Raw genomic sequence first — 144179 nt, forward strand, 5'->3', positions numbered from 1 at the left:
TACAATTTCAGTGTGGAAATGAAACTTAAAAGAATTATTTAAAAAAAACAACTTTTGTAATTATTAAAAAACAAAGACCACAGTAGACAAATAACGATAATATCACATCGATAAACAATAAAAATTTATGACTAAAATCAAAAAAACTCCCGTGTATAAAACACATTTTTAACAAATTTCTAAGAATTTTTCAAGATGACTGCGGATTTTTTTGTAATATGTATAAATATGTTCCATAAATTACAGTGTAAGATGTTTCTTAATACCTACCTACCAAGTATATGTTAATATTAATTTAACTACAATACTGTGTATTACACATGTCTATTTAATAAAATATAAAGAAGTAGCAAAATCTTTAATAAATGTATTCTTTTGAACACAATTGATAAATGTATATAGAAAACGAAAAAAAAAATGATTTAACTTGATATTAGGTAATATTACCTATGTTTGTGAGTGTAAGTCATTTACTACAAGCAGCAAAAATGAGGTCAGGAAGGTGATGTTCCGTCTTCGATAAAATATTTTGTAATTGGGTTTATAATAATCAATTTAACATAGTATTGTAACAGTTTATAATGATTTATTTGTTAAGGTAATATCTAAATTAGTCAATTATCAAGATTCCCTTAAACGTTTATCTTACATATAAATTAAATCTGTCAAAACATATTAGAAATACTTAAATCATCTATCTTCATTTTTGTAGAACGTTATTTTTATTAGAAAATGTCATAATTTTTGCATAATATAATAAATTGTTCACATATAATATCCAAGGCACACAGAAATTATTTTTTGATTATAGATGTGTTGGCTCTAAAACTATTTAAAAACAGTGTGATCTGAATATCTGATGAAAAAATTAATTACTAATAAAGAATCATTATTGCCGTATTAAAAAAAATTAACATTTAGTTTATCTTCAAAATAAGATTCTATGAATAACTGCATAACAAATTTTTATTATAAGTAAAATTCAATTAAATGTTGAACATACGTTTTCATTTAGTCATAGAACCCAAGTAACAATGACGTGTTTTCTCAGTTATTAGAATGTGAAAATGTAGATACCGATATGTTGTTGAAAACTAAATAATGTTTAGTAGCACTTATTTTTGAAAAATTCAGAAATATTACTTACCCAAAAGAGTAATAAGATATTATGTAAACAATTTTTTTTAATTTTGAATGAGTAATAACATAAAAATAAAATAATTAATTATTTATAACATTGTTTGTTCACGTAACGCTTAACAAAATATTGTACTTATCTAAATTTGCTAATGTATGAAAATATACTTTCAAGATATAAAAGTTGGAAAGGAATATACATAACAATAAAATTAGGTATGGATCTACCTAATTATACATTAATAACACTATATAAACATATTTATAATTTGTTAACAGGTCAACAGAACCATACTGGCAATAAAAAAAAAGCTTAAAATATAATAACAATATTTCCTATAATTTAATTTAAATGCTCTGATTAGAATCATATAACAATTAATTTGATACTTAACAATAATAATAATAATAAAAAGTATAAAATAAGTGACAAAAACGGATATGTATAGTATACAACAAACAATAATAATATGTAAAACATAATAAATAATAATACTTAGAAATTTCTTTGATGATGCATAGATTAACATGATTTTATCACATTTGGGTTTGTTCCATTACGAGAATCGTAAGTGAAATTAATATACTGATCAGTAATTTTATTTTTGTTTTAAATGGTAATTTTGTTCATTTTTTCAAAGGATCAAGACTATCCAAAGAGAAATCTTCGGTACTCATAGCTAGGCCACGACTGAAACCGTCCTGCAAGTGTTCAAGTGTGCAATAATCATAGCGATATATAATACATTTTATTATTAATTTGTATTTTAAGCAACGCTAATTTTACCTTCATTTCTTTGATTCTTTTATCTAATAGACCAATATCGTTTTCAATTCCGTTCTGACCAGTTTGCCCAAAGTCGCCCATGCCGAAAGGATCGCTCGATAGTGTTTTTGATTGTCCAGCAGGCCTAGGAGTCGCTTTGAATGGACTCAAACCGAATATGTCATCAGGATTTTGAGTACGACGACTCGTATCTCTTGCTGGCTTAGGAGGAGGGGCCACTGTTAAAATTAAACACAAATTTAGCAATATGTAACATAAAAGTACTTTGCCCTGATATATTATATTATGTACATACATAAAGGAGGAGAAGTCGGAGAGCCGGCAATATTTGCTCTGGGATCAAAGTCGTTTTCCATTTCATTCAGTAATAATCCTTCGAGTCTTGTACCAACACTAGGTGTAGCTTTTGTTTCGCTTGGAGACTTACCACTAAATAAAAAAAATTGGATGTGTAAAATTGATTATAACATTAATACTATGCAACAAAAGAAGTACTAAAAAATTCCAACCTTAAATAGTCGCCATTATTATTTATGCTCCTCGGAGGTACTGGTGGTACTGCATAAGATTGTGGAGAAATATTACCATTTGTCAATGTAACATTTGTGGACGAGTTGCCATTGCTTATTTCGGTCACTTGTAACATGTCACTGATGCCATTTTGCCGCATATATTGTTCAACATCAATCTGTGAAAAGTGTATAAAAACATCACACACTTTAAATAAAATGTAGTCTGAATGTGTTATAATGTGCTGAAAACTCACAGTAAACTTAAAATATTTTCAAAATGTTGTCAAACATATTTTTTTATATTTTTAAATATATGTAACAATGTTTGGCACGAAATAGTATAAAAGATTGGAAACATTTTCAAAACATTTATACAAAGTTTTTTAAATTATATTTAAAAAATACACAACTTTGTACTAAAAAAATATATTATACATATTTAAAAGTTCTTCAACATTGATAAAATGAAAATAATGCAAATTTACTATTCGATCATTACATTTATAAATATTGATTTTAAACGAAACTAAGTGTTTCCTAACTTTGTATCTATGCGAAAATTAGAGATGAACATTATTCAAATTAATCTAGGTAAAACAATAAATAAAAACTATTTTAAGCTAAATCTCGTTGTTCGTTTTATAACAAAAATTTTTTTTTTAATTCTGTATTTTATCAAATAATTAATTTTTTTATTTACATCTTTATTATTCATTATTTATTTGTTTGAGTGTTAAAATATATTTTTTTAATTTCTATCATTCTGTTAAAATTTTATGCTTAGGATTTCTCGACCTTCAAACCATGGTTTTTTTTTTAAATTATATTTAAAAAAAAACTGTAAGTGAATTTTGTATTTAGAATAAATAAAGCTGTTAAAGATAAATTTTATTTTAAATTAACTTTTACAATGTATCTAAAAATAAGAAAAACGATGAATTTCAAATTTTTTTTTGTTATGTTTAACATTTCTTGGGGAGCTAAAGTCTGATTTCTTATTTTTGTTTTAAAAACTTTATTATAAGTATTTATGTTTTTACATTTTATTGTTTTTTTTTTTTTTAAATAAATCTAATTAATTTTCTTATAGCAAAATTAATAATCCATCTAATGGGTGCACAAGAAAAATACTAGGTAAATTTTTATCAAAATATTGCCTATGCTTTGCCTCTTAACAAATAATCTATTTATTACCGAGTTACAATAAATATTGGCAAATAACAAATTATTTATTATTAAAATAAAACAAATGTATTATAATTATCATTCAATTTAAATTTTACCCAACGCTGGCTAAAAATCTTGTAGAGTAATGTTTCACAAAATGCCATAATTTTTTTAAATTATTATCACTACCATAATAGATGTAAATATTGTAGTTTTTATAAAAGCTATTTCTAAATATAAAATGAAGGTTACCTTTCCACTAAGAGCATCGGAAAGTCGTTGACGTAGTACGCCATTTTCATTTTCTAGTTCTTTTACACGCTGTTGTAATACCATAACTTTACGCTGAACTTCCATGTCTAAGAACCGTCTAATACGGGAAAACAAAAAAAGGAAAACAAATAAATATCACATGGGAGCACTTTTTTTTTGTAATGTAGAATTTCAACAAGATGATAAAAAATATTTGACTTTGCCATTTATAAAAGGCCATCAATAATTGGTAGAAATCAAAATAAAAATGCAATAACAGTTGTATAACCAATTGTATAATAATTGAAATACATGTACAATAAAAGATGTCAACATGCATTTATAAAAAAAAAATATATATATATATATACTGTTATGAACAAAGAAAAAAAGATTTTGTACATATCGTAATAAAAAATTTGAATAATAAATTTAGTGAGAATCCGTATCACATTTCAGCAGCCTTTTTAAACACCCATTAGTCCTTATACGTCGTGGTTCACTTATATCAGTGGTTCTAAATTGTGAACAACCCATGAATTCAGAGTCTGGGCCCAAAGCTATTGTCGGTTCATTAGATTGTGGTTGATTTTGATTCACCCATCGTTCTAATATTGATTCCCCTTGTTCACTTTTGTCCTTGTTTATGTCTCCATAGTCGAGCTTACAATATTCGGCTACACTCTGCAACACTTCCGGTCCATAACTATCCCAATTAAATTCAATCAATGTTTTATCTGGCTGTAAATCGCTTTGAATTTCCATTAAGGGACAGTCAATACCAGTATCACTGAAATAGTCTGACGATTCGTTATCCGAATGCCGTTTATATTCAACTATTTCATACTGTTTTTGTTCAATTATATTATAGTCTAAGGACGCCCATCGATCATCATCGTTCGTGTAACGATCTAATACAATTCGACCACCTCTGCCATATCTGGGCCTACACAAACCTATAGATTTCTGACTTCCATTACTTTGTTGTATGTATACTGGTTGAAAACCAAACGTTGGGTCCAATGGTTCAGGATTATTGATCGGAGCCAGGTAGGAACAAAGTTTGTTTCGTCGAAATGACCACTTGCCTCCACCGTCATCGACATTTTGAACTTTATGAGGAGGTGAATATAATTCTTCATCGGAGCTCAAATGACCCATGTCGTAAGTCTTGTGTTTTCTTTTCCTGTAATGTCTTTTCTCTCTTTTCGAATCTTGATATTTTGTGCCAGCTGAGCTTTTTTTATCCCCTTGTTTCCACATTGACGACATGTAATGGTTGGTAGATAACGGAGTAAATGCATGTCTAACAGCTTTAACCATTTCGACATCTCTGTACAAATGACCATCAAAGTCATGTAAATCGTATCGCTTTTTAAATGTATCAAGTGTCAGTTGTACTAATTGTTTTTTAAATATTTCTCTTTGTTGTATCATAGCGATCAGCTCCACTGCTCTAGCCAAGTTTCTTCGCAGTTTCAACATTTTTTCATACGAGGCTTCATCATTTTTGCGATTCTTTCTAGTTTGAATTTTATCTCTTCTTTTTCTAAAAGCTACATACGAATCGTTGGGCGGTGCTCCCGGTATAGGTTCCGTCCGTACTGCTGGTGATAAAGTGTGTCCCAGACGTACTCTTTTTCTCAACCAATAATCATATATTAATAGTATGGTATCTTCATCGTCCTTAGACAATGCCTTAGCATCAGCCAAGTCGATTATGTTAAAAGTGCTATGCTTTTCCCATTTGTCGACAAGTTCTTCCAGTTTGTCCGGGGTAATGCTATTGGATTTACCAGTGGAATCTAACCATTCTAAATCCTCCGAATCATAATCATATTCAGGTACGTCTTGTTCCATTGTAAATGGTGTTATATGTATTAACTGCTTGGGAGGGTGACAATTAGGGGGATAAGTTTTATCGTGCCACATTAAGTCGTCGGCTACTAATTTGCTAACTTCAGGTGTGGGTATAACACTACCAGCAACCATTGCACGTTGCAAGTGATGTTCAGACTCTTCTTCTTTCTCCATACCACTGGGCATTTGGGGAACGGCACGTTTTAATTCGGCACACTCGTGGAGATCAGGCAAGTCATCGGACATATAGATTGGCAGAGGTTTGGAAACATCCAACTGTCGAGCTCTGAAAGTCGGCTTGTTCGTCGGTTTGCTTGGCCACCTACCACAATAACAATCCGACATTACTATTTTCTTAAAAAAAATAAACTACTAAAGCTTTACAGAGTGATCAATTCTATTCTTGAATTTTTATGACATTGGATAAGATTTTGTCACTATTGATTTCATTTGGTGATAAAATCATTTCAAATGCATTAAATATTCAATCGGCCCTTAGATAAGGTAAACAGGAAACATAACGTTTACTAAAGCATACTCATAAAATAATATTTGTATACGATAATAAAAATATTTGATCACTCTGCATTCTATCTACTTGTAGTATAAATTTCTTTAGAAATTCTACTTATTAAAACTATAAAAGGCACGACTTCAGTAGGCTAGACAGAGTTCGGCATTTGAATGTTTTCAACCGTGCACATAATTAATAATTACACTATTGTTAGTAAAAGAAAAGGCAAGCATAGCTAATTTTTTGTTACCACAGTATATAGCTAACATTAGCTGTTATTGCATTGTCAGTTAACTAATATTTAAACAGCAGTTTTGAATAAACATAAGAGCTACTTCACATTAATTAGACACACTTCATCAAAAAACAAATTCATGGTTACGATTGCGCATAATAATCAGATGGACCCGACATTAGTCATGGATAATTCCCATGGTTCAAACAATATGATCAACAAAAATAGAATACTATCAAACTTAATTAGCTCAACATTTGCTAACAGTGTCCCGGGTAAAAAATGTAGGCGATAAGTAATTAATAAGTACCTTTAAAGAAAGTAATGTAGCCATAGGGTATACACACCATATACCCCTACAACTAGATCACTGTTTATACATCAAAACTAGTCTATGGATAAAATCACACGACAAACTGGTACTCGTCAAAATGAATAGGAAAAAGTCAAGAAAGTAATATTAATTTTTTTTAAGTTGATCAGTAACCTACTTGTACGCTAAATCGAAAGCTTGTCCAATGCTAAGAGTGATTTCTTCAGCCAATTTGTCACTCATGAATACAAAACATGTATGCCTTTCAGATTCGTTCGAGTCCTTAACAATAAAGCTGAAAAACTGTTTGTCCACTTTATCATCAGCACAGTAAGAAATCCTATGCAATGGATATTGATGCATTATGACCTAAAGAGAAACAATAAATGTATTCACGAGCAGGCGTAAATCAACAATTATTGTATTTCTACTTTTGTTTTTGGATCTTGAAGAGCAACACCTTCGACACTTATTGTGAGCTCAACTTTTGGTACTTTTGAACCTTCCGATTTTCGCACTTGTTGATTAAACTTAAGTTTTCTAATAGAATCTTTGATTACATTAAACCCTTTGGGCTGGTCCACATCAACATTTCCCAAAAACTGTAAAGTTGAATGATTATTTAGTTGATAGATAAGAAACAAACAATTATCTGTACGTTACCTTTACAATATAAGCGATGTGGCCTTTTTGTAAAGCTTCGGGTGGATGAATCCAATTTCTATTTTCTAAAAATAATAATAAAGCAATTAAATATATGTTTAGCCATAAGATAAGAAACTGATAAAAATACCTCCGCCTTTTGCAGATTTGTTGCTGGAGTTTTGGGTCCATTTTAAAAGGTTTCCAGTATTCCTCATTTTCATTTGTAGTCAGTGGATTTCTAATAAAATAACATAAATAATTATTATATTTGTTCTATTATTATATTTATACATAAATACAGTATTCGATACAGATATTATAGCTAGGGCTCAACAATTGGTCTTATAATTTAGGTCATAGACTATATTCTAATATAAAAAAAAGTCGCTCGGTTTATTACCCCTAACAATATATTATTCCGAGTTGCACCAATCAGCTAAATGGGTCAGTAGCAGGAAGTCAAGAGTCCATTCTAATTTTATCAATAACATAATAAAAGTTTTAAATTGATATGACCAAAATCTGTTGGCGGAAGAAAATATTTGAACGCATATATTTTTATCGTATCGTTGTTATCAATGATAAGTAAGCTACTTGAATATAATATATTGTTAGCAATATAAGAAATTCATGAGAAATGACCGTCAGCTACACAAATTTACTTATTTTAATACTAACATGAAATTAAGATTAAAATATAAACAATATACATAATTTTATTATAAAAAAATGCATGTACCCAAAACACGTTTATAGTGAACAGAAACTTCAAGTTTAAAACCTTCAGCATAATATGTGAGCAATACCGCTGTTAACGTACATTACAGAAGACAATTTAATAAAATAAATTTAAAAAAAAATAATTAAAAACCTCGTGACCCGTTTTAATTAAATTTTAATATACACACGTATGTAGCTATACGATTAATACGGGTAATACAATAGTTTCTAAAGAGAGTTCCATACGAATTAGTATTTTGGAAAGCCAACGATACAACGGTTACAAAAAAAAAACAAATAATAATAATAATTAATATAATATAATGTTTTATATACGTACTATTTGGTATACAGGTAATTAAGTGTTTGCCAAGGAGGTTCAGCGTTTTTAATAATGTTATTTTACAATAATTTTTTCGCGAATAGTCAAGCGACGGTCACCGTATGCGATTACGGAGCGCAACGCATAATATTTTTATTGTATTGTATTGTATGGTTTTTATTGTTGTGCGACGACGATTACGACGAACGCACACGACAACGGGAACGGGTACGCCATTTTGCTGGTGGGACTGACGGACGGCGGCGGTGAGGTAACGGTCGGGTGGTGGTAAGTGGGGGGAACGTACAGCCCGGCGGCCGGCGGCGCGGCGGCAGGGATCATGGCAAACGAGATGAAAAAACGGGAATTTCAAAACGGCAGGCGTGGTCTTCCTCTCGCCGTGAACGACTACGTGTTGTCACGCTCATGGAAGAAAAACCGACAACCGCCTGACGTTGTACAACATCTTTGGACTATGCATCATCGTTACCGCGCTTATTCGAATTTACGTAACAGGAAATTCGATGACTGGCCAAACGTGTTCTTTTTTTTTTTTGGAAATGCTCTTATATCAACAGAAATGTACAAAATGGTATATAGACATACCTATACCAAACTTATGATTTTACTAAAATAAAATAGTTCACCCACACAATATATAGATTTTTACACTTCTTGTGTAAACAATAACGAAGCGGCCATCTTTTCATTTCGTATACAGTGTGATTCATTGAGGACAAGCACCCATTTTTTTTAAAAATAATTGAAATTTTGTAGTTTTTCTTTTTGGCAGTTACTCTTTAGCTTATATTATTTTTCAGTACTAGATAATATATAAATATTTTTTTTTCCTTTATTTTACATATACAATCTATACAATTTTAGCACAATAAGTATATATGATGACACAGGTAAATTATAGACAGGATAATATTAAAAATTAATTATATAGGTATACATACCTAACCTAACCAGAGCTCTATCATTTCTTAAAACTTTAATGGTAACGTATGTATTAAATTAACTTTTTAAATAAGAATAATTTGTTGAAAATGTTGACTGGTCGAAAACCCGTTTTGGACAGTTACTTTTAATGTTACTGAAGTTTAAAATTTAGAACGGGAGATGGAGTGCGGTAATACGTGTCGATAAAAACAATACAACGCTCCAACTTTTTTTACATAAATAATATAATATCTTCTTCATAAACACAAATCAGCGAATACAATTATTTTTACACCAAAACGACGTGTTATTTTACGAGATTTTGTGTTTTTTGAATGGGCGGCTTCGTTTGTCGCTGTTAGCTTTTTGTAACAACTCATTAATCATCATTTTTTCTAAATAAAATTACATTTTAGGTAAATTTGTCGATATTTTATTTATAAATATTAGTTATTGAATGAATGAATTAAGAAACCATACCGAGTCAATGCCAGTCTCGCATGTTATCATTTGAGGATATCCAATATTAGTTAACGTTTTCATAAGGATCGAGCAAACGAAAACATTGAGTTATTAAATGTTTCCGTTTGCTAACGTTTCAAACGTTTACTACTATAACATATTTTCACTAATTTCCACTGTATCATAAAGCATTTCATACTATCATACTGTAAAACAAACATTAACGTAGCGTCAACGCACAACAATCACCACATGGCACATAAATCATAATATACGAGTATTATATCATCCTACCAGCTACATCAATATTTGTACAACACTCTCTACAAACACGCGTAAAAATACATATTATACGTTTGTAAAAATTATGATATAACAATAATCAGCAGAAGTCGTATCTATAAACTATCCAATAATAAAATGACACCACTAAAAAAATGTTTAATTTTAGGCTTTATGTACTTATAAATGGTTGTTTATCGTTATTATTTCAACAACGGTACATTAGACATCAATAATTAGCAATCAAACGCTTTATAATCACGACAAATAAAAATAGATAAAATATATAGTAACGGCGAATCGTGTTTTGATTTGAAATTCTAATGGGTAATGGTTTTACATGATTCTCTCATTTAGGTACCTATATTTTGTAAATTCTGCTGATATGTATTTATAGGCACATCATTTTACAACTTTATCTTGATAAAAATACTTCTTTAATGAGTTCTTGTAATGATTTTAGTTATAATATCAGTCATCAAATGTGAAATAATTACATGAGATATATTTAGATATTTAATTATCTGAGATATAAGTATTATATTTAGTACTTTATGGGTAAAAAAATAATGAGTCGAGTCTAAATTGTAAACCTTTGTCTTTTGGTTACTGGTGTCTGCACTGTCTGGTGATATCAAAAGTAATAATGTGAAATTGTTACGGATACATCTTAATTTTCTTAAACCGCCTATACTAAGGACCCTGACAAAGTTAAATTAAGATAATATTCTTAAACACAACCAAAATAGAATCAGAAAAATATTTGTTTTTGTTACTTTTTTCACTCAAGGTAATACGTAATACACTATTACGTACATAAAAATGTGTATTAAAGTATCAGTAGATGTTTTAACCTGGTTAATTTTACAATAATTACTATTGTTACTCTAGTGAGGTTTATTTTGGTGAGTTATCAATTAAACTTATCAGTTTAGTTTACTCAACTTTAAGTTTTACTCGCTACTCAATACTTATTTTTCACTCACAGTATCGGAAACAAATGACATTTTAATATTAATAACATTTTAATTGCTAAGTAGCATTAGAAAATACCAAAGTAGTAATATCCAAATGCGTTAATAATTCAAGTTACTAAACTGACTTTAAACCGAAAATCATTAAGTTAGGGAATTTAAACCAAAATCGATTCTTTATTAGAGAAATATAATGCAAATGGTTCTTAGTGTAACGAAGAACCCAAAAGAAAGGTTTACGTCGCTATTAAAAATCACTTTAAGTAATTACCTAAACAGCAACCTCTTAATTTTTAGAAGTCATTTTTTAAAAATGTATGTAAAGACGGTATTTTAATTGCGTTCTGCGTCTAAATAAATACTATTTTGATTAATTTATAATATTTTTAAGTTATTTTTAACGGTAGAGTGTGGGAGTGCGGTATTATGATCCACCAGAATACAATTTTTTAATAGTCTGTGTAAGATTCATGAATTTCATAGTGAAAAATATTCTCATACCTTCGACAAACATCTTGTTCATACTATTTTGGACTGAAGTATAGCATGAATAGACTAGGTACATAGAATGTATTGGTTATTACTATAATAATATAATGGCATAGTCTGCGTGTAGACTTTGAATGTTAGCCAACAAAGTCGATATTGGCATTATTCGGGTAGCTCAGTTTTCTGACTTTCGATAATGCCATAATCTCACACGGGATTTGTCTGGCACACATGCGAATGGATCTGAAATAGAATTTACGGATAAAGGTAGAAGCTTTGAAAATATATATTGGGTATTTTTGTACTATATGAGCAACCGTATCCGTCTAATGCGATACTTGATACCATGACATACATTAAGATAAAATAAATAAATGAATGGAAATCGTGTAGTTGTACATATGATGTCATCCTTATATTATTATAATTGTTATTTATCAATGTTTTAAATACCCGAAGGCTAAACAGCAGTGTATACTCTTTTGAGTTGTGATATTAGTTATCTGTACACAATAATCACGTTTAAGTAAACATTAATGCGAGCTTCAACGTTTTTTGAAATAACATTATTCTTAATTACTATAAAGTGACCACTTCAATAATGACAGGTAATCGGTCAGTTCTATGACCTATCATAAAAATATTTAACACTCATTTGTTATCAAAATGTTGTCTACATCAATTACTGAGAGACCTTCTAATATGTGATATAATTTTATCATTACGCTTGATAAATTAATACGTGGAATACAAAATATATCATTAGGTATTTTATATTATGCTTTTAATGTGGCGTATCTATATATTTTGCCGCTGAGAAACAAATATAATTGCCATGGATGGTAGTAATAAACAGAAACTAAATATTGCAAAAGTACGGTTGCTCTTGAATTTTATCGGGTATACATTGTTAAAAATGTAGGTACAATATACTAATACTATAGTAAAAATCGTCAAATAACATAATATAAACTTTTGTCGGTACCTATTCTGCGTGTCCAATCCAACCATGAAGAACTAAACAATATAATGTAGGTAATATACATAATATATTATGACCTCTAAAACTTTTAACATGCCGGAACAAATCTAGTTGACCGGACATCTTTTTTTTTAATTTCTTTCTTTTTAGATTGAAAATGAATGCGCAACGAGATTTTGACGGTCGGTCGTAGTTTTTCACTTATAATAGAAAATACAAATTATTAAAATATCAAGAACACAATCGTACATATTTTTTTAAATAATGCGTTTTTACCCTAACGTCGAAAAACAAATTAAAAAAAACTAAACGGTTTAAAAAAAAAATTGTCCTTGTTTAAAAGATCAAAAGTGAAAATGTCTTATTGGGCACGAAGCTGAGGTTCAAGTTTTATAATAATGTGTTTTAGTTTTGTTTGTTCGTATACAAAATACTAATTTTGTAAGACAATAGCTGTATTTTTTTAATAGCTGAAATATTTCGTGATAATGAATACCTATTTGATTTTGTGCAACATTTTGAACTATAACCATAAACAAATGCATAGTGCTGTGTTTCTACAACACGTTTTAAACTAGTCTTTCTTTTGTCAAACATAAAAAAAAACACAATAGAGCGATGTACAGGTATTGTCACTAGTTATTTAAGTATACAATGTATAATGCATATAATGCATGTACATTTGCTCGAGTGTAGGATTCTTTTAAAAGATCACCTGTTAAATGTTTAGTTGAGATTTGGTTTTTTTTTATCTAATACTTAATTTTTTTTAGCAAACAAAAAACTACTCTTTTTCTAAAAACTATTAATCAATAAACAAAATGTTCAAAATTACATCTTCCACATTGACATATTAATAAGCAGTAGTACGAGATTTAAGCAATAAATATCAAGGAAAAATAATTTTTCGTTTTTTTTATCATGGTTATGTTATATATACATATATTCTTATTATTTAGTGAAACTCAAATGTTCGATATAGGAAAAAAATACTAACAATTATTCTAGCACCACACCTTACTTGTATATTATGACTTATAGAGTTTTTTTCTTTCTAAAGGGGCTAAAGGTATAAAATACTCAATCGTGTTGTAATAAAGTCAAAAGTAATACATTTTAACACAGATTCTGAATAAAATATACAAATATGGAAACACAAAACATGTTTTAAAATAAATTATACAAACATATTAATTTATAAGTTAAAAAAAAACCTTGAATTGGTTAGTCAATAAGACCACGAGGAACAAAACATAATGAGACATTTTCGATTTACCATAATATAATACAGCTCATGCTGTAGTCAAAATCAAGTTACGTACAAGTTTAGTCTAAGACGCTGAAAAAGCGTCGACAAATTAAATCAGATGTTGGCGCTTTTCATCGGTCTTGTATTTAATACATTTTTTATAGACGGTTCATCGGAAATTATCAATTCCGTAAAAGGCCGTAATTTCCGTTATTTTCTTTTTCAACATTTTGATATATTTTTTTTACAAGATGTGATTATTTTTTACTGTCAGCTGTATTTTAGAGTAGATAAAAGTCACTTAATCTATGGCAAGCCATTATAATGTTTCACTTGGACAATGGAGTAAACACTTCGTAATCGGCAACGGTGAAATTGTAATCGCCCATTAAAGAGTTGCAAGAAGCGTTCTCGCCATCGTAGGAATGCGGTAAATTGCTGTAGCTGTCCATGTTGACGTTGCAGTTGTTGGATATGAGTAGATCGGCACCGGCTCCGAATATAGGACCGATCCTGCCGGTAAAAAAAAATAGACGAACCTTTAGTAGTATTAAACACAGCACTACAGTGAAAATGCACAAAAACAGTGTTATCCGGTCGAGGTATTAAAAGCAGCATAATATAAGGGTACATATATTTAAAATGTTTGCCCGACTTACTCTTGGTGGTAGCATATGGCGTAAGGTTTTTTAACAATATCGTATTTTATCGGCGGGGTATCTTGAGTGGTGCTGAGAGAAAACAGGAAGCTCTTGTCGGACACCATGTAAGCACCCTTAGTGTGACTCTTTCCCCATGGAACGTCGCTGAATCCTCCGCTCAGCCAGCCGTTCACACCCTATACACACACACACATACATATACATGTATATTTATATATATATAAGCACAAAAAGCAAACAAAAATCCATTAATAAACGCGAAAAACGCTTCAAATGCATGAGCTTTTTCGATAGTTGACGCTGACATGTATAGTATATATAAGGCATAAGTATTAGCGCGTAAAATGTTTCCTGACTAGTCGTTAAAATATATGCTTTTCAGACGACACACTTAAAAATCGCAGTGCTGTTAATGGCCGTCGTACACGTGTTTTTTATGATGGTAAATGGGATTGAGAACATGTCAAGACGATGTCTTGTTGGTTTTATTTTTCATTTTTATTTCAAAGTATATTGACTGTATATCGACAGTACAAATTAGTTTTATGGTTAATATAAAACTTTAATGGAAAAATAAATATGGTCGGATATACCTAACTTTATAATAATTAACAATATAAAACAATACAAATGGGAGTGAAAGAAATTCAAATAGTACCAACGCGAAAACATTTTCCATAAAACAAAAAAAGGGGGTGTCAGATTGAAAGGTTATGATAATATTATATGCTTGTACAATTAATGTGTATACCGTTTAATGTAATTTAAATTAAACGCAGCTTTTCAAAAGTAGTGCGCTAAAATAATAAAATTTATGTCTAATCTTACTAATACTAAGACGTATGTGGGCGAAATGCCGTCACAGTGTTTGTGAAAAGCATCAGCAGAGAACCCATCGGTGGAAGCTCTATAAACCAATCGCCAACATTGTTTTACACTGCCGTACCATTGATTCAGCACGCGTTGTAAGTGAGTTTTATCCTGAAAAATGTGTACTTGTAAATAAGTAATTTATTAAAATCGGTCAAATTATCACTAAGACTTGGATGTGCGATAATTACTTGACTCAAAATATGTGAGCCGGAGAAAAACTTAAGCATAACCCGAGGTTGAAGGCGTTGGTCTTCCGACATCTCTTTGAACTTGTTGGGGAGTGCTGCAAAGCGATAACGCTCCAATGACATTTCTATTGGCACAGCTCCCGTGGGCTCTACTTCTTCGGCAAATACCTGAGAGTCTGAAAAACGTTATAGACACCAATATAAATTATAAATGACAATTTAAAAAAATAATTGACAAAGTTTTTATGTAAAATTTTTAGAGAAGGGTAAACTTAATAACTGCGTTGTCGAGTTTGATAATTAGTATGATAAAGTTATAAAAAAAAAAATTAGGAAGTTATAATTAAAATATATTTTAATAATTTGGAATTTTGTAATGAAAATACCGTTTAGGTATATAAAAAAACGCATAAGAGGTCTCACCTATCAACAATAGCCTGACGTGATTAATGACTCCAGACAAATGCTGGCACACCCTTGCTCGTTCTTCCTCGGTCCAATGTGCGGTTCGCTGCACCACGCCCGCATGGAACTTGGCCCAGTTCACCACGGCTCTCCATACGTCCTCTTCTTCCAGAGCCAACTAAATCCCAAATTAATATTGTTATTCGTATATTCAACCACAATTTGTTTTAATTTAACAAAAGTGTCACATGACATATGCATACAGGACCCATTTAAAATTATAGGCGATGATATTTTCTAAAAATAATTTATTTTAAGTAAAAACTTTGTTGTATAAGTATTATTTTAAAACTTTGGCTCGACTTAAAATATTAGGTATTGTTAAAATATAATAATTTCTTATTAAAATACTCATAAACCATAATAGTCCAAAACTCTTAATAGGCCAACAAACGTTTAACTATTCGATTAATCATTTTCAGTATTTATATAATATTATACGCACGCAGTCCGAGGATAACAGTTTTATTATGGAGTCCTTTGGTAGATTTAAAAATGCGTTGGTTTTAACGCATTTGGCAGCGTTTTCGCCGATGAACGACACGCAGCGATCGACAAATGATTTAGCACCTTTGCCACCTGAAAAATTTAGCATCGTATATATTATTAAGTTAATTAACGCCAGCCTAAAAAGAAATTTTAGATTTAAAATTAGAGGTTTTAGACGGAGCGGTAGAAAACTTGTTATGCTTATTGCTTGGAGAACAAGTGGTAAATAGAGTAGAGTAATTTAACATTTTGGAACAGTTATACAAGAAAATGAAGATTCAAAGAAAAGGGGGTAACGGGTGAATAGAATATTCGAAAGAATGAGGTGGGATGAGGCTAAAAGGATGCTGTGGAACAGAAAGCTGACATTTAAAGTTGTATAAAATATCTCTATGGAGGTTAACTATGTTGTATGAAAATATATATTGGAAATCCAATAAAAGAGAAGACAGGGAAATGGAAGTAGAATAACGACACAGAAAAAATATTCGAGACAAAATACAAATTTTAGAAAATCAAACTCAGAAGTATGATACTGGTATTATATCTAGATTTCAATACATACAAATATCACACAACAAATATAAGCCACGAAGAATTTTAATTAATATGAATACACCTAAATAACTTGTGTACCATATTATACAATTCCATTTTTTAAATTATTTTTAAGTTTTATAGTACCTATTTTACAACATTTTAAAATAGCTATGACCATTTTGAAAATAAACCAAAATAATATTGAAATAATATAATTGGACCTAAGTTCTAAGGAAATGGTGATAGACAGTCTTGGGGAGTTACAAGATTTGGCTGGATATCCTCATTGGTATAGAATAAACTTGAAGAATATTCAATAACATCTAATTGCTAATACATCATATATATTTGTGAAATAAACAGTGTTTACTAGAAGCTCTGTCTTGTATATCCATTGCCGCAGCCAAAAACGTGCAAGCATTTAAAACTGACATAGTCGAAGATACATGCTCCTCGCAGCTGTTTTGTAGATCTTCCACGCCTAATTCTTGCGCTAGAGTTAACATTTCAAAGACTCCGTTGTCTTGAAGAACTATCTATAAAACAAAATCATAGTATTAATATTTTCTTATCAAAAGATTAACATTGATCTCAAAATACTCATTTAATGAACTGTTTTTTAAAAGAAAACATAAAATAAACTTATACACATTACATGTATTCGTGTGTTTTCATTCGAACTTGAGTTTAAATTAATTATATTATTATTTATTATACTACATTATTATTTAAGATTCATTAGATTAATAAAAAAACATTAAGTACATAATATTTTAAATACTATTAATTAATTAACAATACTATTATTGGGTGTTAATTACACATGTGACATGTCTAAATATTCAGAATTTTAAGTTATAGCTCTTTCAGACTTTATTCATGGTGGTTGTTTACTTTGTTAAATAATAATAATAAATAATCTTTTATAATAAGTGTTAGTGTAGGTACATGGTTTTTATAGACACAGTACAATTTTAGCAAATGGTGTTACTTTTTAATTTGAAGAATAAAAGATTGTAGTCATCTGTTATATTCTAATCCACGCATTTTTAATATATACCTAACATAAAAAATATTATGCATTATTTATATATTATGCATGAAATAAGGCTGAACTCGCTACAGCGACGTATCGCGATAGCATATAAATCATTTTAGTAGGGAAATAATAATTACGAGGGCTAAAGCATGCTTTTTGGAATGTAACGGCTCTACTAACGTACACATATAATAAATTAAACAGAAATTATCATTTTAACGAAAGTATAATTTATTATACCACAGGAATGGATCAATGTACTGTTTTCACCTTGCATCGCTAACAAATGAAATATAACCAACAATTATTATTGCATATTTTTTAACAAGTAAATTAGGTTAGCCGTTACGATACTACACATATTATGTACATAATTGTATTTTCGTTAATGGATTCAGACCATCTGTACAGATTTTAGACGAATTCTGTCCAGTTGTAAGACAAATGTAACTTCACTAAATTTCATAGCATTGTTAATAGTTTATAAAACAACCTTTATTTTACTTTAACTTAGATTTCATGATTAGCAATTTGTTTTAAAATTGACCTGTTTCTTTATTAGCAATGACTGTATTACATTACATTTTTTCAACTATTATTATTAATACAAATTCAAATTCGAGTTTAGAGAGACAATATCGCGTGTTGAAAATGGTCTTTTACTATTGCAAAACATGGATTTTTAACGGATTTCAAGTAAATAGCTAAAATTTCTTAGGAACTATTCGAGTTAAAAAAACTAAACTAAAATACAAAATATGCTAGATATTTCAAAAAAAATTGAATGTGGATAATAAAATATATTATAGTAGTTTACATTTACGTTATTAAGACTTGCACTAACTTACTATAATAGCAAGTAATAAGATCAGTTTTAAGAATAGGGTTTTAGTTAACGTACCTTGCCTGTATATACATAATTGATAAATTGTTTGAACGTATCACCTTGGAACTGTGGTAGTCGGACGGGGGTGGGTGTACCCGGCGCCGATGGGGATACAGAACAACCGGGGATTCGGCATATTTCACCACGCTTAACTGATTGGAAGCTTTTGCATCTGAAAATGTATTAATATTGTTATCACAATGTTTAATGACATTTTTAACTGATACTATACCTGTATTATGGTGTAGTAATAGCATATATAGGATAATTTAAAAATAACATTTAGGCGGATACATTTAAAACAGGCCCGTTATTATTACCAACCATAAAATCATATAGGTATTTTATTATTTAATACGAATTTATTTATTAAATACATTTATATTATTTCATTTACAGTATAAAACTAGTTATAATAGTTATTGATTTATTTTTGTCATGGGCTTTGTTGTTTTTAACAATATCTTCGGACGTTGCGAATACAACTACTGTGGACACATTCTCATCGGGTCGCAGAAGCGTAAAAATGAATCTTGCCAGCAACTAAGGTGTAGGTGTACATGTTACACATAAGAGTTAAAATAATCGGAGCTTAAAAACCCGAGTGCATAGTATACGAGTAAATGGATAGCTTTTTACATTGTGTTTCGTTAAAAGCAATATTTCACTGGGTTATGCCTTGTACACGTACTCACGCGCCGGCACACTGTGTAGTGTGTACGGTCACAAATAAGTGGAAAGGCACGGTAGGGTTGGCCATTCATCATTTAAAACCATTCGTAGTACACGACCGTAATCCAAACAGCGGTGGAGGTGGAGTACGACACCCTGGCCTGGAGCCCACGACCCGACACTTGGGTCCAACGTCCCGATTTCTCCAACCCGTTCCTCCTTTTCCCTCGTCACCATTAAGAATTATTATCTCGGTTAAATTTATGGCGTCCCCTCACATTTCAGAGGAAGGGAGATTTCTTTATTAAAATTTACAATGACGTGGTAAAAAAAAAACGGTTTAATATTATGTATTTTTGTTATAAATATATGTATATATATATATGTTTGAACACCCATCTAAACGGCGTTATCGTGACCCGAGGTAAAAAAATATAGGTCCCTAATTATAGCATACATAATACTGCAGTAGTTGTATAACATATGCAAACAAAAACATTTTAATGGTTGTCTATATACGTATACTATTCTATATTTTTTTGTATTTCGATTTAAGTAGCAGGTCCAAAGGGTTTTATGCGCGCGCGACAGAGAGAACAAAAAGATCCTTATTACTTATTCCTTTGACTTTGAAGGCTCCAAGTCATTATCATTGAAAAGAGGTATTAAAAAACTTGGGATTTTTTCAAGAGACTCACGGGGTTACACATATAATGTGTGTATAAATAATATCTTTGGGGTGGCGGCAAGGGCGAGGGGTTGGCGTGAGTAGCTTCTGTTCGTACAGCCCTTTGTGGGACAAACTCTTTGATCTTATTCAAAGGTGACAGCTATATAGCTACTACTGCAGTTTTCCGGCCGTGTCAATACCCTAACAACGCAAATATTTCGAAAATAATCAGGCCGGGTTCAATTAGCCGGCGGTCTTGAAATTGCTACCAACAACGTTAATCATTAAAATACGACAAAAAATTACATGAAACGATATACACCCTTTTGTACTACCGTTAAGTGCGCTTTGTTGACACGAATATTGCTAGATGCTTTGAGTGTACATATTGTACTGCTACTTCTTTACTTTTTTTCATAATTCTAATTTATACATTTTTTCATACTCTTATGATAAAAGCATCCGCTCTATAAAAAGAGTCTTCGTGAAATTTGTATATACTCGTAAGTAGGACAGCGAGAATGTCATTGTTTCTATTTTTGTAATATTCATAAACTACTAATTTTAAATAAAAAATATATTTTTTTAAAAATAAGTTACAACGACTAATTATATAGTTTCATTAAATACTGGCAACTTATGAGTTAAAAAAATATTATGTATACTATACTGATTGTAACTCAAATAAAAACTGGTGTTAAACATTTTAAACATATTCCTACCTATCTAAATTTACTTCCTAAAATTAAGTTTATGAATAGTACAAGGAAATCCGGCTAGGGTAGGTTAACATTCCGTGTTAATATAAATCATAAATTCGACTTGCTATTTAAATAACCATATACGTAATAGAATCAAATAGATGCTATATTTTTAACATTGGCAACTGATAACTGCCAAACATTGTGTTATTTGAGAACTTTACCTAATTATAATTAAGTACTTCTCGAACGCATCTACTTAAAATTTATTTTAAACATTATTATAAAACTATCGTAGAATTTAAAAACTACAAAATTCGGAATTTATAACACATTTTCTTTACTTTCAACTCAACGAACGGAATCGAAGTCGCTTGCAATTTATTAGACGGTAGTTTCAATTAGAGTTGAGTTGATTTACATCTACGGGTTTGTTCAAATAGATGAATTTATTTAAAAGTAATCCAAGTCAATTCTTCGTCGCGTAGATTGTAGGAAACATCACTATAGTTTATCGTTATTTTTCAGTTGTAGGTACAGGATAATTTATTTGAATCAAATCGTTTTTTCATCGAGACTCGGGTTTCTGTTGAGGGTTATAGTACAATCGGCGTAGCTTTATACACAGCGACAGAGACTAAATGACAAGACTGTTCCCTCTTATTGCTGCAGATTTATCATTGTCGGAATAAACGCGCTGCAACTCCAAAAGCGAAGCAGAAACAAGTTTGTCTCGTCCACATTATTTTCTTTCCGAAAATATATACTATGCTTTTTACCACCTTGGCTCTCACTCTCTTTCTTTGTTGTGGAAGTTTAAGGGTTAAAAATGTTTTATTGTTTGTAACACATAAATATATATATATATATATATATATATATATATCCTCTCTGGCCTCGCAAAATTACCCGTTTCGCTGTTTAACAAATTAGGGTATACGATAAAGTTACACGAACACATAACATACGAATGTAGAAAATATATTTTACCGTATACCTACGCATTACACACAAAAGCATAAAGAGTAATATATTTTGTTAACAACAATAGAATACGAATGCAATCGGAAAAGCTTGGGTTAAAATTTAAAAAAAAAAACACTGTCTTTCTATTCTAACGATTTTGTATTATGTATTTGATTTATGTAACAAATAAGTAATAATTAGTATAAATAGTGTTAATGTAATATTTATAGTTTACAATTTTTAGATATGCAATTTAAAAAGTAGTTAAACAATATGAAGTTAATGGTAAAAATCTATAATTATTTTGACAAATAACAATGCACCAAGTTGACCCGAGCGTATTTATCAGCAGACTTTAATGTAACTTTCACATACACCGATCAATAACTGTGAGGAAAATCGAAAAACTTTTTTAATTGACTCAGAGACTCGCGTAACACTAATTTCTACAAACTTGTCAATCGCGTTTCTTATGAAAAATACCACAAGTGCAGTCGCCTCTATGATTACTTTTTCTTTCAACAAACCGCAAAAGTAATGCATTCATATGAAATCGAATACTTTATTAATTCCATTGAAATTATATGTTAGTCGATACTAATTGTTCAAACCCGTGAGATGTAAATGCGCACGTTAGTTTTTAACGGGTTGACAATTAATAACTACGTCAGAAGCGTCAAACTCGTTTTAAGCTATTAAACTATAACATATAAGCCCACCACCAACCGTTTGGGGAACCAAAGTCCCTATTTATAGGTACCCAAAAAAACATTAACAAACAATACAGTCTCAATTATATATGTTCTGGCCAAAACGTTTGCATGACGACGACGACTCGTTATATTATACGTTTAATGTAGACGCGTTACTTTCGTGACGCTATTTTATGTCGTTTTCGAGCTGGTGGGCCAAGGCTAAAGCATGTTCCATGCTTGATGCTATAATATACATCTGGTCCTTATTATGCATCAAAATTTGAAAGTAGTGCTATTGTAGCTTACCTTATGTAATCTAAGTATACTGCTAGTGTTTGTGCTAGAAACCCTACCTTATTTTACGTTTATATTTGATTTTAATTGTTCACATAGCATTGTATTTCGATTGATCTATAAAGTTCAAAGTAATAAATGATCAATATTGAATATGCCATTATTATATTATAGATGTATACTCGTTTCAATGATAATTCACGACCGTGTCAAAGGTGCTGTATTAATGCGCTTGAACTTATTTGTAGTTGTATACACAACGATGTTTGTTATTTGTTTTATCAGTAGTTATTAGAAAAAGCAAGGAAATTGAATGCGATAAACTAACAGTAAAAATAAAATAAATCCCAAGTGAATTCGCATTCGCGCTTTCAAGTCACTCAATCTGAAGGAAATTATAAATTTCGCACCAAGTGTAAATATTGAATCAGATCGTTCACGTGGAAAATGTTTTTCTCTCGAGTGCTGCTGTCGGTGATTTCCACACACAAGAAAAGCGTTTTTCATTGTATTTACTTTTCGGTGCTACCGCCGCACCGTCAATGTGTATTTGTCAACCCCCTTAAAGATTGACGAGGCCAAATGGGTTTCTGTCGTAGACAATTTTTCCATTTCGCCATCTAAACACGCGGAAATGAGAATCGCTCTCAAACGGAAATCGGGTTTCCGTAAAAAAAATGTATATATATACATACATATAATATACACATAGCAATATATACATATATTGCTACTATACCTAACTGTAGTATAGTACATACGTATCTACATACATAAAGATTTTATACATTGGTTTTTTACCGGTAATGCGGACGTGATGGAAAACTGAAGTAATGACAGTATTTTACAGTTTTCCTTTTTGACACTAGCAAAATGCACCTCAACGAGGTAAACACCTAAAGAAATTTAAGCTCGAATATTTTCAGCGTATATTATTATACCATAATATAATATATTATAATAATATTTATGAATGTCTAATATATTTGTGTTGCGTGCGCCTATTTGAGAAGTTATTTTTGATCACCAATTTCTATTGTAGCTTTTACTGATTTCACTGAAATGGAAGTAATTTTTGTTTAAACAAAAATAAAAGATGAGTTATAATTTAAACAAATTACCAAATAATTAAAAAACTATGTTTTAAAGCGTATAGCGGATGCAATAAAACGTATAAAAGTGGTGTTTTCGTTCTTGTAAGGTTTAATTATTGAATGTTTCAAGTTTTTAAGCATATGTGATAATTTTTAAAATATTTTATATTCGGCTTTGAAGTTTAAGAGTTTAACGGTGACGTACATACGTTGTAACAAGCCTTCGTTTCTGAGTGTTGAGTTTGTGTCTCTGTATTTTCAATTAAACTTTTCGAGAGCTTTTCACAAAGTATATTATAATGTATGTTACAAGCTGTTACATTAATTTAAAAAAAAAAAACGACACATAAAAACATATTTATTCTTCAAAATTTAACAAATTTGTATAACATTAGAAATAAATTCATATTGTTTAAAAATGTGTTTAAATACAAAATACACAAAAAAAAGCAGTTCTTGATTTTCGAAACTACGAAATAGTTATCCAGGATGATTTACATAAATAATTTAATTAATCAGTGAAGCCCAAGTTAAGCACTTATGTCTTATACGTTAGGTTTCTAAATTAAAAGAAAAAAATGTTCTCTTTTTATTATCAAACACTATACTAATGATGTCTAACAAGCCTTTGTTTAACGAAATGCAGTAAATTGTATCCGACGAACGGTTACCCCTTTAACCAATTGCCTTTATAGAGTTGATTGGAACACTTGTAGAAAAAAACAAATAAAACAACCGATGAAATATGAACACTGTATATTAATGCATTCTCGGATACATATATAAATATATATACAGGGTGACCACGAAAATACTTTACATTTTCAAAATGGCAAAATAATATTAATTTTTCAAAAACAATTTTTTTTTAACCTATGTAACATGTTTGTGGTTGTATGCCATTTGTTTTACGGCAATTTTCGAAAAAAAAAATTATTTAACTTGATATTATGTTTGTGGGTGTACATAAGTTAAAACATTTTTTTTGTTGAAAAATTAATATTATTTGGCCTTTTTGAAAATGTAAAGTGTTTTCGTGAACACCCTGTATAATATGTAGCAATAACAAACGTCTACATTTTTTTTTGACGAATCTATTCACGTACAAACGTTATAGGGTTTATAAGCAAATAAGTGGGGATGAAAATATGCGTTTTTGTGTATAAGACGATTTCAAATGAAATATTTGACAAAATAATTGTGCACGTGTATTTTATTAGTTTCATTTCGACGTGATTTGAGAAACAAAATAGCAAAATATATTTGGGAAGGAAACAAAAAGAAATAGCTGTGTAAACTGTAATAAAATACTTTGAATCATATTTTTATTTGAATATTATTTAAATGTATTTCGAAATGAACTCTAAAAATATTGTTGTTTTTTTTTGTAATCTTTAACAAATATATAATAATAATTTGAGTCTTATAAAAAAATAAAGTCTGACGTGTAATTAATTACTATTTAAATCACCTACAGAATAATGTATAATACAAATATGATTTTTTTTTAAACTTACATGTTTACGCTTGTTGGAATTTTTAAGACTAGAACAAATAAACGAATGGGTCTGTTGTTCACACAACTACTTCCACGCTTATTGGATTAAACTATGGGTATATGAATTATATTTTATCGATAAAACCTCACAATGGACAAGAATAATTTTTTAGAAAGTATGCCTGCTATATTGGTCTTAAAAGCAAGTCGATGGATTTTTCGGTACATATTATATTATGCTCAACTACTGGATACCGATATTCCATTTTACTATAACGTACTGATAAATGGAATAAACTATATTTTCGGTTATTGCCGTAATAATAATAATAATAATAAAATACCGCAGTTATAAGACATAAACATAGTATTGATGGTAATAATGTCATAATGGTATTATAAGTTTAAACACTAGTAGCAAAAATAAACGTATTCAGCTAACCTGTTTTCTTATTAAATCAATTTAGTGTAAATAAAATATATTGTATATAAATTATTTTAGCAATAAATAAAATATGGTATTATTTCTACGATTTCGAAGTCATTTCAAACAGTATATTATTTTGAAAATATAATACATTTTTTACAGTTCTAAAAATATTATGTTCATTAATAGGGTTTGGTTTCTGTAAAAAATATTTAACTTAATGGGATACTAATAAAGTGAATAAAATATTCAACAAACCTAGTCATTAAAATGATCCGATGCGCGTAGACAGGAACTTCTTCACGACCTATTAGGAACACTATGTCAGCCGATTCGTGATTGTCGGCCAATTTTTGTAGATCTTCAAGTAACTGTGGTACTCCGACAAAAGTTTTATCCGAAAAATGCGCAGCCGCCACTCTAGTGCCCATTTTAGTAAAAAATTATTCTAAAGGCGTTCGGTTTATTTTGAGATCACCGGTAATACATACTAAAAGAACAGAAATAATCATTTAAATTAATTTTAATCGATGTTTTACTAGAGTAATTCTACTTATGTCAATTTCTCTATTATATATATATATATATATATATATATATATATATATAATATATAGATATATAGATATATCCCAAATGATATAATAAACAAAATATTTGAAGGCGTGAAATAAATAAGCAATAGCTATTTAAAAATATTATTTCTACATTCGCTTTACGAAATTTGTTTCAATCTACACTACATTTTAACAAATAAAACCATTAATAGTTATATTTTGATTGAAATAGATCGCCCCAAACACAAATGGTGTCTGTTAAAGAATGTAACAATGTTATTATCTCCAAAAATGATAAGAGCTTAACCATTTTGACAATTCCCCTACAAAACTAAATTGAGTAACAAAGTTTGTAAGCTATTCGCCAAGACAATAAACAATAAACTGAATATTTAAGTATTGTGAACACTTTAAAAAGTTTTGCAATTTGTATAGTTATATCATTATCGTAGTAACTATTGTGTGAATAATTACAACAATTTTTTCAAAACCAATTTAAGATGTGAATATTATTAAAACAAAAGTTATAATTAAATATTAATTATTAATGATGACGACTTTACTTGAACATAATTTAATAAGCCCCAATTTTATCCGACTAAAAAAAAACGAGTTCAATTTTTTTCTAATAATTTGTTTTATGTTTTTTAGTTTGGGTCAAATTTGTATCAATAGGTAAGAATAATATTAAGGAGATTGAACTGGGAGGTTTTAAAGAGTTATATAAAGGAAATATATATATTTTTAAAAGTGGGTTTAATAAATGTTGACCATGTTAATTTATTTTCAGGTTATTTTGTTAAAGCTTCATGGTATTATTGTTAATGTGTGACAAAATTGTTAGACTTTGGCTCGTCTAATTTTAATTCTGTAAAAAGAAAAGGATTTATTGGCCTCTTTATTAAGTTATGTTTAAAACCGAAATTCATTTAAAAATTCAGTTTATTGTAATTCAATTAATTTATTTTAAAAACATTTCAATATCAAAACGCAATTTGTTTAAATAATAAAAAAAATATTAAAAATCCATTTCTAACACAACCTAGTCAAGAAGCCAAAGAATTTGTATATCTTTACAGAATTAAAATCAGATCATCCTATGTAGTCAAAACTTTGTCAGGCTTTTGTCTAAAACGTCAACAGACCGCTTTCAATCCGGTTAATATTGATTTGTATGTTAGATAGGTAAATAGGGTATGCAGCTCTAACTAATTTTTTCTGTTTGAAAAACACCATTTGCACAAAAATTTACACAAGTTTGAGTTATTAGATATCAAATTTAACGTTTTTATTCATTTTAAACGTTTGAAAACCAATCAAGTGAACTAAAAAAACACACAACATCGTAAAAAGCTATTTAAAACGTAGCGTTTGTGCGGATGTGGTAAAAGCGTTATAACACAGTTTCCAGTCCCTAGGGCACTCTTCCCATAATAAACTTATGAATAACGGGAGCTAGGTGGTGGTGGTAGTGGTGCTTAGTGGGAGAGAGAAAATTCAAAATATGAGCTTGCCGACAGTGTGTCACCCGCTTTTTTTCGTTTCATCAATTTTAAATTACCCACAAACTTTATTCGGCCTTTTTGCATATAAATCAACATAAATTGTTGTATTTATCTATATTTATATTATATAGTAATCGAAAAATCTTAAAGTGTAATAACTACTGCCATAAAGTATAACATTTTTGTTTTACTCAAGTAACTTTCTTACGTTATACATAAGCATATCAAAAAAGAAAATACAAAATAGCATTTTGTAAACATTATTAACAAACAAATATAATATAAATTATTGTACTCACCCACAACTCAAGACAACATAATACTGCGACGACCGGTATAAAAACGCGGCGAGTTTCGACCTGGTTGTTTTCTGAACACTACCTTAACACTGAGTGTATATACTACCTACCGTACGTTCAAATGGAAAAATAAGGCGTGAGTCGTCTACTATGGTGTACAATATTTTATCGTGTTCGGTTTGTTCTTAATACAGTGTGACCCGGTGTTGTTTTTTTTGTGCATACCTACGGAACCTATCTACCTACATACTTAACCGCCTTCTTAGCGCATCCTACATGGCGTGTAGAGTGTGGTAAATAAAGTCAAAACGCCTCGACACTCTTAAGCGTCGTGTTCAAGTCTATCAATTAACTAGGGAGCGAGCACATTCGGTGGTAGAAAATTGGAAATAATTATTGTACAGAGACTGAAATCGTTCGTCTCCACACGAGATCACACCGGACAACACTGTGGCAGAAATCCGGTTTAGGAACAATAAACGTTGCTCGGGGCCGACGACGGTGCGATGTTATAAGGTCGGAGAACCATTAACCCCGCCACCGGACCGCCAGTGGAATGTTAGGAACCCTAAGGCCTTTTTATTATTTTTGTGCTCATACACCCAAAAACAAACAACAACAACCGCCACTACGTACATCGTATATACTATACATTATTATGTATGGCGAAAACCGTCGTACGACGACTTGGTCAAACCGACAGGCAAACTTTCCGGAAACGTTTTTGGCCGCCGCCCCGGGATTAATGCGGTCGTCCCGTACTGCTGCTGCTGTTGCTGCTGTGCAGCCGAGGCGTTCTAATTAGAGGCGACCGTGGGGGTAAGGGAAGAGCGTAGCAAGGCCCAAAAGTTCCCGACATCTCTTCCGCACACCCCCCGTCTACTGAACTGTATATTGTATATGTATACCGTGCGCTCACATATATCAAAACGCCCTCGGTAGATTTATGCGCCGAACTCACACCGCCGCCCGCTAGCCGACCCCTCTCGATATCCAATTTCCACAACCAGGGTTTCGGATGTACTGGCGTGGCGGTTTTTTTCCGTTTTGTTTTTCCAGTCCAGTTCGCGTGGTTGCAGGTATAAAACAAAATTAACCGTCGAGACGGTGTTTTGGCGAAATTTATTTTGAAGTTTTTTTTTTTTAAATATAGTAGTACATTAAATACAAAGAACACACCAAAAGAAAATGTCATCTAGCTCTCTGCTCCGACAGGATTGATTTTTTTATCGAAATCCGTTCTCGCTTTGAGGTCATTGAGCATTTCCAACATGATGAACAACCTATATATATATATATACCTGAAAGTTGTGAAATACCCTAATCCATCATATTATACGGCGTGATTATATATTTGCCGCCGAGCCGCCGGCGTCTACTCAAAACCAATTTCCATCCTCAATTTAAACGCGGCAACGACCATCGAATTCGATTTCATGGGAAATATCATTACTATTATCACGATTATTGCTTTGCGCTCATCAAGCTTAAAATATTAACGTTAGCTGACAGATTGTTGAGTGTATACACACTCAACTAGGTCAAACGCCATGGTTTCCATTGCATTGGAGTAAAATACACAGACAGAACACAGCCTTCTGGGTTTTATTTACAATTTGTCAATTTAATTAATATAAATGGGTCTAAACCACAACTTTTGACAGCTTTCATTCTCCAGAGAGTCCAAAAGCACATAGTTTTTAAGTTTTGATCTATGTAGTATATGATATTTAGTAGTAATTAGTTTTATTCTGAAAATTAAAATTGATCTTTTAAATTATTATTATATTATGTAGCATATGGCCAGAGTGCCAGAAAATCTTAACCCACAAGTCCAATACTTCAAGATAAGGCTGATTATAATTTTTTAAATGTCAATTCCAAACCGATTATGTTCTGCGATTTAGTGAATACATTTTTTTTTAGGTGTGGGTCAGTTTGGTTTTAAATTATTATATTATTCTAAAATGTTTAATGTAATAAAACCAATTTTTTCTGGCGCTAAGGCATCATATTATATTTTAATAGTACAATAAACATATAATATAATTTATTTATTCATTTAGGGTTTTTTTTGATAAATTATTTAGTTATTGAACTAATTTAATGGAAAATAATCAAAAGGGCTTATATAGGGACAACTATTTTGATGTACACTGAAAGGTTTCTTTTTATTTATGTAAAATTACTTTTTAGCAATTTCATAACATTTATTATATGAAACAACAATGGAAGAAAATAAAATGTGTTTTTTTGTGGATCCAGCGTAATAATTATAATTGGTCGGCATGCATAATTAAAAAACTTTGAAGTATAACTACTTGAAAAACTATATTTATTATTTATTTATGTTCCCTGCAGTCGACGGCAAACAATATTACGTCATAAATAATAAATTTATTTTTTGAAAAAATGATAACAATATAAATTTATTTATTGTATGAATATTATTAACTTTAAGCTAGTAATGTTCAACATAACAATACATCATGTATTTATGTTCTCGTGGATTAGAAGTCTACACAATTGAGAAGCAACTTTATTTTATAGTGTCTTATTAAATGATATATACCAAGTAAACAAACAACAAATTTAATAAATATATTTGTATTAATAACTTACCGGCATGATCTGATTTTTCAAACGAGAAAACTAAGTTAGTTATTTCTAGTTACCAAATAATTTTATTAGCTCCGTTGATAAAAGTACTGAAGTAAGAACTTTCGCCGTTCATTTTGGTATAAGCAACACACACACGTGAGCTGATGTATATTTTGTATCTGAGGTTTATGTGAGGCATACGACCGTCGAGTAATTCATTTTTATTTTGTTATGAAATTTAATAAAAAATGAAAATTATGGCGAAATGTAAATTCCTAAATTGTAACCTAAACAATAATTTTTATTTGTCTATTATTAAAGTCTCGGCCTTTAAAAAGATAGCGTTCAATAATACATAATTTGAGAGAAAACAATTATTAATCTATATTATGAAATTATTTGGTAATTATTTAGAAACTAACATACGGCATACTTGTGTAAAATGAAATCTAAGTGTCGTATGCCTATTAACATACTATAATTATGGCTTTCGAATGAATTCTTTTGATTGAATTCGTCTGCCGAGATTAATTTTTTATAATTTTTCATACCTAATCTTACTTTTACTGAGGGAATGAAATCTAGATTGACTCGATTTAACGACCACATTTGCACCAAACATGAACGGCAGGAAGTAATCAAATTACTCCTGAAATTGTGACATGAATAATAATAGATATAAAAGAAACAAAAGCCTAATTTGAATAAATCAACTTCCAAGTTTGGGAAACAAAACGTTCGATATTTCTGACATTCATTAAGTATTCAAATGAATTGCGATGTTTTCCTCGAATAAACATGTTCACCAACTTTTTAGTCTAATGACTGGATCCTCATTTATTTCTAAAGTCTATCAAATTGTACTTTACAGTCACTATCGGTACACTTTTTGTTTACCTACCATTACTTCATAATGGAAGAAAAAGCTGGCAATGAGAAAACGAATATATTAACCTCAATTAGAAATCGGTAAATAACGACAAAAAGTAAATTAATCAAAAATAAAAATTGCAAAAAAAAAACATAGAAATATTAACAGAATCATCTTAAATATTAAAGTCGATACAAAATAATATCAATCAAAATATTAACAGAAAAACAGAATTGAAATAAGTTAATTCTATCGAGTCTATGCTATCTTGTCTAGTCTATGTTATTTTCCTTTTAATATTGTAATTATTTGTCACTTATACTTATATGCGCTAAAATAGTTGTTACTCAGTAACGTGGCTATGTTTTGGGCTCCAAAGAATAGTGACGTGACGTTATTTTAAGAAATGTATGTCTATGCGTCGAAACTGTGGCAGTTGCAATTCGGTTGACTATATAAGTAAAATACAAATTGCGCGTTGATAAATATTTAAAATTAATATTTGTTTACAATTTTATTAGTCAAAAGATTCCTTCATGTTTTTCACAGTTATACTGGATTACATTAAAGTTATTTGATAAAATGCAATACAGGTTTTATTTCTTGGCGGAATGGCTGCTACTCTGCAAAGGTTAATCGATTATTTACTTTACTACTATTGAAGTCGATTATCTACCAAATCACGGACCAAAACTTTTCACTTACACAACAGCTAGCAGCCGACTTAAACGTAAATAACTTATCTCGCTCCCGTGGGATTCTATCCATAGAAACTACTGTAGTTATCGGGTATATAACTATTTCATTTAGCAGTTTAAAAGAATCTCTAGATATTATAACTCCAATTATTTATAGAACAATACCAATCCAAATCTTAACTAAGCCAACTTAATTTTCAAAGTATTAAAGGAATACAAATACCAAATTTCAAGTTAGTAAATCTAAAAAAGCCATCAAAATCCATAATTATAGTTTTAGAGTACCTTTTTGGTTTTTTCATAATAAAATAATCTTTTGTTGAAAATATTTGATGTTATAGATAAAGGTTAAATCTACCATAAGTCTAATTTTCAGATTTTAAATAATACAATTTCGCCTAAAAAAAAAGTTTACATACCCTAGGGAAGGGGGAATGACGGGGAGTTGTCAACATTAGAATTTGAGGCGATTTGGCTATAGGGACATGTCTCATGTCCTATATACATCTAAATCATAGCTAAAATTAACGATAACAATAACATTACATCTCCTTCCCGGCCTCATCCCCATACTATACCTTTGAATGCTAATAACTCAAGTATTTATCCAAAACAGGTTATCGATTAATTAGTTTCATAGGTAAATCTAACTCATAGGTTGCTACTTGACTTTTAAATGTCACTTTTTTATACTACTTTTTAAACTAATATTTTTAACTTGAATATAATTACCTTTAAAGGTTTTATTTGAAACTTTTGTAGCTAAAACAATTATTTTAAAGTCAAAATTACTGTAAAATTAAATTTTAATAGCCTAGTCAACAACAAAACATATATGTAATATACTTAAATATACCTACTTACAGCATCAATAGGTAAAATTAATAGCCAAGACAAGTATTATCCGCTTTTTAGTATAATGAAAAACAAAATTATGTAAATATTTTTAAGGCATTTAATTTTTTGTTTTTCTCTATGTAACCATATACTACTTTTATGCTAAAAATAGTCTACGTACTCGTAAACTAAAAGTATCCTCAAGGCTCTAATATTATTTTACCTTTAATATTCACCCTTTTATTTTTTTCATTACTATTTATTAAAGTTTATTAATATACTGTGTCAAACAAAATAATAATAACATATAAAATAATAAAGTACTTAAATAAACCCTTAACCACAAAATAATCCCTCTATAGCGTATACGTATTTCGACAGCTATATGTTACCATTCACCATCATCAGCGCATACAACAGACTGAAACCAATTATGCCTTATGGACAAACATCTTAATAGTCTCAGACTACTGTCTGTAACATGCGCAGTGCGCTGATGATGGTAACATTGCTGCCGAAATACGTATACGCTATAGAGAATTATGTTGTAGTTAAGGGTTTGTTTAAATATTTTATAAAATATAACCACAAGTGTTGCTTAAGAGGGCGTCGCATCGGTGATTTTCAGTGGTAAAAACATGTTTAAGCAGACTGAAAATAACTCGCTTAATTTTGGTTTTAAAGTAAAAGCACCCATTATAAAATTAAAAGACAACAAATTCCTGAGAGCAAGACGGTGCATTTAAAAATATTTTTTTTTTTGAAAAATTACTGTCATTTAAAAATGTTAAAATAGTCGTTATTTCTAAACTATGTATTGTTGAGCGTTATACTTAGAATAATGGAAAAAGAGCACCGTCTTGCCCTCCGAAATATTGTTCTCTTTTAATTTTATAATGGGTGTTTTACTCTAAAACCAAAATTAAGCGAGTTATTTTCAGTCTGCTTAAACATGTAGAGATGAAAAAACATTTTTAAATCGCTTTCAAGTATGCTGTGGTAGTCCAAAAAATAAATCAACTACCAAAATAGAGTCCTAGTTATTGAACTAATAATTACACATCACAGTTTAACCTTTAAATTAATAAATTGTAAAAAATTGCCTATACTTTACGCCTTAAAAATGAGCGGTGCGACGCCCTCTTAAGTTTTTATCTAAAATAATAAATTATGTTAGTACTACACTTAAGACTATTTTGATTTTTGTAAACAAGATACACAGTCATCCGTTACCATTACTTCTTTGCTCCCTGGATGCTTATACTTTTTGTTATATCATGATGCTAGCTTTCAATTGTTATTAATATTATTAAAATTGATGAGAGTGTACGCCAATTAATTTAATTACGTCAAAGCGAGAAGGGCATGCACGTTAATTTCCGGAAAGCTTTTACCCCTATCACTGTAAGGAGAACTGTAAATCGAATATTATCGTTGGTTTAAATCGAATTCGATTACTTACCCGATGTAGTATATTATAATTTATAACAATATCAGCGTCTCTGCCGTCATCCATTATGTTTCACATACTCAAAACACATTGTTACACATGGCATAGACTTTAGTGTGCACTTTTGCGAGACAGAACCTTGAGGTGGTGTTATTGAATACGACAACAGGTACCTATAAAGGTACACGGTCAAAGCGTCACATAATTATTTTACACAGTGTCGTGTATATTTATACATGGATACAATAGGTATATGAGTATTGATCGATTTGCAATGCCTACCTATATTGTGTCGCCCGAGGGAAGATAACGCGTTGTGGGGGAAAAACAAGTATAGTTATTTATATTACACTTTGAGAAAACATGCTAGAAGCTAGTGTTTACTAATAATTTGTTTTGTTGTTGAACGATCGAGACAAAAACAAGACTTTTTTTACGAAATGGGTATGACATAGTACATACAATCAATACTTACACAATTAGTGCAATATTATTATTAAACAATTATTGATGTTCGGCGATTTACCGTACTCAAGTACATTAGTTTGAACAATTAACCACGTAAACATTTTATTATTAATATATTTTTAAAACGAAAATGTACAAGTACTATTTATATATAGATGTGCGGTAATTATTAACAAGTAAAAATGATAAAACAATAGCGTACATTTATTAGCGATCTCCAAGGTCGTATACCGTTCTGCACTCTCTGTCTGGAGTCATTGCCTGTCCTTCGGGACACGACTTTACTGGCACGTTGATGATCGACCTATGGTTTGTGGTCGTCTCCACTTTGAAATCTCCTGCCGTATGGTTCACCTCAAGAGGTTTCTGCGGTTGTGATTGACCCTTGGTGTCAGGTTCTTTGGCATAGCCGATGCGTCCGTTTAATTCAGGCGACTTGAGCGTTGGAGGTTGAGATGACTTTTGCACTGAAGCAACTGACGGAAGTGGAGTTGTAGCATTGTTAGTGGCCTTTTGGGTGGTCGTATGATGTATTATGTTGTGTATGTGGGTCAATATGCCAGCTTTCGTCAGTACGACTGCCATCGTCATTAGGACGATCAAGTAAACGATCGGAAGTTTCATTTTGAGTCAATAAAGTAGAAATGTTAATTTTCGGTTTTAAATAACTGCGTGGTTTTCTATATCGCGGTGCTTCCGAGACCGGCTCGATGATTGTTCGGACGAGACTGCTGTCTGCTGCACTGGCTGGGCTCTATGTCGCACGGACCTTCGTGTCTCCTTCTCTTCCGTCGTCACCTTCTCTTACCAAACTCAATTTGACCAGTAAGCACAATAACAATTCAATAATGTCATAATTATTGACAATATCGGCCGGCAGACCAACTACAATAGAATTCGAGCGCGGACATTAAGTGTATCGATTTTTAATACGATAACGATTCTTACGTTCGTTTATAGGGCTTAATTATTCCTTATAATTTAAATTAAAACTATTATACGCATACATAAATATGATGATGAGAAGCATCTTTATTAGTATCTATTTATTTTTAACTTGTATAAGATAAAAAAACAACCAAGTGATCTTTTTTTTGAATTGGGATTTGTTTCTAAAATCATAAAAAACCGTGTCAGCTAAAATTAAATAAAACAACTATTTTAATCTTTTAAAAATATGTAAATTCATCTGATTTCTGATGCACGTTACCACGAGCAGTAACTGAACTCTAAAGTTTAATTTTTTGGTATGATGAGTGATAAAAAAAATAACACATATGACGCACAAAAAACGACAATTAATATATAATATTGTATTGTACAAATTCGATAGAGATTCCGATCAATAAGTTACTAATAATTCTTAGAATGTATGGTCAATCGGATACGAAAAGAATCAATGAAATTTTTTTTTATATACTAGACAATTAATAATAATAATGATAATAATTATTGTTTTGCGTGAGTTTTTTTTAAACAAAAAAGCCTTAAAAAGTTATTAAAATGCAGTAAAATATTGTAAGTATTCATATAACCTAAACGTGAAAAAATAACTAATAATGCAAAATAAATGTTATGAATTCTCTTTATAAATCTCGTTAAATTTATTTGTATGTTATTCAGACAATTTTTTAATGATTAGAACAAAGCAAAATTCATAACTTTGAGCTCTAAAGACTTTTCTTATTTTACCAACTTTACATATTCGACATTTTTAATTAAATTCTAATTAATTAACAATACTAAACATAGGTGAAAGTGATCGTAGGTTCAGACACAATACTTGATTTCTTAATATAATATACTTAAGTGCAAAATGACTGTTTCTATTCTGAAAAAGGCGTACATTTGTATACATTATAATATAGGCGCATAAGATAGGCGTATTTCTGCTAGTCAATACTTTTTGAGAAAGCTTATGAATGGATCTATTGATTGTCCTGGTTTATTAAGTGAACTCAACTTCAAAGTCCCCAACTTCCATTCTAGATCACCATATCCTTTCTTTGTACCGATTTGCACCACTAATTATTCATATAATAGACCTATTTTCAGGATAATGTGCATTGCAAATGAGAACATCTCCACCTTCACTTTTGTATAGCTTGTTAGTTTAAATAATTATATATGTATTTCTGTGTCTACAAAAATTGTACTTTGGGCCTCGGCCTGTTTTGAAAAATAAATAAATATGTAGTTAATATATTGACGTTTAATATTTTTGCCATAAATTTTGTTAAAACTAATGTTGAAAATAGAATTATGTTATTACCTTGATGTCTTTGACTTGTTGCTGACTTTCGGCCTCTGCAGTGAGTCCGAAACGTCAGCAACAAATCAAAGAAAATGATACATCCGAGGATTATCAGTTAATAATGTTTTATCCATGAAAGCGTTAACAGTGAACACATTCATAAGAATATGCTGTCATACGAAACCAATAATTACGTTTGTAATTATTATAAATGCTTGAACAATCCAATATAACCTATGTATAATGCTTAAATAATTCTATAGTTTTGAATAATAAGCTAAATTAATTGTGTATTATTAAATACTACACTGTTAACTAATTACAGAACTCTCGATAGTAAAACATTGTAATAGCATAGTATTGATTAAAACATGTTCATGTAAAATGCACAGAAATAAATATAGTAAGAGTAACGTTCGGTATCTCACCTCTAAGTGGACTAATTGATAAAGTTTATTAAATAGAGTTAACCAGAGGTTATTCAATATTAATTAATTTTATCAACGTTTTTATTTTTAGATAAAAGTGTATAGTGAAAGGCTATATGGATAATTTAGGGCAGACATTATAACTCACTTCATCGAGTAAAATGTAATAATTAAAGTTGATTGTTATTAATTTCGCAATAATATTCGATTTAATATGGTTTTGATATACATATTATAAAATAAAATACTTTGAACTGCGAGCACCTTATTACTCGCTTTGTTCTTCGTTTTATGTTTTTTTTTCAAGTAGGTGTGTAGATGTATAAATGTATAAATCTACTATTTGTATTTTTAACCGTCGACCTCAGGATTTCTGAACGACGTCTGCTCTGCATTGCGTGGTCGTCTCTTGTTTGGAGTTCCCAATCGTTTCCTCGACCATAGGTTTCTTGTTTTCGGTACCGACTTCCTCAGGTTTTTCGAATTGTCTGTTTTCAACTTTAACTGTTACAGTAAAAGTTACTGGGTGCGACAGTTTTACTGGAGTAATCGGAGGAACAGTTGTAGTAGTAAGCGTTAAGTACAATGCAATGATGACCTGTAAGCCGCTCACCGCCGATGCCATCGCTACAAAGAAAACCAGATAAACGCTTCATTTTTTACACAAGAAATCTGAGTATTGTTATTATAAAACAATGTGTTTTTGACGGTTATAATCGCCGAAATCACGGTGCTACCGAAACTGGTTCAACGGTTGTTAAAACGAGACTGCGGCAATCGTTACCTTTCGTTTCATTCACCGACGCACCCTATTTCTTCAAAACGCAATGACTACTAATAAAACCCAAAACTAAATAACAATTTTTTTATTTCATATTATTGGTATAATATACAAATTATTTAGCTGGGTAATTAGCTCTTTTGGAGGAAAAACACATTATCTGCACCTAACCTATATAATTAGTCACAACAGAAAAAAAATGCACTCGTATATAAAACTACTAAATGAGTGTTATGAAGCAGGACGCCAGAACAGATGTCCAGATCTTTGAAGTTAATTTTAAACAATTTATATTCCTATTTTGTACTTTTAAAGCACAAATAGGTAAATGTAATAGTTAATTAACATTAAAAAAAAACATAAGCAATTATTTCCACGTGTAAAACAATTGTATTTACTAAATATAATATCATTAATTGTTATAGATTTTGATAGATAATTTATCTAAATATAATAAATCAAATAATTAATTAATACTATTATTGAGGAGGACGAGTGGCCGAGTGGGTAAGGCGGCAGTGTGTTAGCGCTTTCTGTCGCTGGTTCGATACTCGGTGACGGGAGCTCCGTTTGGTGTGCGAGCAATCTGAAAAGGAGCGCCACCCCCCTCTTCGGCGAAGGACTGACGACCCGTCCCGGGCAGCAAAATTGTCAAGAAACCATCATGTCGCAATGATGATGATGATGATTAACTAACTATGTAACTAATTAATTATAAATTAATAATGATCCTTTTTAGAGTATTGTGATTCATCCGAAAACAGTTTATAAAACTAACAAAGTTTTATGAATCCTAGCATAAGAGTGCCAGCTGATAAAGAATGTTTTTATTAATAAGGGTAACTTGATAAAGAAAGATTCTTTTAAAAGAGACGGTCAGCTGATAATCATTGCATAACAAAAACATGTTAATTATATAATTTGTATTATACACGGAAAAGACTATATAGTTGACTGTTGAGACAACCATGGAGCAAAAAAAAAAACCAGCACATTAAGATTTGAGAGAATATTTTAAAATTAATAAAAACGTAAACATCTATTATCTCGTTATAACAACATAACCCCATAGTTCTAACGTGCAGGTTACAGCAGTCATATTGGTATGCACATTTTTATAATTATAAATTATAAAATATAAGAAGTCAGCATTTTTGGAGCTAATAGATCCATAATATTATTGTAAGTATACTTTGTATTATTTGGAGACAACGGATATTATTTGATGAAAGAAAAATACGCCATTGTAAAACTATAATAACTACTCAGCGAATGTAAAAATGATGTCCCTTTATATTACTTCTACGTTGTCTATACTATGGTCGGCTTCATAATCTATTGCACATTATAATTAAAAAGTTATTCACAATGGTGACCATGGATTTAATAAATTGGCAATGCAACATAGTCCGTACTGAAAGAAACATACACCTAAGTAGTAAGTACGTATATATTATCAACATTTATTATTTTATATTGGTACCTACTTATAATAATTATATGTTGATTAATTTTTGACAGATTTTTTAATATCATTGCGTTGCAGATTGTTTTATATAAAACATGTTATTATTTTAGTGTCGGGTACCCAATTATTAGCCATACCTAAAATTAGTGGATCAATGAATGACGAGTGTGTCGTTGTCCTTGGGTTATTCCGGTATACTTAAATATATAAAAAAAAAACTCTTTGAATTTTATTATCCGTATTATATTATTTTCTACATATACTAATTAATAAATCAATAGTCTGAGAATAAAATGATTATTTGAAATAATTATTTTATTAAAATGTAGATACCTGTAAACGTTTCCTAAAACTTAATTTTTAACTTCCAGGTAGTATAATATAGGTAGTAAACTTTTCAGAATAAAAGTAATTCAAGAAGTACAATTATTCCATGATTATTTATATTTTGTTACTCGTTGTAATGTATCGAACTTTTGTATTTAATCTAGTAATTTGAAAAAATAAATAAAAAATAGAAAAGTTGCTTTAAGAAATGTACCTACACCTTATACAAAGTATAACTTTTATATAAAAATCAGATTGTCATTTACTAATCAGATAATCAGTATCAACACTCATGTAGTATAAAAAATATAAATTATGTATTTTATATTTTCGTTTCTCTGCATAACAAAGTAACGTAATAACTTACAGTATTATGTACATTATAATAAAATAGAATTGTATTTTCTTAGTTTTTTTTATAAATTAATTGTATAAAATGTTTATGTCTGTTTTGTTCGCCAATGCCTTCTCTCCCATTGCTATTGCACTTCAAGGATTTCGCAAGCCGCTTGAAATCCCGTTTGGGATGCATTATCTCACTTTACATTGTCATAGTCATCAATAATTTTAATCTAAAAAAAGAGTTGGAAAAATACATATTTAAAAATATTTCAAATATATTTAAGTTAAAAAAATATTAGTTTAATAATACAAAACAAATATAAGGTACTGAACTTTAGATTCAGAAATTTACTTTTAAAAGTGGTCGCAATATTTTAAATATCTACTCGAAAATACTATAATACATTTCTTAATTTTCACAAACTGATTACTTATTTAACTATCGGAGTATAAAAATAAAATATTACAGCTTATTTTAAAAAAAGGGACATCGATATCAATAGTTATTCTTTTTTGTAGAACAATGTAGGTATAAAAGTAAAAACCATTTACATAAAATTTAAAGTATAAACAATCGATAAAAAATTATCAATTATACATATTTATATTGATTTCTATAAGAGATTTTTTTTTTTACAGCATACAATCCGTTATTTACTAACCGGTTGTACGATGAATGCCGTTCGGATGACGGAAATATGGCGACTTGTACATTAATGCCCGAAGGCGATAAGAATTATCATAAAAAACTTACCGTATATTTTGTTTTTATTTTAACCCTCGTTATCGGGATCGTTGTACACCATGGTGCATCGTCTGTCGGCGTCCATTCGTTGTCCCTCGGGACACGTCCTGGACGGCGCGTTAATGATCGACCTATCTTGCGTTGTCGTATCCAATTTGGGCCCTGGCGTCACCATGGCTTGCGTGCGCTGGCGGGTGTTTGGGTTAGGCTGCGGCTGTGGTGGTTGCCCGCTTCCGGGTCGGGGACCTGCTTTCGGCTGGGAAACAGGGCGCCGCGTACGGTCCTGTCCAGGTTGTGTGTTAGGTACCACCGGGTACATCATCTGGTTCGGTTGGCCGGGATAACCGCGGGGGACTGTCGTGGACACGCTTGTTGGATACCTGTAATTATTGCTCACGTGTCTCGTTACGGCCGCTTCTATCACGGCAACCGACGTTGCCAAAGTGGCTAAAAGAACAATTCGGATTTCCATCGCAACCGCAGTCGGCACAACGATTGATTTTTAAACGTTTTTCGCACAGCTTATAGTATACGTCGTTGATGGGGACCACCGGTTCGATGATAGTTCGATTGAGACTGCGGTGCGCGTATCTATACAATAGATTTTTGAAGGCACGCGAACCTTCGGAGCTCCTCCTCTTCCACCGTCACTACCTCTTACCGACTATAACACTACAGTCTGTGGCACACGTTGCATTGTTTGCACGCTTACGGTGTGTTGTACAATATTAATAGACCAGTCTCCAAGTAAATTTATTACACGTTCGCTTGTTAAAAATCGAACGTAAAGTTGTAAACATTTTAAAGATTTTTTTTATAACTAAATTTTTATTAACTACGATGTATTAAGCTGTTATACTCGAGTACTTATCGTTCGTAGTCTGCAGCTGTAATAAACAGCGATGGTGGATGGGAATTTCCGGGAATATGTTCCCGGAAATTCATTTTAAGAGCCTATAAAAAACAAATGGCCCTTTGCACAAAATCTAAACTGCGAAATTAATATTGTAGTAATAAGTAATTAACAATAATTTATCAATTAAATAAAATTATAACTGTTAACAATATTTTAGAATCTAACATTACTTAGGAATTAAAGTAGTATGCTAAAAATTAAGCTACCTGCTTATAATAGCAATCTTAAATCATATAATTAATTATTATTATTATGAAATTTTTAGATATCATAATATATTATATAATTGGAATTACGTGCGTCACTCGTGGTTTTAAATTATGGAGGGTAAATGCATACATAAAGTATAACTACATTAATGGTGAAATAGTAAAGTTAAAATAAGAAATGCATTTGTAGCCAGTGGGCGGTGAGAAGACGTAATATAACTGTTATAAGATTTAACAAATTTTGTTTTTAATTTTAGATTAATTGGTAGTTGTATTGTGCTTTAAAAAACCCCAAATTTAGAAGTCAACTTATTACATTTATAGGTTCAAATGTAAAAAAGAATAATACGTTTAACTATTGTAAGACATGTATAAAATAAATAATAAAATAAAAGTTCTTTCTATAAGACTACATTCAGTTTTTATGAGTTTACAGTTTCAATGTGTTAAAAGGTAAAAAAAAAAAAAATGTGTAAACTCGATAATCGGGTTTTAGAATTTGATGTCTGAAAACCAAATTGATCCATCTTTTAATCTTTTGTCTATAATGTTTACATTTTTTTTAAAAAGTGCATCGCTTCTATTTATCATATCCTATATTCCTTTATAAATGTGGTCGGCCAACCTAAACTTATCTCTTCTCAATTTTTTATCGGTAACCATTTCTTTCTTTAATTTACATAAGTCGTTGTTCTTATTCATAATGACCATTATCTACCCACTATTTTTCTCAACATCAACATAATACTAACTATAACTATAAAGCCTATTGTAATCTGCCCTATCTGTTTACTCTCCAAATTCTTAATTTTAATTTTTATATTATTGACAGAATCAATATTTTTAGTAATTATTATCAGTGATTTTAGATTTTTTTCAGCTATTGTTCTAAAATTTATATGGCGGAAATTCTTATCGATTGATTGGTTGTATGAAATAAAATTGCTGAAGCAAATCGAGATAAATATTATATCTATATTATGTACTCATAAAAGTCTACGCTTAAAAATTCAAGCAAGTCACCGTAAAACAATAATATTTTTAACCATTAAACCTAGTATAAAATACTTCAGTATGCATGGTATATAGTTATGCGTAATATTAATTGTCCGTAAAGATTTTGGGCGATGACACACGAATTTGAAAAACCCATCCGTACTTGTATGAAATAATAATGTCTTTGCTATTTCAAAAATGGTATTACTCAGATCATTATAAAAAATGTTTGTGAATGTCTCTTTAAAAACATAACGTGGCGACTACACATTTGGTATTTTTATTATTTTACAAATCAATTTTATTTATGTGGGAAGAACATTTTTACAATAGTATACAGTGGCATAACCAGGATTTTTTTTTTTTGAGTATTAGAGATTTATAGATAATGGTATAGTTCGGTAAAAAATAGAGAAGTAAAAATTTCATAAACTTGAGAGACGTAAAACAAAAGGGGGCTTTCGAAGATTAACCCAAAGTATTACATCATTGCTTGTATCTTTTTAATTATCTCACATGACACATTTCTTTTTTTATTGAGGAAAAACAATAGTTATAATTTGAAGGGTTTCTCCTCGAAGCTCGAAAATACAATATATATTATGCCGTGTTATAACTTGGGCAAGATACATCCATGTTTATAACTTATAAACATTAAAATCTATGAGTTCAGGCTTATAAATCCAATACAGACATACTCGTTATATACTTTGATGCCCTAGAATTTAATTTAAATTATTAATAGTTGTATTGTTGGAGTTAATATTTAATTATTGGGAGCCAGTGCTGTAAATTAAAATTAATCATGCATATATTTCGTTTTTCGGCATTTTTCATTGTCAAATTTTAATCTTACCAAAATAAATATTACATGTTTTTATTTCTTATGGCATTGACGAATCTAACGGTTGAATAATGCTTAAAAATGTAACCAAGTATTTTTTTTTGCGCTGATAATACTAGCAATGATTAACATTAAAAAAACAGTTTTTTGAATATATAGTGCACTGTTAATAAAAGCAACTGTACAAATTAATACTATTAAATAAATACATGTAGTAAATTATTCTGTTATATTATTATAAACAAATAACCATGATTATATTTTATTACAATTAAGAACATCAAGAGAAATGAATATAACAACGTATGTAAACCTTTTTATCTTAAACAATTTATATAAATGTTTCCCCTTATAAATAGTTATAGAGCCCAATTAAGTGTTGTTTATGAGACGCCTGAAATTTTTATGGCTTTTATGGCATCTGTCCCTGCATACTCTTGGTCGTAACACTAAATGTGTTTAATACAATTTTGTTGGCAAAATCTATGTATTTCAATACAACTTTTCTAACGATAAAGCAGCGTTCATGTTCTTACACATTAAATATTCATAAATTGGTGATTAAATTTATTTACACATATTAAGCTAATGTACAAATAAATACTAATACCCAATAATTTAAATATGAAAGGCTGTATTAAAATTGTATTACCTAAAAATGAGCGGAATTTGAAATTTAAACACTAGGTAAAAACAAATAGCTTTGCCAACTTTTTGTTTTCATTTACATTTTTGTATTAACACATAGTTTTAGTTAGATATTTAAACAAACTATACATATTTAAGATTTACTCACATAGCAAAATTGTAATTGTATTTTTTATGAAGCAAATTTATGTCTAGAATATAAGTCATTGATCGCTATCAGGATTGGAAGTAATTGACGTACAAATTCTATCAGGATTTCTACGCTGACCCTCCGGGCATAACTTAATCGGACTGTCGATGATGGACCGATCGGCAGTGGTCGTCTCCAGCATAAGGATATGATTTTTCGGAGTTGCAGAATTCGATAGTGGTTGATCAGTAAACGTTTTCTGATCGTTGATCATTTTATCTGAAAATACTTGGTGATGACTGTTCGAAGTCGCGTGATATTCATTAACGGATGTCAAACTCATCGGTTGCGTTTCAGTAGTCGTATATTTTGTAGACTTAGTGTCCTCCATAGTATTTGGAACTGCAATAGTTTCCTGTTTCTCACTTGCCATCGTTAGATGTTTTGATTTGTCTTTTGTGTGTAATATGTCTTCGATATTTCCGAAAAGACCGGCGTTTACCGCGGTTTTCATCAATAGGATAGCCAAAAGGATGGCCACAGTATCAAAAAGTTTCATTTTGATTATTGGTTCAACTCGAAAAATAGTAACAGTGTTATTTATTGCGGCTTAATGTTATGATATTATTGCTATCACCAGACCGGTTCGACTGTTGTTCGAACGAAACTGTGGCTCTTGACCTGTAGTTAATAAAATTGTGCCTATTTCCTTCTCTTCCATTCATATTTGAAAACAATTTTAACTTCATATTAATTATACAGAACGTTTCAACGAAACTGTTTATATAAATCAAGCAAATTTTACTATACATTTGTTTTATGTTAATTCAATGGTTATCATTTAGTTAGGTACGCATTAAAAAAAAACTCTTTTTATACAAGTCTTGCTTATTTTTGAAATTAAAACAAAATAGACAAATGTTTATATAATATGTACATATTAGTTTTAAAACGTTTAAAAATTAAATGTTTTATTATTTAATCGTTTTTCATTGTCTATAGTTATTATTTATCACAAGGGTTCAAAATAGTTTCACAACTTTTTAAAGGAAATTAACAGTTTAAAAGTTAAGAATATTTAAATAAAAGTTTTCCAAAAATAAACATGTGTGATGAAAGACTCAATCGAAATATTTTTAACATAAACAAATTGTTGTTACTTGTGTTGTTGATACAGGCTAGAAAAATAATATCATCTAATCTGAATCTGCATTATGCTATTATAATATCTACCGGTTGCATAATGTGCTTAATTTCGGCGATAGATCGATAAAATGTATGATACAAATATAGTGCGTGTGGGTAAAACGCAAGGAAATTGCTAGAGCTGACTATACTACAACAAAATATAATAATATTATATTGTTGATATTATGTGTTATTATTACTCGACGAGACCCGACACGTCCTTGTACTTTCGAGGCGCCAAGCCATCACGTCATCACACACGGATACACCGCTGACGTCGTTAGCTATAGCGTTTTCATTTTTGTATTCCCGAACGAGACAGTTTTTGACAGCATATTTTTGATCAATTTTTTATTTTCAGACGACGCAGTGAGTGCGGTATAGGACGGAACAGAGAATGTAAAATATAATATTAAATTTCCACTTCAACCTTTCGACGTGCCGTAGGAATAGACATCTAAAACGTCGCACCGGTAAGTGCGTTTAACTTTTTTTCGTATCATCGAATCGGTGCGATTCAGATTATCCGTGAAAAAGATTGTCTAGAATCTTTTTTTTTTAACATTTTATAATATATAATATTATTTGCGAATTTTCTTCAGCGGGTGTTATGATGTCGTCGATTTAAACGCGTGTCTGTTAAACGAGTGGCATTTTATTTATTCAAGATTTGTTTCGGGAAAACCCCATTGTAACGTAAAATGTACGTTTACACGACAAAACGTGTAAAATACGTTTTAGGAAAATAAGCATGTACAAAGCCCTAAAATGGGATTTATGAGAGTACGACAAACACTGAACATAATAATATAATAAAAACAGAAAAGACAAATTATAATCTTGTGTCATCAATTGTTATCAACATTCTTTATTCAAACTTCAAAACCTTGTAGATATTATATTTCAGTATATTAATTATACATGTATAAAGCATACTGTGTACACAGTGTATAAAGTACGGCAGCAATATGCAATAGGTATTCTTTTTATGAACTACCAATTGATGATTTGGAAAATCGTTGGTAATTTTTTTTTCCATACACCATTTGTTGTTGAATCATTAATTTAATGTAAACATGGTTAGCGTTTATCTTTATGAGAAATCATCATTCGAATTTTATCACCAAACTGGTTACCTGCAGACAGCAATATTTTCGACCTTGGAAATTACCTTTTTCTAGGTTATTGGGTTTTTCTAACTTAAGTCATAACCGGATGAAAGTAAAGATGCAATAAAATACTGTGGGTAATTTCATCAGCGTCTGTTTTGATCAAAACGAGGAACACCGTCAAATATTGTAAATGAGAAACTTGTACAATTTTTCGGGGACGTTATGCGATTAATTTCCCAGGTTTTGTCTACCAAAACTTATATATGTAAGTAACCTGGGAGTTTGACAAAATAAGGGACTAAAATACTAGAAATAAGAGATACCGAAACAACATTTATAAAGATGAGGGCATGTCGCCAACATAATTATATTGAGTTTCCCGTATTCTTTTTTATAGTATTTGACACCATTAGGTTTATTTTTTTATTACTTAATTATACTGTCCGTTTCCATAATATTTTCTTTTCTTCGCAGTAATCCAACTGGTCATATGCTTAGCACAACTCTACCTTATTGGACTCTTACCAATATATTTGTTCAAGTATTTACTTCTCGTACATCGTGTTAATTATGTGTTATTTACCTACCTTGCAATAATATTGTTTATCGATTTGATTGAATTCGACTATAAAATAATGGCATTCCAAACTAGACGATTAACATCACGGTTAATAAATTAAATACAATATTATCACTGTTATTAAGGTAGATAATATAATGTATGGAACTACATAGAATGTGAAGTATAAAAAATTCAAGAGGGCATTCCCACGAAGATTAAATCTGATGTGTTATAGAATATTATATAAGTTGTGAGTTACCAATGAATCTAGGCAATAGTTGCCTTGCTCTGTTTGAGTTAACATTTTTTTTAGAAAATGAAAAATTTTAATTAGTTATGAGTTGGCTCTTCCATTAATTCATGCAAATAACTTAGACTTATAGTACGCACAATGAGTTATTGCGAAAAACATACCGGAAGTACAATGAAACGGAGTCCCGTAAGTGCGTGTCACATTTTCTCGTGTTGGCATTACAAACTTTATAAACAAGTAAAATTTAGCTTATCAAACATCGGTACAAATTTTAATAAAATATAAATCTAGACAATTATGTCTAGACAATTGTCCCATTAGTTTGAACATATTACAATACAGGGTCTTGTTCGATTACCTTAAGTCCCGAAGCCTGGCTACCTAATATAATATTATCACTAAATAATAATTAACGGTATTTCATTATAACTAATTTGGAATATTGGAGATTATAGTTATTATTTATTAATAGTAATTGACAATTCCAACGATTTTTATTTTTAAAGCAAAGTTTAAATTGCTAATTATCGGCTTTCTATAATTTAAAAATAAACTGGAATTAAAATATGCAATGAGGAACCCCATTCGACAAAAAATCAACAAATATTACACGGTATAATTAGACAATTGCAATGTAAGTGATTACTGATATACATAATATTATTTAAAAAAAAATACAATTTTAATTAAGTATGTAAGTAACAATAAGCCATGTTATAGTGATTAGAATAAAATCCCAATGGGATATATTTTGTATGTTTTAAAACACATTTTCATGGGCGTTTTTGTGAAAACCAGATAAAAAGCAGTTTACGTCCCAATATTCTAATAAACACTAAGCTAATTTGCTCTTTAAGCAAGTTTAGATATTATTACTGTCCAATATAGTATTAAAATAAAATATGTTAATATTTGTATTTATTATATTGACTTAATAATATTAACGTACCTCTATTGATGAAATTAGTAAACATAATAATATAATACAAATTTATCAGTTGCACAGCAATTCTAGAATATTTAATATTTACCAATATTTGAGATTATATTTTGGTAAAAAATAATATTTCTTTAATATTAAAAATGTCAAAATTGTAAACCGTTTATTTTTATAAGCTTGAATGTGTTTTTTTACTCCGATAATCGGTGTCCACTAAAACCTAGTAAAAAGGCTAACTCTTGTATCTTTCTACAGAATCATCCATAGTAGTCAACATTTTGTTCGGCCTTTAGTTTAAGAACACAATAAAAAAGCCGCTTTCAATTCCTTTACTAATTTTGAATTTTATTAAACAGTTTGACTTTTTCAGACATCTTTCTAGTACAATGCAGATTAAATAAACTGAGTGCTTAACACCGCGACATTTGGTACTTTTTAAATACAGAAATTAAAGGGCAGTGAAACACGCAACACTACGCGTGTCTGTCAGAGATTTCTGAAGACGTGAATACGTGGACGTTAATTAAAACGTCAACGTTCTCTTAGGTTTTTATTTCCTACATTTGTTTGCATTCATTAACATTTTTGTTGTATATTTTTTGTTATTTTATTTTTTATGAGCTTAATAATAATTATGTTTGTATTAATGTTAGTTGAAATTAGACTAGCCAAAGTCTTACAATTTTGTCACAGCGGAAGCATTTTTTTAAAAACCAAAATGGATTTTACTTAAAAATTGTTGAAAATATTACCTTGAAGCTTTTCGAGAAATTTCTGTAAAATAAATTGACATCTTTGAAATTTATACTTACTTAAATACCCGATTTTAATCTCCTTAAAAGTTTAATCTAATAAATATTTAATTATTATTGTCATAATAGGATATTTTTTTATGAAACTAAAGACCATTATTATTTACTTATAAGTTATAGCTATGCTTTTTTTGTTATATTTATAAGTAGAAACACTTTTACTTTAAGCTATTAAACTGTGTATATATTATTACACAAATGTATATAGGTCACTACACTTTATTACACTAATACATGTTGTCGTTTTCCAAGTATTTAAGAATATTATAAAACTAGCATGTTATTTTACAATAAATTAGTTTTAATTATAATCATATTCTGAATATTACAATTACATTAACTGTAATTAAAGTGTTCGTAAAATTCACTAAAATTTAATTTTAATATGGTAAGCACATTAAAATATGTTTTTTTCTATACTATAATTGGTATATTTTACTATATTTTCACATTGATTATCTTTATCCCTTATACGAAAAACTAGGATAGATCTCATTTTTTTCAATGGGAGCATAATATGTTTTTATTTCAATTAATATATAGACAGAAATTTTTAAAAAATGTTAAGTGTTTGAATTTTAATTTTCACAATGAAATGTTCTGAGATAGGTAATGATAAACAAGCGATTTGATGGAAACCTGTTCCAAAAACCTAACGCATCTTTATCTTAAATTAAAATCTTTACAATGTAATAGTAAACAAAGAGATCGATGAAAATTAAAAATTTAAACCATAACAATTTTTAAAATATTTTGTCTACATATTTATAGAATTAAACATAATATTATTTTCCCGGAATAACTAAATCCATACTTCTTTTCCGTAAAAGTGATAAAGGTAAGGTGAACATTTTCAAAGTATTAAAAAAAAAAAGTAAAGTATGTACCTAAAAGTATAGAAAAAGTAATTTCCAAATATCCATTTTTTCCCAGAAAATTAGTGTCTTACATCGGACGAATCACCCTGTATGTATACAATTCATAAAGTACTTGCAAACATGAATGCAATAATAATAATACTTATTGACATGGATATGTCTTTTGGCCGGGGTCAATAAGTAAATGTGTGCGTGCGTCACGCTGAACGTTACCGAAGAAAATATGTGCGTGTGGCACAATCTAGCAGTTGTTTTGTGAACAAAACAGCTGATAAAAAATGTTTAATGTTCTGGCCAAAGATTAAAGATTAGAGATAAGAAAGGAGACATATTCATGTGCCGATGTATCCACATATAGCGTGAATACTAACAGTTTATTAATTAATTTATACCAATTACGTATTTATAGATCATTTATACCGTTAGGTGCAACATTTGTAATATAGCGTGGAATTTTTAAATTCACAATACGAGTATAGTAGACTTTATACACATAACTGCAATTTTAAATGGGCATTAATTGCAGTAAAAATGGTTTACGTACAAAATAGTGCAATTTTTTATTTAAAGGGATATAACATAGATTGTGGCCACCGCTCACTGACTACTGAAGCGAATATTTTGGATACTCAGGTTAGTTACTAACATATACGTATTATGTATACAGTATTCTATTGTGCATGATCATAATATATTACATGCTATGTATATTGGCAGACTACAAAAATATAGATTGTTAACAGGGATCTGTCAGTGATGGACAGTATCTAAAGTACAAGTATTTCAAATAATTTTTGTATTTTGGATCTTAATTTAAAGAGATACACAATACAGGTACTATGATTTATGTGTATTAATCGTCAAGTCTTTACAGTGCTAAATCTGGGTTTTTACCGGAAGTTAAATGTGTGTAGTCCTTTAAATGCTTTGAAAATTACAAATATCGTGTAATGATTGACTTTTGTAAAAAAATTAAATATGGCTTTTATAACTAATACATAAAAAAGTGGTATTAACAAAGACGCTCATTTTGCAAACACACTAACGCTATGTCGCTACTGGCTCTACAGAATTAAAATTGTTTTTGCCTACTGATATGGAAATCAGAAGAAGAATTTTTTAAATAATACAAATTGTAGTGACGTGATCAGCGACTCATTGTACTATGGGGGAGGCGTCACAAACGTATATGCAGAACAATAAGTATGAGTGTTGACTCTTGTTTAAATTATTATGTGATGTACTCCTCACTATAATAACGAGTATATTATTATAATATCATATACACGATACACCTTATATTTAGCGGTGGCTTTTGTGTTGACTTACAATAGGAGATGTTGGCGCGTATTGCAGTGCATTACGATTATTGCGTACTATCTATGTATCATACAACAATATTTACATTGTTTCGGGGTTTAATATATTTTGTCCGATAGTTTCAATTCCATTTGAACATAATCATATTGGCATCCTCAAAGGTCACTTCTGATTCATTACATTTGCATGTTATTATTTTTATTATTTATTAGTTATAATAATTCTTTTGTAAGTCAGCGTATGTTGTAAGCAAAAAACGGGCTATTCGATTGACTTTAACTAAATTAGATTGATACTTTCAGATTAATAAAGAACTGTAACTGAAAAATATTCTATAGAACTGTCTAAAATTTCAGTGAAAGTAAAATATATTTTAAATTAAAACGTATACAGCTTATAATACGCAATTTACTTATTCATGCTCGGTGAAAATATGGCACATATTAATAAGTCAACAATTTATTTAAATATTCCAACCATAAAAGCAAAAAATAAACTGTCTCAAAAAAATGTTTATTGAATTTGTTAACATTAAGATATTCTTTTTGAAAATCCCTTTTCATTAAGAACGAGTTCATATCTTAAGCAAATATACGTTCCACTTCAATAGTTTTCCACTTTTTTATCCCTGCAAATAAAAAAAAGCAAGTACAGTAGGGTCGGGACATAGTGAGGATGGAGATCACAGGTCTACAAGAATTATTATAACTAAAAGTAATAAAATCACTTTTAAATAAACGCTTCGATGCGAATTCGTGGGTAGTATCATTGATTATGTAATAGACTATTACATAATCAATGGTAGTATGTATAAATAACACATAGCAATCTAAAAAGTGACTACGGTTAAAGTGTAATTTTCCCCTATTTTTTGGTTTTTCCTTAATAAAAAAATGATTCACTACACATTTTTGAGCAAGTTGTACATGTTAAAGCCTCATCCTAGGTCTTAAACCTTAGGTTAAACCTTTGGTTTAATTTTCATACATACCTAAACACCTAAACTTTGCATGAAAAAGCGAAATTTGAAGTTAAAAAAAATGTAAATTTTTCGGGTGTATTTCTCGGTTTTGAAGGGAAAAGGATGAACTTTTTTGTCTTATAATGTACCTTACAGTTACGATTTCTGATCTTAAGAGCTGCTACACAAAGAAATCGATTCAGTGGCTTAAAATATATCGTGAGCATAGACACAAATATATAAAAAATATAAATATAAATAAAAACACATCATTGTAAATTGCATCGAAGCTAAAATAATACAGTTGTTATACTTGCATTATTGGAAGTTGCTTCAGTATATCTATAATGAAATAATAATAAAAAGGAATCTTTCATAATATTGGTTTATACTTTTGAATTTTTAAGAATAAAACAATTTTCGCTACTTTTGCTATGACTTTGACCTACTAAGATCATCATATAAGGAATAGGCGTTTGTTTTTGTATTTCTAATAAACTTTACTAATACTGAAGGTTAGCATTTATTTTACTGACCCGAGGTTATCAATTCGAGCTTCGTGGTTTTTATCAAACTTCACATATTTTTATGATTCGTCTGTTTCCATGACTTTTGTTTATTATCATAATAATATTGTACATAATTATACTTATTACACTAAGTTTGAATTTAACATTATAATATTTACGTAAGTATATAAATTAGGCTTTTTATAAAACTCCAGATTACATTTACTTCAACCTTATTATTTTTTATTAGTTGTAATTAAACTAAAATAATTATTAAACATTTTCATAAACGTTTTAACTTTTAGTAAAACCTAGATATCATAGAAAGTACTTAGTGATCAATTTTGAATTTAATATAAAACATATAATGAGAACAATAAAATGTTGTGTATATTACTGTAATTGCCGAATAATTATTAAAAAACGCGCTTCTTTCTAAGGCAAAATAAAAGTCTCGTCTCGTAGTAATCTTTAAGGACAGAAGACGGGGTCAACTATTAAATAAGTATTAAAAAAACAAGGCAAACTATTTTTCTTTTCCATTTTCTTATAAACGAGAAAATTGCAATAGAGATAATTGCAACTTTGAACATTCCCGGTTCATTCAGTAACTAGAGCACATTAAATGAACTCGTGGCCTTTTGCTGAGTGTTATTTATGTGCGTACGGTATTTATTATTATTATTATTATTATATATATATATACATATTATTATACATTATACGTACACATAAGAGAAACCGCCACACACTTGTTACCGGATTTTATTGCCTAACAACACGTTTGAAAGTTTAAACTTGAGAACGAAAACTTAAGACATTATAAACGGATTCGCCTGTGTTTGTGTATATGCGTGGGTGTACGCTTGCGCTTCCTTTATTCCTTTTTAAGCTATTCGGACGGTTACTGCCTCCTTGAGTTTTTCTTTTTTCTTATGCCGTTTGATTTCCCGAAGACCGCGTGTACATAAATTATTCATACCCTGACCCTCGTTCACCCTCTGCCACCTATACTCTTACTACTCTAACCCAAAGATTTACAGCCGCCATTGCCGACGCCGACACCTGTTCGTCGACCCCTCTTTCGAAAATAATTTCGGTGATCGATACACAAAGGTCGGAGAAAATAATAGAAAAAATAAAGTTTGTCATATCTATACATATAAAGCGTCAGATGGTAATTGCTTTGATAAAAAAAACCAGCCAAAAACCCAACCAAACGATTGATTATTCAAACAAACCAAATAGATAATACATTTTTAGGTAAGTAAAACATCTAGTTTATTGAATAGATTTAAAAAAATAAAAAAATAATACAAAACAATAAAAATCAATTTTCCATCTTTTCAGAAAAAAATATTGATGCATTTTTAACACAGAGTAGCTTGAAACTATTTTCTCGATTTAAAATTGATATAGAATTCTTAAAAAACGATCCAACATCTTGGGAATCAAATAAAACTTTCATAAACGCAAAAAATATAATAAATTCACTAACAATAATCAATGATACTGCAGAAAGGGCAGTGAAATTGATGGAAGATTTTAATGCATCATTAACATTAGACGAGAAGCAAAAACAAAATGTCTTACTGTGTGTACAAGAACATCGAAAAACCTACCCAAATTGTAAAAAAAGTACACTTCTACAACAATATGACGTATAATTAAAATTATGATACCTATATTTATAATTCATATTATTTCTTTTATCGATTTTACTCGATATTGTAAGTTATAATTATTATTATTAAACCTACAGTGAAATACTATAGTATTATAAATGTAATGTAAATAATACATTTGTGGAGAAATTGTGTATTTTAAGAGTAAAGCTTATGCATCTTATAAATAAATAGATTTATCAAAAAATGTTGTATTATAAAATATATTGGAAATTTAATATACTTGCAAAAACATTTGATGAAAAATTACGATTTTCATAACGGTTTAGGAAATATTTACGGAAATACCAAAAATATCTAGAATTATTTAAAAATGTATTAAGCTCAAACTTCAACTTCAAGCCGGCACGGGTTAACTTTATTTGATTGACCTAGAATTTCTTGCAGTTCATTTTTATATGTATACACATCGATTTAGGGGGTGAGACCAAAAATATATCATTATTTTTTTTTCTCATATGGCTAAGGAACACCCTATATATATACATATATACATTTTTGTCGCCTTAATTCCTAAAGCACGATGGCTGCAAATACCCCGAGATGTAAACGGCAGTTGTACTTGAGTCGTTCACCCCCAATGAAATTTACGAATTCCTTCAAACATGCTTCTTTGTTATAGCGATATAGCACTTAGGTAGGTACACGAACCGGCCGTAATAATTCATTTTTCGGCCAAAGCGTTTGCGCGGTGCACGAATACGATTGTCATTCCCGGAGGTCGGAGGATAATATAATATATTTTGTACGATATTATCGTATGGCCGGTCGTTTCCCTTATTGGAAATAATCCAATAAACCAAACGGATTATATCGGCCACACCGCTACAAGCCCTTTTGACAATAAAAAAACGGCTACACTAAATTACGAGTAAATAAAATAAAAAACTACACAAACACAGTTTTATGTATTATTCTCTTTGCATAAATTCGTTAATACAGAACAAATCGGACGTGTCTCATTGCAACAACAATATATATATATATATATAAATAGCTGGACGCTACCTCTTATCTGGTACGTTATTCCGAGTTAGTGGTTGTTTTATTTTATTGATACTTCCGACGTCGACTTGAGGGGGGTATTACTTCTCGGTGTATACTACACAAAAGAAAACTGAGATCAATTCACCGCGATTCTTTATGATTATGCAGGAGTGGAAAAAAACCGTACAATGTCATTTTGATAGGATGTAATGTTTATAAGTGGATAAACTGCGTGCTTTGAAAATAAATATGAATTATAGAAAAATTAACGAAAAATAAGTACACATCTAGAATTTCTTATTGTTAGTTTACCGTTAGTCAAACTATGACGCGGCCATTTGCTATTGTTTTTCTAAAAAGAATCGCCATTTTATTCTACAGTTACAGTTTTAACAATGATGTAGATAAAAAATAATTATTTAACAGTTTAAAAAAGGTTAAAATATTACCGAGCTTTGTTCCTGGATTTTTTTTATACGTTTAATTCTGAATTATATTGATAACCCCAGAGGTCAGAATACCGACGTTAGCATTTTTTTCCATTTATTAGATGTTAGGAAAAAAACAGAAGCTAACTTCTTAATTCCGTCCTAACATTTAGATTCAGCGACTTAAAAATTAAAATTCGTTAAGACTAACAAGTATGGTCTATAGCCTTATACTGTTATTTTGAGGGACTGCGTTGTAACAAAAAGTCTCATGATAATTTTGTGAAAATAAAGTATTATAAAATCAATATCACAAACGTAAGATATACATGGTAAATAATACCATTGAGCTCGATATTATAGTATAAGATCAAGGAAGGATATTAATGTAAAAGTAATGGAGCTGAAGGGTTTTGAGATAATATAGGTATATTTAATATGATCTTAACTACATTCGACTCCATTGGATGTTGGTCTTATATTGCAAAATTTTATGAAAATGTATCTTTCAATATAGTTTGAAAAAAATAACATACACCAATATCTTATTGAATTATTCTACGGGTATAGCGATGTCTCGGGCTGTAACCGATATTCTCACTACATAGAGTATAAAGGTAATACTTTTGGCATGTCAAAAAGTTTTTTCCGAGTACTCGAAGTATCCTTGTCGCGTCCAATCAACTGGAAATATCTATAAATGTAAACATGCAACAATAATAAAGACAAGTAAGAGCATATCACTTAGTTTTCCCCGTGCATTATTTATTCAATATTTTTTTTGTTTTATACTGATAGTAAAGCAATATTTTAACGAAACCGTTTTTTATAAATTATGCTTTTTTTTTTTTTTTATATATAACAACATTAACATAAACCCAGTTTAACAAGAATACATTGTAATATATAAAATTACCTTATTTTAGTTATATTTTTTATTTAAAAAAACTATATAAACAAATTATATTCTTTGATGACATAAATGTAAATGAAGTTAATTTGAAAAAAAAGAAAGTGGAATGAATCTTTTTCGACGTATTTCCGCAGTAAATTGATACGGTCGCGTTAAAATTCGAGAGTAAGCCTTTTATATAAATTAAATATAATTATCGAGCAATTTATTTAGTATTAAAGCTAAGACAACCGTGCTCGTCGAGCCTCGGCTATTAGTAACTAAGGACGCCTGGATTAAAACCCGAGTAGGACAATAAATAACATCAGTGTACGTTCGGTTGCTGGTAAGACAGTTAAGTGACATTTGGTCTAGGAACGTTTTTATGGTTCCCATTTTTCTTCCGGATAAAAAATATATTTTATCTTTTAGTGCTAGTTTGGGATTATTACTGAAAAATAGTTTAAAACGGAATTTAATCAAAATTTATAGGAATGTCTCGATTTAGAAAAAAACCATGCAGGTTGGCAACGACCGAAATTTGAGAATTTGAAATTACGATAAAGTAAGGTTCGCCTATGCCATGTAATTAATAAGTTAATGTATTTTTTTTTTGCATCAGTAAATATTAATTATTAGTTATTACTTATTTAATTATTGACGATAGTAAATATCGGTTATAAGTTATAACGAATACAAAGAACCCAAATATTTTGTCTATGTAATTAATATCAAAATTAATTTAAAAAAACGTATTAAATGTAAGTAATAAATGGATTAAAATAAACCTTTCCGGAACAATGTATACTAATACAAACTTCATACAAATCTGTCGCTGATTCAGGGGCGAATTATACAGGCTTCTGGTCTAATGGACAAATTCAAAAGGCTGTTAAAAAAATAAAAATTGTGTCATGAAAGCGGCTCACGAAAAATTATAGATATAAGGCCCACAGCCTTAAAATGGAAGCGGTTCTGTGGCGTTTTTTCTATTAGAATTGTTCACTCATACGTTTGATTTGAGTCTACTGATAGTAAAAAACTGACTTTTTATATGAGGTACATATATATACAGTATATTAATAGGAATATCTTATTAGTTAACCAAATAATACATAGTATTATAAAGCGTGATAACAAAAATTAAAATTTTGTTTTCTTTTTCGGAGTTTTCATTTCTAGCTATTATAATAATATATTATTCTTTATAATACTACTTGCCAGATAAAAATAACAAAATGTAGAATTATTATTTCTATTATAATTAATGTACTTAATTTTGGTAAATGCACTTTACCACTGACAACGTTTATCTTAAATTAAAATAATAAAATTAATCAAAATATTAATATTCTTGATTACGTTGATTGACATACATTTGATTAGGACCAAATATGGAATTTAATTTATATGTATAATATTTTATTATTTAAATACATATTAAAATATGTTTACGTAATTTGTTTATAGCTTTATTTTGGACACATTATTATGCATCTACTTTAAACGCTAGTTCAGACTATGTCGGTGTTTTGGTCGAGTACATTAGTAGTATAACGATTATGTATTACTATGGATGTATTACTAATTTACGCGACGAGGGTTCTGGATTGATTAATTTAATATTCGTTTCCTTTTTTTGTCAAACGGCGTTCCTTTGTCGAATTACCGACTCAATTGTACAAGGAATCGGTTCGAGGATAACGACCTCGACTGCTGTAGACTCATTTCTACTTTGTGGCCGCGGGCTTTATTTTAGAGGATTCGCGTACCGCTGTACAACGCATAATCACAGGCGCAGTAGTTGAGGGTGTATATAAACCGAGAAAAGTTTTAACGGGTAGAAAAGATACACGGGCAGCATATAAAACGAACAACGCACAAAGAATACAGAGACGTTTTGGTATTTTGTATATATAAAGCGCCGACGGCTAACTCTGTTTTTTTTTTAAGGTCGCAAACAAGCACTAAACGATGTGAGTGATAGAAAAGAAGACGATTGCAGTCGCTACTGTTTAGTAAAAATGTGTATAGTAAAAATTCAGTATGTATAATGTCGAATCTTCGGACTTTCTTATTTTCCCTCATTCGATATCTATGTGTGGGTGGGCGTGAGTTTACGGGCAGAGTAGACGAATACCCTTATTTTCCTTTTTTTTTTTTTGCCTCTACTGTGCTCTCTCTCTCATCTGATGTTCGTTTCTCTCTTTCGTTTTTACTGTTTTCAGCGCCTGGCAAATTTGCGAAGCCCGCCCGGGGTTACGATGATTCACGACTGAGATCCCGTTGCCGTTGTCGTGTCCCGGGGCAACGGTCAACTAATAAACGGGCCGTTTGTGGTTACTCGTCTCGTCGCCTCTGTGCCACTACCGTACTCCCTTAACTGTAATAATACATTAAAAGGAAATAATACAACACAATTTAAAATAGTGACATTTGGAAAAACCTAATACCGTTGAGTATATAGTAAGATTCAAGTGATTTTTATTTGACTGGCAGGTCGAAATTGTAATACTGGTATTTATAAATAAATATTTTTTTCGACCAGAGCTAAGCGTAGCACTAGTTTAAATGTCATATAGTGACGCTGTAAAGCTAGGAACAAATGAATTAATTATTATTACAATACCGAAAAACTTATTCTACTATATGTAATGGACTAACATATGTATATTAAATTAAAAATTAGTTTAATCTTATGTTAAAGCAACCGAAGGCTAATGAGGCATATTCATAGATTATACTATGTTCGCGGGCCAGTTTTATGCTAAATTTGTAAGACCGGCTGTTTGTTCTAAATTTGTTCCGGCCTGTCCAGTCTCTTGATATACTATACAATATTATTATATTACTTATAAGTAAGAAATACTCGTTAAAAACAATTGTATTTATAATTTACTGTTGAAACGAATTGCCATCTTATTTTATTATTACTAAAAAGTAGAACATGAAAAAAACATAGCAATTGTAATTGCATTTTATTTCTTCATTAAGTACTACAATTATTATTACCTATTTGTTATCGTACAGAAATTTACATACAATGTCAACTGAATCTGAAGCCAATAACAATACCTACTTAAATTGTAATAAGATAAACTAGATTAAATTTTAATTAAAGCAAGCCATTTGAAATTCAACAACTGTTTTTTCCTGGTTCCTGTGTATGTTCTTTGCTGTGTTAAATAGAACATTTATTTTAAAAATAATAATTTAAAAAAAACATTTATACCTCAAATGTCCGACTTTATTAATATTGATTAAAAATAAATGTTTTATTAAATTGAATAAACTATTAAAACTACGCTGATTTTAATTAGGAAAAGTAAACTCTTAGTAAAGAATTTGGTTTTTGACTACTATAGAAGCCATATATTATTCTACGTATAATAATTAAAAGAAAACGACAATTGGGGTTCGGTTAATATAATTATTTCATTACTTGCTAGAAAATACTACTTATATTTTAAAATTAATAGGTATTCTCTTAAAATTGGAGAATAGCAGTGTGGAAATAAATTTCAATAAATTACTAAACCAAACCAAACCTTACCAAATTGTTTTAAAATTATCATTACATATCACGCTTGGCAACTCACACATTTTTTGCATTAAATACGCGTCAACTATAAGGAACGTGAATTATGCAACACATATACATTATCATTACATATGTAGACAACACAACATACATGCGTGTACCGTGAGCAAATTATGAGTCGGGCTTAAATCCTTAAAGCCATTGATGGGCTTAGTTTTTTTATACGTACAATGTACATTTAATATACTTCTATAATAAAATTGATGAGTTTTTTTTGCTGCATAACCTATAGATAATACATTTATGTTTTATTTTTTTTCAGTGTATCAGTTTATGTAAGACCAAACTTCTACGTTAAATTTTTGGTAGTAGGTTTTCTTAAAAAGGTGGTTCATTGCTGCGAGACTGTTAGTTAGACAGTCGCTGAACTCCCAACCTGCGCATGACTAGGACGAGGGTATCTATGACGGACATTTTAGACATTCATACAGATCTTCAAAATATTTTTATGATGTTTTATAATCTTGCCCTCGAGGCGTATAAATATATAAATATAAATATTATAATAAACTAAAACGACAGTCAAGTCAAAAGGGCGAAGGCGAAGAAAAATGATCTCCGGACGACCCGACGATGATCGACCACAGGTTGTTCGTACCTCCCAAATAGTAATCGATCGCTGTACACGGCTTTACGGTTATCCAGCGAAGCGGAATCTATGATCTTCATGTAGATCTTACACGTGCATAACTGCCGGCCGACCGACATTCAAATAATGTATACATATTTTATTTTTTTAGATTTACGTCGCGTGTAATCCAACAACTCTCCCTTGTAATCAAGACGGGTGTTGGATGTTGGCATGGAATCGAGATACAGGGACTTTCGGTTTTTCTTATAAATCAAAAGAGCGCACTCTTTACCGGTGTTGTCTTCAGCTCTGTTGGCCGCATAATATTGTCGTCTGTATACACACTACACAATATGTATATTGTATCATAGAGGATGACGTGAAACAAATCGTGCGATAACGGCACCAGTGGTCTATGGCACCAGCAATGGATTTATATAGGTCAGAAGAAAATGTTTTTGCCGAGCGAGAAAACAAATATTGGCTACCATTTTGTGCGTTTGTTTTCGAAACTGGCGCCTGGGGACAATTTATGCAGCGAACGGGTAAACAATAAACGAGATCCGAACGTTTAACATACGTGGAACGCTTTAAGTTTACGTGTTCGATAATATTCTTCAAAGTCGCAGAGTTGCCAACTCCGCCGTTCAATCTTATAAGCGCTTTAGCTTCTCGTCCGCCGCCCCGAGGAAGCAAAAATTTTGGCCTTGTTATTGTAAAACTCAACACGTCAAGTCTTCACGCAGGGTATATTCTGCTCGTTCGAATTAAGTATCGCCGTTAACTTTGTTTCCCGGGCCTAATCTTAACGGTTTAACGGTTTTTGCAAGTGCGCGAGTATACGCGTAAGGTGTGATAATGCGTCAATGGTCTAGTACGTGCTCTGCGAGAATAACAATGAATTATTATTATCATGATTATGGTTCACAATGTGTACACTCTGCTGCACTTTATTCCTGAACAATTTACGAAAAGCTTAATTCTTAAACTTTTTATAACTCAAAAAACATGCGCGAATAGGGCTTTTTGCGAAATACAAGTTCACTACAATGAATCTCCCGTTCGTTTGATAAAAAAGTTTATTGTTTCGACAGGGCATACCACAAGGAAATAGAACTGGTCGCGAATATTAAATAAAATGGCTGTTAACGAATAAAAATAAAATTAACAAATGTAATCAAAACTCTTGCGTCAAGTTGCATTTGCCTTCGACGAAGTTGGTAATCAGAATAGCGGGCGCTTTGAAACCCCAAATAATTCATTGTAACGTTTCGCATACACTTTAAAACATTTATTTGCTACTTGAGTAAGGTAAAAAGAATTCAATACCGATATTACGGTAAAACTAATTAATAATGCGATTTGAACACACTGGACGCCATTTTAACGGTTAGAGCGATCAGAATGTGTAGTGTAGAACAAGTCACGAATTTAATATTTGTGAATGTAGCTGGCGCTGTTCTGTCTACGAGCAATCTCCTAAGGCATTTATTGAATAGATGCAATAAAAGGGGACGTTTGAACGAAATTGTCTCCAGGCCTGTGTATGAAACAATCGATAATTTGACGGTAACCGAACTTCTTGCAAAATCGACAGCTTTGCAGTGGCCGGATGACGGCTGGAATTGAAATTCCACAGGAGACGGAAGTGGCAGGGGTCGGGGTTATATTTTAGAAATAAATCATGCTGTTCGGAGAGACTGTCGAAATAATAATAAAAACCGCAAAAGCTTGGATTTTCACATCTGCAGCAGCTGGGCGCAGTACGTGGAAATCATATTTTTACTCACAAAATGCGCGAAACGTCAAATAAATATGTTGTTTTTTTACGTGGATCAGCAATCAAATAATCATAATGTCATTTTTAAAAAAACTTGTAAATGTTAATGTATCTAAATGTTTCGCATGAAAATATGATTCTATATCTTAAAGAATAAGAATTAACAAATATTCTTTTAGGTTTCAATATTAATTATAAATGTATGCTGTTCGTTTTAAATTTGTATTAAACAATAGGCTTTACTATTGTTATTCCTACAACAAATATATTATGACCCGGAAATCACTTAATATAAAATGGAAATCTTATATTAAATGTTTGGCTATTATTTGTTAGGCTATTAGTAATGGATTCAAAATTGATATACTTAAAAGGAAAACTTTAATTATAAAATATAACAAGTTAAATACAATTGTATGTTCAGATCGTTACCTATGTTCACTAGTTGGTTTAAATAACTTAATGCTATATATAAAACATAAAAAATAATTTACTCATTTTCAAGCGGTGTAGTTCTTGTCTTTTTTTAGCTTATCTAGATAATTTATTAATTCTATACATTAATGAGCCGATTTAGTCAACTTAAAAAAACGAATTGTATATTTGTATACAGTATAAGTAATAAATAAATAAAAAACAATAAAAATAATTATATTTAAAAACTGATCAATTTGGTACGTGCAATAAAATACTGAAATAGTTTTATTTTAGCATTATATTACCGCCGCGTTGAAAGATCAATCAAGCATAAGGTGTTAGCGTTCTTATGTTGAATACTGAATAGAGTAAAAAAAAGAGCTGTACTATTTCAAGTGGTTAAAGCTACTTATAAAAATATATATGCGTACTTATATTAGGTAGCTAGGTATTTACCCTATTATTTTTCAATTTCATACATTTTCCAATTAAAAAAGCTATTGGATGTTATTAAGCAAAATACTGGCATAAAAACGGATAAGTGTTGTTTTCGAGTTATTTGAAAAATATTTAATCGGCTGATTTGACTTATTCTTTCCGGCCACTTGTTTTTATTTAATATTTATGTAGTTGTACAGCTAATGACTGTCGACGAAAAAATACAAATGTATTATGTCTAAACTATTTAACGACTCGTATTAAAATTTTCTGGTTTTTTTTTAAGTATATGTGATACTTGCTGGAATTCGGTAATCGTTAAATTGCATTAGGATATTAATCTGAACGGAGTACAAACGTTTTTAAGTGACAAGTATGTTTTTTTCATAGCCCTCGACTAACTCCGGACGACCTAACCATTGTAGTTGTTTTTTATTATCTCGAATAAAGAGGCTCTAAAACCCGATTTTTCATTCCGAACCCAATATTATTATTTTATCCGATTAAAATCAAACACCGTCGTGGTTAGTGACGGTTTACGAATTTTGAATAAAAATCAACACCGTTAAGCAGACGTCCGCAGACATCTCTAACCATCTTTAACTTAAACAAGGACCCATTTTAACTAATGTAATGCGTTTATTTTGTACTTTTCTCTTTACATAAAATGCATTAAACAAAACATACTATTATTGTGTTTGTGTAATTTTATCGAGTCGACACATCTACCCTTGTGGTTGGGTTTATTTTCGGACAACCGATAAATCACTGTACCACCTGCAGTCACACAAGAATAAGCGAGCTATGTAAAATGATTAATAAAAACTCGCAGTAAAATTGAAAAAAAATAATCCAACAAGGAAAATCATTTGCACTATCGACAGTAATCCTGAACAGTATACACCGCTGAACTCAATAAATGGAACGCGTAATTCGTATTCAATTTGAAAAGTGTTTCCACCTGGGCAGCAGCCATTTTGTGTACCTACTAATTTCATAGAAACTAAAAATGCTACGTCACTTTTCCATGATACGTAATACAATTTTAGGTTATGTATTGATAACACAATATCGTCATAACGTCATATAACAAAATATATTCATATAGTATGTGGTCAATGGTCATATATTTAATAAATCATAGAAATGTTAGGTTAGGTGATGATAACATAATGATAACTCCATCATATACTTGATAAATCATAGAAAAAATATAAATATCATGGACAAATTTATAACGGTACACAAAATGACTGCCTTCGACCAGGGTACACTCTTATAAGCAGCCGACTATAGTCAATACGCGGTCCATATATTGAGTTCAGTGGTATTGGTATACACATAAACTCCTCACAGTCCACAGACACATTCTATATTTTGATGTTCAAACTATACACACAACTGAGAATTAATTTAAACTAACACTTGGACGACCTCGTACAACCAGTAACCACTGACTTGACAGAAGTAATACATTATAATGCGCGCACACTGCCTAGGGCTAATTTAATTTCTAGTTTTTAAATTTCGGGTTTATATAGAGGGACAGATAAAGTGGACGGACGTGGCTTTCGATATCCGGCTAATAATTATATTACAATACAGAACTTCCTACGCCGCTATATTATTATTTGCTTCCCGTCTCCGTTAAAATCGACAGAGACCAATCTCCAAAAATAGTTTTAATAGTGTCAATTTTGAAAACTAAAACGTGACATTTGTATTTTTTACTAAACAAAATTAATTTGTTTTTTTTTTTAAAAACGTTGGTAAGTAATAATAAGAAGTTCAGTGTTCTACGTGTAACTTGTAGATTTTTCGTTGTGTAACTATAGTAACGGTACTTAAATTAAATATAAACTAATGTTTTTTTCAAAAGTATGCAAGTATTTTAACTAACTATTATTGTCCATTTGTTCATTGAAGTTAAATCGTATGTATATATCTATGTATCATAGAATGTTAACTAGTTCCAAGCTTAATTTCAAACCGTTTCTCGACTTTCTCCTTAATTCAATAAACTTGAGTGGAAAAGTTAAAAGAAACAAAAACTTTACTCGCTTAAAGCCGTTTAAGTCAGAAACAATGCAAGCACGATCTTATCACACTTTAAAGAGATTTCAGAAACATAGATATACGCACTAATTGTGAAAACTTTTTAATCAAAATAATCCCGATTTTTAAACAACTACACAGGAAAAAAAAATATTTATATTTGGATCAACTACAATATTGTTATGGTTAATAAATTATAAAAAAACAATACATTTATATTAATGTGTTGAAGTATTCATAGATTAAAATATTAATTGGATAATTTTTGGATGTATCCAAGTCTTCAATTTTATGCTGATGTTTCGGACTCGATGCAGAGTCCATAATATGTTCGGATTTCAATTTCCGCATTCTGCGACAACGTAGATAACAATAATTTTCAAAAGAAATATTTATTTTTAGTGTTTCTGCCCGCTGGTCTGTGAAGGCTGACGAAAATAGAAATTAAGATCTATAGTCGTACATACAATATATTAAAAAAATTATATTATACATGTCTTAGTATGTTTTAAATTTTAATGCAACTACGTTATAAAATTGGCCGGGTAATTTAGGTATTGCCTACTAATAGGTAATTAAGATATAATATGTTGATCTTAGCTCGTAGGCGTTTTAAAGTTAATTCGTTTGAGCGTGTAATTCACACTGAGAAAAACATTGTTTTTTTTATACGGACCAACGTTAAATATTTGTTTTCTTGTTCTTTTTACATGTTATCTGATACGAAAACAACGGCAGCATCATCATGGGTGGGACTACATGGGAACCTCTATAGTTAAATACAAACAAATATTTTATGTATGCACAATGAAAGGTTAAATGGGTAAAACGAAAATAACAACCGCTCCTTTAAAATTAAATAATCGGTGGCCATCAGAGAAAACGTCATGTCTTTCACGTCCTATGTAAATATATAAACCTGAAGGTACGTTTGTTAAATCAATTCACGGACCATGGAAATTAGTTGAAATCGATTTTAACGCTCTCGGAGGCAATACAAACGCGACGAACACTGAATAAGTTCAACTTATGACTTCGGTGGCGTAGGTACGTAGCATTTATTCTATAAATATTTGATAATTTTCAAATAATATCTCAATAATATTTGTATACAAAATGTATTTTAATTCTGAATTGATTATGCACTTTATAGGCAGTTCAGTAATCAGTTATAAAATAACCGGTTCAATGCACATAACTACAACAATAGTATTTTTAACTCAATCATTTGTTGTTTTATAGTAGTTATGTGTAAAAATAAAGAAAACCATAATATTTTATTTTAAATATTAGTTTTTTCAAATAAATCATACAAAATGATACGTCATTCGAGTGTTTTTTCCATTTTCTCAACTTGACATCTAAGACAAGTGTGCACGAGACCGGGAAATTATTCTCGACTGTTCTCGATGCAAATTCCTGTTAATAATAAATGCGTGTTAAAGGTATGACAACTTTTTCCAATTTTTTTGATTTATGTGCACGGTTACGCCATTATTTCATAAGAATGTTAAATCAAATTTTAAAGTTATAGGAACGATTTCAATTTTAAAATCCGGCATAAACGTCAAGTCGTCCTTAAAGTTGTCTATTCAAAACGTTGTATTTTGTTCGTTACACAGATTATGGCTAGATAATATATTTCAGTGAACATAAAAATATACACTGTGATAATAATAAAAGTGACGTTTTCCGACGTTATTGGACGCTCGGGGAGTATATTCAAAGTTCAAACGTTAGGCAATTATTAAATGTTAAAATGTTATTGTTTTAGAAAACCATTAAAATGCGCGAACAAAGTATTACTTAAAACACGGCCGCCAAAAGAATTAATATACTTGTAATATTTATTTAGGCTTTTGAAAATATGATTATGTTAAATACTTCGGAGGGCGCCTTAATAACAAAAGCCATTAACGATAAGATTTATCAGTAAACTGTTTTTTACGGAGCCAGAGGTTCCGTACCCATATTATGCCGCGAAGCGGTTCGTTAAAACTTTTTTTATGTATATTTCTTTGGCCGTCTGCCGCGGCTTTTTTCTGTTTGCTGATAACAGTCTCTCTAAAATTCTATCCACTGACAAACGACGTTAAGAATACGATATTATTATAATATAATATAGTCGGTTCTTTTTAACGTCCGACTACAATTATTGTAATTATTGCTCACATTACTATAATAATCTCGAATGGATAATAATAATTTATATTGTTTAACCCCGCATGAAAATTACAACCTTATACGTTAAACAAATCTCAATAAATTAATTTTGTATCATAAATATTATATTGTTTTAGAATTTGTTTATCTAATTTGATTGAACAGATTGAATTATACGAAACATTAATACTTTACAATTTAAATAATTATAATAATACTCACAAAATGTTTGTAATACTGTATGACTACATTACAGTATGATTTAGAAGTATATCAAAATATCACGCTGTCTCCAAAAATAAAAACGTTTAAAGTATAAATAAAACATCACAAACACATAATAAATATAACACTATGGCATATTCATATACTATTATCCAGGTTTTAAAATTATTGTCTTGTCTGCAGTTATTATTATTATTTGTAGAGGGCCGTCGATAAAAATAGGATAAGAGGATGACATGGGTACAATATATTTATATACTCTGCGTGCGTCGACTCGTGTATGAACTATAAAATAAAAACCACTCGGCGGAAAAGTGGGCGCGGAAAAGTTTCACCGTTTGTGCTCATCATGTGAAAATCCCTTCGGGCAAGTGCCGTGCCGGCGTTATATTATTATTGTTTACCGACCAAAAACGGCCAGAGGATACGCACGCGGGTCAGTCGGCGCACTACCTTGTATACAATAGTCGCCCGATTTGGCGCGAGAGGCTTTATATTATATAATAATAATAACAATAACATATATAATATAGAAAGAGCAGTCCAATTCTGATCCCACAAAACCCCACACGGGTTAGCGTCCACATAATAGTTTTCGGCAAAAATGAAATTACACGTTTCAACGGACTTCGCTTTTGATGGACGTGTATCATTTTGTGTGTGTGACTTTTTATATCATCCGTCATTGGATCTTGACAATCGTACGACAACGCGTTGACGCGTACCTAGGTATGTAGTGGTGTTCGGGCATCAAAGAAATTCTATTTTGCTTGTCACCTGGTGGTATCACAAAAAAAGGTCCAATAACAATAATAGGGGGAAATGTGGGACCCGATCAGAAAACGCAAGGTGACACGACTTCGATATTGTCGCGGGTTTTTCGTAGAATCTACTCGTTCCGTGCCAATGTTTAATTTTTTTTTTTAATCTCCAAAAGATTCGGAGATGCTGATAACTTGCTTGCTTTTCAGTGAGTTCAAAGTATTATTTTTTTCTTTTTGACCGGAATACTTGTTCGTTTTTAATAAAGCACCACTAAACTATATTTTTCTGTGACAAAGTCTCAAGTGAGTAAAAGAAAAATGAAACCGTGAGAGCGACACCGGTTGAAAGTCTACCCGCGCTCCCGATATTCGCCATTGTTTTAATATAATTTAAGTACCTATATATTTGTGCTGAAACTACAGTTTATTATTAGTGAAAAGTAAGGCTAATGAATTATTCTAGTTTAACAAAAGAAAATACGCAACATTTGAACTTATCTCATTTTGTCTAGACGCCCCAGATATAAAATTGAGTAATAAATCACAAGTACAACACACATTGACTAAAACAAAAAAAAGTAATTTTTTCAATGAAATTGATACTACTAGCTCTAATCCCGTGTCGACGTCCAGAACTTAAATTTGTCTCGGTGGGCTATCTATAATACGTATAGTCAAAGATACTACATATTATTGCATGTAACGACAAACTATACGAATAAATAAATAAATTTGAAAAATTTGAGCTCTTTTTATCAAGCTCCTTATAATAAATAAGTAATACGGCAATCTGTCAAATTTTAAATGAGGCCAGTGACGATGCAGTCAAAAAAAAATCTAGGTATTTTATTATTATGCACATGTTTCATTCGTTGATATTTTCCGTACATTCTATCTATAGTAGCAACGAACAACATTGTATATTCTTTTGAGAACAAACAGGAGAAATGGGCGATTTATTTATTTATTTAGAGAGGGAGCAAACTGTATGTATAGGACTACCCGACTACCGCAAACTCCTTAGTATATACTAGAAGTTAATGGAAACTTAAAAGTCGTGTCGAGGGCTTGTAGTGCGAAAAAAATACAACAAGAGCGTGTGATTTCGACCAAATGAAATCATCTATTTTGTGTGTATGGTGTGTTTGTTTGTATAATACAGTGTTTGGCGCTATATGTGTATGTTGGCGTTCATTTTGAGTCTATTCAGCGATAAACGACTTTCCCTAGGCTCAACAGAAAACCGTGTAATATAATATTATGCTGCCGACCCGATGACAAATTCAATTATATTTGCTGGCATTGAATATCAGCAGCTTTTATCCCTGTTGGCAATAACGTATACATTTACTGGATAAAAGCTTTTGCGAATCCACATTATTGCTACAATGGATCATAATCAATTTACAGTCGCTACAAGAGTCTCCAATCACATGGCTTAAATATAGATGGTTCGCTACACTGTGCACACAATAAAATTGATGAAATCTGATTTATGAACACTACAAACAAATTGTGTGCCCCGCAGTAATAATTTTCAACAGAATGAATTCAGAGACGCCGGTTTATTCCGTCGGAAATTGAATGAACCGAAACGTTTGTAAAAAAATGTTTACAGTTTAACTTTCTTTAAAAGATATCACACCTTTATGCTGGATTTCATTTTCCAAAAACGTTGATTAAGGGTTAAATAGATTTTTATAGCATTTCCTTGTAAGTTAAACCCGTGATTGGTGTTGTTTCCGACGTTTGTCTGCCATTTTTTCAAAACAACCAAAGGAAAAAAATATATAGTCGTATCAACTAAAATTGTTATGGTTAATACAAGAACACAATACATTTTTAGTTGGAACAACTAAATAAATTGTTCGGCTACTTAAATGTTGAGCTAAATCAACTATATATTTAGTTATTTCATCCATACATTCATTATGTCCCTATATTAACCATAGTATTTTTAGTTGATCCATCATGTATTTTAATTCTTGTCTCTATAAAGGACCTTCATTGATTAAGTCAATACATTAAAATAACATTAACTTAGCTCCATATGACCTACCCCTTCTAGCAGTATTTATCTTATTGTATAGAATGTTATTATAATTGTTATGTATACTTGTACATGTATTAGTTGTAATATTATTATTACCTTTATATTTTCGTGTGATTTACTACAGATGTTTATATTATTTATATTTATTTATAAGACCAATCGTAAAACAAGTTTCATTTTATAAAAAAAAAGAATTTAGGTCTGTAATCAACTCTAGGTTCACTTTCATGTCGTATCTCTTTATTAAGACTATATACATAACATTAAGCCTTCCAAAAAATATTTTGAATAACATTGCTTATGATAATATATATATATAAACAGAGTCGTTACCTAACACATTAGTTAAAAGTTAGCATAACCAGCTAACATAAGTTATGCTAAGTAAAAACATAGTGTTAAAACTATATGATGTATGGAAAATGAACGTGTGTTATGTGGATCGCATTTAAGTGTTTAATATAATATACAAGTTCATTAATCATCAAAAACATGAGGCCGTTTTAAAATAAAATACCTACCGCTTTTTATGTTAAAATATAGCTAAATTTACGTAAATATATAAATATTGTTCATTAACTATGGGATACAACAAATATTTACATTTATTGTTAATTTATATTTTAGAATGTTTTATCCCCCAAAAAAGTCAACTTATTTATTAACCAATAGTATCTTTTAAATACTTTGGGTACCAACTTAAATTACAAAGCAAACACTATATTCTGGGTTATTGGAGAATTTGTAAAGGGGTTTATAAAATAAAATATTCTTTTTATTTTAATCTTGATGGTCTAAAGTCTGAAGTATGAATATAAAAAATATAATTTATAGCTTTATTCGACCAAACCTAAGATGATTTGTTCGAATAATTTTTTTATTTGACCAAATCTAAGTTAATTTATTCGAATAAAAAATGTATTTAAATAATGCCCAACTCTGTGCATACAACTGATTTGGCCATAATGTAGATAACACTACTTGGATAGACTAAATTTTTTAGAAGGGGTCTGGCCCTTGGTTCTTTTTTTACGGTTAGGTTTTTGTTGGGGACATAATTTATTTTTGCTGGCTTCAGTTAGGTTAGGTTTAATTAGACTAGTGTATGGTTAGTTTATCTTTCACAAATTTAGTGGCATAATTTATTGTATGTATTTAATGTCATGGTAAAACATATACTCATGTTACTCATATAGCCATAATAATATTATTCTCTTAACGGATTATGAATGTTTTATAAGACACTCTTACGAGTCAGATGAGGCATACTGCTGAACTATTTTCAACCCCACATTTATAATGTTAACTTAGTCATTAAGAAGTTTTACACACATTTTTGGCGTTGTATTCGACTAAACATTTATGGTTAATGCACTTATATGGTTTTATAGGCAATATACCTAAATGGAAAATAATAGCAAGTCCTAAAAAATAATAAAAAATGTGTAAAACTTACACAAAAATTAACAATTCACCATGAAGAAATAGTTTTTTGCTATGTACATTTTTTATTGTACAATAACATTGCACGTCAAAGCATTCACAAAAATTCTAGAAATTCGTCTCAAAAATATTAATTTTAAACTAAATTTATTCAATACTATCGGCGCAAGTTAAAAAAAAATCATAAAAAACAGCAATGTGGAATTATTAACCACAATAAGAATTATAATTTAAAGTACCCGTAGAAACAATAATAAAACACGCCTCAATTAAAATATATACTTTTAAGAATAAAAAATACACATAAAAGTGATCAAGGCAATTTTGAAGTTTCCGTCACAAAGAGTTGTCTATTCAGCTCAAAATTCTAATTACTTCTTGGATTAAATTATCATTTGACACATTTACTTCAGTGATGCTACTTATCATAAAACCTGTACTTACTGATGTTGTATAACGATTAACGGAATATAGTTGTAAGAACAGTGTTTATTTACAACGGTAGGTATAATGTTTTATTTGTCACGCCATTTGTTATTTTGAGGTCGTTTTTATTGGTATTCGGCTCATACGGACCAGCCATAAGGCATATACCGACGCCGTAGATTTCACTCTATTGCCTGAGAGGATATACTATCGGATCATCACCGGATCGCAAATTGAACCGTAAGCCAAACGTATAAATCTTGAACGCGTGTGTAACGCTGTCCGGTACAACCGTTAAGGCCAATATCTATACACACTACTAGTGAGATGGAAAAAACAGACGGTCCGGTAGGCTTGATAACATAAACGAAATCATTTGGTTCGTCGCGTTACTCAAATTTTTTTTTTAGCTGTTGAATTTAATTTTGTTAGCGACATTTCTCCGGGGAGCGAATGCAATCGTGATGAGAAATCAAGACACACCGAAGATAAAAAAAACAAAGAGGAATGTAATACTCGAAAAGAAAAGAATTTTCTTCTCTTCCCCTCGGATAACTAATAATAATTCGAATTCAGACACGTTTTATGCGCGATTCCGCGCTTTTCAACTTGATTAACAGGCTTTTTATGAAATCGGCTTGTCGTTACTATGGAAAACTTTATTTTTTCGTTCATACTGACGCGACAACGTCATTTACAACGTTCGAATAAACGGATCGTGTACATTTAATTAACCGTCTGTTGTGTCCACACACAGACACTGCCGGGTGCACCGATAAAACTAATTAACGATGATATTGTAGCATAGTCATAATATTAAATTTAATTCCGCTGTCAATTTTTGTTTCACATTACCATTATTCAGTGAATACAAATTCAAAATCGTATTTGGATACAAGCACATAATACTATAACAGCGTCCCCAAAAAGTTAAACCTTACCTAAAACATATATTATAGACATTATCGTATTCAAGATGTATCGTGAATTCCTGAGACATTTTTAGTAATTACATTCCCCTTAATATTACACTTAAGAGAATGTGAAAATACCAAACTAAGGATCTGCTGCAGGTAGAACTTAATACAAAAAAACTGATCAAATTGCATTGCCCATTGGGACCAAAAATAAATAAATATAAATTTGTTTATTAATTAAGTATTATTCAGTATACTGGTATGAATACCTATACTCAAAACATCATTATTGTTATTTTGATATTTAAAAATAATGACATTTGTTGACTAATGTTATTGAGCTGTGTAAACTACACCATAACGTAATATACTCTGCCTTGACGTATATTATCAAAAGTTATAATATTAGAGTGTACTTTGGGTAGCTTGATGCTTTAACCGTATATCAGTATATCGTATATAAAATATTATCACTTGTTTACAGTATTACGTTGCTTTTTATTGAAATTTAAAACAGCCAGTGTAGTGACTGCTTGTGCAAACCGTGATTTTGGTAAATTGACAAGACTATGTTATTTTGTCACGTTCAAAGTACACAATCCATAGTATAACAATGCTAAACAACACCAACTAGCTGGACACCCTTTAAATTCGAGTTTTTAACGGCTGTTCGATTTTAACACCATTGTCCCACTACTCGGTATGAGGTCGGTGACATTGAAATATAAAATGTTCATCACATCATTACCGCCGCCGCATAATGCTGAATTATTATATTCGTTATTTAACAGCGCAGAGCGTTCTTCCACCCTATTTTTTTTTTACCAGTAGGGTGTGAGACACCCCATGAAATTTCGGTTTATTATTTATGCGTAATGCGAACAAACGACAAATTAATGATGAACCCGCTTCCGTCGCATTTTCTGCATATGAGGTAAGTCTTTTTAAGCATGTCATACCATCGATTTATAATTCACATACCCCGTTTACTGTTTATGACAAAAATATAGCTTCTTAGACAGTTTATGTGACAAGCCACAAGAATCAATCCATGATTAAGCGCACACGCGTGTTATTGCCATTTTTGGGTAAAATGCGTTTAGTAACATAATACATAATTTATATAAGAGTAATTTTTTGGGTACCTAATTAGGTACATAAAAGTTTTATATCAATACTCCCGCTTAATCCTAAATAGAGTGGACCTGAAAGACATCAAAACCATTATTAATAAATAACAAAACAGCACAATAATAAAAAAATAATTTTCGATTTGGAATTATTCCAGTCGATGAAGATTTTAAATTCAAAAATAAATATAACGTTTTGTTACGGAAAAAGTGAAAACCCAATTTACATCAAAGAAGCTTGAGATAATGAAAATAGGAAAAAATATAGTAACATTCTATTTAAAATTTTATATAAAATACATTTTGAGAATTTTGTTGAATTTTAAATGGGAGATACTGAACGAAAATATGGGTACAGAGATTTATTTATTTAGACTTATACGGTATCCCAACCCTAATAAAACTTCAAATTGTGTTTTCCGTTTTGTGAAAAAGGGACGAACACGTAGAAAACATATTTCACACGCTCCGCGTGTTCGGTTCGGCAAAAAGTTCAAAACTGATCACCCCTAAAACCTAAGTTTTAAAATTGCTTGGATTCCAATTGGCTTGTACCCTTAAAAAATAAACTTTCATCAAAATGGCGTACGATATTTTGTATCTACTAATATCGTTCCGTGATGAGGGTCGAAATCTATTAAATAACAGCTTTACATGAATTTTAAGTATCACAATAATAATGTTGTTTTAAAAAAAAATTGTGTCGTATGAGTTTTGTCTTAATACAAAAGTAACTAATAAAGAAATTAGAATTTTATTAGGTACCTATTTAATGTACATATGAAATAATTGTTATCGTCAATAGTAACAGGATCTCAGTTTTTTAACCTTCCTACGTGGTAAATCTTATAAACTTTAATGAGCAATGTCACATGTATTTAAATTTAAATTGTATTCAATTGTATTTTATTTGTTTGCATTGTTCGATAGTTAAACATTACTGGTACGCCGCACCACAAATTTATTGAGCAATTAAGTTTTTTTTGATAAATTGGGACATGAAGTTAATACACTATAAAAATAAAATAATGAAATATTTAAAAAAAACCTTAACCATGAAAACCCAACTTTTAAATATTTTATTATTTTTATATTACAAATAACTACAAGTGTTGCTTAAGTTTTTTGAAGGTTATACACGCTGAAGAGAATTTCATACTTATGTAAACATTTCTGTCCAACTCTCTCTCTAAATATATAGATGTATATGTACATACTACATATATTAACTATAATTAAAATTAATGTTTTATTTGTTAAAAAACTAATAGAAAGTGTAATTAATTATTAAAAACCGTTATTTGCTATGTAAATATTTTATTTCTGAATACAAGACTAACTAAAAATATCCAATACCTAATAGTGTTTACTTGAATAACATGTCATAAATAGTTTATAATAATTATAACTTTTGGTACTAAACACACAGCAAGATAATTAACAAAGTTTTTGACACATTGTCGCAAAATATTAATATTTTTTTAACAGTCACAGCGACACAGATCTAAAAAACACACTCATTTTCATAAGACACAAAAACCATTTTCGTACCTGAGCAGTAATCGAAATTTTATTGAATCAAGTAATCACACAGGTAAATATATAGTTTGACAGTTCATGCACTTGTACCTATAGGTTAGCATATCTATACAAATTAGTGTGATTTATTTAGTTTACTGTATTATTTTCTTACGTGTGTTTTTCCCCTATTGTTTTTTTATAAAACACATTATTCCTTTTGTATTTATAATGTTTAATTATTCATTTATTAGTGTCATTATATTACAATCATTCTATATATTTACTAGTACTGATAAGTATACTGTGTCATAGTCCATAAAGCAACCCATCCATTAGGTAGTTGGCTTGATTTTTTTTTAAATAAAGGTGTTTCCCTCTCTGTATTGTTAATTTAATGAACTGCTGAAATTTCAGGTGACTGGAAGAGCAACAAACATGAACGTTGGCGATTTACTGAATGGGAAACAGACGATGGTTGATTTAAGCTTACTGAATTGTTTAGGTTTCTTTAAATTACTTGATCCGAAGAGATCAATAGTTTTATTAATCAATTTAACGATGATGATTTGGACGTGCTTCGTAGTTATTTCTAGTCTTTTGGGTTTGTTTTATAGAATCGCACTCGATAATTTCGAAGGTCAACGATTTAATCAAACCGTATTTGTTTACGTTAACCATTTAACTGTGGTTGTAAAATTAGTTACAATACTTCTTAACACCAATCGAATTGTAAAAATCTTTGATGTTACATACGTTAGTTTTTTAAGGAATCGGTGTAATTTTAACAAACTTGTTAAAAACAAACGCAAAGTAAAGATAACGTCCTATTTGATTTTTTATACCATATGCGCAGCAATAATAGGGTGGTCGTTATTGCCTTTACTACATAATACCGTAAACTCGAAAATAAATACCATCAATAAATTCCGCTCTAGTCCCTATGGCTTATATTACCCAATTTCTGCACAAATGCACCATACATATTTTTATGTAATTTACATAAATGAAGTTTTGTTTGGATATTGGTGTTCGTGGATCATTTTCATGTTTGACTTGTTTTTTTGTACTATTTGTTGGGTCATAGCTGTCCAATTCGATGTAGTCACATCAGCATTTACCATGTTAAAAGTTAACGGAAACGGAAGAAGTAAGGCATAAAAAGCTATATAGTCATTTGTATTTAATTTATTTATCAAATTGTTCAAATTAATGATGATAATGATAAAATTGTATTAATTATTCTGCTGTTGCAGAAGAGAAAGCACAAGTGTATGAAGATTTAATGCTAATCATTTCGGATAGTCAGAATGTGCATTTGCAAGTATTTCTTATTTACTCATTTTTAGTTTTAAGTTTATAAAATTGTATTTTTGTTGGACAAAAAACTCACTTGGGGCCCACATTTAAAACTAAAACGTAAAACATTAAACTCCCGATTCCATCTCCTCAGACCTCTACTGAAATCTCAGCTCTCTCTCTTCAATAAACTAATCATTTACAAATCTTTAATCCGTCCAGTCTGGTCTTACGGCATACAGCTATGGAGCACAGCCAAACCTTCAAACACCAAAACTATCCAGGCGTTCCAGTCGATCTGCTTGCGCCTAATAACCTCTGCCCCTTGGTATGTCACAAATAAAAACTTACATAAAGAATTAAACATACCAAACTCGACCAACTAGCAAATTCGCTCTACTCAAATTTCCATTCAAATCTAATTATTCATTTTAACCCCCTAATTAAACAACTATCCTCGGCCTCCCTTCCCGATAATGCTCCCAGAAGATTAAAGAGAAAATGGCCTAGAGATCTACTACAATAACCACAATAAATAATAATATAATGAAAAATAATTTTTTTTCTACTTCCTAGCCGGGTGACGCTGCTGAGTGTCTTCCCATAACTGTTAACTTTTCATTGTCATGTATATAATATCTTTTATCAAATTTGCTTAATGTGCTCACTATATAGATTGTAAATATATTTTCAGATAATAAAAAAAAAAATGATTATATTTAGCTAAAACATTATTACTTTCAGCTTTACTTTAATTAAAAGGCACTGCAATGGTTTAAAACTAACACTATATCATAATTATACGTACAACTATGTTTGACTTTTGTCTGTGTATATGCATTGACCTAGACGTCACTTTATTGTTAGTAGTGATTTTAAATATCCCCGTTTTAATTGATGTCAAATATGTGGCTATAAGTAATTGTATAAGTATATATAGACTTATACAATTTGGTTGATAGGTATAGGCGCTAAGTATTTGTGTTTGGCAATTTCCTAACACATTTAATTGTGAATAATTTATTTATATTAGTCATCAATATGGGAAAGATGTCTAGACGTGACTGAATAGGATAAGGTCATCAAACAGTATTGTATCGGCAAATTAAATTTTTTACACTCAACCATTAGTTATTTCTTTCTCTGGTTAAGCAATTATGAAATTGAAAGTATTACTTACCTCTCCGGGTCTTAAACGTATAAGTTGTTTAATCATTAACCGACTGTATGATTTAGTAGATCCCAACTCACCAAATCATAATGATCTTTTGGTAGGTATATAAAGAAATAAAATCATATAAAAAAAAATCAGGGTCTTACCCGTCAAATACGTTTCTATAAACTATTTAGTAAATCATAATCTACTTACTACTATTTCTTATAGTATATTTTGGTGTTGTTTAAATAGTAAGTTTAATTATAATAACAAAAAAGGCTGATTATCCTATAAAAATAACTGTATAATTTTAGATATATGGGAGAATTCTGTTCGATAGTCCATACTGTGGTATTAGTTCAAGTTGCAACAGATTCTTGTTCACTTGTGACATCGGCTTATTGTATTGCTTCGGTACACCTAATACGTTTAATTATAATTTAAATACTTTCTACGGACTACATAGTAAATATACATAATATACAATATGTTTTGTTTCAGCAACTAACATCTGGTTCATTTAAAATTGTTGAATTTCTTATGAACTTCCAAGTTTTCGTTGTATTTCTTTTGCGATTATTATCTTATACATTCTTTATTGACTTAATAAACGATAAAGTAAGACAAATATTTTTAGAGACATTATTTTTAAAATTGACATTTTGTCGATTTTTTTTTTGTAGAAAAGTAGAGTAAATTTTGGATTATACAGTTGTGACTGGACGGCTGCGGATATACCCTTTAAAAAAAATGTGCTAATGGCGATGCAAATAAACAACGCAAATGAACTGAAAATTAAAGTAACACCAACGATAGCTATCAACATGGGATTCACTTTAAGGGTAAGCTATACAATAATAGAAAACCATTTTTAAATAAATTTAAAAGTCTAATCTATGTATAATAAATTACTAGTATACAATGTAAAAAATTCCAATGAACTTCGCATAGTTTAATAAGAAGGTGTGCACTTGCTTATAACAACAAAAATTCTCTCATAATGATGAGAACTTTATACTTCATTATTAACTAACTTAATGATCATAAAATAAATAAACATTGAATTATAAGTGTATGATCTTAAAAAGGTATTTTGTCATGATATCGGAATAATTCCAATTTACTAATTTGTCATATTGTATTTGTTATACAGGTTTTACGAATGACTTATTCAATTGTGTCGGTCATGTTGAATACTGGGTTTTTAAATTCGTATTGGACATAATCAAACTAAACTTAGTTAGTAGACAGTAAGTTGTCACAATGAAAATAATAATATATATTGCTAATTATATTATTAATGTTATACAATGAAGGGATATGGAAAGCGCTATTTATTAAGGGGGGAAGGATAGGCAACATTTGAAAAATATTGATCTAATAGCCATTTTTAATATGCCGACTAATTTTAAGGTGGGAAAATATTAAGTTTTTCTTGTAATAAAACTTTTAGAGTTATTTTAATCTGATTTATGACGATAATTTGATAAAAAATGACTTTCGTGATTTTCTGGCGTATCTATTGAACGGATTAAAATTTTTTTTTTTTTATGTGAAGGCTGATTTTTGGTATAAAATTTGGCACTTTCCGTTTCCCTTAATTATTAAAAATCTATTTTTGTCACTAAAACAATTACCTATCACACAATATATATTTTTGAATGTATAATCAAGTTATAACTTAATACTTTATTGCTAATTTAATTGTTTATTGCAATACGCCATAATGTAGTTAATAATTGGCGTTAATTTAAATAAAATAAAAAATAATGATACAATACGTTGTACTAATTCTTTCACGAATAATAAAATAAAATATGAGTAAGCAGATTTACTTCATCAAATTATCTAGATTAGTGTCTTGATTATAATGTTTAAAATTGTCTAGCCAGGTTCAACTACTTTAATAATGTGCATATTGACTATTTTTATTATTGAAAAAAAGGTGCGACTTATTCAACAATGGCGTATTTTTTTATTATTTGACTACTGTGTTTTCAGTATATTGTAGTATGATAAATTGTGATTGCTAAAATTGAATTAATTCTTAAATTATCAATTCAAGTAGTTGTGCATTTTTCGAACAAAACGTTTTTAATTAGTCATCTAGAATCTAGATAACACGTTATTTAAATAATTTTATTTCAGACAAAACACAAATACAAGTTCATTTAATTATTAAAACGGGATGTTAAAAAGCAAGTTGTTCGTATCCGGTCTGCTCTTCTATGCCTCTATAGTATTTGATTAATTGTAGGAGAAATGGATGGAAACTCAACGCCTGAAAATAAATTTATTAACATATGGCGTTCTGAGCACTTAACGAACGTCTATTGTTTTCAAACTAGATTTTCGTTAGATAATCTGAACAAATTAAAAATTAAACACGCCGAGAACAAACAACATAAAGGATCATAAATATTTTAGTAACCATATAATTATAAAATTATTTTCGACCACAAGTAGACAGCTGATGTTTATAACTTTACAACAATCGACGGTCGAATGCTTGGTAAAATCGAGGAAACGGTAGGTACATTTTTTAGTCTTAAATATTCTATTTAAGTGTATCCTATGTTTCAAAATTGCATTCGTTATTTAATGAAATAGCTATTACGATTCATTTGGCTGTGCATACACTTATGAATATGTATGTATAATATATTGTATATTACTTATTAATAACATTACATGATAAAACAATGTGTGAATTATAATCCGTATAGTAAAGAAGCTTAGGGAAATGTGGTGTGAAAGTATGATACAACTTTTTCCACTCCAAAATTCATAGTAGTGGGCATGGTATATGTGTAATGTAGTCTTTGCTTTTGCATTATCTGTGAGCTCTGGTTAGGCCCTGGGCTCCTAGACAGAAACCCAATGACTACAGATAACGAGGGCCTTAATTTACTAATATTTTTTTACTTCAAAACGGTGTTAGTTTTCGTAAGAACTTAAACAGTGCTACTTTTCGTAAGACGCGTCGATAGATAGGAATATATGTATATTAATTTATTGTTTTCGAAAATTATGTTTACAGTATTTTTCTATTATATAACAACTTCTTAGCTATATATAATATAATTTTAAAGTTATATGCAAGAACTTATTTGTATTTATTTGTTGAAATTTAATCATCAAAACTTATTATTATTTCATCGCACACAAGTAGGTAGTTATTTCATTATACATTTCGTTATACATTAACTTAATAAAACATCCAATAACGGTAACGTTTCCAACAGGCTACAAGGGTAAAAAAATCACTGACAAACCGAATAAGGCAGAGCAAAAAAAAATCTAATCGGTTAGACGAACATAAAAACTGTGAGATTCCCTAAACTAACCGGTAATCGCGGACGGATAAAATCTTATTACCACGGTTACCGCCGACGGTCGAATATAATGTATGAAGATGGAAAAAATAAGGAAGTCTACCTGCGGTCGGTTTGCCAATACATACGCAAGCCGCGCGCGTGTGTTGAAGAAACGCCTAAAAGAAACCTTAGACGAGCAACGGTCTTTCCACGTCGGTCGAAATTTAAATAATATTTATATTATATCTTGGGAAATTTCTCACAAACGACTCTTCGGAGACAGGTCGTAAAACGAATTTGGCCGTCTATCCTGAGAACCCGAAACGTTTTTATTATATCGTCCCGCTCATTTGTTTCCAACGATTATCCGGTACAACAACAATGCCGATGGAATTTTCTGTTTTTTTTTTGTCAATGCTCTTTTTGACAAATTCGCAATTTCCAAAAAATTAACAAGGAAATTTCGCATTCACAATAATTATTCCAGTCGAACAACCGTTTCCGCAACGCAATAACCTCTCACCCCTCTAACAAACCTATTGCCGCATTTAATATGTATTATACTATCCGACGAAGACCACCGCCATGTAGTACAGCCCTCCTGGCCAACGAACCCCCCAATGCGACACATGTACATTTATATAATATATCTATACATGCACAGTGGTTGATATTTATGCCGACGAAGCAATTACGGTGCACCTGTGGTATACTACTGGTAACTGGTGTGTTCACGCTATCAACTGCGGTTTAAAATGCATTTTCAGTTGATTTTCTCATACCTACCGTGTAGAATCAATTTCTAGGAAGTAGCGTTGTTCACATTCAAAACACTCGATAGCTTAGTAGGTAGACATCGAAACTACACAATAACCAAAACCCTAATAACTGTCGAAGTGTAAACGCGTTTAAGAGAAAACAATACATATATACGTGTATTGTAGAGTCCCTGCCGATCATTGGTTCAAGTACATTTCCACAAAAGTTTTCATGTTGTGTATACAATATGTGAGTTGTATAATTATTTTGGTTCCGGCAAATTGGCAAGGATTTTGAGATTGACATAGTGGGTAACACTTAACAATCCAATATTGCCTTTTGTTAATGTCACGATAATTGTATGATGAAATACTTTATAAACACCACTTTATTACGGTTGACGGTTAATATAATATCACAATACACTTTACATTACACTAGTAATGTTCGACCCAATTAGTTATTAGCATTGAGTGGCAAATCTAGTTTCATTGTTTTAATCTGAAGTCGAATAATTAATTAATTAATGGTTGAACTACTAATGATTAATAACTAACGGCTAATGATTGCTAAGTAGCTAAATAACAAAATTTAGTTGCATAATTTAGTCAAAAACTAAAATTACTTGACTAATAATAGCAAAAAACAGTTGACGGCTTAATAAGCCGAACTCGTCGACTATTCAGTAAGTAAGTCGACTTATAAACAATTTGTTATAATTAATGAGCCGTTCTGCGTGCAAAACTTTTCAAATAATTATAGTCTATAGTATATGGATGATAAAAATGTTACATTGAAAACCTATTAATAGTCGATTACTTGTCTGTTTTGTCAATTAGTACTATACGCGTCACAATATTATTTATATAAGCTCCTCTACCCGGAAAGCATTTAACAGTTTAACTACTAATTCACATAGAGAAGCCCGGCTCTATAACTAATATGTAAATTTAGCGGTCATTCGGTAAGCGACCGAATGGTTTTACGACACATTACTTATAATATATGCATATATTTCATAATAAGCATAAAGGAATTATGATGTTGTTGTAGATAAAGTATTTTTAACTCGTAGATTTGCTTAATCTGTTTATTATCATTGTGTTTTAGTTTTTAAATAAAACATAGTAGTATAAGTTATAACTGTTGAAGTTTAACAGTATATAAATTCGATTTACCGCTGGAATATATGCGACGTAGTAATATTTACAATAATCCATGAATAATTCAACCGTTCAGTGCAACACTTTATAATGTCCTTCACAGAAAACTACCATAATTTTTAGAAAAATAAATCGATTATAGCTGACTAAGTCTTCAAAATGGTTTTAATTTCGAGGAATGACTCTCTTCGAAAATCTTTTCTCTTATATTTTTATTTCTTTTCTTTGTGCATGTCCCATTGTTTCGAATCATTTCATACTTAATTTCGCGGTTCTTCCTAAACAACATTACTCTGTCTCAGTTTTTATTTTTCCTTGTCTTACAATCCGTTTAATTGCGCTAGAACCAACAATAACAACATCGACGCGAATAATTATTCAGTTTATCTAACTTCGGGTACTGACGTCAAGATGACTTCATTCGAAATGCATCGATTCTAAACTAGCATGTACCTCTATGGCTACTATATCATACGTAATTTATTTTGCAATAGAAATCGCATTTCGACGTTGCCTTATATTTATAAAGATAAATTCATATTATTATGCGCCCGACCCGAGAAAATATTTTCTGAGAGCAATAAATCGTATTGCTAATGGTTTATGTTATTAGCGAAGGCGGCGGTGGTATTCATGTGTGTGATATCGTTTCGCATTGCCAATATAATATAATAAAACATTTTTTGCATCGCGTTTTTATAGGTACCCGCTATACCTTTTTCTCAACAAACACCAAATACCTAGATTCGTTTAGCAGGAGATAAAAAAAAACTCAAATACGTAATAATATAAGAACGTTTAAAAAATAGTCGTATGTATTATATAATAATATACGCCACTCGATTTTTTTTAACGCCAACAGAGAGTTCGGGGCTTACATTTCCATAAAATTATAAAACGAGAAGCTCTTTAAGCGCCAGGATCGTTTGCTGCTATCTCCGTCCCGTCGTCTTCTATAATATATATTTAAAGGTTCGTGAGCGAAATATTAAAATGTAATAATATCTCGGCAATGAATCACACCCATTACGCGGTCGATACACTATATTATGAACCGCCACCGCCATATAGCGGTCGGTCGTATTCAATACACATTGTGTATAATATATTTATTTATTATTAATGAAGCGTCTATGTAATAGTAATGCGGCTGTCCTTTTGTGCGTTTAAGCCCGTCGCAGAATGACGTCTTCGCGACCAAAAGAGACCAATATCGATGATTAATTAAAAAGGCTTAATTGCGACGGCGGAAACTGTCTCGCTCAATACTGGTAGATTAATTCGTTTTTCGTTCCATTCGTCCGCGGTATTAGCCGATTGCTCTTTTCTTTATTCCCAGTGCTCTTCCCTTTGACCGCCGACCTCTGTCAGTATTTGCTACATTATAAATTCACCCAGTGCCGGTTGGATAAAAACTGTATGCATGTTAACCGTCAAAAACGCTGTATAGTACACAATATATATACATATTATGCCGTTCCTCTTAGAATGCAAATGATATATACCGGCTGTCGCGTGTAGTCGCTCGTGTAGAACTTTTTAGCGGCGACACAGTTGTAAATAGCTATTTATTTTTTTGCCAATGATGTCGCTTTATTTAGGAAGTATCAGCAAAAAACTCGACCAAATCGATCCCGTTGGCGAACGCAGCAACTGCTGCAGAAGGCGCTGAAAAAAAACAGTACTCTAGCTATATTTTCCGTCCCTTATTTTCCAGAACCTCCCGGGACCATTATACCTGGACGAGAATTCGGCTGGATACGCGATTTATATTACATACAACCGTCCGGGCTTCGCACATTATCTCTGGCCACCCGTTCGTCTTATATAATATTACTTATACTATAACGGGCAAAAATCACTTTCCTCTACAATATTGCACCGTCGCGTCGGTTTACACATAGCTCACGGCGCGGACCAAAAGAAAATATTTTATTTTTTTTATATTGATCTCGTCATCGTATACGAGTGTGTTTTTTTATGCGTTTTTTTTTGTACCAATACTGCCTAGAGAATATAGAAAATAAATATGAAAAGTATCTGCTCGCATTTACTTTGTAGACCGGAAAATTATTTTTTTTCAAGAGCGTTTTTTCCTCTTGCGAAAACCGAGTGCGTTTATCACGTGTCCTGTGGGTCGTTCAGTCCCTCTTTGAGCCAAAAAAGGTCGTGTGATCAAAGCGTTGACGTAATGTTTTTGAAAATCGACGAACTAAAGGAATCGGCCATCGACCTTTTAGATCTGAAAGGAAACGGTTACCGCGCTTGTTATTACCGATATTTAGGAAAACGCTTATTTGGCTCGTGCGCGCGGATAATTTGAGTATTCACCGCGTCCAGCTGCAATCCGACAATATTGAGGTAATTTCACGTTACCGGTAAATAATAATATAAATACCACGCCTATCACGTTGGGCGTGCTAAAATGGTTCGAATTCTATTATGCGCTCATAAACGGCGAGTGCGGCAGGACGTCGTGCGGTGTTCGCTTACGGAGGTGTATACACAGTAGACGAGGTGTCGCCCGCAGTTAAACGCTCCCCGTGTGTACAAATATGTGTAATATACATACGATAACAACAACGATACGGCCGTCCCTAACCTTCGTACTAAGCGCCAGCGTGTACAGATTATTCCGGTTAATTTTGAAGAGGAGAAAAAAAATACCTCTGTAATATATTTTTTTTTTACATACTCCTATCGCTTTATAGCTCTATTTGTCGGTGCTAATAATATTGTATTAAACAATAATAATAATATGTCCTCGGCGAGAAAAGGAAGACCGGCTGAACGGGGAAGGGTGCGTTTATTCGAAAGTAAAACAAACGGCGAGAGAACGTAGGACTGTTTTTGTAACACACGGCATGCTGGATGATGATGGTAACGAAGATAGGGTGGTAAGGGGAAAGAATGATGCGGAGGGTAAAGGGAGAATCGGTTAGAGGGTCGAGAGGGGGTGCGACACAAAGGGTCCTGCCACCGCGGTGCACTATCGATCCGAAGTGCCGCCGTGTGGCGACGGCAGCGAAAAACGCCGTCGAGGATTCATATCGCCGGAAAGCTCCAGTCCCGCCAGTCTTCGGTCGCTTTCATAGTTCCGGTCGCATCTCGTAAAAGCAACAAAAACAAACGGCGCCACGAGGATCCTGGATCGGATTCTGAGCACGATTGTTTTTTTTCTTCATATTTTTTATCGCCACTCCGGTAAGTGATTTTATTACTGTTATTGCATTTAAAATGTTAAATATTTTCATAATCATACAGTGTCTACATAACAGTTATTATATCTACAAATTTAACTTTCCATATTGTCGCACGGATACGACAATATTTAAAAAATAATAAAGTATTGTAAAATAAATGTTACTGTATTAGCATTTTTAGTACTGCTAGAAGTCTTAGTTGTTTTTTAAGATCAAGTACAAATCTCGATGGCCGTCAGTTTATTATTATATGAGTTTAACGCACGCGTAAGCGGTATAATAATAATAACAACATTATATATTATCGCACGACCACGAGACACGATTTTGCATACCATTCGATCCTGTAGCCACGTTGCTTATATGCTTCAACGAGACTGTATACCGATAAGATGACTTTAAAAGCTTTGTTGTTGTGGCGTGCACCCGGCGCGACGTTACCGGCTATCGACCGTTTGTTTACGTTTTCTCTAGGTATCTCATCGAGATAAGACACGGTATGCCGCCGCCGCCGCATGGACTCCACCGGTACCGCATGATAACAACATATGTATATATTATGTACTATAATATATTAATATACTAATTAATACTATACACGAAGTATGAGATTTATAAAGGTTTGGTGTTACTTTTTTAAGGGGATTTGATACCGACCATTTTTAAGAAGTTTTGTATAGACAATATTTAAGAAAAAAGTGGTTTAAATAAATGTCGACCGTGTCAGTTAATTTACCGGTTAATTTGTATAAGCTTCATGGTAAATTTTTAATTTAAATCATTTTGTCTATGAGTAAAAGCCATTTTATTTAATATAATAGTACATATTTTGTCCATCGCATAGACTAAACCAGTGATTCTATTAGTAATCTGATAACAGATTTGAATTCGTTATGAAGTTTACTTGGGATCCTACAAGGTACTTTTTTGATATCTTTTTCTTACTATGAATAAGAAAGTTTGAACATTTTATAAAATTTCAAATTTTAAAATCAAATTTGTAAAGGGTTAAATTCAAAATTGAAAAAAGTGCCTGGTAGGATCATAAATAAACTTCATGACGAATCACAAATCTGTTTTCAAATTACTTATTGGATTACTGGTTCGGCCTGTGCGATGGACAAATAATGATGTGTTTTGACTGAAAAAAACGGCCGGTATCGAATCCCCTTAACCTTCAAACTAATGTTTGACAGGGTAGTTAATAAATGACATTGGCCATTGTTATTATGAAAATAACCAATTGACAATAAATTACATCTATGCTCGGTTAGTAATAAGTACACTAATATGCTGTAATTAGAAAGTTTCCCTAAAATAAATTGAAAAACTTTTTAATAATTTTATTAAAAATATTGAATTGCTAAGTTTGTTTACTATTGCCTTATCTTATTCGATTTTCAATGCCTAAATGTGAAACTAGAAGGATAAAGGATCCAAAAAAGTACAAATTATATCTATGCAATTTTACATTACTGGTTTAAATTACTCAAATTTAATAAAAATAATATAATATGAATGACTATTGTATGTTTCAAATGAAAGTGATTGTTGTGATACGCGAACTATTGTCCGTATATTAATGGTTTATGTAGTTAACTACGCTAAATTAGTGGTCAACCCACCGCGATATTTTAACTAATATTATAAACTTTATAATATATATTAATATTAATAACATACAACAGTAACACATTTATTGTAAAAACTTTTGAGACCAGTAATTTACGTTTGAAATAAAACTTAAATGGGGAAAACACAAGTCTATAATGTTTGTGTGACATTACTGACATTGATATTACTGATAACGTATAGCTAAAATTTGTCCTGCAATATTTTTTATATTATTTCCGTTTAGTACTATGCCATTGTGGTAACCACTTTGATAGTATTGCCTTTGATCGATTTACTTATAGTATTGATTTTCTTTAGCTCAAGATCAATTTATTATCCGACATGGCGATTAATTATCGCTACGACCAGTTGACTTGGCGAATCGTTAAAACAACCATTTCTTATTGAATTAGTCATAACAATTGTAAATTTTTAAAACTATTATAACGTTAAACTGAATTAATCTGAGGAAAAAAACGTGTTTAGGCCGTTTCGTACCAAATAGCGGTACGGTTAAATTTCAATGAAGCTGAATAATGGTTCAGTATAATGTATGAAGCCCCAAAAAAGAACTCGTCTTACTGAAATTGTGGTAACAAAAAACATAAACGGATGCCTACCGTTAAAAATTTACATTTAAATGTGAATTAATTCCATGGCGTGATTTGGCCATTTTATTATTCTATTTAAATTATCTGAAAGTTTCACGCAATCCGTATAATTTGTGTATAAAATATGTATATCTTTATAAATAATCGTTTTCCACTTTTTGAAAACCCAACTAGAGGTATAACAGAATATATAAATGTTATCATCAACGTAATTCACTATAAGTTAAACATCATATTATATGGATCATGTTACTGCGATTATTTCTGGTAGTTTTAAAATAAATCGAATAGAAAAGCTTATGAAAAAAATACCTAATAAAAAGAAATTATAGTGGCTTACTTACATTTGGAAATACTACCATTTGCAGTTAACGAAATTAACCAAAAACATTATTTTATTACATGTTGTGTTTCTATATAATAAAATAATTTCCATGAAAAAAAAAATGAAACAAATGTATATTAAATTTCTCTATATTATTACTATAAGACTAGCTGTTGTTTCCTATAATCGATCCTTTAGTATATTTTTATAGTCTCCTTTTTTCGATTTGCACAGTGGGTAGTTAATTAAGGACCCCGTCTTAATAATGTCCACTTAATAATCACCAGTTTGTATTTAACCGGACAGCGTACTTTTGTAGACATTTCCTTGACATACAACAGAAGTCAATACACAACTGTTAAATGAGCAAATACTGAACGACCACACACTTAGTGCGCATAATAATTTTACTGCATACTAGTACGTAATAAAGATATAATTAACTTAAACACTTTGATGGATAAGAAGAGCAAATTTATTAATAAGAAAGGAAATTTATACAATAAGGTATTGTATATAATATTACATTATGGTAAAATCGTGCTAGTAGGTAAATACTCTAATAATAATTATCCAAAGTAACGCTTTCTAATCTGTAGAGTAAATACGTTTGTAGAAATTAAGATTTATAACTTGTAAAAGAATAATACCCGACAAATATTTTAATATAAAACAATACTATGTAAGTGTGTATACAATAGTCATAATACTTAAACAAGTTTTTTATCGATTAAGAAGATATTGAGGTACCGTAATAGAAATTGGAACGTCCTGTGTAAGACGATTTCAGTAAAGAAATCTTCTTGATAGTAAACTTAAAAAGAGAAAAGGATTAGTATAGTGAGTTGGGGTGAATAATAAAAACCTATGACGAGTATTAAAAATGACCATAAAAACGATGGCTCTTGGGTTCTAATGTTCTGAGAGCACTTTCAACGAATAAAACAAATTAGCAGAATTAATTGAGTAAATGATGTGAATTTTTTTACTGCGTTTTAAAATTAACTTGTTACAAAAACGTCACTTTGTCAAAGTGACAGTGTTCCCACTCGGAAGTCTTAAAAAAACTTAATCCTCTTACAAATAGAATGGAAAAAATAGAAGTGCGTTTAAAGACGAACGAATCCTTCTATTCAAGCTAAGTGACTCAGATAGTGTTCGTACATAAAGGTTTTCATTTTCAATTGAAATTTCATCATTCGAATGCCATTAAAAGAAAACTACCTAGCTTTTTCGACCGAATCCATCATAACCCAGCGTACACCATTGATGTTGGTGCAAGAACATGATGACTGTACTAAGTCTTTGACATATATATTATGACGTATCTTTTCTTTTCTCTTCGTTTTTGTTATTCATAATCTTTAATTACAGACTCAACTTCTATATTACCAATTCAATATTCTCATTTCTCGCTGTATGTATTATACATCACTAGAAATCCCACCGTATTGTATTTATAAGCCGTCACAGAGCCGTTGGAGCAGCGTTTGTTTAGTATTAGAATAATGTATTATCTATATTATGTTCCAAAACCTATTGCGTTATATCCGAGGTTCCTTTATGCCGCGTTATATGTATAATATAATAATAATATACAGTTCGAATATTAGAAACTACATGCGAATCGGATTTCGGCAAAAGCTAGGTCTAAGAGTTATAATATACAAATTATGGCCCGACAGCCGTGGCACCTGAAAACTAAACTCGTAGATATCCCATTAGTTTAATAATGTATCGCAGGCATTCGAATATGCAAAGACATTTCGCCGATAATGAACAACCTACCCTGCCTAGCCGTTGATGCAGAGTTAATTTTAACTACCAGCAAAATCCGCCACAGTAACGGTAGCACTCGGGGTAATAATAATAACAGCACAAGAGGAGAAGAAAAATAAACGACAGTTGCGGAGGTCGCTAGAAGAAAAACGTGTTGAGGCGATATTATAATATCTTTTATATATATATATATATATTTGATATACGGGAGTCGCGCTATACTTTATACTTTATATATATTTTTATAAAAAAAAAAAAACATAAATCGTAAATCATGATTAAATGGAAATTTATGTGGGGGTGACCGGCTTGTTGTATAGAAAGGAGGGCGAGAAGAAGTTGGTATGTGAAGAAGGAGCCAGAAACGAGTCACGGTTCCGAAACCCAATCGTGATATCTTGGAAAAGGAAGACAACGACGGTGGCGAAAAAAAGTTAAATAAAACCGTATTTTTTTGCGAAAGTACGGCCGATTTGCATGCGCCAGGTAGCGTCAGTTCTACATATTATTTACACATTAAAAAGTAGTATTACAAGATGTATTTTATATTTGAGTGTAGATAATATACACGCAAAAATAAGATTTAAACGAATTTATGTTGTTTCGGTTTGGCATAAGTGTTATTTCGCCGTTAACGCGGCGGTGTTACCGGAGAAATGTATGAGAGAGAATCAAATTAATTCCATCGTCCGTTAAAACATACTTTAAACGATACTATGCTCATTAAAACATTTGCAAGACCCAAATGTATTATGTAAATATTACACCTAATGAAATTGTTAGTAAAAATTTTAAACGTCCGCACACTATGGCAGTAACCCGCAAATAGTCATCGTTTGTCGATTTATTTTACAATCATACACATCTCAAAAAATATTTTTATTAAAATATAATGAATTTAATATGCATTCACATTACTTATATCTAGCTTAAAATATTAAATTTTATATTATTACACGACGTAAAGAAACAATCATAATAATCTTAGTAATTATTATGGTAAATATTAATTTATTAGTTTATTTATAACAAAAATAATTTTATCCATATCCAAGGCTGATGGCACTCAAAAGTTTTAACTAGTTATTTTCTTATTAATGTTTAGCTGTACAATTTTTAGTTTTTAACTACTTCAAGGAGACGAGTTTACCTCCTACCGAGAAAACCCGCCCATTTAAAAAAGTTATAGACCGTAGTTTAGAGTAAAAAGCTCCATAGGGCCCTATCCTACTAGTTATATTAGGTTGTACACCACAGTTAATTTTAAAACAAAATTCAATTTCAAAAATGTTTATTTTCTATTTTTGTTTTTTTGAATAACGGTTAAACTAAAAATAAATTATTCTACGATATTTTTGCAAAATCCTCTTACAAATTAATGCCACTCAAATAAAAAAAAAAATAGAATCTCTTTAGAATTATGCATTTTAAAATCTTTATGTATACCAAATGTCTGGTTCATTATAGTACAATTAATAAATTATTTCTAAACTAATGCCCAAATAAAAAAAAACACCAACATCGAAGCAAAGTGGGGACGAAGCATAGTGAGATCGGTTAGTCAAAGGAATAAAAAAAAGACACATTTTTGGCAAACACTGATATTCTATAATATCTAAAAAATATTCCATACAAATTTAAAACTATTTCGACTATTTTTAAAAATGTTACGTGTCGTTTGCCTTAATGATATTTAAAACGAACTGCAAATTTCAAAAACATTTCTTGGTTCAAATTTGTGTAAACATTAGACCGGCTTAATGTTAAAGGAATGCGAATGCGACGTTTTTTATTTTTATTTCTCTTGCAATTTATGTTGTTTCGTTAATGTGTTTTTGCTTTATATTATATTATCAAATTTAGTTTATAATAGCAAACCACCCTAAACATTATTCAGCTTTTATCGACACACGTGACATATAAGCCCATCGTGTCATTTAACGAAATTCGAAAACCTCTTTTTATATTTGAAATCGATGTTAGCCCTGTTAGAAATGAATGAACCGCGTTTTGACAGGTAACTAATTACGATAAATAGCGAGGGTCACTCAACCGTATTAGTTTGACAAACGCTTGTCTATAAACACGTTTTTACGATTATTTTTAAAAGGATGACGTCCTTTTAATATTTAGGCAAATGTGAATTATTCGCAAAAAAATATACATCTAAACCGTAATAACAAAACGTCATAAGTCACCATAAGCCATACAATTTAACCATAAAAAACGTCAAAAAAATGTATGATTTAACGTAATTGAGTAATAATAAAACGAAATCAAACGATCTTACATTCATTAATATAATACACAATAATGTCGTTTATATAGTACGAAAAGACCCAATGTATATTATACCGAAGGATAATTATATTTTTAAAACAATAACATTTAAAAAAAAATATATTTAAAAATGTTTATCGTTTGATTTGTATGAGTTAAGATTAGTTATATTATTGGCTGAGTCCATTAGAAAAACAATATTATCGCAGGAAATTCAGACCACTAAAACTCATTTTGTTTTTTTTTTTAAATAGTCGATTCATTGTACTCTCCGAATGTGCGTGATATTTGTTTAATATTATAGTTGTTTTTTTAAATGATTTGGTAAGGTTTGAAATCAAGGTCAAAATTAAGTTATGTCGTAAGCAATAAAACGATCCCGGTGTTTCTCGGTTTATCATTGACACTATCGGTCTGAATTCTAATGGTAATGTAAAAGTGGCACTGTATATTTGAAGCGGAGTTTAAATGTTGACAGCGCCGCCGCGAAGAGCAAACAATAAATTACTAAAACGCTGAACCAGAAAACAGAATAGATGGCTAAAGAAGGAAAAACAGCGGAAGAGGGATCTGGATAGAAATAAGTGAGAACTTTTCAAAACGACCTTTTGTTTCCACTTTTCGTTTACCACCATTACTGCCTTCACTGAATCTACCATAGGTACAGCAAAAGAAAATCGGACTGTTTTGGAAAAACAAAAATTCCCCTATAGTCCAGCGTTTCGCAATTGTAAACTCCGAGTTTCAATATTACTTCAACAGCATTCACTGACATCCCCGGAGATCTATTTCCAATCGACTTGCTTTTGCCAAACTTTTGTATCGTTGTTCGACCCACGGTCATGGAGCATTGAACTCCCATAAGGAAACAAATTATAAACTTCCACCAACAGTCATCAAGGGGCTCGTTTAAAACATAGTAACAATTACTGTGTCATTTCGATCACAGTCCAAGTGATTATAAAGGCGTGTGTGTCAAAAAAAAGTTCACCTATTATAGTTATTAATCTAGGAATACAACTGTATTATATTCGCCGAAATTTTAATCCATAGCAACAATTTTAAGGAAGTATTAAATAAATTGTTATAGTTTGAGTTATGATAAATTATTATGTTTTCAAAAAGAAAAGTTGTAATTAAAATTGTAATTATTTTCGTTAAAACTAGTGTTTTACGTTATTTGTATCATGTAGTTATTTGTATCACCCTATATTAGCTTTTAATCAAAATTAAAACCAATTGCAATGCAATAAAAAAAGGGAGAGGCAATCTTACCGGATTTCAAAAAATAGATCAACAGTAAAGAATGGTAAGGAACTTGTTAAAGTATATTAGTTTTAACACTACGGTAATTTCTTTAACCTAAGATTGGCGTGCTATTATTCTCAAATCTCAATGTAAACCATTTTCGAAATACATTGAACGAGGAATTCTAAAAATGTTTTGATATAACAAGTGACAACGTCAACGCCAAACGCACTACTTAAACCGAGAAACAAAGGGATTTGCAGTTGACCATCAAGGTCTAATTGCAATACAACTGAGATGAATTACCAGAATCAGGAATGTCAAATGACAAATGAATTCGGAATTCCGGTTGAGTTAAGCATTCGTTCATTTTCCACTCAAGCGATACAATTCTCCTTAATCTCTCTGCTCGTTGAACTGATAGTATAAGTTAAAAATCGTGGTGTGGCCGAAGGAGCGCTTAGACTAAAACTAGCCAGACGACAGTAAAGCTGGTAGCATAGTCAAGTTAGATTTTATGCAACTACTACAGCACATGCTGGTAAAAAAAAAAAAAAGATTTTTATTTTCACCAGATCCGTATTTAAAAACGTGTTAAACGAAGAAGCGTACAAATAATGTAATAAGTTAAAATAACATGTATAGAGAAGCTTTGATATTTTAAAACGCTGTTAATTGTTGTGTTAAATTCATTATGAAAAAAAAAAAAGATCATAACTGCAATGTGTTCATCTATATTATGTTGTGTTCAACAGAATTTGAACACATTACGCTTTTGTACGAATAACACCTCTGTGTTAAATTTCATCCGACTAGTTTACAACATTTTTCTGACACACATTTACATGGTACTTTATACTCGAGTGAAAAAAAACATGGTGAGATTAATATAGGTCACTGCTTGTTTCACCATATTACTGTATATTATACAAGGCATGCGAGCTGTCTCGCCTATTTTAGTTTCCCACAATATGTACGTTAATTTTAACAATACAACAAATTATAATATTATCGCATAACTGAACTTTCGTACAAACGGAAACCACATAAATGTCATAAGATGCAAGTACAAACTATGTTCAGTACCCTTAAGCATTTCACTATAACACTTCTGAGTTTAATTTCTGGAAGTATAATTATATTTTTAATTAAAAATAATTGTTTTCTTGTCCATCATTCATTTTTCAATAGTACCTACTCCACCGCGCCTGATAGCTTAACTGTATGTTATTATTCTCTTTTGGTGCTGTTAAGTAAATAGTAATGCGATGGGTGGTACTGTCGGGTCAGCATCAGGATAGCATAGCTATACATCTTGTACGTCTATTAATCTCTGTCTCATAAACCCCAAAACGCGCAATCCGTTGTTATTATATTCTTTAGTCAAACAATTATTAATCGTCAAACAACCAGTTTTAAATTCTAGCCGGTGGTCATACAACCTGTACGAAACGTGTAATTTTGTACATTATAAAATATCGTTTTTATCGATTTGCTTTGCTATTAAATCAATAAATTATACACTGATTCTTGTGTAAAAGAAATAATGTCTTGACTATAGTTTGCTATAAAACACATAAGAAATCGATAAAACAAGTTTATGAATAAATGCAAAAACTTTTTTTTTAATGTATTTATATACTATATATGTTTATCAGTTTATATAAGTGCTTATACAAGCAACTTGATGATTGATTAAGTAAAATTGAATAATAATAAATTAAAAAATGGTTTAATTTACAATTGTAATTTATGTAGGATTTATTAAAATAAACAAACATGATTATTTAACATTTTATAATAATAACTATTATAAATGTATATAACCTCACATTCCATGTTTCATACAAATGGTGTTATTTTTTTTCCCTCGTTCTTTCATAAAATAAAAAATAACCGTTGCCTGACACGCGACACACAAAAAATGGCAATAAAATTGAATCTTTCGACCCGAGTTTGGAGTAGTGTGAAATTCTTGGTACCGTGAAAATTCATTGTCTCCTGAATGGTTTTGCTTTCCAGTTAAAATGAAGTCGTTCGACGACGGTGCACACACGGTGGTGCATCTGCTGTTGTTTACTTAGGGTATCTGTGGGTGGCGCGGATGACGCGCTATTGTCATTCTGTTTTGCTACCGAATCTCATACCTACGCCACACAACCGTTAAACGCGGGCACTTACTACACTGTATAGCTGCACGAATCATCTTCTTTTTATTGTAATAATAATAATATTATATTATTATTTCCCGAAGTGACTGCGCATCTGCGCGCGTGTTTATACATGAGGAGACCTCCATGAAATTTCGAATAAAAACGTCCCGCTGGCATCTAGTAGTAGCAGACGAAGATCTCGGGTAATATATTTTTCGTGTCACGGTGGTTTGTAGGGAAAGAGCCAACAAGCGAGGGAAAAAACACCTTCGAAGAAGAAGAAAACTGTTGATGAACACACACGCATAATATATGTATATATATATATTATATTCCGTCAATGGCCGTATGCAAATTTGATCTTGTAAACACACTAATCATTCCCACGCGTTCTACCAGCTGACTGGAGCGGTGCACAGTGCGTGGATCGATTATATATACAAAAAAAATCAATCATAATAACTAGGGCCTTTTTAAATCATACAGCGAAACATATAACATTATATATTACTATTATTATCATCATCAACACGAAATTAAGTATATTATACAATACAGACGCTGTCTCGCTCTCCTGATCGAATTACGCTTTGTAGAAAAAATTTAGTGCAAGTGTATAATAATTTTATCTTTTTGAAATACCACAACAGATTTCGTTTCTCTTTATAAACTCTGGCATTATATTATTATTATTTTTAATATTTTATAAAATTGAATATTTTCTGTTAAAAATATTATTTTTGCTATTATTATTTTTATTATAATAGTGATGCGTTAAGCGTGTAAAACGGTCACACGGTATATTTCTTGAATAGCAATAACAATAATAAAATATAATATCGCCTTGACGGTGAAGAGATTGTACGGGATTTACAGAAGGCGCACCTAACCAATTTAAAAGATTTAACGCTAAATCTCGTCTATAAAAAAAATGTCATTCTCTTCGCGAGCATATTTTCTATTTACTTTTTTGTTTACACGCACAGCCTGAAGCATTTAAAGTACAAGGGCAGATATTTTTTGAAATGCAATATATAATAATATGATAGCTACCTGTTATATTATTATAAAAATATTAGCTAAATTAACTTTATATACAATTAACGAACATCATTATAATCTAGTAAAAGAGACACATACAACTTTATAAATACAGGCTCTTAGTTGTCAAGCGGTACACTACTATAATACCAAACATATTATTAAATATATTTTTAAATAACGTATTATACAACTTAAATTAAAACAGAAATAGTTACAGAAAAACATGCATGATGAAATAAATACCTTTTCAGCTAGAATGCGAAGCTAAAATATACTTAAAGAACTTATCGTTTTAAAGAAAGAATGAGTAGATATTTTATTATTATTGCTATAGTAAAAATAAAATTGTTTAAAAATTATATCTTTACTAACTTTTGCTTAACGTGTTTTATTTCAAAAATATAGACAAATAATATTCTTTGTTTGAAAATAAGTTATAACTACTGTTCTGACAAACAAGTTTTTCAGTTAAAAACGTAAATATAATTTATTAAAGAGAAAAAAACTGGTTAAAGTGAGAAAAACAAACGATAAATAAAACCGAACATGAATAAAGATGTAAACATACTAATCCATACAAATTAAAAACATTAAACATTTTTTATCTCACCTTAACATTTAAAATTGTTGTTGGACGAAATAGACTTGTCATTTAGTATTAGATGTCTCTATGATCATCGATCGGGTTTGGGCCATTTGTACGGTGTATAAGGGACGCACAGAGCATTTATTTATGTCTACGTTCAAAGTAGGTAACACTTTAAAACAGACCTATTCTCCATTCTAGTCGGTTGAGCTGAGTACGGTGAAGTGTTAGAAATTCGCTCCGGGTAAATGTCTAACGCGTTGCTCATAACGAATTTGCCCATAGTTATCACTCGAGATTACAACACATATATGACAAGAGGTGCACTTCACGAGGAGATGTTTCCGGACCTTTTTTTTTTATTTTTATCATTTCATTCTGTCCTAGAAGAATGTCCCGCTGCGAGGCACTTGAACCCTAAGTCGAGTCGAGCAACAACCTCATTTAAAATCGTTCTTTTGATAGCAAATTCCGTAAGGACATCTTTACCGCCTATGTTTTCCTTTACGCTGTTAAGACTTTGACCCTTTCACGTCGCCATGTGTCTGAAGCGTCCAGTCAATTTTACGTCAAAGGTATTTTTTTTTATCTTTTGAACCGACGCGAAGTATAATCACGAACCGTGACACGTCATATGAATTAACAGACGACTAGGACAACGTCACAAAATGATCTGACTGTAATGCGGTTTAATGCATTCTCGAGAATATACTCAATACATAATATATATAAAAAATATACATAATGAAATAACGTGATTCATAAAATACAGCAAAATACCGCAAACGGTTCATATTTGTTTAAAAAATCTTTGCCATAGTAATGCAAAGTAACTCCTAACGCGCACTTTTTTAAAATCTTCTGCTCTCCTAATAGGCCATCTGTGTTGTCTGTTGGTATATTAAATGTATTTTTCTAGAGATGGCGATCACAGTCTTTCTTTTTAATAACAATTAATTTTCTTCTTTCTTACATCAGTACAAATATTTGCAGTCGTAAGAAATACCATTATTGGTTTACTTGGGACGACGTCGTTATATTAACTAACAATTGGGATTACAAAATTGGTGGTTTTATTTTATTTTTTACCTTTTGTGAAAAAGAAATAACTTTTCAGTTATAAATTCTGTAAGACTCTGTACAGAACCTTTGGATAAAAAAATTAGAGTGAAATAATTTAATATTGTCTGTTTATACCTATACCTATATAAAAAAAATATCTGTTCAAGGAATAATTGTAATAAATTGGCTGAGCGTTGCCGAAATATAATATTTGAAAGCCATTAATGATCACGAAAAGAAGGGACTAACTTTTATTGGTTTTTTATTGAGGGAAACTTTTTTTTTATTCCAACCCAAATAGCTAGTACACACTACACAGTAATATAAAATATATATACAGTTTTCCCCAGTGATTTACTACTTTTCCTCTTTTGCCCATTATTGGCATACAACGTCATCCCTGGCTTGTCGCGCCACGGCCAAACAGTCCATTTATTATTTATTATTACATCTCTTCTGCCACGGTACTATAGAATTCGGTGTACACAAAAAAATATTTTTATTCGACTGACAAATAATTTCGACTCTTTCGCGGGACTCGAACATTCGTGATTTATTTCTGCAGATATGTTTTTTTTCCTAACCCAATTATTAATGTTATACTTTCCCGCGTTAACCCGTATTTGGTTTAGCTGGACCTACGGTAAGAATAAACCATACTCGTACAAGCTTCAAGAGTAAAAATTATTATTATTTTATAACGAATTTTATAAGACAATAAACATTTACATTATGCGTTTTTTATGGGCTATAACGTACCAATTATGTATCTTATATTTTTTTATACATTTACATTTTATACGATTATGAGGTGTAATAGGTACGATTATGCTACTGACAGTGACGTTTAATTCAGATTTCAGACAGCAGGTCTAGGGGATAACCTTTACAATAAAAACGCATTCAGCATTTTTTTTTTTGCTTAGATTTAAGGTTTACGGTTAACGTGGTTTAAATCATTTATTCTTTGCGTTGTTGTATTGAGTGAGCAAAAACGAATACGGCCAGAGTTCGTGCCGATATGACGTTTTTCATACCTCTAGTCAAAACACACACACAATAAACGACCCCAACGATAAACGCTTATGTGTGTGTGTGTAATGTGCACAATCGACCGAACAATATGGAGCGGTTATATTTTGTTCTCTCATATATACATATATTCGTGTCCCTCCCGTACTGTTCCGTTTAAACGTTATTGTTGCACCGTATGCACCAGAATAATATAAGTATTATTATTAATGTTTCAAAAATTCCTTCGGCCTTCTCTCCCAATAATGTAAATGTGAAAAATAAGGAACGCGTTAGGTTTGTATTTGTTCATGACAACGTTTATACAAATAATATTATATAACCGAATTACTATGCTGTAAATACTGCACAGTATTTTGACGTTGCACTATGCACATTAAAACGACTCAGTCGTATAGCGTGGTTAGATTAGCCGGTTATGTTATGCTAGGTTCAGTGTACGCAACTGCTCCTTGGTGTATTATTTTAAGTTTCCCTTAAAAAACATTTGCCAAAAGTTGTGTCGGATAACTGTATTTTGTTTACCTTGCGAATTACGTATGGATAATATAAACAAATAATTATTTTACAACGTATACATTTGCTTTACTTAACGTTCCATTTTATAATTGTTTTACAGGTCCTGCGGTAACCAAAACCTTTGAAACGGATACCGGAGTACAACTTATTGCTAGAGAGAGTAAGTATTATTTACACGTTAGACGTTACGGTCATGGGCCGTGTGGGAATTAAACCTTGTCAACTGTAAATTATATTTTTTTATTATACTGGTCGGTAAACTTGTGTCTCTAGAAGACGAACGTCTATTTACAACTATAGAGCCCCCCGTTGATATAAAAACTGAATAAAGTATTGCGGTAAAAAGTGTTCGTACTCAGTGAAGTTTAATGGATTTTTGGGTTGTCTTATAAACATGGTGCCGAGTTATATACCGAGCACGCGTAATAAATTATCCAATTTGCGTGTAACGTCTAAAGCAAATAAAATATTATTATAGTGTTACACAGTCCTTATTATACCTATTTGATTTATATGTAGCATTTTGCATGTTATCCGATTAAATGTATGAATTTATAGACGTCCAGCGACCAGTTTATAATTTTTCACATTTAATCGACTATGAAAATATAACTGTATTGGTGACAACCGAAGATCATAATCCGATACTCTATAATTTGACAGACATGATAGAAAAGATTACTCTTAAAATAATTTGCACTGTGCACACTAAAGACTTTTGTTCTGGCAATCGAACGGAAAATTAAACATTGTAGTAGTACAAATACGTAGGTAAGTCGTTAAGAAGTTTAAAAGATATCCATTATTTTACATCATCCACAATCTAGCTCTTTAAGTATCAATACTTTTCAATAACTAAAATATGGTCAATACACTATTTTTCAAAACCAGTAACTACCATCAGCACCAGATAATTTATTATATTCCTCATTACTTTTTTACTAAATTAATACAAAAATATTAAGATATTTTCTTTATTTGTTAAAATAATTGTAAATTTTATCAAACTATAAACGGATTGTTTTTCGTCTGTTTAGCCCAATTATAAATAAATCTGAACCGCTAAAAAAAAATTGTTGAACTAAAGTGTTGATATTTAACGAAAATTCATATAAAAAATATTATTAAGCATATAAAATAGTATGTTTAAACAAATTTCAATGACGTCCCACCGTGTTATATTTGTTTAACCATTCAATCATAGCAAATCCGAAAACTATGTACTTTAAAGTCATTAAAATAAATCCTGTCCTACCGAGTTTTATAACCTTTAAACGCGCATCATATTATAAATGTTCATGTATAAATATTTATATACAACGACTGGTCGATTTAGTCTTCCCGTAGCGCCGCAAAAGGACCAAAGCGAATAGATAAATACCGTAACGGCTTATACGATTTGCACCGATTCATGTGCACGCAAAGGAAACGGAGGCGTCGTCTTATTGAGTTGTCTAATCGGAATCGATAAATAGCCGCAAATAAAATGATTTAATATCTTCATTCATTCGCATAGGAGAAAATGCGAGTTATTGCACATTTTTGTCCTTTTGCCATTTCGTCGATTATTTTTATTGTCAATGCGTTCAACATTAAATAAACGTTTTGCTCTATGTCAAAATTTCGAACAAAAGATCAATTTTTAATTAAGGTGTGCTGTCCACAACTCGACAGTCAAACCTAAGTAATAATTAATAACTGTATGGGTTTCAAAAAACCGTCAATCACTTATTTGTTTTTGCTAATTATTAAATTGGCCGTTGTAAGCTCAACTCTGAAACATATTGTAATAAAACGCACCTAATACAAATAAACGGAAAATAAAAATGTTCAAATTTATCACCAATGCAAAAAAGCAAATAAACGTTGAAACGTCTGTGCTTATCATTGGCTTTGCGGTTGAACGGTTTACTCTTAATACGCCTTATACGAAAAAACCTATTCCTATTTTGTTCAGTCGAGTAGTTCTTAATTTTTGTTTAGCCGGGCACGTTTCACGCTACAACACGGTTTGCCCTTTCTAAAACCTTTTATTTCATACGTGACGCATCTATACCTACCATATCATCAGAATATTATTATTATTATTATTTCTCATCCCTGATGTATTATAGTGCGACATGTTCAACCATATACGAGTGACGATGTAAATCCTTGAGAGTTAGCAAAACTGCAGCCAAGATTGTCGTATATGTAAATATTATATTATTATTTTATACACATAAAGTTTCGAAACGTTTACATTCTACGCGAAAATAGCGGTTATTTACATTTCCCCTCAGACTCGCATAAACTACATGAAATAATCGTTTCCCATTGACGTTTTAAATTATTTATTTGTCGTACTAGCTTGATTATACTATGCTCCAATAACCGTGGATAGTTTATAGCTGTAGAATTAGTGTTTTGTTGTTGTCGAGGAGTTCAGTCATTCTTTTTTTTTAATAAACAAATTTAAATCTTATTGTTTTCCTAATACATTTTCTGACTACCCATTTAAACAGCGACAGTTGTAAAAAAAATTGTATTTTTCGACTGAAGTGCAGAAGCTTTGGGTGCTATAACCATACCAGACAATAAAGTAGGGTTGAGGCTAAAATTAGGAATTCGTGGATATATCATAATCATTTATCAACCATTATCCATATTAATAGTTTCAGATATCCATATAACTATTAACCAATCTTTTATAATTATTTCAAAAAATATTTTTAAATTCAGGTACTAAAAATATTGATTTAAAAAAAAAAAATTGTTTTGGCTGATAAAAAATATATGGATATCGGAAACTTTCCTGACAAGCCTAACCCTGTAATAAAGTAGGTATATTTTTTCTCACTTTCAGAGTTAAAGTGCATTAATTAAATGGTAATAACGTACACACACACGCAAATAAATAAGGGTATTTTTGAAACATATATCTGTGGCCACAAGTCCAAAATTCGATTTTTTTGTCATCGTTTTAAACTCAGAGATGCGAAGACTAAAGCGCGTTCCATTTTTTTTAACCAAATTTAATTGTACATAAAAAAACAAATAATGATTGTAATTTGTAAGTTACGGGACACGTGACACGATTTATAACTTAAAAACTCTAATAAGCATTTACAAGTCGACATTTTTAGATTGTACTTTACATAAATGAGTTCAGTAATAACATGTTCGTCAATATAAACTGCCGCCGCTGGTGATGCTTATGCGGAAAAGTTTAAATGTTCCCACCAAACGACTTAAGTTTTCCATTCGGTAATGTTTGCCAAAAATTATTACACTCAAATTTCGTTCATCTAACTATTCGTGTACGCAGTATTCACTTACGTCGTTACTGCGGTTGTTTTTAGGGGCACGCATTATTTTACAACTTTAATACAGGTAATCATTTGCGTTTTTTAGGCCATTTCATTTTTATTATTATTCTCTGACAACATTATATTCAACTTTTGCCAAATGTACCGCTCTTTTAAATGCACCATTGCCAACGAGAATTCGTATTGTTTATCTGAAATGCAATTTTAATACTTAATTGTACCAATTGTATGATTTATGACAACACAGTTGGTGTTATATTTCTAGGCGGGCTGAAGTCTATTAATGACAATAATAATAATTGTCGGATTATGAATATTGTTCTCAGAGCCTTAACATAATTAATTGATTTTTAATTATCAATTTTTTTTTTGTCAGCGACCAAACATTTGTGTTTTCATGCGACGATCGTATGCGACTTGGATAGTAATTTATGGCGAAACCACTTATAAACTAAAACAAGTTGTTTATTGGTTCAGTTGTTTGAATTTTGGACGAACCATTTGTCTTTTGTGTGTAACTGTCGGCATAGAAGTTTTTAGTTGGGCGTTTGTTTTCTACAGAACGACCTGATGTTTGTCCTCTGCGCCTTTAGCCTTCATTGAAAATATACATTTATTGGTTTTATGATGATTTATGAATGTACCGACGGATTATGTACTCAAAATTAGTGTTAATTATTCCAAACTTACCTAAGCGGTTATTGATAAATTGCACAAACGATAGAGGTATACGTCGTATTTATTTATTAAAAAGATTAATTAAAAAACGTCAAAATTAAATGCGATATTTTCTGTGTAGAAATGTAGGGCACGTTCGACTTTAATTCTAGACTTATTAATCATGTTATCACTATCGCACATTGGCTAATAATATGAGCCATATATTATACCATATATTTATATACTTATGAATTGTAAAACCGAATTTATATTTACACAGCTATTCACACTTTACATTGAATTCGATTAATAAGAATTAATAATAAGACGAGAAGAACAAACATGATCACAATTATTTCTAAATAATAATTGTTCGATAATAAATAGAGATGTAATGATTTAAATAGGTCATTCGATTAAAGTAAACACGGCGGTGATGAGTATTTTTCGACATTCGTTTGTAAGCTACATAATATACAAATACGAAATGAGTTGACACCTGACTGATGGAATAACATAATATTGAGAATGTAACAAATAATATACTCACAGTATATATTTTTTAATTAATGGTGTGTTTACGTGCTGAAACATTAGTTGAACATTTTTCGTCAATGAAGCCATTTAGTGGTCATAGCTGTTCGTATAGAGTAGATATAAAGTAAATTGTAAAAAATGATTACATTTTTAACCGATTGTATATAACATAGCGTAAAAGACGGTAATTGGCGAGTGCAAACGAGATTCTTTATAATGAACTCGAAGAATGTGCAGATAACATATCGTATCAATTAAGTTTCTTAAAAAAACGTACACTGTACACAAAAGAATAAACGAGTTCATCGAGTTCGGAGTTAGACATTTTATTAAAGCCTTATAGAGTTTTTAGAGATCTAAAAGGGAACAATTAGACGAGATACTTTAAAAAGCGAGAAAAACGCTTTTCATTAACGCCATTTTGAGAGAAATCCCGTTAAGATAACCGGAATCATTTCAAAAACAGAAAAAAAAAAGTAAGAGTCGAGCACACCGTTCTCGGCGTTAGCTGATTGTTATTAATTTGCAGGACGAAAAGGCGGCTGCCGCCGGTATTAAAGGCGCTAACGAGCGGTTTTTACGAGACAATACAAGTACTCTCGGTTAGACCTTCATCTCGCCTACAGCTCGGCATCCATCCATGTACCTGTTATAACCGTGTGTATACACTACTTATATACACTCCGTTGTTTGTTTTTACCTTTATTATTATTATTTTTTTAATGGTCATTTGTATTTTGCCGCGCCTAGCCGTCGGTCGGTTCTACCCGTAGCGTTGGTCTTGTCTACACACATTCAGATAAAAACCTCTTTTGATGTAAATTAAAAATGCCACCAGCTATGTGCGGGTCGCCCTTTCCTCCGTGTATGGTACAAATATATTATATATATAAATTATAACACACATACACATAAAAATGCGTTCATTATATTTCAGTTACTTGAGTAAATAAAGCGTCAGGTACGCCCACTATAACCCCATCAATGACGGCGACAGGCCCACAAATACATGGGCTAATTGCCTAAAGGATTTCCGAATACTCTTATCCACGTGGGACGTAATATTTTCCCTAATCAAATCATATCAATATTTTATCGGACGGAATATCATAGGAAATCGCTAATCATTTATGTACGGTTTGATCGGACCACGACTAAATTCGGGCCATACCATGTTCCTTTCGTATGTATTTAGTAAGTAACAAAACTATCATCCAATTCGTTTGGTTTAATTTTTAAGTTTGGACTTTTGGTATCAGAGTTGGTATCAAAATTATGTTGACTTGAAACACGCTTGAGAAACGATTCATCACCGAAACGTGTCTGGTAGACTGTTTAATTGGCACACGCTTTTACATTCAGACCGTCTGTAAATCTGATATTTATGCGTATCCGATTCTCCACCAGAGCCGCCCACGTCAGTCGCACCTACAAATAACTATAACGCCTACGCTCAATGACAAAGCAGAATGTTTTCATAGATCGTAAGATCATAACAGTTATTTAGACGTTACCACAGCTTTTTACTACTAAATTTTGTGTACTTACCTCGAGATCCAACAAGATAATTTGATATTTTTTTTATCATAAACTGACAATAATTTATCGCCCACGAAGTGCTTTAAAAAAAAAACACATTTGTAAACGATATATTATACCATATACACATATACATGTAGATGATTTACAACTCTATTATATAAATCCAAATGAGTTCGAGGACTATCAATGTCTAACAACACGCGCTCAAGCTATTACATTATCATACAATTTGTCAGCGATGTCCCACTAACCGCACTATAGCAGCATATTCTACTATCATACACCACTGACCAGTGACCACTCATATACATAAACGAAAATAATAATACAAAGGAGTCTTTGAAACTGACATAAACAAACGGCTACAGACTAAGCATATACACTCATTTGGTTTCCCATAAAAAAATGTAACGAACACATGTATTTGTTCCATATAAAAAGGTCCTATTTGTTATTTTGGCCAAAAAATACACAGCTGCTCTGTAATAACTATGAAATGGGTTAGCGTTCCTCATAACTGGCATTAAATCTAACAAAATGAATAACAATAAAAAACATTCATTCTAAAAAATAAAATAAAATAAAGCTATTTAAAAGTTAAAACGGTTTGTTTTTATCATAAGTACTTATTATTCTTAATTTTGAATTACAAATCGTAAGTTTTTTATACACCTAAACGGCTTCTCAAGTTTTACGATCGTGTTAAAAAGTTATAAAATAAAAATAAATAATATTGTATAAATATAAATACTATACAATATAAATTGATGTATTAAAAGCTATGTTTTTAAGAAGTAACTGAGATAAGATTATTAATAAGCATATGCAAACAAAATAAATTACATTATTTTGTGACACCCTATAAATTTATATCAAATATCACACATCCAATTTAAAATTTGGGCGTGTCAGTTTAAAACAGTTATATTGGATTTTTGTTTTGTGTATGCATTCTTGCACGACTAATTTTTTCCATTATTTATTTAGATTATTTGTTTATTTATTCTTTTCGATACATACATAATATTTGTAACTCCTAATAAATTGTATTGGTTGGCCATACTTGTCGAACATAATAAAAACAAATTTGCATACATTATATATATCATGTATACTTATTGCTTATCGCTGTCGTTAACCATGTCCAAAAACATAAAGTCTTATGTATATCGTGACTTTGTCAGTTGCATCCACTTTCGTCATACAATAAAGTATCCCACAAACTGCGTTCATAATTTTACGGTGTATTATTACTGCGGTGCGATAACTATTTACCTGTCATCCGTAAACAGTTTTCTCTGTATAGACTGAGAAATGTATAGAAGACAAATTCCAACGTCAGTCACGATTTCTTGGCCAAACATCAAAGTCGCGTTGGGTCACAATTTCCCCGCATACACAGGTCGTGTTATATGGCATTTTAGTATGCGTGCCGATAATCGCATCGTTTTATTTATATCCTACCGAATATTTTTTTACGGCTTCGCCTATAAATATATTTTTACACTTAAAATTGTTTTAAACATATCCATGTAATTTTAAATTACTAATTTATCTGTCTTGTCTATAACTTTTAATTGAGGGAAATACTATAAAACCCTCAAATTATGCTTGAATTTAAAGAATAGCTCAAATAATAACAAACAATCTTAAATAGCCTTCAAACAATTGAAGTCAACAAGTCTGTCGTAAAATTGAAAAACTTAATTTAGATGTGATATTAGACGAAACTACTGAAAAAGTTAAAGGGAATAATGATTTTTCTAAAGACGAGCTACATCAACCAAGATCTCTTTTTGCACTAGGTAAAAGCCGTTATCACTAATTATAACAATAAAATATTTTCACATCTTAAAAATACTTTTTTTTAACGTTTTTTAATACATTTTGTGGAATCTAAACGAATTCTGTATTAAATTAAAGTACGAACTGCACATTTATTACATGTAAGTACTATAAAAAAAAAATTAAATAATTGAAATACTTTTTCGTCGTTTTCGCTTTCCGGAATTAATATCATATTTCCCGAATTGACTACATCAATAGTCGATTGTTTAGTTATTAAGAAATGGATTATAAGCTCAAAATTTGCTATTAAGACGGATTTTATTTTTTAATTAAAGTGTATACTGAAAGATATGAATTCTGAAATGCCTATCATATTACACAATATAAAACGAAACGGCAATATTATGATGAGTAGATGAAACCTTGGAATGTTATAAAATACAAAGCATACATTTAAGCAGTATTCAAAAATGTTTACTTGTAAATAATATTGCAGATGTAAATACTTATTATTTGTTTCATTTTCATTGTAATTTAAATAAGTTACTGTAAAGTATAAATCAACACCATTATGTTAGTATAACGCACTGTTACAAAAACAATTGTGTTATAATAAAATCAACGTACTTAGAGAAGGATAATGGAGTTGAAAAATATGAGACGAGTAGCTTAAAGTGTGGGTGCGTTAGATTTGGAATTTTGTAATGAAGCAATAAGGATGTTGTGTGGCCGACCATTGATAATCTTTTAGTCGCACCACACAATTATGAAGTTTAAATATTGTAACGGCAATACAGATATTATATTATTATTTGATCTCGCTGGTCTCGGAATAGATTTAGAGAAGCCGTCGAGTCGCTGAAGTTTCTCTGGGGGTCGTTTATCGCGTCCATTATATGGGACGATCCAAAAAAATCGTTCTTTTCATTTTGTTCGTTTTGCTCCCCTTGGCCATGGTGGTAAACGACGAAAAACAAGAGTTCTCTCTTATATTCTGACGATGTTGTCCGCACGCATTGGCCCGGCGTGCGCGTTTATCGATTATTTCCTCCCTTATATATTTTTCTATATACGTGTGGTGACACAATGGAAGGTTTGATTGATGCGCGATGCTGTCGGGGACAATCCATCAGGGATACAACGGGCCCTATCGCCAGCGACGCTGCAGCAGCCGCCAAATCCTGCGGCTGTAATAATATAATAGCCCGATAAATTTGCCAGAGTGATCGATCAGCGAGAAAGCGTCGGTGGTTATATTATTATTCATTTAATGATCAATATCGCATGCATATCAAATGCTACCTATGTACCTGACAGTATAAGACTTTGACGACATTCTAGGCCACCGTCGACGTCTTCAGAGGACATCTATCATTGCTGCCACCGCAGCGCCAGTGCACGTTTTTATATCATTGTCTCTGTACGTCTCGATTTCTATATTTACGTCCGTTGTGATACAGATGTATATCGTACATTTTTTTTCTTATTACTATCGCATAGCTTGTGCGCTTTACGATACTGTCTTTTTGTAATAGATCACATCCGAGAAGAACGAAACCATATTGCGATTTTATCAGTAAGCAATCACTCCTTTTCATGATTCAGCTTGTAGGTACTTTATTCACTTCATAAGGACAATATCTAATAGATAATATATGCCATTTAAAGGACGAAAATCGTGTTTATTTTTAGCATACGACACGTTAAATACAAATTTAATGAAATTTAGTCTTTGCAGCATTCTAGTCGGATTGATACATTTTTATTTATTCGTGTAGCTATGAAGGAATCCTAAAAAAGGATATAAGAAAACAAGTCTGTAATAAGGTCTCCGACATTAATCTTTTATAAGTTTCATTTTGACGAATTCTTTTCTTTTTTTGTCGTTCGCCGATCGGGTTAATCGGATTTGCGAGGGTGCGATGTCTGAGTCTGGAGATTGATTAAAAGGATCTAAGGAAGTTCGCAGGGTGTACAATAGTATAATAATATTATCGTATAGAGGTAGAAATAAGCCACATCACCGTCGCATTAATCAAATTAACTTATACATTTAATGATCCTAATCTTTAAAGAGAAACACAAGTATTGAAAATGAGATTGAGAGAGAGAGAAAAACGAATTTATTACTGAAATACGACGACTACAACAAATAAAACAATCCACGGTATCTACTGCAGGAATGACACAAATTCCCATTATCCCTTTTTTTAGTGGCAATCCCAAAAAGGTACGGCCACCGTACCTGATGGAGATAACCCTTAAGCACAACCACAACCATACACGCGTGTTATCTTCTGTTATTTGTAATCCTCAATGGCGCCACTTATCGATGAAAACGCATATTTTTTGGTTTTGAAAAAGACCCACACGGATTCTTCGGACGCAATGGCGTTGAGAACGACCGTTTTATTCAAATAGCCGTAGGCACCGCTTTCCATCTTATCGAAAAACAACGCGGTAATGAACAAGGCGATTTAAATAATTTACGACGAAATTCCAAATCTATTTACTATATTCCGTTTTTGTTTTCAATGTTAGTTTTAAAAATCTGTAATCCTGTTAGACAGGTTCTGAACCGTAAACTAGTGTTATTAACATCAGTAATCACTCGATTTTAACACTAGCGATGTGAGTAAATGTCATTCACTTAATTTTATAATACAATATATCGCTTTATGTTAGTATTTGTAGATACGTACATACAATACTTGTACCATTAAATATGTTGCCTGTTCAACTCTTAACGACCTAATAAGATAAAATATAACATAAAAAAAACATCGTGGAAGAAATTCATTACATTAGGTTTCTGGTTTTCAACTAAATAAACTAAATATAAATAACGAATAATGCGGTTTTAACTATTAACTCATAATCTAACGTATAGTTCATATTCTTGGTATTGCCGAATGCCGACTTTTCTATCACATAATGTAATATGTTATATTTAAGTCAAAGTTATGAATAATAAGTAATTTGTTGGTGATTACCACATAACACCGAATTTCATATCGCATCTTTACCCTAGTGTAACCGGAATAATCGTGGGCGTTTAAGTACAAGGCATAAATAAATAATAAAATGTCCAGAAATATTGTTAACGTTATTAACGTTGATAACGTTAACGTTATCGTTAATAACGTTTTTTATCGTTTTTATTTCTATTTGACCATATTACAAAAAATAAATATGAATATTAATAAATATGGTTAGTTAATCGTTTATTAGTCATAAAGTCGATGGTAAATTTACAATACATATAAAGAAAAGTTAGTCAAAATCCTTGTAAGAAGTCAAAAATTTGTAAAACTTTTTAAAACTTTTAAAAGTACAGTTCCGTAAGAGTGTTCCATTGAGGTTGTCCCCTAGGGTATGTAAACTCAATTTAAAGCCCTTGTGATATTCGGTCTATAATTTTAGTAAAAAAAAATAATAATAATAATATTTTATGACTGATGTATTCTAAGAATTTTATTTACGAGTGTATTTTATTTGTAAGATATTCATCAAAAGACAACGAATTGTGGCCTTCAACAAAGTACTACGTTTTTCGGTACTATATTAATTATTAATATAAACTGTTTTACCTAATTATATTTTTGATGATTATTGATTATACAGAATATTATATTAAACACTGTATTATGACCATTTGTACTTTGATAATACTCAAGTTAATTTTCGGTATTAAATTTATGTCAGTATCCATGATCGAATTTCAGTAGTAAACCATAACAAATTTAATTACTTGGCTCAAAGGTTAATTAATAACAATTTGTTCATATAATCAAAATTATAAACTAATTAATTAATTAATTATTCTGAGGTTTAATAATTAATAATTATTCAAACGATACATGCGGTTAATAATGTAAAATAATATTATTACACATAATTGACAAATTTGTAATACATATAAAATACAATATTCGTTATTCAAAAAGTTTATCTTATACTACCAGAAAAAAACAGATTACAGCATACTTAAAATCTACAATAAAAAACGCTCGTTGACGAGAGACTAAACTGATTTTTCAATAGTAAAATTTATGAACTGTAGGCAAACTTCAAAGAAACCTATTTAAATATGAACACAGGTTATAACCTCGCATCAGTTTAATAACTGAAAAACCTTAAACAATTTAATAGCCTTCTGTATCTGTATTTGTATTCGTTTTCTTTTTTTTTATTGCCATATATCGTTTTTATTGTTGACCCAGCCCCCCGTCGGCCACGTCACCGCAAAAAACACACAAACAACATATTTATAATGTGTACACGTGGAATTCTTCGTTTTATACTGTATATATAAGCCGATATTTTTTATGAGTTTTTTTCGCCAACTCCAATAGTATGATTCCAACACGGGATTCTATTTTTTAGTAGAATTCCAACGAATTTTAGTGATTAAAAAATGTAAAAGTGAAAAATATTTGTAATGGAAAGGGGGAAATTCGAATCATTGTAGCCACAAAAACGTTTGTAGCTCTGCCGCCTTCTTATCACGTATAAAATGTTATAATTGGATTAATATTCTATTGCGTTAATTCTCTGTGGTATACTATCGTCACGGTCGAAGGGGTGGGTTTGGTTAGACGGCGACAAGAGGGGAGTGGGATGAAGGGGTGAAGTCACAGGGTCCTGGCGTAAATGGTAAAACGAGGGGAGGTTGTGTACGGGTATGCGGAGCGTAGCAGTTGGATTCGTGGCCAATAGCACTTGGGCCGCATGAAATATTGCAGTTGGCAAGTATACTTGCGCGTGCATAAACCGTATAATATTTCAGCGTCACGCGTATACATACCTGATACGACGGAGGCAGTGGAGGCGGCAACTTCCCGTGTATACCACACACGAGCGAGTGGTTGAGCTCAAACACACACACGTTAAGTCTACAGGGTGCCGTTCATAATAATCGTTGTCAAAATAAACGAGCTCGCGTGTATGCGAACCAGCGGGTAAGACACAGCGAGCTTTTTGCTCATTTCGAGTAATATCTATTAGCCGGAGTGTAACGTGCGTAGGTTCAAGCGAAAAAATTGTAGCCCCAAACAGCTGCACGTGATTGCTAGTCTTGATTCAGATAACGTCGGCGTGGGATCGATTTCATGCAAGTTATTGGTTCCCATCATAGTGCTATGGTTTTCTACACGTTATTAATGTCATAAATCACGCTGTCCATTATGGTCTTCAGTCGTATATTATATTTTCTAACGGGCAACTGTATGAAGTATAAACAATATTTGACAACAAATGTATTTTAAACAATTTCAATCGGGTCAATTTACTTCCAGGATAATTGTTTGAATGTCATCGTATAATCTTTTAATTTATAAAATGTTTTATTTTAGTTAAGTCATTTTAGTGTTAAAAATTACTTTGCGGCAGATGCGGACTGGGATAAAAATATGGGGTCAGGAGATTAAACAATTTTACCCATTAGTTATATTATATATACAAAACAACCATCATTGGTTAGAGTTTCTCAGGGTCATAAGGGGGCAAGTGCCCTAGGGCGCCAAAGGTGTCACACATTTTAGGTGCGCCAAATATTGCTCTAGGGCGTTAATGACAGTTACCACGGCATTGGACTTTCTTAAAATAATAGATCTCACGAGTTCAAGAGACTCAATATCTCGGAGGCCTATTGCCCATTCACGCTTAAATAGGATAATTATAAGAGGGTAAAGTAAAAGTAAATACAATGTTCTTTTAGAAATTACAACACGATTGTGTTTTTTAAATTTCGTCGTTTACACAGTAGAATTATAAAATTAAAAGCTTTCAACTTTAAAAAAAAATGTTCAATTATTTTAATTAAAAAAATCACATTTGCATTTTCCTCATTTACTTACACTAGAGCCTATATTTTAGCAGGAGCTTGTGACGCTATTTTTTTTTTTGCATGGTAATAGTTTTAGTATTAAAAGAAAAAATTGCCATGGCATTTAAATATAGTGGCTTGAATGGCATTTTCAACGGAAGTACCCTTTGAGTAAATGGATTCTGTGTAAAATGCATTTTGTGTAATTACATTCATATCAATGGCGCAAGATATAAGGTATTTTTACTAGAATACGATTTATTTTGCATTTTACCGTTACATTTGGTTAAACTTCTTGTACAATATATTTATATAAAGCTTGTGGAAATATAAAATTTCAATAAGTTTTGTTTAAAAAATATTAATATAAAATATTGCACGAATAATAGCAAACTTTCATGCAAGTAAAAATATATTGGCTTCCCAATTATGTTCCCTTTTTTTAATTATAAAGTTTTAGAGTATCGTTTTTTTATACCAAAAACTTGTTATAGTTAAGTTGTATATTAAATTATAATTATAATATCGAAAATAACATTAGCTGGTTGGTTGGTTAATACTTAATACTATACAAATATGTATAATATTTTATACTCAAGATACGCTACACATAATTAAATATAAAGTACAGAAAAAAACAAGTAACCTTATTAAGTTATTAAGAGTATTAGGTATACTTAAAGATTAAAAAATTCCAAAAAGTTCAATACGAGTACACATTTTTTCCAAATTGCTGAACTCCATGTTTTAATATTTTCAAACTTAATTTTGTTTTCCGTATATATTATCATCATAAATAGCATATTATAACATTTAAAAAAAAACATTTAATATTAAATTGTAGCAATATTTTTAATAAACTAACGAATGAATCTTTGTCACTCTACTGTTTTTCTTTTGTCTATTGTACATTTTATTAATAGATTCTATTGAAAATGTATATTTGAATTTTGAGTATAAATATAGTAGTTTATATGTTGTATCAGTGTATAATTTATTGAATACCTAGTTTGGATAGAATGATGGTTAATATTAAATCGAAGTTAGTCCATGCCTTTTAACGGTAGTACCCCTTGCAACCCCAGGGCAATTATTCATAATTATTACTTTCTTTTCCGCCTGATGATACATAATAACGTTCCATCTCAGTTGATTTATTAGATTGAAAAGAGACGTTGAACGTCCGCACGTATTTAAAAAAACAATATAACGGGTCGTGAGAACTCCGTAATTTGTTGGTTTTATTTTTTTAAACATAACATCGTTTCATTTCTTTTCAAATTACCTACTAAACGTAATTTTATATAATCTGTACAAAAACAAGACTGACGGTAAATTTCACATAGTATTATAACTAATATCGAATGCCATTAAGTAGATGCTTTGCGGTGAGTTTAAAGTATGAGCGATAAAACATGATTTATTGATTAGGAAGCTTGTTCAACGAAAACAACAATCGCCGTTGGGATCTCAAATGAGGTTCTTGTCTTAAGCCAGATGAATTATATTCAAACAAATAAATAACATTATACTCTCTTATTATCACTTTTTCTGTTGGTAAATAAAAAAGTTTTTAACCGAATGCTGTTGATTTATAATTTACTTGTAAAACTATGTAATATAACGGCACCCCACATATGTTTTTTATTATTTATTTTAGATACTAAAACAGTAAATTCACTCCAACATTAAAAAAGTACATTAAACGTTATTTTAATTGTATTGCCTAAAATAGCAACTTTTCTGGTCAGTAACTTAATACGTAGTATTAGTTTTTTTACTAAGTACGATCCGAATTGATTTTTGAAAGAAAATACTTTTATTGATACATAAACTTTAGACACACTTTACACACTGTATAGTTATAAAATAAACTTATATTGTTGTATATTGTATGGTATTTGTCGGAGAAAAACATGTTGACACTAAGGCGGGTAAATGGATTCAAGTTATTTAGAGCTTTTGTTTTCAATACACAAGCTTATTAACGTGCCTTGCGCTATTCTGTATGGGAGTCCCTAAACAATAATATACAATAAAGGTCCTAAAATGAACGAGTTTGTAAAAAAAAAAACAATAAAACACAAAAGGAGATTTATTAGTAAGTAACTTAATATAATTCTTAAGTTCGGAATAGTCGGACCCATAAGAAAACTATTGTTCTGTTGCCGGTAAGTCGTTTGTTATTGTCATTGTCGACCGGCAAAAAACTACAGGTAACGGAAAATAAAGTAAAAACTACTTTAGTATATTGCGCAAGCAAGAGCTGTTACATTGCGAGGTCAATGCGTAATGATAACAAACAGGCACGAAGGGGACAAAAAAGTTTTTTTAACCCAGTAAAATGTATTTACTTAAGAGAAGACCAAAAAGGTGTCGAGGAGAAAAACTACAGTAAATCTCGAAATCATTTTACGATGACAACTGAGAACACAACTATAAGGATAGACGCTGTGTTGAAATATTTGTTTTTCGGCATTACTCGGCCATTATTAGCAGTGTCATCTTCGGTGTTAAATTATACAAAGTTATTCAACTTTACTAAGTGCGAAGAACTACGGAAAAAGAAGCCAATTAAGTTGTTTTCTTTTTGGCACAATTACATTTTTGGAAAACCTGGCAGCCAAATCTCAGATTTAAACTAAATTATTTAGTTTTCGTTATAAAACAATATTCATGTCTTTGTTGGTATAGTAACTTTAAGAAATAAAAATGTATGTCTTTTAATATTAAAATATTAAATTTAATAATTAAATAAATATATTTTTGAAATCTAAAAACCATGTTTAATCATGTATGGATATTGTAGTTAAAACATAATATGTGGGGTGTGATCTTTACTTAATACATTCACCTACATTAGTGTTCAAACCAAATTTGATCTTCTTACCAAATCTTAGTGCCAGCCAAAGCTATCAGATATGTTTACTATTTAGATAATTACTGACATGACGTGAGCACTACATTAGAACATCAAGCATTGCATACCTATAGTCAACTTTTTAAAACAGAATTTTGATTATATATTATTATGATCATAGACTAATTAACATAGCGCATGCAATGGTTATCTAGTCAGTAGTCACCACATTGTGGCACACCGTAGCAGGTAACTAATAATTAGATAGTTACTAAAACAATCAATAACAACTATTTAATCAAAACCATAATTAATTTTAGTTGTCACGAAGCGTTTACGGTTGTATCGATAGCACGTCGTGTTGATCATAAAAACATCATGCTAGATTTTTTTTGCCAGATTAATTTGGGTATTAAAACGGAATACACCTTACAGTTTATGACTGTATTATTACAAGTTGTTAATAATATTATAGTAGTGTGATAAATATCAAATTTGTTGGTAATTATTCTTGTTTAAACAACATACGGGTCGCATACCTACTTATTATTACACGCAATATGAATGATCAAAAAATATATGCTTAGAAATACACCAGGAAACCTCTTCCCTAGGGAGGGCACCGATCATGCCCTACATGGTCTGCTTATGTTGTTTCCAATTAGAATGTTACTTAGAATAGTTTTTAACGCAAATAAAAAATACACAATGGTCAGACGTGTATACACAATTTGTGATTGATAGATTAAAATATTTTTTAAAACGCAGTTTGTGTTTAAAATAACATCGCGATAAACTCGAAAATCCCACGTTATTTATTTAATTCAGAGTAATCATTTATTTAACGTTATTACGGTTAATAGAACACATTAATATGTCAATAATTGCTCCGAGGCAATAGAAGTATATATTAAGGCACAAAGAATAGTATATTATCATCATTAAACAATTAACAATATTAGGTTATCTAACGTTAGATGTATATTTATCCAAGATATATTTTCAGACAATCCGTCACGATAAAACTATTGACCAGATGCGCGGATGAACAAAATAAACATTTTTTAAATAATATGTTAAACATTAAATTTATTCAAGATGTTCCAATTAAACATTTATATATATAGTGAACGATAACAAAAAAAAAAATGTATATGTTATTGATTTATATATTAAAAAAAACAAGTACACCATAAATAACAATTTTTTTAAAATGTTTTGTATTACTAATTATTGTGATTAATTAGATAATATAATATAATGATATATAATTCTTCCTACAAATATGAATTCAATTAACTTGATTCAATTCTTACTCCTTACAACAAATAAAAAACTATGATGTGTCCTAAGAAATCCTAGTAGGTTACACTATAGTTCAATGTAGTTTAATAACGACTACGTTAGAGTTTACTACTAGGTTAAATACTAATATAAGCGATTAATCCTAATTAGGATCCAGGTCATTTACTTACAATTTATGTTTTAAAGAACCAAAACACTCGCTACATTATTGATAATGATCCCTTAATTTAATACTTGAAAATAAACAGAAAAAAAATTATTAAAGTTTATATTGATTGATAACTTTTTTTTAGCTTTACGTAAACATGAAACATTCTGTATTTACCACATTTGTACCTACCGTTAACTCTTATTTTATGCTAAATGGATGATAATATGAAATTCACGTCTTGCTATTATAGTTTATTGTATTAATAATGTGATAGATACAACTACTGACCAAATATAGCGTTAACAAATACTATTAACGCGCAGTAATCGTGTTGTGCTGTCTATAATATGATTTATGTATATCATTACCTTTGACTGATGTCAATTACCTTCTATTAAAATAAGTTTTACACGCCGAGTTTCGCGGCTATTCATTATTCATATCCATTTGCACAGTCTCTCTCTTTTGTGAACAAACACACATACACCTCGAACTACGATTAACGCGATTCATTGTCCGTGTGAATTGCACGAATTGCTTTGAATAGCTCTTCAATAATTGAATAATTGTATCCGTTTGGAGCATCTTACAGATGTAATTTCTGGTTTGAATACATTAAATAGACAGGATCTAATTTTCAGTCGAGATTCTAATATTAATATCGTTAACGTTTAGCAGCGTTCCGTTGAGTGCAGAGTAATGAATCTGAGTCAGAAAAATATGAATTCCACCCGGGGGACACACCGGCATCGTCGGTCAGCACTAATTGGACCAGGAACGTTTAAAAATAACACTTGTAAAACGCGTTATCTTGTAAATATTATTCTCGTTTAAAAGCACGTGTGTGTAATTGAAAAGAGGCATTTTCAAAGTCATTAAATTGGGGGAAAATACAGAGATATAGGAACGTCGAAAGACTTACTATGTTATTAACAAACTCGATAAACGTGTTGGTTTTTTTTTCGCTCGCGCCTTCGAATCAGTCGGCTTTCGTCGGATTGAAAATGCATTGCACAACGTACACGCCCGTTTGTTATTGTTATGCACGCGTACATAGAAATTACAAACATATGTAAAATCAAAATGTAAACAATCAATCGACGGGTAAAACGCCAACAGCAGATCCGCCGAGTGACCGTTTGCACGCGCATGCCGTCGGGTAGTAAACGCCAATAATAACAAAAAACTATTTTCACAGATCCCTTTTGCAACTAAATGACGGTTCGCAGACTGTGGAAAAAATCCATCAGTTAATTGTAAAAAGTATTATAAAAAAAGAGGCAGTTTAGTGTGTACGGAGCATATGTATAAATCGGAAAGGTCACAGGTCTTCAGGAATTAATATTAATAAATATATTAAACCGTTTTGTTGACAATAAATGTGTTTATAAATGTGCCATTTGATTTTCGGGTAATCTACATAAAAATAATATAAATGCAGATAAAAAAAAAATAATAATAACCTACTATGTATTTTATTGGTATCTAATAAATATTTTTACTGAACGATTTGGAAATTTATAGTGTTGTAAAATATCCAATAGAGATACCTAAATATTTAAAAAAACACGTCTTACGTTAAACTGATAACGCTGCATGCATGTAAGTGTATAGAATATCAACATGCCAACTGTTTTTAATTTATTAATAATTCATTTTTTTGGAGTAGATTTTTTTTTATATTTGGGGGTTTCCCTTGTAGAAAAAATGTCTGACAACGATTTTTGAAAAAAATTGTTTATGTTATAGATTTTTAGTCTAATTCTAATATCTGAAGTCCAAAATTGACGACTAAAAAACAGAATAACCCATACAGGATGGACTATTTAAAAAAAGCTATTCCGTGCCGTTTTGAAGGGGAAGGGGTGACCTTTTTTTATTTTTGGTCCATTTGAAGTAAACTTTGGAGATGTTCTGATCTATATACTTGCTACATGAAATAATCGGTTCAGAGGCTTAAAACATATTGTGGGCCACACAAAAATGGGGTGGGGGAGAGGGGAAATAAAAACCCATTTAATATGCTGAATAATATTAAAAATTCTATAATTTAATTATAATATCGAGAGTTTAACATCGATTAATCGATGGTAGTATGAAAGATCCTATAATAATAATAATCCTATCATGGCCATAACGTCCTAGTGAGGCTACGCCGGTATGAGGACTGTACTCACACTCGTACTCGCGATAATAACAATAATATTATTATATATTGTACGGTTCGTTAAACGTTATATAGTGTTTTTCTTCGAGAAAAAAAAACCATCTGCGCCCGTTCACCTCTCACCTTACCCTAGCCCCCTCCAGCCTCGTCGGTAGAGTCGTCGACGACCCGGGGTACACGCTTACGAGACGACGTCTGCGGGGTCTCCTCCGGTCCACCTAAACAATGTGCGCGTATATGTGTGTATATAATGCTTGTAATATACATACGTGTATATATGCGCGGTACACATATTATTATTATTATGGACGGTTGCTGTGGTGGTGGTGCACACGTTCGGTTTCTGACCGTTTTCATGCGGCAGACTCGTTTCCCGAACGATTTCGAATCGCCTCGTTAACCGGGTGAAATAATATATCGGCGACGGACGGCGGACCAGAAGGCATCAGACAAGGCAGTCGATCGCCGGGTGTCCTCCAGTTAGCACGGTCGTCGTCGCCAGTGCACCGTGCGCCGCGGTCTTTACAACTGAAGTTATCCGTTTGTACCTATCTCGTTATCAACGTTAATTATTACCGAACCGTTTTTCGATAGTTTTCAAACGACTACAGACCGTGTTTAAAGGTGACGGTGTGCGTTTATCGCGTTTTAAAGGTTCGCTGCTGGAATTTAACGTGGAATGGACCAAGGATACCTACGTATATGATAAAAATACACTGTCCATCGACCATCGATGACACGGATCGGTGAGTTTCGGTTGAATTTTTATCATTAGCCGCGGGAATCATTTTTTTTTTTCTAATTACAAAATCTGTTATTGTCCATTTTTATTTTGCATTTAATCCCTACGGTTCCGTAGATTTTGGATAACCATAACTTTTGCCGCGTTAAATTTTGTTTTCTTAAACCGGTTTGGTTTTCAACCAAAAGTTTTCCATGACAAATCAACAGGTCTCCTGTTACTCGTGACGAGTTATTTATCAAAACAAGTTAATAACATTTAAATATTGGATAGTAATTATTAATATCTATACATATTGTAGTATCCGTTAATATTAAGGCGGGAAAGTTGGACTATGTTCGTAGTGTACTGATTAAGCGTATACTATATAAAAAAGTATATTTTGACACTTTTACAAACCCACGTTTTGTTGTTATAAATATTATTATGTATTCTGAAGTATTTATTGGGAGTTCTCGTTAGCGGTCAGTATTTTGTAAAGAGGTCGTAAAAAACTCGAGGGCGTTTCACAGTTATAACTTATACTACATTACTACCCACCCGATGACTTGAATGTTATTGAGAGAAAAAATTAGTTATCTTACCGGTATTACACAAACGTTTGTTTATGTATGTATATTATATGCCAATACCACATAATATATTATGATCTACACGTTATACTTACTAAACGAATATCTTTTTGCGATTCATTAAAAGCTAAACTAATAGTTAGTATATAATAAGTATAATAATTTATTATAATACGAGAGAAAGTTGTGCTGATAATCCCAAAGTAAACTTTAATCGTTTCCAAAGTTATGTCTAATAAGATAATAGATATAATAATATGATAAGCAAAATGAACAACACATTATCGATTGCCGTTCGTAATTGTTGCAGCCAACAACTTTGGCTTAAATTTATTTCATGGATAGATATTACCTGCATATTAGGCCTCTCAAATATAATAACTTTTCCGTTAATGAAATATTATAGAATGGTTATAATAATAACATCCATAATACTTTTACAACTCACCGAAAATACCCCTACTCGGGGACAATTCAATTGTTATTAAATTAAATAGAAATAATTTTATATATATTTTTTCTTGTTAGCCAATATCCTATATCATATTATAATATTATGATGTCCTGCAACATCACAATCATTTTTACTTATTAAACACGCATTGTTATCATTTATAATTTGTCTTCCATACATATTTAATTTAAATACGTGTACATTTTTTTTTTGTGTGTACAATAAACTGCAACCTAATGTTGAATTTCAACGACTGGCTCTCTGTGTAATTCAGTTGCGAATCTGTGGACACATAATAAAACAATAATTCTAAGTAGGTAGTTACATAAAAAAAGAATAACAAAATTAGAAACAATACACGGTACAAATTACAATCAACGGGGTCGTGAATTATTATAACCGGCAATCATCGGCGGGCACCGGTATAATATTCTATTTAACAGAACCCTTATAAATAATAGATGGTCGTGCAACGACATGGTACCCTATAGACCGGTCGAAAACAAACACACGAGTTATGTCTAGCTATATATGTTGTTTACGGAGTTTTATTATAGCCGAAAGACTTGGCATCAGATAATTATATTATACCTATATTATGTATCGGTCGTTTATAAAAAAAAAAAAAACACCCATACGCACGAGTAATCAAAATGTCAATAATCAATGGGATACTGTAAAACTTATTAAAAAAAAAAAAAATAGTATTTAGCCATGTATGGATAGCGTTTGTTCAAAATTTTACTTTAGGTCCTACGTATTATTACATATATTATATTTGCCTATATATTTCAGCGTTAAAAAAATGTATACAAATTGTACTGTATGCAATATTTCTGTTTTATATTATGTGAAAAGCCAATATTGATAATTTACAGTTTTTTGAGACTTCTCTAGGTCAACACCAACCTATAGGCTATAGTCTCCTCGATAAATGCTTACACAATGTTTTAATACAGCGGTTCCCAACCTCTGAATATTAAAATTTAATATGTACTGCACCAAATTTTAGGCATTACAGAGGGGAAGACTAATGATTTTTTTCTTAAAAATAACTGATAATATATCATGGGAAACAACGAGTATTGAACCAATGAAGTTTGTGTTTTGTTGTATACATACGGACCAAAACGTTGTAACATCCGACACCCGTCGTCCGGTGGTTAATTGTAGAATGACATGTCGTTGGGGTTTTCAAAGCACCTACTTGTCAATCTTCACTTCCTGTTTACGATTCGGATTACAACCCTTTTTAAACCTTTTATGTCTATACCGCCGTTTATAGTTTTGTCATTTTCGTAGGCTCCCTTCCGTACCTGACATTTAATTTGCACAGATGGTATACCAGAGTAAATGACGTAGGTACCATTATTATTATATTACCCGTATAATAATAATAACCAGTCGAGCTATTGCGTTATAACTCGTTTATACTTAAAGCGAGAGTGAGAGAAGAAAAAAAGATAGGTGGGTTATTGAACGTCGAGTTAGTTTGATGTATTTATCTGTCGTATATTTATGTACAATTATACATGTTGTGTGAAAAAAACGGGCGATACGATAAAATTCTATATTGCTATTTGATGTAAACATTATTTTTATCTCTTCGTGATCGCAGTAAAATACGATCGTGGCTTTTAATGGACGTAGTAAAAAAAAAAAAAAACACTACCACGATCGACTTATACTTTTTGAGATCAGAACTCGACGCGTTTCAGTGTAGTATACTATATTATACTCGAAATCAGTAGCTGTACGCGTAGACTATAAAATTATACGATCCTATTCTACGCGATTTTAAACGTCGACTATTGTAAACTATTGTGTTTTTAGGTTACTCGAGACTGTCCGTTAGGCGCCTTGGGGGTTTATTTTATTTTTCAACTGGCAAACAGTACATACGTAATTATACTATGTGTATACTTTGAGTATATGGTGGTTTTGTCGTTCATTATCGCTATACGGGCGTTCGACGTTTAATCTCGACAGTATCAATACATACCGGCAACGATAAAAACAAGTTAACGTGATAAATATTATCCCTTAAAAAAGGGCTTAAAACTGTATACGTCGTTTTTGGTATTAAGTCTTTGTGTACAACGAGCGTGTCGGGCGTCGGCCAAGGACCTATCACTAAGATAAAGCCGAGAAATCTTGTCGCGAGATAAGCTCCCGGGCAAGTGTTTACGCGGAGTAACGCGTTTCTTTTCGTTTACCGTGTACAGTATAGAATGGGAATTGGGAAGTAAAGGAGTCCTCAGGATAATTACGTATTCACTCTATCCGCCAGCTTGTTAAAGCGTTGGCCGATTGTGTTCTTTCTTATAAGCATGACAATTGACAAATACACACTAATAACTCAAACACAATCACTGGTGTTAGAACGGGGGAGAGGGGAAATAGTACACACACCAATCCTTAAAAACGTGACAGGTAAAGAAACTTGTTGTTCGAGAAGAAAGAGAGAGAGAGAGATAGAGTGAGAGGAAAAACATTTTACAAATGATTCCTAGACAGCTGTCACCTCGGTATGACGAAGGTACGCCACACCGTACATTCCGAATGGGCTCTCGCGGTCCCTATAGGGAGGGGGGGGCTTCTTTTTATTATTATATTATGTTGTTATTAAATTCGTCTTCCCCGTTGTCCGCCCTCTCGAGGAAAATAAAGAAAATACCGAAGGAAACTCATTTGACGTGTACGTTTTTCATCAGACGCCAATATAATATCACCGTTTGTAGTTTAGGAATCATTTGTGTACGGCCATGAATATATAAAACGAAACCACTGTGTCCGAGATGATTAATGGCTATTGTATAATAGTGTTTTTTTTCATTCGTTATTCCCCTCGTGACAGCTGTAAACGTTTGTTGTTATGACGTCTTATATCACTTAACCTTATCTATCAGTATCACACAATGAGGTCTCCCGCGTTCTCTCATTCCGCGCGCTCGGGTTCCCGCTACACAACATATTTGAATAATAACAATTGATCGCAGTTTAAACGCCCAGCCAAATATCGAACGAGTTTAATCGTTTTCTAGTGGTTCCGAGAACATAGAATAAAAAACTAGAATAAAAAAAAAGAAAACATTTCAATTTCTGCCCTTGCCTGGGCCAAAACTATATTAAGTGTGTCGTAACGATTTTAAAAAAAAGGTCGTCAATGGCGTCTTTATAATATATATTATGAGCATGTAATATTGTAATATAATAGGGGGCAACACCCATGGTGGCCGCACTTGCCACAGAAAATATTTACATTTAACACAAAAAAATAGTATGTATTATGAACCAATACGTGTGTGTACAGCTCAGGTGTGTCGAGTCGATAAATCTCCAACAACCCTGTGTATAAAATTCCTCCGAAGGATAAAATCGAGCCCCCGAAGGATTCGGCCGTTACCACCACCCGTTGAGCAAGACGACCCGTCTGACCCTCGCACGGGATTAATTTATTAAACCAACAGTGAACAGACTCAGGCAACCGGTTTTCCGAAAACATGGTAAACACTGTAGACCGTGTCTCCTCCGTAGGCTTGGGACATTATATTATATCTCTTGCACCCGTCTGGCTCTGTCTCTTTTTTCCTATATCTTTATACATACACACACCACCAGCGTGACCTCCTCGCACACGGTTAACATTATACAAAAAAGATGTCAAAAAAAAAAAAATAATAACAACGACCGTTTTGCGTGTACAATAAAGCAGAAGAAAATATCGACTCCCTCGGTAAGGAAAAAGAATAATATTATTATAGTAACACTGGCCATTTGAATAACTGGAAACGAGCGTGACCCCTGCATAGTAGTAGACAATAGAATCGTGAATCAGATATTACCTGTGTATAAAAAAAAAAAAAATTGCACGCCGTTGCAATGGATCCCATATACTGGGCACTATAGTCCGTAATGCACCGGGTTGCGCCGATGCCATGATTGGCTTCTCAGATAAAGCCGATCGTGCGCCGCCACTGGGCTTAAAACACTAAGTAATTATTAATATAGTCGGTAGCAGTTTTCAATTTTGTTATTACTTATATTGAGTAGGTAAAAGAGTATACACGCAACGTCTGAAGAACAAATCAATACCTATTTATTAGGAAAATTATGTTAAAATTTAATTGTTGTAAAAAAAAAAAAAATACAATTTTACTTATAACTGTTTTACTCGTAATTCGTATTATGAACGAAATAGACAAATAGATAACGATGGATTTTCAATATAGTTTAATTTTCAGTCTTATCTTCCTGTTTTTTTTTATTTAACAGCAATTTTTCTGGTCGTGTCGGACATAGATGTTTAAACGTAACGTTCGGGTTCGTTAAACAAATAATCGTTTAAATCCACCCGTGTATGTGCGGTATGCTACGGCACAGTTGTAATGGAATTCATTCTGAATAATACACTCCTTAGTTAATGATCTAAAATAGATGCAGTGCGATCCAAAACATAGCATGAGTGTAACGCGTATTGCACGATGGTTATGGTAATAACAATATTGTGTGTATGTACCTGAACGTATGTAGATTATCATTTTTCATTAACGATAGTGTAGCATAACATAGGTATGGTAAAAAATAACAATTATTTTTTACACGCGCGATACCATTTATTATAAACTGATGATTGATGCATGAGGATTTCAAGTTTCTGGGTTGTCTTGATTTTTTAAAACAAATTGTATTAAGAAAATGCGTGAGAAACTCATATGTATTATATTTGTCGCGTTCTTGTTAATCCACAGATTAGCTCGTGCCTATGTTGAACCAGTTTAATGCGCACACGACTCGCTTCTCAAGTGTATAAGCGCGTATCAACTGTACGAATGTGTAGGTATTCCGAGTGTTTCGTTGCCTTCGACAAATTATCGCGTACCGATTGTGTTTTTTCTATTCTAGTTAATGTACCGAGGCAAGTCGTCGGTACCTCGGTCGCTGTGATTCACTATTCCATTGCAAATTCCAAGTTTTCGAGAGAGAAAAAACTCGCTTGTACCTATATGTATGTACACTCGGTCGCTGCAAGTTGTATTGTTACACAGACGACGTTGCCACAAATGAGATTGTCTGGTAGTTCGCTCGCTACCGGTTTTTGGTCGCAGTCTTGGGACGTCCCATATCGAATTTGCATACAACGGATGGAGCGAGAGAGAAACGGTAAAAGAGAGAGACAAGTCGTCCGGAATAATTCCAACATGCGTTTGGATGTAATATCGTTTCCATGAATGAAATCCGCGCGCGATTACACTATATTATTATATTGGAAATAGGTATAGATTTTTTCAATGCATGAATATTTTAGCATACCGCGACGTTGACGTGCTCGCTAACAATGGGTAACCGAATGGAAAACAAGACAGGTAGTTTGCGGTACAGGAGTCCGATTCAAAAGCGATTGCCAATCACAATCAATGTTTCCTGGACGATGAAATATGTACACATGGGTACTTCGGCTACTACGCTTACTGGTTTTACCTAAACGTTAGTCAAATCAATTCACGTATCGAGTCAGTTATGTTGTTGAAATCATTTAAAGTAGGTAAAACGCCCGCGTTGAAATCAAGCATTTTCAACGTTTGCGACAAGACGCAGATTATTTTATAATCGTATAAATCGATTCTATTAGTATTATTATTGTTATGGTACAGCGTTTGTATAATGTAGGTTCGTATACACATTATGGACGCGGTCATTTCCATATTATGATTTTTAATGGCGCAGACAAATTGGGAGGGTGGCTAATAGCTTCTACAACCGTGAAAGTACTGTTTGCTCCACATTATGCTGCTTATGTTTATTATTATTTAATTATTTTGTTGTTGATTTTTTTAATTATGAAACGATCCATCACTGAAGTCAGGAATTACTTGTTAAAATTATTACTGAACGTTTATAAACCGAAAAATAATGTATTTTGTCAGTGAGCTAGGGCAGCGTGGAGAAACGTAATCTACTTGTACAGAACAATTATTAAAAGCAGCGGGTTTCTACGTCGAACGCTAGTAAGTCGATAAGATATCAAAAACTAGGTTGTCGATCAAAACTCTGAGAAAAATATTGATGTATTATTCAAATTGATGGAGTCTCCCGTTCGTGATGTAGGTAGGTTTATCATGGGTAACACGTTAACATTATGCTAGTTGGATCGCAGCGGGTGGAAAACGTGAGATGTACAAGGCCCGATAAACCCACACACGGACGTCGGACAAGTCGATTTATTCGAAAAGAAATAACAATAACAATAAAAAGACACGGAGATCGTCTCGTACAGATATGGAAACGGTCCAGGACGTTCTGCCGTCCTGTGCAACGAGAATATTATTGAACACGACCGCTACAACTTAAACGGCGGCGGCGATGGTGTCGTGTTATCCAATATACACTTTATAAGTATAATATGTGTTGTACAAGACTTTTTATTATTTTTTGTCCACACTGCAATAGAGATAAACGGGCGCTGTTCCGTACGAGGTCCTTGCGACAAGCGTCTAGCAAGAAGCCCTCAAATGACCGGTTAGAACTGAGCCTATAGTCCAAGGGATAATGAGATAGTTAATTATTATTATCGTTGGTTGTTACGGGGTTCGTGTTGTCGAGGAGCGAATAATAATTCCATCGGTGGTGCGTCCATTACATTTTCTTCGGTCATTGTATGTGTGTGTTTTGTTGTCGCTATACTCGCGTCCATATAATATATAAATAATATTACACCTAGCCGATTTGTCACGCGAACCTATAGTGTTTATTATACTGTATAAAATATAGACACACACACACACAAACGCTCACACATGTAAGAGAGTTGAACGCACTCATCGTCGCATACACCAATTTTTTACGTGTATGTGTTTGTGTACGATTTTTGTACCAAGGAATCGATTCGTTTTGGGTAGACGTCAACCGCGTTCGATTTTCAACAGATCGGCCGAGGTACTATATTATGTTACATACTCGGTCACGTCTTTAATACATTTTATGTACGACGCGTCCGTATTCGGATGGAAAAGAGCCAGCCGAGTCATCATCAGTGGTTCAAGACGACTCGGTCATTCCACGTCATTACGCGAAATTCAACTCGATATTTGCTCTTATTGTTGAACGAAACGCGAGAGGGGTGTAAATAGAATCTCCGTGAATAGGTGAATTCGTAAAGGGAGAGGGTTTGTTTGCACACAGCTACAGTAGTAGTAGTGTCGAACGCAATTTCACTATCCACGTCCATATACCAATTGTGGGGACGATGAGAGGATAGTAGAGGATAATGAAGTTCCCATCGAGTTCGTTTGCTCGTGACGACGATTCGTCAGTTTTCAATCGTTTCGGTGTTTGGGCGGCCGCTGTGCAATTACCGAACCCCTTTCCGTATTTCTCCGTATCGCGCTCTGAGCTGTAGAAGCCCTGTTCGCGAATACATATATGCATTAGGCGGGAATTTGATTTTGCATCCCCTTCCCTCGCGCATACGTAATAATAGCAATCAACGCCCACGGTACCCATAAACCGGGTTTATCCGGAAAACCTTTGTCACTATATTTGTCAACAGCTCACCGTAGTAATGGATTCGGTCCGTCGCCTCTTAGTTTGCACACTGAACGTTTAAAGCATGTCAGTAAACAGAGAAACACGCTGTGTCCGACGAGATACATTAAACGTGTCATCTGTTTTTAAAACTACTGCCGATCGCGTATTTTGACACGTCTGACCTGCCCAAGACATTTTTACACAAATTTAAGGCGTGTTCGTTTCGGGTCACAGTAGTAATTCCACGAACCATTCGGCCCGGTTCACGTAAACATCACAGTATGTTTGGCATTCACGTTAAGCTAATAATCATAATAATAATAGTTCGAAAAGGCATCTTAAAGGCACACATAAAACAACAACCTAAATCATAATTTTCAAAACACAGGTGTATTGATGAGCTTAAGTTCTTATGGGGAATTATTATTAGAGTTATATGTAAGTCATACAAAGGACTACCAATATTAAAAGTATTAATTTTGATGTGTAATAAGCTAAAGCTTACATGTACATTTTATTATTTATGGGTTCTAAGGTTATTTAAATTAGTAGTTTATATTCTGTTTACTAATTCCCAATATGTAATTACTTCTTGTTATTCTCGGCTCTATTTCCTTTTAGACCTAATACTAGAATTCCTTATACTTGTTATTCTCAAATTCCGTACACACCTAAACACCTAGTAAGCTGATTTGCATATTACTATTTATGCTTACTATTCTCCTGTATTATAGTCAGTAAATTTCAATGAGATTTACTGTAACTGAGAATTCAGTTACAGTCAGATTATTGTCAGTGTTTGTCAGTATTAGTCAGCACTTAGTCCCTTCTTGCCAGTTATTTGATTTACTTAATTATTGTTTTATAATTGTATTATACATTTTGTTGTTATTAGTCAAATATAAAACTTATAAAAATATTTAAAAGTTAAAGTGTTAATTTATATAATTAACTTCCTATGTGATAAGTCCTGCTTACTACAGATATATTTAACTGTTAACGGATAGTGTTAGTTCATATTTGTTACTATTAAAATGTTTGTACAATCGAACTCGATTTGTAAATGAAATGTTATCATTAACCGTACCTCCCTGAGTTTGTTCTATACATTAAAACGTATTTAATTTAAAACGATCTAGTGTAATTTCAAACAAAATAAAACTTATTTGTTTTTTTTTTTTATTTTGTTTTAGGAGTTACGATCATGTTTTGGATTTCAAGATCGTCACGTTTCCTTTGTCAAGTTCGAGAGTAACGATATATATTTTTAATTGAACAAGTACATATATACCAAAGCTACAACCATGTCACCCGTCGTAACGTTGGCACTGTTATGCATCACCATCAGCTGTGTGTTATGCAACATGCAACCGGTACCGGTTACCAATGCAGCGGCCATTCCGGGTGGACGTTGTGAAGAAATCACCATACCCATGTGCAGAGGTATCGGCTACAATATGACCTCCATGCCGAACCCACTAAACCATGAAACTCAAGAAGAAGCTGGTATGGAAGTCCATCAGTTCTGGCCGCTCGTAGAAATCAACTGCTCTGCTGATCTTAAATTTTTCCTGTGTTCCGTTTATACGCCGATATGCATCGAAGAATATCAACGGCCTTTGCAAGCGTGTCGAAGCGTATGTGAACGGGCCCGAGACGGTTGCTTGCCGCTTATGCAGAGTTACGGATTTGTGTGGCCGGAAAAGATGCAGTGTGATAAGCTACCGGTACACGGTGGTCCAGAACTCTGTATGGCCCAAGACGTATATGAACAGCAAGGACCAGCGAAGCCTACAAAGAAACCGACCGGATCAACTGGAAAATGTAAACCTGGCAGCAAGGCAAAGGGATGCGAAAAGTTTATGTTCGACGACGATTGCGAGTGTAAGTGTAGGCCACCTTTGGTACCCATTGAAAAAGAATCGTTGCGGTACAACAGGACTGGAGTGTCTGTGGCGGGTGTAGACAATTGCGCCATGCCGTGCCGAGGCGTTTTATTTACTGAAGACGAAAAAGACTTTGCATCGTCTTGGATTTTTCTGTGGTCCAGTATTTGCTGCGTGACCACCTTGATGACTCTGACTACGTACACGATCGACCCACAGAGATTCAAGTATCCGGAAAAGCCTATAGTGTTCTTGTCAGGCTGTTACTTGATGGTGAGTTTGGGATTTTTGATACGAGTTTATGCGGGCCATGACGCGGTCGCGTGTGAACCCAATGGTTCTGTCAAATACAATGCATCCGGCCCCACACCGTGCACTTTGGTCTTTCTACTCCTATATTTCTTCGGTATGGCTTCTTCCATATGGTGGGTGATACTGGCGTTCACGTGGTTCCTGGCAGCAGGCCTGAAATGGGGCAATGAAGCGATCGCATCTTATTCGCAATATTTCCATTTAGCAGCATGGTTAATACCGACTGTCAAGTCACTCGGTGTGCTGGTTATGTCGGCCGTGGACGGAGATACGTTTGCCGGGGTATGCTACGTAGGCAACCAAAATACTGATAATTTGAAAATGTTCGTGTTAGCGCCGCTAATCGTTTACTTGGCGTTGGGCGTTTCGTTTCTACTGGGAGGCTTTGTTTCGCTGTTTCGCATCAGGAACGTAATCAAACAACAAGTTGGCCGAAGTAAGGCGGACAAGCTGGAAAAACTAATGATTCGCATTGGAGTATTCAGCGTACTTTACACCGTACCGGCATCCGTGGTCATCGGCTGTTACTACTACGAGGCCAGATACATGGCTGATCGAATCGCTCATTTTGCTTGTCCCTGCGCCGACCCTGATCCGGACACCAAGCCCGTGTACACCATGCTAATGCTCAAGTATTTCATGACACTAGTTATGGGCGTCACGTCCGGTGTATGGATATGGTCTGGAAAAACCGTAGGCTCGTGGAAAAGACTGTCGCGACGATTGTTCGGTGGCGGAAGCGGGCGGTCAGCCAAAGGAGGACCTAACCCGGTGTTGATCAATCCGGGAAAGCAGCGAAAACAACTGCAGTACATGCCGGCACCATCCATCCCGGGAAGTACGCTGCCTTCGTCCCATCACTTGGCGCCTTCTTCCAGCCTACACCACCACATTATCAAACAGGCGCCTCTTAGCCACGTATGACATCAGTACGCTACTCCTGCCATGAGTTACGAACAACCAGACCCGTCCGATGACATGATGCCCTCCACTACCGGGCTCAGTGATTACGGACCACTTTAAACTGGTTGGGCAGGATGGCTCTCATAATAAAAAAATTGATCTCTATGTATTCATAATGAACTTAGAAAACCACTGTGTGGCTAGAATAAAACTATTACATAGTTTTACACTAATGCAGTTAGACATCTATAAGCAGAACTTACTATTTCCACAACGAATATCATATAATTGTACCTACCACAATATCTTTCTTTACTGATTTGTAAGCAAATACTTGCAGTGGAACACAGTAGCGTTCATCTCCTCAGGCCTGTAGATTTCTTTTCTGGTGCTTTCCAAACACAATGATTATTATTGTAAATAACTTTAGATGTAAGACGCGTATACTAGTCCTAGTAGTTAAGTTATGAATGTTTTTTTGTTATACTAGCGGTAAGGAACCCTTTAATTTTGTAATTAATATAAAAAGAAAAAACGACTTTCGGTTATTCGGCGATGACTATAATTATATATCTTTTTAACCGTTTTTTTTCTTGTGAAGAACAAAAATGAAAAAATACAGGTTGATTGCTGTAAGAAGCAGTTGTGCAATATACTATTACAGCGTTGTTTTAAAAATACGCCAATTTGTCTAAAATCTAAATGTTTGTAAACTATTATGTTTTTTTTTCTTTTTGACTTGTTAAGTCCTTGTACTGCCCGCTAAAACATACGGTATACGTAACCCTTAAGTGATAATAATAAATAATAATATTAATAATTATATACTCGTAAGTTTGTTTACGTGTATTTTTCGTGTACAAATTATTTATACTATTTATTATAATATTATTATATAATATATATTTATTTATTATATAAATACAACTATGTAGCAAACATATACCTACTGTACATAACATGATTTAAAAATAAAAATTGTACATTTTACGTTTTCCTATTCAGTGTTGCAAACAGGTTTATTTATACCCCAGTTGTAAAAATCCTAGCTAAACGACGGTATTTTAATTTTAATTAATAGACTCCCGGAGACTTGTTTTAATTACAAGAGAGTTTTTTTATTACTAATCAACATAAATAAAAGCGAGTAATCAGAATGTCTCGGAGACTCGTGTTAATTACACCATTAATTATTTAATTTTTTTTTTAAAGTACATGATTTTTAAAAAACAAACTACAGACGACTTGCCAATCAGCGTTGTAATAGCAGTTAAAACGCTGTACAGTTATACAAATCAACTGCATAACGTTTGATGATCTCCACCTATTTCAATATTGAGACGAAATATACTTACCTAACAATGTACAGTTCTCCGAACAAGTCGTCATTAAAACTTTAATTGCAGGTATGTGATCTGGAAGTACTCAACGAAATTATTACTAGCTAATAATGAAAAAAAAGGAAAAGAATCATTCTTTATAAAATACAATTTATTATTTTGAATTAAATGAAAAATTATAAAATACAATTTATTATTTTGAATTAAATGAAAAATTATTCGTTTCCAAAAGTTTGGTCCCGGTACGTCAACGTCTTGTGTTAAATTTAATCCAATTAGCTATGGAAAAGTTTCTTCTTGAGAGCATCCTAACTAGTTCGAGAGCGAGTAAAAGGTTTCCGTCATTTTTTTATGAAGTAAGTACGCAAAGTTTTTTGAACGTGTATGAATGTGTACGCCAGGATTTCTCCTTCTTAGGCATGCAGAACACCAAACATTACATCATGTCGTCGACATGTTTATCTCTTTAACTTTTGTCGTTTTACCAACAAAATAGTATTATCTCTCTTTACCGGTACTCGTTTGAATAAATCGAACGCTGTGCTTATAAATATGTACAAGTTACTGACAGATAATACGGTATTTTTCAGTCTCCAGGTGTTTTTCGTCAAGCAAACTTTTTTTCCACAATTATTATTGACGACCGGCCAATTTCTGGTGCAAAGTTTTAACTTATTTATTTATGTAAATTACACGCTTATACCAAATTTGCAGTTCTATATTTTGTAAAATATATAACACAGCAATTTTCTGCGAACTTTTTTTATATTTACACGAACGCATTACAGTGGAATGATAACGATAATAGAGCGTATACATATACATATATATATATACATGTACATAAGTTATGTTTTATACATACATTTAACGGAGTGTATAAAATATTTTAAACCAAGATTTAACATAAAATAAATTAATGATAAATTAACATTATTAGTGCACTAAATTTAAGGTTTTCCAATACTGTTAAATTTTTATTTAATTATTATCATAATATTAAATCGAACACGGTAATTATAATTGGTTTTAATAGTATTAACACATTAAAATACATTAACATAAAATAGTAATTTAATTTAACAGAATAATGAAGCACTATAGTAAATCGATATAAGTTACTATTTTTATCATATAGTACCTTCTATCCTATAAAAGAATATGTAGTTATATTAACATGCTAGAAACACTAAAATCTATAAATAAGAATCAATTACACGATAATCTAGGTTAATCGTAGTTAACTAATTTTTTGGTTTTTGTCATTGTATAATTAATATATTTTTTTTGGATTCTCTAAAAAAACATTTTGTAACCGTGGTTTAGAAATCTTCTTTAAATTGTTAATTTATTCAATGTATAATAATACAAACCGTGCACTAACAAGACGTTGGTAAATTCTTTAAACATATAACTATCTATATGCTTTTACCACGCTTGCTTCATTTGGTTACAGTCTGTTATTCAAACGTCGAGGTTTGATGTACAGCTCATATTATACACACAGCGATTTTATAATATGTAGTTACAGTAAGTCACGTTATCTAAGTTTCTAACAAAATACAATTGGCGTTCTAGATATATTTTTTATTACTTTCATGTTTGCGAACCGTGCATACTGCATAGAAATTAATTCACACCTTTATATAATTTTATCTCGAAGCCGTAAAGATTACACACCGTTTTTAGAATACACTATTATTTTCATTAATACAAGTGGAATTTTTAAGTTTTTTTTTTTCATTGTTTAGTTTGAATTTATATTATCACCTAACATAACACTGGTTTTATTTGCTTAACTACCATTATGAATTTAACCTTACATAAACAAACGTAAATAAAAGTTGATTTTAATTAGTTAAGTAATAATCAACAGAAAAAAATAATACACTGTTGCAGTAGGGAAACAGTGTATTAGCATAAGATTCCGTATTTCGGTAGCAATAATAAGTAACTACAATTATTCATTAAAAGTATTGTGCAGTCAAGTCAGTTGTTTCTTTGTTTGGAATTATTTATTCGACATATCATTGGTGAAACTATTTTCATTTTTAGTTTTAAAAAATGAAATTTAAGTGGATTGAAAGAGGTATGTTTGATCAAAAACCCTGACAAAATGTCGACTACTAAGGATCCAATTTCAATTTTGTAAGGAAATAATAGTTCAATAGCTACTTTACTAAGTTATATCGAAAATGGGTTTTTGCTTTTTTATGTAAAAAAACTGTTTTTTAATATTGAGCAATTTTCAAATAAAATGTAATACAAGAAACTGATTCTTTTTTATAAAAATCGGTTTCTTACATAGCCTATTAAAGTAGTTTGGAGAATTAGTATTTTTTTACAGAATTGAAAGCGGGTTATACTAAGTAGGCATAACTTTGTCAGGCTTTTAGGTCTAAAATACCACTAAAATGGCGTTTACCCATTGAAAACATTTTACAAGTTAAAAGTAATACGTTGAAGCTTATACAAATTAATCTGTAAATAAATTGACATAAACATGAACAAAATCAATTTTTTCTTAGTTATTGCCTAAATAAAACTCCTTAAAACCTGTCCGCTTTCAGTCTCCTTAATTTGTTTTAATATCTTTTTATAAAATAACGTATAATACGTAAAAAAAAGAAACATAATTCAAGTTTTTATGAGTGTTACTGTATTGACTGTTAATGTTTTCATAAGTTAGTTTATTTTATTACTATTAAACCCGTAAAATACATTGTAATAATAAGATGGCAAAACGTACGTATATATATTAAACGTAATAGTTTATTTTTTAAAACAAATTTGATTTATAAGTTAGCTTTTAAAATGTTGATAGCTAGTTGGGTTTCATGTAATACTAACACCTATTAGTACAATTTACATAAATTTGATAATAAATGTATGATACTCGTTACACGTTGTAATAAGTATAATTTTGTTGATTTATAATAATTGTAGAAACTTAATAAAGATTACTACTTACTTTTTACCATTTACAGTTGATGTATTATAAATAACACTAACATATCCCAATGCATAAATTTATTCTTTTAGAAACTGTTCGAATATTATTAGTATCCTATGACTAATGTTCCAGCAATTTAGCACATAAAACGTGCAATCATCATCAAACACATACGGATGATAAATTATTATTTATTATGCAAACGTTCTTATACGTAGTACGACTTGTAAGCAACGCGCATATATTATTTAGGCTATTTTAGAGTACGATTGATCATAATACATTAACTACTGCTGTCAATAATCTGAAAAAAAACATCTACATCGTTATAATACTTTTTTGAATAAAATCTTAAGCCATTTTAGCATATTTTATTCAAATCGATTGGGTAACGTAGCATAAATCAAATATGTCAAATGGTATTTTTTAAATGTACTTACCTATTGATTTTTATTAGGTACCAGATCCAGATATCAGATTAAAAAAAAAATATCAAACATTTACTGGTTTTAAATCGAATTACAAATCAACTAGGTGTAGCAAGAACATAAAAAAGTCCATTAACACCTTATTTTTAAATAAGTATAATGTTATTGATTTTTTTGTAAATTAATTAATAGTATTTTATTCATAGATTCTATAGATATGTACTTTTTTATTCTAAATAGGATTAACACAAATTATTACTATAGGGCTACCCCTAGTATAAAATATAATTGCAAAACATTAAATTAATTAATAATATGTATTTTTTACTCACAAATGACAGACTATAATAACGGTTAGATTAAAAACCGTTTTTGTAATGTTAAATTTTCGTTTGCTAATACGGTTAAGATATTCAATTTGATATTATTATTTTTTAATTCAAATGGACTCATTTTAGCGTAAAAATAGTAACTATGTTTGAATAATTTTACTTATAAATTAATAGCGTATAGAACTCACAAATAAACTATTTTTGTTCTGTTTTGAAATTGAAAATCAATTAAAATTGTTTATAATAATTACTTAAATTTATTAGACCGCAAAACAGTTCAACTCCAGTATTTCTTATTTTTATGAAGAAAATAGAGCATTTTAAATGTATTCCTATTATGGTTAGTAATATCAGAAACGCTTATTATTATAAATGATCGATAACAATCATTGTTCTCTTTGAATACAAATTCCATTTTACAAATTTCATATTTAGTTTCTGTTTGTAAAACAAGTTTTCCAAAAGTTATTGTTTTTGTATTCTTTGATAAAAAAGGAAGAATATATTAATATTAAAATATAATATTGGATCAACATCACGACGGCATAACTTAGTCGAGACAAAGCTTAAATAATAAAAAAATGCATTTATTTTAATGTAGTCGATTTAGTTACCTAATCTTCAACACCTTAATAAATGTCGTAACAGACATCCTTTAACAAGTACTCGTATTTAAAAATGTTATAAATTACTTGATAAACGCAGACTGTCTAATAGACATTAAAGACATTAGACTAGGAACTGTAAACAATCTAAACAAAAATCTGAAAGGAAAGCTTAAATAAATAAATTAAAAATTTATATTTATGTACTCAATCACTATTTTTATACCTGTATAATTATATAATAGAATTATGTTAGTATTTGAAGTGGAGGGAGCAAACCCAGTGATTGGAAAATCTCCCCCTCGCAATCTCTTCACATCTTATTTACCGGACAAAATTACACGTTCCTTGCTAGTAGTTAATTCGATTTTTAGCACTGGTCGCCCCCGCTGTATATCGGTTTATATAAATAAACGAGTGAAGCCTTGGGATTTTTCGAAGTTTTCTGTTACAATATATTATTTAATCTTCAAACATACTGAGCGTTGTCCAAAACAATAATTACGAGGTTGGTTGATTCGGTAATTGTATAAAAGGTGAACCCGTTAGAAAGCGTATTTATATTTTGGCACACAAATAGATTCTTCGAGTTTTTCGACTAAATCGTTGTGGCTTTTTCATCTGTGTTGATTCCAACATTATTAATCACGTATAATTACGACCGCGTAAAAAACACTTTGTAATTAAGGGTGTCTCCTCGTCGCACGTCTTTAAACATTCGTTGGTTTAATATTACGAAAAAAAAACCACAAGTATAATAATTAAAGAAATAAGATAAATTCTTCGCGTGCGGTCTTTTACAACACATATAATAATTATATTATAAAAAAATTATTTTCGTCGTCAATATTCGCGTCGGAGGTCGTTAGACTCGAGCTCGATAATGCCCACGTCAGCACCTAATATTATATATGTAGGTAAATAAATAACCTATAGATGGGTACTTTATAATAATAATAATATAATAATAAGCTCGGCGGCCCATACGAAGAGAAAAAAAAGATATAGATCAGCGTGGCGGCCCCCGGGCGTGTTTGTTTATATTCAAAAAAACAAAGCGATAACACTAGGTGGAAGGGAGAGATTTAAAAAAAAGAAACAAGATGATGAAAAAAAAAACTACAACCATTTAATAATAACGTGTTGGACGTTATATAGTGGTCGCGGTGATAATCGGAAAACAAACACGATGGGCGTCGCACAGCTTCCCCGTTCCCTTCCACCCGCCTATATAATAATATTATGCTGTGTGCTTGCTTAGATCTTCCATAAGAAGGATCAAGAGAGTCTTTAATTAAATTTGACCGGTTTATTTCCCTACGGTCGTCGTCGTCGCGCCGGACGTGGCCGGGGTAATAACTCAGAGAGTCGTTAGCGACCTTGACTGCTTTGGTGTGTGTGTGTGTGTGTATTATAATTTTATGTACTTATATTATTTAAAAAATATATATACACATAAAAATATATGCATACATATCGAAACGAGAGAAAACTCCTCTATTTCCGATCGACCGGTCCGATGTCTTGTATTGATTGCTGGTATGTTTTAACGAAAATATGTACATTTTTTTTTTAAAAATTGTTCGAATCGATTCCAACGATTTAATGTTCGTGATAAAATATACACCGCAATTCAATCAACGGCTAGTGTTGAAAACCGCATTCCAATGTCGCTTAGTAATAAATAGGACATTTTTGTACAACGTAAAATTATGTACGGTATCGCAGTTACCTAGCGGATAACGTTAATGCTACTTAATACATACGCTAATATTGGTTAAATAACTTTGGAGTTTTTCGCTAACACGGATGTCGTACATCATTTTACGTTGTGCAAAAACTTCCTAATAACGATAAAAATTAAAAACTCATTATGAGTGGAACGCGGGTTTGTCGCAAAACAAACGGATACCGTCATCAATCGTTTCCGCTATGGAACAGTACAGCACCTTCTATATAATAGACGCAACGAACTCAAAAGAATTCCTTACATTTGCACAAAAAAAGGCTCCATAAAATTTTTGTTATTTTAGTTGAAATAGGATCTATATACAATGATGACTGGATGATTTATGTGTTGAAAAAATGTGTCACTACAACGCGAGTAACGCGTTTGACAAGACGACCATAAATGTACAAGAACAGAATTTAAAAAAAAAAAACACTCGTAGTTTAACTGGTTACTTTGTGTAGGAAACTTTTAGATTTCTAACCCCTTAAGTATCGTAGAAAACCAGAAAAATGATTCGAAATTAACGTTTTGTTCTCACCTCTCATGCCTTATTCGTTATTAACTGACATTAAACATTTATATTAACCTACAATATCAGACCATTTACGATTGAATGGTTTAGAGAAAACAACGATTGTAATAAAAATAATTATAAAATGTTAGAAACGTATAAGTTTTATTATTTCTAAAAACCTAACAAAAACATATTACCTTACACAGTTATAAGAATGCCTCATTATCAATAATTAATTTAAAAAAATAAAAACCACGGCATAGATGGAATTTTGACTACGCAAATTTGTTTTTTTGTATCCAGTTTAAAAATATAAAACGTTATAACATCATAACGTCAATGTTATGTTAAAACGTTTGTATCATAAAAACCATTCGTTACCAAACGCTTTCAAATTTATTTTTTCTCATTAGTGCGTCGAGTCCACTGATCTAGCTATTTCAGCACGGTTATAAAATATTATATTATAATAGAGTACACGAGTACGAAGAAGTTATTTATTATAAATCTAAGTTTTAACTATTTGAATAACACTTATAATATTTAATATAGAATTTTAATTAATGTAAAATTAGAAGTCATAGTAAGAGGACACTGACAATCACAAAAACTACCTTTTTAATATTAAGTACACAACATTAAAAAAAATCGTACTACATATTCAACTTACAAAAATTAAAACTATTTTACTTAAATCAGTTATTTTTCGCCAACTGTTGTACATATAAGAATAGTTATTTAATATGTAACTAAGAAGTATGAGTTATTTGCTCCCGCTTTCGAGTTGTATTTTATTTGTTTAATTTATTTAATAAATATTGTGATTCACACATACCGATTTAACTATAATAAGGATACCAATTATTAATTAATGTCACCAAGCTACAAGAGCCAAGCCGTACATTAAATAAAAAACATTAGATATGTATCTTGCAATGTGTCAAAACTCGACTATTTTATTGATAGTAACGTGTTTTTTAAATACCTTACGCAACATTTTGTAAAAATCAGGTTCTATCGAGATTATATAATTCACACTATAATCAATCGAATAAAAAAAAGAGGACTTTTTTTAATTACCAATTTATTTTTATTGGGCATATGATAGTTACTTACATTGTAACCTCTTGGTTATGAAAATGTATGTAAATCAATCTATAAGCCTTTTGTGTATAA

The 144179-nt window shown here is 31.2% G+C and overlaps 5 protein-coding genes across 9 annotated transcripts; 2 read left to right on the forward strand and 3 right to left on the reverse strand.

The window, feature by feature from the left end:
* Nucleotides 1-1380: 1380 nt before the first annotated feature.
* LOC126838583 (PTB domain-containing engulfment adapter protein 1) lies at nucleotides 1381-8720 on the reverse strand. 2 transcript variants are annotated; one of them, XM_050573111.1, is made up of 10 exons: nucleotides 8483-8708; nucleotides 7571-7660; nucleotides 7441-7505; nucleotides 7209-7379; nucleotides 6956-7146; nucleotides 3856-3973; nucleotides 2434-2612; nucleotides 2220-2353; nucleotides 1925-2142; nucleotides 1381-1839 (listed from the first exon to the last, which is right to left on the reverse strand). In XM_050573111.1, exons 2-10 carry the CDS (start codon nucleotides 7641-7643, stop codon nucleotides 1765-1767), a joined length of 1224 nt encoding a protein of 407 aa, XP_050429068.1. In that variant the 5' UTR covers nucleotides 7644-7660; nucleotides 8483-8708; the 3' UTR covers nucleotides 1381-1764. The 2 variants fall into 2 exon arrangements, with proteins under 2 accessions (XP_050429068.1, XP_050429067.1); XM_050573110.1 differs by lacking the exons at nucleotides 1381-1839; nucleotides 1925-2142; nucleotides 2220-2353; nucleotides 2434-2612; nucleotides 3856-3973 and adding an exon at nucleotides 4156-6037 and having other exon boundaries at nucleotides 8483-8720.
* A 4954-nt stretch (nucleotides 8721-13674) lies between these two features.
* LOC126838312 (uncharacterized) lies at nucleotides 13675-34976 on the reverse strand. Of its 2 annotated transcripts, none has more exons than XM_050572643.1 (10): nucleotides 34837-34976; nucleotides 26265-26496; nucleotides 19005-19161; nucleotides 17435-17600; nucleotides 16481-16614; nucleotides 15994-16153; nucleotides 15571-15746; nucleotides 15338-15490; nucleotides 14507-14685; nucleotides 13675-14360 (listed from the first exon to the last, which is right to left on the reverse strand). In XM_050572643.1, exons 2-10 carry the CDS (start codon nucleotides 26435-26437, stop codon nucleotides 14177-14179), a joined length of 1482 nt encoding a protein of 493 aa, XP_050428600.1. In that variant the 5' UTR covers nucleotides 26438-26496; nucleotides 34837-34976; the 3' UTR covers nucleotides 13675-14176. The 2 variants fall into 2 exon arrangements, with proteins under 2 accessions (XP_050428600.1, XP_050428599.1); XM_050572642.1 differs by lacking the exon at nucleotides 34837-34976 and adding an exon at nucleotides 28368-28796 and having other exon boundaries at nucleotides 13676-14360.
* Nucleotides 34977-35357: 381 nt separating this feature from the next.
* On the reverse strand, nucleotides 35358-36042 carry LOC126838703 (uncharacterized). The gene has a single exon (XM_050573341.1). It carries the CDS (start codon nucleotides 35914-35916, stop codon nucleotides 35500-35502), a length of 417 nt encoding a protein of 138 aa, XP_050429298.1. The 5' UTR covers nucleotides 35917-36042; the 3' UTR covers nucleotides 35358-35499.
* Nucleotides 36043-51497: 15455 nt separating this feature from the next.
* Nucleotides 51498-81292, forward strand: LOC126838719 (uncharacterized). Of its 2 annotated transcripts, XM_050573373.1 has the most exons (5): nucleotides 51498-51758; nucleotides 80178-80277; nucleotides 80365-80481; nucleotides 80547-80705; nucleotides 81017-81292. In XM_050573373.1, the coding sequence occupies exons 2-5, from the start codon at nucleotides 80182-80184 to the stop codon at nucleotides 81086-81088; spliced, it is 444 nt and encodes a 147-aa protein (XP_050429330.1). In that variant the 5' UTR covers nucleotides 51498-51758; nucleotides 80178-80181; the 3' UTR covers nucleotides 81089-81292. The 2 variants fall into 2 exon arrangements, with proteins under 2 accessions (XP_050429330.1, XP_050429329.1); XM_050573372.1 differs by lacking the exon at nucleotides 80178-80277.
* Nucleotides 81293-88164: 6872 nt separating this feature from the next.
* Nucleotides 88165-136053, forward strand: LOC126838701 (frizzled-2-like). 2 transcript variants are annotated; one of them, XM_050573339.1, is made up of 3 exons: nucleotides 88165-88306; nucleotides 102659-102718; nucleotides 133192-136053. In XM_050573339.1, exon 3 carries the CDS (start codon nucleotides 133303-133305, stop codon nucleotides 135118-135120), a length of 1818 nt encoding a protein of 605 aa, XP_050429296.1. In that variant the 5' UTR covers nucleotides 88165-88306; nucleotides 102659-102718; nucleotides 133192-133302; the 3' UTR covers nucleotides 135121-136053. The 2 variants fall into 2 exon arrangements, with proteins under 2 accessions (XP_050429296.1, XP_050429295.1); XM_050573338.1 differs by lacking the exons at nucleotides 88165-88306; nucleotides 102659-102718 and adding an exon at nucleotides 123120-123449.
* Nucleotides 136054-144179: the final 8126 nt, after the last annotated feature.

This window comes from Adelges cooleyi, unplaced genomic scaffold (genome assembly GCF_023614345.1).
Source record: "Adelges cooleyi isolate 19-005CV unplaced genomic scaffold, UGA_ACOO_1.1 ACOO_flye_CR_arks_rails_tigmint_CR_PRNA_30, whole genome shotgun sequence".
Taxonomy (NCBI): domain Eukaryota; kingdom Metazoa; phylum Arthropoda; class Insecta; order Hemiptera; family Adelgidae; genus Adelges; species Adelges cooleyi.

Excerpts from the sequence above, each read along its gene's own strand:
- LOC126838583 (XM_050573110.1), bottom strand. The coding sequence starts at position 7,643 with ATGAAAATGAGGAATACTGGAAACCTTTTAAAATGGACCCAAAACTCC. Across the intron at positions 7,506-7,570 it reads CAAATCTGCAAAAGGCGGAG|AAAATAGAAATTGGATTCAT; the intron begins GTATTTTTATCA and ends TATTATTTTTAG. Across the intron at positions 6,038-6,955 it reads GCTTTCGATTTAGCGTACAA|GTGGCCAAGCAAACCGACGA; the intron begins GTAGGTTACTGA and ends TTATTGTGGTAG.
- LOC126838701 (XM_050573339.1), top strand. The coding sequence starts at position 133,303 with ATGTCACCCGTCGTAACGTTGGCACTGTTATGCATCACCATCAGCTGT.
- LOC126838719 (XM_050573372.1), top strand. The coding sequence starts at position 51,657 with ATGGTTTACGTACAAAATAGTGCAATTTTTTATTTAAAGGGATATAAC. Across the intron at positions 51,759-80,364 it reads CGAATATTTTGGATACTCAG|CAACTAACATCTGGTTCATT; the intron begins GTTAGTTACTAA and ends GTTTTGTTTCAG. Across the intron at positions 80,706-81,016 it reads ACATGGGATTCACTTTAAGG|GTTTTACGAATGACTTATTC; the intron begins GTAAGCTATACA and ends TTTGTTATACAG.
- LOC126838703 (XM_050573341.1), bottom strand. The coding sequence starts at position 35,916 with ATGAAACTTCCGATCGTTTACTTGATCGTCCTAATGACGATGGCAGTC.
- LOC126838312 (XM_050572643.1), bottom strand. The coding sequence starts at position 26,437 with ATGGGCACTAGAGTGGCGGCTGCGCATTTTTCGGATAAAACTTTTGTC. Across the intron at positions 19,162-26,264 it reads CGGATCATTTTAATGACTAG|ATGCAAAAGCTTCCAATCAG; the intron begins GTTTGTTGAATA and ends ATACATTTTCAG. Across the intron at positions 16,615-17,434 it reads TATACAAGACAGAGCTTCTA|GTGGCAAAGGTGCTAAATCA; the intron begins GTAAACACTGTT and ends TAAATTTTTCAG.